Raw genomic sequence first — 144,179 nt, 5'->3', positions numbered from 1 at the left:
CAAATAACCCATTTGACTTTTCATCGCAGCTGAAGCCATCAAGGATTTTTTGGCACTAACTTTTAGACAAAAGGGAAGAGGTGTATTTATAACCATTAAAGATTACAAGTTATTGATAAATTTCAGCAGCCTATGGACCTACACTTCTATCACTTGAGTCAATAGGATTCTTACTTTGCCTACAGTTGGAAGTCACTGTGAGGTTGGAAGCATTCAAAAAATTCAGAATAATAATTTCAATTAATTATTATCACTTAGTCAACATGGACCTAAATGTCGTAAGTGTCTATATATTATCACTTGAAGATAGAGGTCCAACATGCCAAGGATGCTCATATTTAAAAAAGCCAGACTGGCAAGTGAATTGCTGCTAGAAATTCAAAAGAGCTATGGTCACACCACAAAGAAGACTTAAATTTTCCTGACTTTTATGCTAAATTCTGTGAACAGAAAAAAAATTATTTTCAAATGCACCATATAAAAATAAAGCATTTAAATATTCTACTATGCAGCTTACTGTGACGGGACAGAATAAAATTACCCAAATAGTCAGACTGTTAGGCAAAAAATTTCAGCAGCTCTGCGGTCCGAATTCTACAGWTTATTTAACACTCCCCCCAGCCCCCGACATCTGAGCCTGACATCTGAGGCTCACCTGATATGTCTGAGGACTGTCTGCCACCTTCTCAGAAGCATCACTTGGATTGCTCAGACATATCCTGTGATTGATGAAGGTATCCAGGTTTCTCTCTTCCTCTGCCATTTCCTGCTGTTGAGCTCTCAACCTGTAAAAGAAGTTCTTTCTAGCAGTCCCTCTAAGTGACTGACCTTGCATGTCCTGCTATTGAATTGCAGCTCATTTATATAATTTCAGTCATTTAGGTAACACAGATCTTCCTGCATTACACTTCAATCCTCTCCATATTGACAAAACTTCCAATTTTGTCTCATTACCACACTGCCACTCTTTATGCCTTTGTCATTATTAAAGCTATTAAGTAAAGGCATGGGCAGGGGAACAGGTTACCAGAGGGAAAGCTAAAACACATCATGCACTGTGCAGCAACTGTCCATGTGCACCCTCCTACCTTCAGTGAAAGAGAGAGGAGCTATCTCATATTTGTCATGGGGTACTGAGGGGTAAGAGTATGCAAAGAAATAGCTACAGCACATTACCTGTAAACTCACACTCCGGGTTACCTCAAGAAATTTGATTAGGTATCCATAATCAGTCCCTGATGATGCCTCAAGACTTCAGGGTACCTCCTTCCACCCTGATGAAGCCTTTTAAGCACAAGCCATTGTCATCTTGCCTCAATCAGATCTCTACCTATTTTATAAGTTTCTTGCTAATSACCATCCTCTCTAGTGCAATTAGTAAATTCCAGTGCAGCACTATATTACATGCTCTACTGAAGTCCCGATAGATTTGATCTGCCCTATTTCCTAGTTGAGTAAGTCAATTATTTTGTTGAATGATGATACCAGGTTAGTTTTGGTAAATAAAAGGTGCATTTTGGCTTACTTAGCTTCATATCTTCAATTATATTTTCCTTCCAAATCTATTCCAAAGTGTACATGCTGTTGAGGTTAGACTCAGGAATCTGTAATTTCCCAGAACACTTTTTCCCCTTCTTAATATAGGCTTACACTTTCTACTCTCCAGACACACTCTCCACCTTTTAAAATAATATGTAAAATATTAGCTAGCAAACTGTGATTATTTTATGTAGCACTGGTGACTATACTTGTGTTTTCTCCCTATGCTTGATAATATTAAACTTTTGGGAAATTGATTCTATCTCAGATGTGGACATTTCAGATTCATCTCTTCCTTTCCCTTGGATGTCTTGATCAAATCATTTGTCAACATCTTTGCCCYTGGCAAAAACTGAAACCAAATATTCATTTGGCTTTTGAGCCATACCTAAAACTTAAATCTTAGCCTAGCTCCCACTGCACAGGAGTACTGCTTCCTTTACTGTTCTTTTGTTAGCTTTACTACCACTAAACCACCTGTTATTTATTTTAATTTCCTCTGCAAGACCTGATCCAGTTTGACTTAAGGTAGTTCTCTCTCTACCAACAGTTTTCCACCTTTCAAGTAGCTTTCTTTGTTGATCAATACCTTTTTCCGTTCTCTGTGGGTTCTCTGTTCATTGCTAATGTCCTTTTCGAATCTTTTTGCTTTCAGTGTATTTGGAACTGACTTCCTTTCTACATGTCTCTCTTTCAAAATTCTAGATAGATTTCTCAATTTTGACTTTAAAATATTCCAGAACTCATCCATATTCAAGACACTGAACTTTTCAATGCAGCTGACTCTACTAATTAAGTTCCTTAATGTCTCAAACAATAAAAAAACCTTACTTAAACACCTGCTTTTATTTAGCTTTTCATTTAATTCAAAGTGAAACAACTCCTCATCAAATTTATTATTCTCTGAGACCATCTTTTTTATAATGTTTTCATTACTCACACCAGTACATCACTTCTTGTTGGCCCAGTGATTTTGTGGCAATCAGGCAGATACCACATCCAGAAAGAACTGTGCCAAACTGTTCTTGCTAGGATGGCTCCTCCAGCTATGTCTAAAGTCTCCTCTTTTTCCAGTTGGAGCAATGTTCCGGATCCTGGCAATACTTATTCTATTCAAGAAATATTTGTCCAGTCTGAATCTAATCCTGCTGATTACCACCATAACTATTACTGCCATATAAAAAATTATGTGTTTACTAACCTTTCCAAAACTGTATTTATTCAAAATAGATTATTTTGTGCACTCATTCCTAACATTTTAACACATTGTTAATATTCAAAGCCTTGCACTGCCTTTATCTTTATTTTCTTTTTAAATTTTCCTTGAGAAGTTCTCCCTCCACTCCTGTGGATTGCCACATTCCAGTCCTAGTTGAGTCGCTCTTTGGCCGGGTTTCCTTTATCTTTATAATGTCTGCTTTCACAGTCTGTGCCAGGAAAATGCACTTCTCAGTGTTCCTGCCCAGGTACCTGAAATTTGTGGTCAAACACTTATTTCTCATAAACTTCATACATTTTCCTAACCAAATATACAACCTTTTCACTGTTTTACTGCCTCCCCAGCTACTTTATCAGCAGTAATCCTTCCTCTCTTCTCAGGGTCTATGCATCTAAACTCTGGTGTTTCTTTATCTATACATTCAAAATACCTGTATCCCCATGAGAAAGGTCTTAACTTTAGATTTTGAGGTGATGGGAACTTTTTTTTTCTTCATTGTGGTTAATCCATCAGCAGATCAGTTTTCCCATGTATCCATTGGTCAAATTATTTGCTGAATAGCTTTTGGTTTTGAGTAAATGACTACAGCACAATTTATTGTAAAACCTATCTGCATTTGATGGTCAGTGACATAGCACGAAAAACAAATTTCTGTGATCAGAAGCTTTTGCTTCAAAGCCAGAATTTGCTTTCCTCAGATGAATTAGGTTTTTTTCATTAGTATTGCCTGCAAACTGCATTCACTAGAACAACAGCTGAACATAAACACAAACCAAAGTTTTAGCTGAAAAATAAAACTATTGAAAATATTTTCAGAAGTATTTTTGCCATTCTATTATTTTTATATTTATCTCTTTTGCTCCAGCCAACATCCAGAAATGTGCTGACACCCAAAATAACAAAGAGAAAAAAATTGGTAGCTAAAAACCCCAAAATCTAATCTGTCTGGGAGGAACGGTGTTTTGAAGAAAGAGACAGGAATTAGAAACTGTATTCCCTCTTTTTTCTCTAAATGAATTGGACACATTCGTAATAAAATCATGCATTTTTTCTCTTTTAAATTACTTTAGGTAAATTAATTATAAAACAATTATCTGAGTTTTTATGTCATGCAGAAAGTGTCATTTATATGCCAGTTGTGTGCAAAGAGAGGAAAGGTTGCCCTCTTAATTTATTGTAATGCATGCAACAATGAAATATGATTTAATTGAAACGAAAGACAAGAGGATGAAAAGAAACTTTTTTTCTGAAAAATCCAAAATATTTGCATGCAAGGCCTTGACTCATTTCCATATTACAAATTATATATTTATATGTAAATGGACTTCTGGCTTCTGTCCAGAATATGTGGCAAACTAAATGCTAGATTCTGCTATCTTTACATATATTGAGTTGCACACTATTCCCTGAATATTCCCATAGATTTCTAGGCTTTCACACAGCTTAAGCTATCATATATGCAAGCTACATGTTCTGAAGGTGAAGGGATTTATAACAAAATGGATGTCTCTGGGAGCTGCCTATCTCCCATTTAAAAAAAACCAAACCTCTGCCATACCTGCAAAGGTGATGTGGGAGGTTATACCTTGGGACGAAAGCTCAGCTTGGAGTGTTCYTCCCAGCCTAGAAATATTTTCTCAGTTGCATGAAGATCCCTTTCACACTGGCATGAACCCCCGAAGGCTCAAGATTAGTTTATGTGGCTTTGAAGAAGAAATGGTAGAAGGGAAGAAAGGAAAAATCCTGGTCTACTTACAATAGCCCAGGGAGTGGAAGGGATACTGTAACCATTGACCAAAACTGCAATCACTCATACAAAATGCATGCAACTGCAAGAGGAAAGGAGATCAGTTAAGAATAACCAACAGTGTCTTTGTTTTGATTAGGAATCCCAGACCAAGAAAGAAACCCAAGAAATCTTTTCTGAAGAAACCAGTTCATACCTTCATAACTTCAAGGTCAATTAATCAACATTTTTTGAGAAAAAGTATTTTGTCAGGAAATTCCTGGCCAGCTCATAATTATGAATCTTATTTCATAACCATCAGTAAAGACCGCATTGCTGTAAGGACAGGTGATTTGAATGACTCAATTCTGACTCCACAAGCTGACTCATCAAGTTAAAGGTGACTTACTAATGAGGGTTATAACTTCAATATCAGGAAAGTGTAGGAAGACATACGGCAGAATACACTTTAGTGTCCTGCTTTAAAAAAGCAAAGAAATATATTATTTGATCCTTTATTGTCAGTGGAAAAGAAGTCTCTGAGGAAAAGACAAAAACATGGGAATGTGAACACTAAAATACTGGGTCACAATTTTACAGAATTCTCCTTTTCTGACTATTTCTTACCACAAAGCATTTATAAAATATTTATCATGTTGATTATTGATGTATATTTTTCTTGCATTGCTTTTCCTAAAATAATTTCTCTAAGCTGCTTTATTTTGGGGTTATTCTTGTTTAAGAAGGCAAGCAAGAAAGAAGAATTTTTATTTTCTTAGAAAAGCCTGGATTTCCACCTAAAGATCTCAAGTTTCAAGAAAAAAACTATGTAGATAAATACAAACCCACTATCCCCAAGGCCTTTTTTTGTTTTACTCTTTGGAAATGCCACTGTGGCACATTATAAGAATTTTAGTCAGACACCTCATGCTACCACTATGCTGTTCAGGCTGGAATCTCCATCACTGCAATTGCCTCCACTCCCCTACAGAAAAGAAGACAGGCATGTACTGTATGACAGCATAAAGATACCTCAGCAAGATTTACATACGAGTAAATGAAACTTTCAGGCAGCTTCCTATTTGGCAGTGTATTATCCAGAGGGAGCCTGACACTGTTTCCGGTGCCTGGGCCACCTCAGGTAACTCTTGCTACACAGCAGGTTACCTCTACAGTGCATCAGGAGAGTCCATGTGATCTCCCAATCCATAGGGAAAAAACAGAGCTGAAGGTACCAAAGCATCATTTTCAGATCAAAGAATTTATGATATATGCCAAAAGTTGAAATTTTCCATTGGAAAGAAAAGGAATCTCTTCCAAAATTCTTATTTCGCAATTTGGTGATGTAGATACTAAAATCCAACATTCAGTGATAAAGCTGGCACTGCAGAAATGATGCAGGAAACAGGAATAATGTTAGCTTGGTGTCATAAAACTATTAACAGTATTTTGCACATAAGAAGTCTGATACAAAGTCTGTTGGTTTCCATATGTACATTTTGGAGCATGATTTTATAAAAAGCTTTGATCCAAAAGGCTACAATACATGCATCTGTGGTTGGGCAGTATCACAGTGCCGTAATGCATTTTTATAGCAGAATTTAAAGAAGGAATAGTCTACTTTTCAAATATTCCAAGGAAAAGGAAGAAGCTCTTCATAATGACAGGACTTAGGATAATAAATAAATTCTGGTTTTAAACTATCACTTTCTAGTTTGAAATATGTATTTTCTTCACAAATGGTTTTCAGCTTGTTTGTACGAAAAGCCTACAGCTTGTTATACAGAAGAAGATGTGGACCATAATGAGGAATCCAGACAGAGTAAATTTGGACTGGTGTTTTAGTACTGGGCTACCCATGAACTTCAGAGACACAGGCGYTCTCCTTCAGTCCAGAGTCCCTGCTAGAGCCTTAGAAATTAGCTGTTCCCCTGAGGAAGGTGCTGTTACAAGGCAGATTATATCTATTCTATGGTTGCAACTAGAAAAACAAAATGCCTCAAAACCTTAAAATTAGGAACGACTTCAGATTCAATCAACTTGTTTTAAAATGTGGACTACAGCAAAAAGAGAAAGTTCAATAACTTAAAATTTCACAGTCACCTAGTATAATTAAAGCAAGTGAGCCAATTGATTTACTGGTTAACTGTATATTTCCCCCGGATGGGAATATGCCTGATCTGTAGCCAGCACAACTATAACCATCATGCCACTCTCTGGAGCCTAAAATAAATGTCTCCGTTGCTTTCTGGGGGGGGGGGGGGTTAAAGTCTCCTGCAGGCCAGTAGGTCACTGCCCTCTTCAGTGTGACACTAAACAGAGAGGTGAAGTACTGTCAGTGGAAGTTTTGCCATTGATTTCAGATAAACCAGGGCTTCATTCCATATGTTTCACCCACTCTTAAATTTTAGGAACACTTATCTTATCTATCCTAAGAAATTTCAATGGCAAGAACATTTGGCAGGCATATAAATCTAGAAACTTGGAATTTGGAGTGTTTGGAGATTAACTCTGGAAAACTGGTTCCACATTCACAAAGATATTCTTAGCCTGCTATGGAAATCTCCAGCATGTTAGTGCTTGATCTTACCTCTCCCCAAAGTCAAGTGCAACATCTCTTCAGATCTCAGCAGAAGAATGTGGTAGTAGGCAAGCAAAAATGAGTGAACTCTGCCTTTATATGCTTTTTCTCGTAAATCACCTTTGTTTCCATGTGGCCTGAGGAAAAGTCCATCGAAATCAGCATATTTCTGCTTTGGATCGAGTCCATAACCTCTTCTTCTCCTGCTCCTTTTTCTTTTGGCTGAAATGTCACGTCTCACTTAAGCACTACAAGGGTGGCCAACTGAATAGATGGAGCCAGCAATAGGAGTGTTATAAGAATACATGAATGAGATACGTATATTCATAGAAAATTTCATTTTTAAGCAGAATAGCAGAGCGAAGATGCACCAGTTGCTCTTACACACTGATAATTTACACATTTTACACATTATTACTTTGCTGTTCTACAGCAAAAATGTAGTTACTATAGCAACTGGTTTGTCATATGATCAGAATGCTATTTTTAATATCACTGAAAGATACATATTAACATGCATAATATACGGACTGCTCATGAGGCCTGAAAATATATATACTAATATTTTTAAGCTTAAAAGGGATAATTCTTTCTAATTTTCTTTACTCTCCAGATTTGTTTTACTGGGCTATATGGTTGAAGATTCACAGAGTGTGGTAGTAAATCTCTCCTTACAGCTACTGGCAAACCAGTCAATTTTTTTCTTTATAGTGCAGGAGATCAGAGGTGCCCCTCAAGTTCACAGATCACTGAAAGAGACTACCATGGCACTGCCAAGGTCTGACTGGACATTACCACTGTCTTTGATTTCTCAGCATCTATGTCACCAGCTATCAATTTATTCTCGTTGTTATTTTTGTGCCACGCTCATGAGACAGCTCATTTTTGGGGTGACCTATGTCAAATGAATCAAGAAGACTTCTTAAAGAACAAGTTTCTTCTCTCAGTTTAACATATATAAAGTTTCTGAAAAGATATAGGCCAGCTGCAATGGGGACAAATAAGCTGTTTCCCAGTATCATAGCATCTCTGAAGTCCCCTGCATCAAAGAACTGATTTGATGTCTTTCTCTTTGCCGCTAACCTGAATTTGTCAAATAATGGAATTTGTCAAATAATGGATTTTCAGCCCAGTGGTTAAAGTGAGTGTAGGAAAAAGGGGTGTTTGGGGAAAAAAGCATTTAAAAATGGTGTGTGTGGGGGGTAAGCTTTTGCTTCTCTTCTACCTGATGTCTACAATATTCACAAATCTGGGGGTGGGGGGGAGGAGGATCCTGCTAAATTTGATTCTCCCATTGACTTGGAGTTTGTTTAGAGCAGAATATCCTGTGTGCTTCTCAGGTTGCACCAGCTCAGTTTGTTTTGGAGGCCAGTGCAAAGCATTGCTATTGCTCTTAAACTATTAACCTTAAACTTTTGCCTTAAACTATTTTGGATTGTAACTTGCTGGGAGGAAGAGATCCAGTCCAAATTATTTCAACCCTTTTGCTCCCTGTGGAGAGAAATATGCTGGCAGGCCCCATGGCTTCATTGGATGGTGGACTTAGTCAGTGTCTACTCCAATATATGGTACTGACCTTACAGCTCTCTTAACACTGAACTTCACCTTCATCATGTCTTATAACCTTCAGCAAATTTGCCTACAGCGTAATCCTGAATTCTCAAAAGTAACCCTGAAGTATAACTCAGTTCTTTTATGCCATGTGAAGCCGAACCCTTCCAATAAGCAACATACAGTTCACTCACTTATGGATAACAGACAGATTTAGGTGATGGATGCAGAGTAGCCACAAGTCAGGAAGGAGGACTTGTGGTATTGCTTCTGCATGTCTGAGACCTGAAGATCAAGTCTGTTCTCAATATCTGGCAGAAAAAAATGGATCTCTCTGTCAGCAGGTTCACACCAGCCATGGAGCCTCCAGTCCATGGTTGATACTGCCACCAGAGTTTGTGCTGACTGGCTGACTGTGTAGTTCGTTGGCTAGTGTGGGCTTCAAGATGTTTTTAAATTGACTGAAACTTAAGTCGCAAAGGAAGGTATCTCTCTCTTGGTGTCATACTACTGCAGCAAGTACTCCACAAAGCACTGAGCTTCTAGGATGCCCATTCTTAATTCTTTGTGCATGAAAGACAGAGTACTTGCAATGCAAAGAGCCTGAATAAAATTCTCCCCTTGCCTGACTTCAAAAGAGCCCAAAAGTCAGCATTCCAAAAGGTCTGGATGGTGAGGAGGTTTGGGGTTAAAAAAGGTTCACCTTATTCAGTGGCTAAATGGGTTGGACAAATGAAAAAGATCTTGTTCTCGATATTGGCTCAGCTATCTTGGCATGAGGAGTTTATATGTAATTATCTGTGAGTACAGAATCAGGATGAATTCCTTATATAAATCCAAGTAAATATACAAATCAAAATTGCTATCATATAAAGATCTGTTTCTATTCCTATGCTATTATCATGGCATACAATGGAAATCTTCATTATCTATTTACATCAACACTCTCACAGGCCAGAATGCTTTTTCACGTTCTGCTGCCATTATGTTGTATTATGTGCAGCAATGTCATAGCAACCCGAGATAATACAAGTACTGTAGGGCAACAATGCAATATTTTCTGGTTTTTGTTTTTAAATGAGACAGAATACAGCTACCCACTCTATGTAAGCAATCCACATATACCAAAGATTTAACGCAATGAGCAACAAATAACAAACCAACATTACTTATTGCCATGTAAGCATTTTTCTCCATTGCATTCCAAAGGTTTAAAATAACTGAATTCTATAATTACACTGTTACAAAGGTATGAGCAGAATACATAGCACTGTAGCACACGAGTTTGGTGTATGTATGTCACCAGGCGCTTATTCAYGTTTGATCTAATTGAAAATATGTCTGAGAAGTCTGGGCAACAAAAATGCACCTATCACATCTGATCCGGGTCAGGTCTTGGATTAACAGGCTAAAGGCTGATGATCACCTCTTATACATTTGTCTGGTATCCACAACAGCAGTCCTATTTGCAATCGGGGTCTGTGAGAATAACTAATCAATGTATGTGTGAAGAGTAAAATGACATTTTAGTCACTCACCTGAGACAATGAGTTTAGGGGGCCTTCTATGAAATACGAAGTGATTATCATCATCTGCACAGAGCACAATGACCTTGCTGGAATAATGTATTTAGATAATCAGATGCAGAAAAAAGAGTATCATGAGCCAAAACACCAAACTTTCCTCCTGCTGGAATTAGCTCGTTCCTGCAGTCTCTTATCCTCTGAGGACAACGGGATGTGCCAAGAGCAGAACTCAGCTTGTGAGAACATTGGGACACTCGACAGCGAGCGTGCATTGCTAGATGTTTTGTTTTCACGTCTTGTATCTAAAAATCATATTCAACAAGACAGATCATGCTAGCAGGATAAGCTCTGTGATAGGATAGTTTGCAAAAACATGACTGGTTGCGGGGGGGGGGGGGTCCTTCCTTTTTTCCTATGCTGAACTAGCATAGTTGTGTTGGATGGGGACCAGATGACAACCATTTTGCAAACTCTGACTTATAGTTGCTATACACAGAAGCTAGGCATCTAAAAGGTTTTAAATATGGCTTTATAAGGAATAATAAAAATGGTCTCAGCTGTCAATGAACAGAGAAAAATAATATCTTTGGAGCTTGGGTTAAGTATTGTTAAGATTGGTATATGTAACTACTGACCTGATGTTTCAGGTGTCTGGGAGGAGGCAAGAAACATACTTCAGGAAACAGGTAATGACTGTAATAGTCTCCTAACCCCAAACACAGAAAAATGTAAATCCCCTCAGGAATCTAGCTTATATGGATGCCGAGGCTTTGCTGTGTGTAGGAGTGGATGAGGGTGGAAGAGTGAAGGAACATGCTTAGAGACAAAGGGAGCAGCTTGGGATATAGCCACAATTATGATTTCTGTGAGGCCCTGAGGAAAAGCCCATCTAGGTCAGCTAGTGTTATCCAGAACAGACTTAAAGGTACAAGTAAGAAAAGACAAACACCCCCTCCCCCAACAATCTGAGGTCATTTGATCCTTCCATGTTTGTGGCACAGGATATAAATATGTTCTGGTAAACAGAATTATATGTAACATACCTAACTAACATGATTTTTTCCTAACTGGAGTGATCTGCAAGATGTCCAAATTGCTGGATAGTTTCTTGGATTAAAAGGGGAAATACATTTTATACAAATAGTTAAGCTACAAGAATATTTCACAACCTTTTAAAAAGGGCTCATTTTTATAGTGTAGATGAAGCCAGAGTTAATTAATACTAGCCACTGGAGACAGCGGTAAGTAACTCACCTTTTTTTTTTTCTTTGCTTGTGCTAAATGGATTGCAATTACTCCCCCAGTAATACTGTGATAACAAAGTTTAATACATGAAAAAGTATTAACAGCATCAACAATGCATCGTGGGAGAGCAGTAACTAGAGGAAAAATAAAGTAATGCATTTTTGTTCAGATCTGGAAAGAAAAGATTCTTCCTAATAAAGAAATCTTTTTTCAACATTGTTTTCTAAACCCAGAAAGACTGGAAAGATTCAAAACCAGAAACCTTAAAAAAGCCTTAAATAGTTTTACAGTTACACACATCTGCATTATTTTATACAGATGTTTGTGATTAGGAATGTATTATTAGAACAGACGAAGGTCTTTCCTATCTACAAGCAGACAGGACCACAGTTGTAGGAAACCGAATAAAATCTATTGGTGGTTGTCCCTGCAGGGTTTTTTGTTTGTTTGTTTGTTTGTTTGTTTGTCTGTCTGTTTTTAAGGCCGGTGTTTCATCTTAATACAGTTTGCTAGCAGGGCTCAAAAAAACCTAGGTCTGCCCCATCAAGTCTTAATAATATTGTTAAAGAATCAAATATAAAACATTGCTGCAAATACTCATGGGAATTGCTAAATAATTCCACAACAGCACAGTATGGACACTGTAAGTGCAAGGCTGTACAAAACCCAGGGTTTTCATTATTGTCCCCAGGAAATTGTGAATAACGCCACCACTGTCCTCCAGATCAAGTTGGAAAATGAAACTAGACTTTCAGTTCTCTCATCTTGGCAAATTAAATTTTAATATGTTACAAAAAGATAGCAGTAGGTTGCTCTATTTAGTTCAACATGCAGTGCAAGTCTCTTAAAAATCCTACAGTAGGTAAAAGCTGAAGTCTACAGGATACAAAATGCTTTATATTTGTAAGTATTTTGCAGTAACATGGCATTTTGTTTTCCAAAGGACTGTGTTAGAGAGGCATGCTGTAAAAATCCAGAGATGTTGCCAGTAATTAGGCAGCTGGGTGGCCTAGAAATCTTCTCTATTACACTTTTGTTTCCTTGCCAGTTCTTCATGTTCTCTCCTGAAAGAATGTTTTGTTTTTGTTTACATAGCTCTTGTAGGCAGAATGAATAAACCTTTTTTCCCCATGCTTGCCAGCCTTCACTGATACAATATCAGCTTCTCCATTTATGGGCTCTGGATGGGCATTTCAGAGTACTTGGTTTGACCAGAAATCAATTTTTGACACTATAAGAAAACATCTATATAGCCCTCAAAGTACTTGGAACTAACAGGTAAAACTGAAGGTGAAGTTTACATGAGTTTTGGAAAAAGACACCTGGATGGAGAACTTAGTTCAGCTGAGTCAGGGTCCGGTCGGGCACCTGCTGAAAGGAAATTCCCTACAGAAAAAACACCTTTCCCTGGAAAATCCCCAATTTCCTGTCTCCCTCCTTCCTTCTACCCCCATCTTTTCACTGTAAGTGTTATGCCTGTTCTGCTGAGATATTTATAATCTCCCCCAGTATAATCACCATCCCTTAGGGGCTCTCAGGCTGAGCAGGGCAACCAGGCAATGGGAGCTCTCAAAGGGGAAGCAATTTCGCTCGCTGCCTAAAATATTTTGGCAGATATTCATCGAGCATGCTTGGGAGGAGATTAGTCAACTGCCTGAGATGTTTGCGATTGTTAACTTCTGCCCCAACTCTCCAAGTATATGGGCCTCACTGAAGGCAACGATTCAAAATTCAACAAGTTATCTAGTTTTTCAGAATGGTGCAGGTTAAAATTTTACGTCTTTAACATATGGTGCACTTTTTCACTTCCCAATGTCTCAGAGCATAAGAAAACAAAAAGAAAAAAAAATGATGTGATTTTTTTCTAATTTTCAGAATAATTATTCTCCTTTGGGCAGAATCTAAGCATGGTGTGTTTCAGAGCAAAGGGAGAAAATTCCAGAAAACTATGTATTATATACAGAATTACTTTGCAAATGTAGTTATTGGTCTCTCAATTAATAGATGCTAAAATAAACTATAAAAAGAAATAGTTTTAAAATAATAAACAAATATGAACATAAAAGATAACTTTGAAGTCCCCAAAATATGATAACAATTAAAAAGTTTAAGTTTTCAATCACAGCTTAGTTTTCTTACATTGAACATTCAGAAACTTTAAAACAAAGTTTTTACTGTATAGGATAATATATATGAGTAAAGTTCTGCTTCTATAGAAGCCATTACTCTTTCATTACCAGAATTTGTAATTTAACATCTTCTGCTAAACAGTAAGTTTTGTATTCAGCTGGAACAATTATCATAAGCATCGGTACAGTTTTGTCATGTTAAATTTTGCATTTCAGATCACTTTTTGTAGACACTGTTCACTATTTCTCATTTTTAGAATTTTTCAGCTCCTGCTCTGAAATGCTTCAAGCTTCAAACTTCTTTCAGGTGTGCATATTCCTGAAAGTTTGAGGAGAACAAATAAAAACAAGTTTTTCCAAGTTTTTGAAGTAGAATAAATGAAATTTTGTAGCACATTAAAATTGAATACTCTAAAAATATTCCTTACTCCGCCACAAACATCCTACATGACTATATTCAAGTCACTTAATCTATTTTTTTGTGTTCCTATAGGAAACAAAAGATACTCAGATACTTGCTGGTTGCAATGTTTGTGCATCTAGTTAGTTATAATCTCACAGTTCTTCCAAAATCTATGAAGTCCTGAAAAGGAAGCGAACACAGAAAAGTTATCTATCTATTTCCATTTACACCTATTTTCAAAACTCCAACCTTCCATGTCCAGAAGACTTTAGGCTTGCAATGTGAGATTCTCTGAGCAAGGGTTTTAGAGAGAAGCTTGCAAGTGGACCATAAAGACTACGGTAGATAATGAGCAGAATCCTGGAGGTACCTGTGCTTGTTCAGTTTAAGATCAAAATTACTCTTTAATTTCCAAGTGTAATCCTTCATGCAGCCTTGTTTATCTCCAAAAGACACATCTAGGGCACAGCATCATAACTCGCAGAACCAAAGTTCCCCCGGACGCGGGCTGTGAGTCTCGCAGCCACCTGCGCTGCTCAGACTGCAGCACCTACTGGCAGGGCTTACTCTGCCACAGGTGCCACCTTCCACGCAAGGCATGTGCTTGGCTTCAAAGCTGTTTGCTGGCTGTATAAACAATGCTGCTGTTTGTTTCAACTGTTTGAAAAAATATCACCGTACCACTGACATGCCACTGAACATGTCAGGAGCTAGGCCGTTTCACTCCGATGAAGTGCTTTTCCTTTTATTGCTAGTCCTATAACAAGATTATTGAAATGATTCAACAATAGTCAGGCTGCAGGTATAGATACTTGTTGAAAGTAAATAATAAAAGCATTTTATCAGAATTGCTGTCATTTTCCTGTTGAGAGATACATCTGTTTCATAAGTACATTTTTATGTGTGCCTGCCTTATGTGAACCTACTCTAATTTAGTTACACTGATAGGTACAGTTGTAGCTTTCTTTCTAACAATATTAACAGATGAATAGGGCAGTCATTTTCAGACAGCAGTTTGCCACAGCTACAGTCAAAGTGGATTGGTTTGAGATTGCAACCTAGAAAGAACAGTTCTTTTTTTTATTGTTGCAGTTACTTTGTTGTTGTTTTTTAAGCAGGCTGCTGGAAACTCTTAGTTTTATTTTCTGCAGTAATTTGAGATAAAAACTCATCCTAAACAAAACTAAATGGGGGTTAAAAACATTCTTATGAGAAAGCTGATGGTAAAGTACAGCCTACAGATACAAAAACAGAGAGAGAACATCACCTCTCTCTGCCTTGAATACTATCTAGAAATATAAAGCCTGATCATGTGGTTGTCCAGCATACATACATGTTGTAAATGCCATTTCTAGAAGATGACAGCTAAGGAGAACTACAAAGCAAGTGGGTGCATCATTGCGTTTCAGTGTGAAGAGAGGAATCCATGCCTATGGATCAGTACTTAAAGATGCAGAGAAAGAGACACACTTTTGAAAATCAATGGCCTTTGTAGCCAGATTCAAGAAGAGACTTAAGCTTCAGCAGTATCAGCTACATAAGTCTAGACCTTATGTTCAAAATACCAATTCCATAAACCCTGCTCAGGCACTATCAGCAGCTAAAGGCATCTAAACTCCATCTCAGCAGTGCTCATCCATCCTTGCTGCCAAATAAGTTTCAACATGACTAATTTCAACCAAGTTTGACTAACAACCAATGATCTCAAATAGATGAAGTTCCAACTAGAAATTGGTGGCTTGATATAGAAAAGAGATCTGAACTAATATCCCCACCTAAAGGAAAGCTGGGAACAAGTTACCTGTGATGTTTCACCTGGCTAACTAACCAAAACACGCCGTGGGCCCTGAGGGCACCCCCAGCCCTCCCATTCCCTGCTCACCTCCCTGACCTCCCCCATCCCCCAGCTCCAGGCCCGGTTTCAGCCCATGTGTGTTTGTGTAGGCAATAAAGGGCAGGGTAATGAAGTGGTAGGAGGCATGTGAATGGGATCTGAGGATTTTGCAAAGATTGGACTCAAATATGCCAGGATTCCTGAGCTCCATCTTCCAAACTCTTTAGACATTGAATTTCTAGTCCTGAAAACACACAAAGAGATCTTCATATTTAATCTCATGCGCATATGCTAGAAGTTCACAGACACCTCCCCTCTATGGGCATGAGGAGAGAATTGCCTTGTTGCTTGAATACCTGCCAGGTAAGCCCTATGGAGCTTTTCACCCAGTGCTTTCCTCACTGAAGGCTTACCAGAGGAGGAAGAAGTTTCATGCAAGTCTTCCTCAACACCTGCTTGAGCAGGGTTGATTATTCCATCATCTAGTGTTGCATTAGATACCAGCATCTACCTTCAATCTATTTTCAGTGGGAAATGGGTTAAGACAACAAGTAATGCTGAATAGCTCCTAAAGAAATCCCAGGAGATTGTTTTTCATTTCCTTCTCAGTGAAGCAAGGGTTATACTGACACCCTAACAAGAAAATTCTTTTGTGTATGGCAATCCTTCTCTTTGTAACTCTTATCCCACAAGGGGTATCTGGGGGTGGGGGGCGAGGGGGGATGTTACACACAGCCTGTGTGTGATAAGAGTTACGAAGAGAAGGATTCCTATAGACAGAAGAATTTTCTTGTTAAGGAAATAATGACCTTCTGTTTCTGGGTCAGAAGGCTCAAAAGGTTAAATATACTGAAAATGAAAATAAACTGATCAACATTAAGATAAGACAAACACTGAATTAACAGCTTTTCTGCACACGGATTTCCACTGATAACAGTTGATATGAGTCACGCTGTTTACCCCATGTACTTAAGCACTTTTACTTCTCTTTAATTTTCTGCATACCTTTTTCTCAGCTTGTAAAATTCAAATAGTGGGAAACATCGCCACAGTCCTCTTTCCTTTAATTTGTGAGGAAACATGAATGGGAATCAAATCATCCTACAGAGACAGTGGATTCTGAACATTATTACAATGTGGTAGTAAAGAAATTCCTTCATCTTCTTTAGTGTTTGCACCTGACAGTGAAATTCAGAAATTTCCAGTAGCTGGAACCTGGAAATACCAAGGTGTTTCAACTAGATCAGCATCACCACCCCAAGAATATCTCTGGAAATGCAGACAAAGCCTGCCCATCTCCTCCCCTGTTCCTGAGCTCTACAGGGCAGTGAAATCTTACAGGGTAAAGGAAAATGAAGAATTGCAGAGACAGCTTGGAGTGTGTCAGAAGTTCTGTTTTAACAACATTTTTTATAAATCACTTGGTTTTGCTAAGGAAAAAAACAAATTTTCCTCACACTTATCTCCATCCTCCTCTTAAATAACTGCAAGGAGGAGAAAGGTAACCAATCAACCCTGAGGGAACACCTACCCCTGAAGGGAAACTTTGATTAAATTTATTTTCATAAAAATGTATCACAGAAACAAGAGATCCATCCCAATATACAGAGGAAGGGCAGAGCATGGCTGTATGAGCTCAGAGACCTGTCACGATGCAGACTCTGGAGAAAATCTGCCCAACAAACCTCACTCAAGAGCATCAGAGAAGAAATTACCCCTTCCCAGCTCCAGCGATCACTGCCTTCATTCAGCTTCACTGGAGCTGGGAGAAGTTTTGCTGTGGGCTTCCACAGAGGCAAAATTTCTCCCTGGGATATAAAATCCAGCAAGACATTGTTAAACACATTCTGAAAATCTGCCACTTCTCATGAAAGCAGAAATAGTTGGAGATGGGTTCCCCCCTGCTCCTCCACAGTGGAGGGAAGCTCCTAGCACTGTTTGCAATATATCCAAATATCTTCTTCAAACAAAGTATTTCCCTCATGAAGCATATCAGCCAAAAACCTGGAGGAAACCCTGGTACAACTTTCCCTCTGAGTGGACGGTTCTTATTGGCAAAAATTAGAGAGTATGGTTATATGACAGGGAAATACCTTGACATCAGCAATGTGGAATTTCAGAGTGGGGAAAGGAAGCACTTAGTTGAAACTCTATTGTTTCTAGAATAAAGGCTGGTATCTTGTTGGCATGTTTTTAAAGAAGTGCCAGGAGTATGAAAATTTTTATATATGTGTGTAGTAAAAGTCTAAATAATTGTAGAAGACTATTTATTTTACTCAAGCAGACTAGACTAAGACCTCTGGCAGGGACTTTTGTTCTCCAGTCATACAAAGTTTAGCACAGAGGAGTCCTGAATAGTACCAGGGACTCCTGGGCAGTGCAGCATGATAACTTACTCTTCTTGTCCCACTGTACTTTTTTTCCTTTCTCTTTTGTTGATAAGGCTTTTCCATCCTTTTCTTCCTAGCTGATTCTTAATGCTCTGCTGCTCTTCCATTTAAATCAAAATTTTCATTAAACTCATGAAGACAATTTGCAGCACTTTAGAAACCCAACTCCATTCGCCTCTCCACTTACGGGTGTCATACAGACAGCTGTTTGCTGTCCTTTTCTAACTGGAGTGGTCAAAATAAAGAGATGACAAAGACAAATGTTGATGCTTTCCATCCCTTCGGAAGTAAACATTTCTCTAAGTGAGCTGGCCTGTGAGCAGCAGAGCTAGCAAAGCCTTTTGTCCTACAATCCACACTTATAGCCCCCCACAAACCTTCCCACAGCACCTCCAGGTCCTCATTCAAGTCCTTCCACTTCTTACCAGGCCCCCCATTTACCAAACAGATGAATCATAAATAGCACATACTTTTTGTGAAGTATACATCTACTGATTAATTGACCGATATACATATGTTATTTGGCCAGTCAGCTATACAGTACACAAATGCTGAGCTCACACTCCGGACACTCAGTAGAAGCATAAATTTTGGCTATCCTTTTCTACCTGATCAGTTATTTGCATGGATTTGGTCCCTCTCTATCTTGGAAGGCAATTTTGGTAGAAATTGGTCAATGGGCTCAAAAAGTTGGGGGCGGGGGCAGGACTAAGACTTCATGATTGCTTAAGCCTTTTTACATAAAGCTAAAAATGCCTACTATCAAAAAGAGCTTTTGAAAGACATTTTATCTACCAAATTTTCCATGCAACTGGTTAATGTGCCACAAGGAGCAGAAAATCTGGAAAAAGATGTTTTCAGACTACTTTTCTTGAGCCCAGCATCTATTTTTTCATTTCCACATTAAACAAAAGAGCCAGTCATATGTAGGTTAATAAAGTGAACACAGGGGACATGTACCTCCAAATTGGAGCCAGACGGTGAATAACGTAGCAGGAATGTACTTAAACCTCGGTACCAGCTCGTGACAAGGTCTGCTCTCTGTCTTAGCCCTTGGATTTGGGAAAAAAGCTTCAGGAGCTAAGAGAAAAACTTTCAACCTGACAAATACTCCTTGGCTGGAAAGGCTCCTGTTTTAATTCAGCACAGATGTGACTTTTAATGAAAGCATTATGGCTTTGCAGCTGCATGGATGATACAAACCTTTTTAAAGGAATAAATGACTCAAAATGTTTTATTTTCACTACACCATTATACCTGACCTTTGCCGGGGTAAAATCCTAAAACCAGTTACAATGCTGTTTATGGTTACCTGACTCTTATCCAAACTAATCTTGGGAGAAACGGGGCAGCCTGACTCCTGCTAACTGAGAAAAGAGAACAGTCCATATCTCCCAGATGGGAATCAGCATTTTGCAGGATTAGGTGCCTGATGAATATAGAGGACAATGGTAAACAAAAAGGAAAAGTACTGAATGGACCGAACAGCTAACAGCAAAGAAATACTGGGTCACATTAACACAGAGTTACTAGGTAACTCTAAAAACTAAGTCAATGTGAAGAACACTGATACCTCATTTATGACAATCATTCCCCAGAAAGGAAGCTGGATCTAAGAACTGACTATTTGGCTAGCATTCAGGCATCTAGTTAACACCGGCATAGGGGTAAATCATAAATATCATTTCTTCCTTTCACTTCATGATGTCTCTTTTTGCCTGCAGAATTAAGACAAGAGAGACGCCTGTGTAAAAAGCATTTATTATACTCAGTAAGGTAGTGTCAGCTTCATCTCCCCAAACTTCTCTTGTTTGATCAAAGAGAGTTGTCTAGTCTCCCTCTACACAGTGTCATCTCTGGGGGCAATTCACCTCATCTGCCCTAGGATGGGATAAATCAGCTCCTGGAGAGAGCCTGGCTCTTTCCACATAGAGAAGCTCAGACTAGACAGTTTTCAGATAGCTACATTAAGGTGCAGTGAATCCCACTCTTATTACATAGACCCCACTGATTTAAAAAAATAGTAATGAAGATCAAGCAAATCTTTTTCATCTGACAGAACAAGCACTATTGTTCTAAATACGCAACTTCAGATTACTTGTAGACAGGACATTGTAGATGGTCCAGCTTATTTCTTGACGTTGGTTTTGTATGCACATAATTCAGATTCACAGTTATTTCAGATTTGCACCAGCAAAAGGAAGAAAATAATCAAGTCTGTGTGATCAGCATTTTCTCTTTTACCTACCATATGCCATACAGGCATTACGCTCTGTTGGCCCCAATTCAGCAGCACAGTTATGCGCGTGTTACGCACATCACACTCTGCTGAATCAAGGCCAGAGGCATTGGGCTAACCATGTTCAACAGTGAACTAATAAACCATATATTACAAGGTCAAGTTCTACATGCTGACAAATTCAGATTTCTCAACTTAGAGGCTGTTAAGAGTCTAGGTTACTGTCAAATTTGGACTTCCACTGATTATGCCCTCTGTACTAGAGGTGTCAAGTGTTACATGTTCTTATCGACTCAGTGAAGCTAAGCTTTAAAAAATTTTTACTAATATACTGACCAATCATATAAAACACTGGCAAAGCAGTCTCCAGTACCTGACCCATAAAAATATATAATATACAGACCATATGGAAATAAAGGCAATGCTTTAAGAGAAAAGTTTATTTCCAAAGGTAACAAGAAAAGGAAATAGGAGGATTCTGGACAACTGATGGGACAGTCCTAAATAATTATATTTAAAGGGAAAAAAATTAAAGTTATTATTCTCTGGCAAATCATTCTGAATTAATTTCTTCATTCTTGTTACAAATGTGCTTTCTGACACTTTAATTATGAAGAAACTGTTCCTGAACTGTACAGTATGAACAGAGATGCCATAAGTTTAAGTAAAATGCTATTACCTCCTCATTTTGCAAAATTCACAATCACATTCAAATTAAACAACATTTCTTTGCAGCAGAATGAAATGAGTATTGCAAAAATGAAATTGTATACACAGGTTCAGGAATATGCTAATCATTTTATACTTTATATACATATATATGTGTGCATGTGTATGTATATATCAAGAATGGCATGCTGGCAACTTTGCAGTTTAATGAGTATATCTTTTTTTCCATAGTAACATACACAAAAAACCCTCTTATCTTCTTGGAAATGAGAAAGATTCACTACAGCAGTATAACGAAGCAATCCTCATTAAAATATGGTATACAGGTAACTGATTTCTATTATCACATTATGCCACTCASTTCACTAAAAAATGAGTGCTCTATGCATTCAACTAATTTTATTGCTTGCACCCTCCTGCTTCCCTTTTAATATTCAGCTACCACATTTCTAATTTATTTGGACAAGTTTTCTCCAGAATAAAGCACAACCAGACTGCTCAGTACAATATTTACCTCTCACCCCCTCCTCTTCTTTCTTTCTTCCTTTTCCATTTGTAGTTACAAATCATTTTTACCAGCTACAGATGATTAGTTGTTGGTTTGCTCCCCTTTATGAATTTAACACAAAAAACTTGTGCACAATTTATTTTTATTTAATAAACACATGCTTCTGACTAATGCAAGGTGAACAGTTACATCAGGTATTACATAGTATCCTAGTTCAATTGATAACATTTTAAGCCTATAAATCAGGTTTTAAATTTGCATGACAAGTACAGCACATATGACATTTAAGCTAATGACTTACTATACCAATTTATGGACCCCTTTCATTCCTGTAATGCTAGAAAAACAGGAAGCTTTTGTATTAAAGTATTTTGATTCCAAAATGTTGCAAACTCTGTGTTTCACATTTACAGAATCTGTGTTCTGCCATGCAGTAAATTTTCAGGTGGTAAAAGGGCACTGCAGAGGGTGCAGAACATAAAAAGAGACAGACCATAACAAGTTCTTTTCAACACTAGCCAGAATTGAGCTGGAGCACTTTGCTCTACTATTCATAAAGGAAGAAAACTTTCTAAAAATATTTCCTTAGGGAGCAGAGCAGGCATTAGTAGAACTTCCTATACTCAACTCTATTTTGACTGTGAGAGAGACAGAGAGAAACAATATGATAGTTGCAGAACAAGAGTGAGAACACAGTAGCAAACGTCCCACATTAGCTCACTTCTCCATTTTCATATTCAGGGTAGATGAACATAAAGAAAAAAAGCAGTCTGGCTTCACTGTAAGTAATATGCAGATATTTTTGTCCTATTGGCATTAAGGAGTCACTGAGTCGGTTACTTACTGTACCTTCTTTGTGCAGCTCCATTAAAAATATGTATTCAAAACATGCATAGTTGTATTAATTCAGATTACACACAGTTGTATATGCACATATTGACCTGATTTATAAGAACAGTCTTCAGTAAGTACTTAACACCTTGAATCTCCAGCTCAGCTGCACTCGAATGACTTCTGTTGGACTCAATTCTCACCTCAGCTTGCTCAAAGACAAAATTCCCTGTTGTTCAGCACACTGATGGCTAATCAAATGCCAAGCAATTAGTGAAAATTAAAAGGTAAGATACCAGAAACACTGAAAAGCACCAGTCAGCACAACAGGCAACAAAGTTGAGTGAAATTATAATTTCAGAATGCTATTATAAACTTGGAATTGAGGAAGAAAGACTAGCCTTGTGATTAAGCTCCTGTAATAGCACTTAGGACCAGACACATGATTTGCTTCTTGGCTTTGTTGAAGACTCGCTGAATAACTTTATAGGAGCCAGTTTCTCTTCCATGTCATTTTCCCATTTATGACATGAGTATATGGATACTTGCTTTTCTTCTTGTCCCTTTGTCCTCTTTTCTCACTGTATGGGAAAGTGCAGAAGAATGTTGAGGAGACAGGTGATGGAAGCTAGCCAGACCATTCCGTGGGAAAAGGAGCATCAACAGGGCATGTTGACCCATAGCCATATAGCTGGGCCTATGCCAGTGTGACGCTGCACCTGGGCTTTGACTCGAGATTAGCGATGAGCTCAATGTGCCCACTGCGCATGTGTATAGTACACAAAAAACACGTATAGTGCCCCCCCGGCGTTCCTCGCCATGGACCGACGCTCAGCGGTGCCAGGGACTCTCCCGCTCCATTACTGCCTCGATCGGGAAATCGCTGGGGAACCCCCGCTCAGACGCAGAGGTCATAAACGCTCAGTATCGACCTTAGTGTGCCTTGTGTTTGTGTGTCTGTCCCTGCCGGAAGTCCAGGCGTCGCCCCTGCTGGACCCTTACACTCATCTTCATCTATCTTGTCTGTTTGGAGAGAAAGCATTGGAACAAGAGCTGCTTTTTTCCTAAATGTCTATTACCTAGGATTTCTCTCCTACTAGGGTTTTCCTGGCTCTATCATTATCAAAATAAAATAGAAAAGCAATTCCCAGATAGCCAAAGACCAAAGAAAACAACAAAAAAATCCCCTTTACCCCACTAATGGGGCAATAGCTCTGAAAAGAAACACTTTTCAGCTGCTGTGTTCCCCAGAAGTGTCCTCATAAGGAAGAGGAGCCAACAGCCCAGGCCCTTTAAAGAAGTGCACTGAAGCAAAGCCCAAGCTGTTTAAACCTGGTAGCAAATGCTAGTTTCCATCAAGAGCAAGGATTAACTAATTTCTAGTAGGACTACCCTGTCCAATGAAAGCATGATCAGATATTCTAGTATTTTGAAGAAAGTCCTTGTCCTGAACTGCACCACTCCACAATGACTTTTATAAACGTCACCTTTGCAGCACCATTCCCTTGGATTCCAGTTAAATTTGGGAAATATAACAGAAAAATCTTATTTAAACAGTAAGAGGCTTAATGGGAAATAGGCAAAGGATTTGTTTAAATGTCATTCAGAGCTGCAAGTAGCATTCCCTTTAGATAGTTAGACAAAGAGTAAATTCCTTTGAAAGGCAATAATGAGGTAAAGCAGAGGAATAATGAACTCATTCAAAGTAAATATAAAGGTATCAGCGTAACTGTTGAAATGAGGACTGATTGAGTGGAAGTGAGATTTTGACAGGAGGTAACAAATAAAAACAAATATATTGTATATTTGACAAAACAGAATGGTTTACCCATAAACCAAGGTATACTTCTGCCACAGTATCAGGGCATCAACATGTAACAGTTCCTGGCCATGCTCTAAGCTTTTCAGTTATGTATCGGGGGAAACTCCCAAGGGAGATATATTCTCCGATGGCAGACTGAAGCTCCCCTTTGCATCAAAAGGAAGGTTTTCTAGTGGAGCAGACAAAAAGCACTTCATTCCTTGAGAWGACCTGATACCAGCCTTAAGGAGCAAAGACCACAATGTATAGTCTACACAAGAGTGCTTTTCCTAAGATTTCTCAATGTTTATATCAACTCAGTTTCACTTATAGCGACAGTAGTAGTGCTGGTACACAAAGCAGTAGCGGTTATTCCAAACTCTAGCATACCTTTCCCATTGGCAGCAATTAAACCCACTCCCCCCCAAAAAACTTAGCACACAACCAAAGAAGCAGCCCAGCTGTGATAGGGGCTGTTCAATAAATTGTCTTTCCCCAGTATTTTCTTACCGCTAAATCAAACTTAGAATCAGCCCAAGAGTTCTTTCCTAGGACTAATGGCATGCATTTCCTAATGGGGTACATTAATCAAAATGTATATTTTTATATTTTAATTTCATTTAGTTTGAACTGATTAGCTCTTTAGCTAATATATGTACAAAAAGAAGGCTATATTTATTAACAATGGTCATATAAAAATGAAATTACTGCTTTCATGGAAGAAATAGTTCAGAAGGMCTGGATTTTCTTAGGAACCCATAACAGGTAGTGGAACTGATCACTGACACAACTGAAACCAACTGAATTTGTACACATTCAAAATATATGATGTGTCAGGAAGGACAAAGGGATGCCTGCAGAGGAAAGCATGGGCAGAATTATTTCAGTAGCCTTCTTTCTTTAGAATAATATGTTTAAAATTTCAGGCTTTCAAATTTTGAAGCATAAAAAGTAGCACATCTGAAATAAACTGGGGCTCGAGTTTTGTAGGAAGCTTTTTACACTTTTGGAATGCTGGTCAGAATGGCCTTTTCAGAGTTTTTTTGTGCCCAGCAAACTTCCGTGAAATCCCATCATACCAAAAGATTCTGAAATAGGAATATCCTCTGAGATTTGAGTAGGACACAGCTCTCAAGAAAAGGAATAGTAAAATGGAAATAATCCTAAAACTAAACAGAGCCTACCTTTCAGTGTTGGTTAATAAAGTGATATAAAACAGAACAGGGCAAAAGTAGCTTTTGAAAATACTTAGAAATCTCAGAATATGGTAACAAGGAATTCCCCTCCCTCCCCCCTTTCATCCCATAGTTCAATGTGGCATTTTCCTGGGAAAACAGTATTTTTARTTTTCCATGTGCAATAATTGAAGAGGAAGTTTGAGTAATTTGCCAAGTTACACAGAGTATTCAAGGCAGTTCTGGAGGTGAACTTCTGATTCCTAGTGCAGTAGGTTAGTACTTTGATTCACTAAGTGCACCAACCCCGTAAGTGCTGTTTCGAAGCTAAAGCAGAAGTTACACTGCTGTGAAGTGCTTCTTTACAGCAATCAGATTTGCCAACAAAACAGCACAGAATTTAAGTATTTATTCAAGTTTGTATAAATAATCTGATTGGCACTTATTTTTAATTGGGTCTTCATTTATCATCATAAAGGAAAATAATGAAGTGTCAGAGAAATCAGAAATGCAAAATTTAACAATAATATTGTTTCAAAAAATCTATTAGCATTACTAAAGAACAAAAACTAGGTGAGGACCCAGTGGAACTATAGCTCATCATCTGTTAATCCTAAAACACAAACAGTATGCACATTAAGATATTAATTATATATGTCAGCACTACACAATTTTCTCATACCACAGTTCTAAGTTTGATTCTACCTAAGTGTTATCTTTTCAGTAATACTGAACTGCACAAAAACTTCTGTAAAATAAATAGAAACAGATAGGAATTAAACATGACCCAATCTTAAATAAGTGTGCACATATAATTTTACCATAAAATCAATAATATTTTTTTTATTTTTCTATTAAACAATGTAGCCAGGATTCTTCTGTAAGCAAGCTTTCCTTTTGGTGATGCTCCAGGGCTTATGTTATGCAAAACATCAAATTAAGGGCCCACTTCATGAATATATATCCCCTTTCTTCCAGCAACCACAGCAATTATAGAACTTTTCTAAAATTTTTACTCTAAACTGAAATACATTAATTGATAATATCTGTGTCAGACTAGAAAGGGTTGAGTGACTAGAAAAAAGACTTTTTTAATCCTGTTTCAGGTTCATGCTTACGTTCAGGTTCATGTTTATATTTAAAAAATATTTTTCCTTTACTTTTGCAGTATATACAGCATGGCATATTTCAACACATTAAATGCATTAATATATATACGTGTGTTAATAGATCAATACCAGAACACACTTGTTCATAATGCATTACAGATTGGTCTCCTCTAATTATTTACACATTGCTATACAGAGGCTATGACGCTTAATGCATTGATGGTACTTTGAGTTACTGTTTTGATGACTCTGGATAACTTTGAAGCATTTCAAGGTGAGGTTGTGTTCCACTTACAAGCCCTCCCTTGTTCTTATATGTGTGCTTAGCATATCAATTGGAGGATTTCTATTTACAGATCAGAAACTAAATGAACAACATCCTATACTGGACAATCTAAAGGGTATACTAACGTATGTTGTTTGTTTATTCTTTCTATACTTGATGAGCCAATTTAGTGATATCTTTGTAAATAGTTTTGCTCAATAACCTTTCAAAGTATTTCAGGAATAAAACTCACATCAAACCTCTGATCTATCCTATTCTAAAATAAGTTAGTGAAAGCCTAATCCTTTGTAAATCAGCTTTCTTTATCCAAAATCTTATTTTTTTATACCAAACGGTACTTCAGAAGACAAAATTATTCTATTTAGTTTAATTGAAAAGYGATAACAGTATTTTATTAATCAGTAGTAATAAAAACAACTGATTTTAACATTAGGAATTATCTTCCAAGCACATACACTTTTTAATATACCCTTTCCATTCTTTAGGTATATCTATTCAGTCATTAGATTTACGTAATCTCTTCTGATCTGTTTTCATCTATTCCTGAAGGAAGAATGATACAAATCAGAAGAGTGAAGCACATTAGAAATGGCCTTAGAAGAACAGAAGAGGAGACTTTTTATAGATTAAAGGTGGAAGAAGGCTTCTGCAAAAAATCTTCCAAATTACTTTGTTCCTCTGAGTCAATTTAATCCTTTGGAGAGGATATCTTCTGGAGTGACCTCCTTGAACCTTCAAGACCAATGCAATAAAACACTAAAAGACCTAGAGATTAGAAAGGAGAGCTTGAAACTAAAAAGGGTCTTCCTCAAGGCTATAAGTTACACCAGCAGAGTGAGAACGAATCCCAGTGGGAGGGGAAGATCCTGTATCCCTACCATTAATTATCTGCTCCGTAATCTACTCCCATTATAATTGTAATACTTTCCGAATGCAGTTCTTCTTTCTCATGCCTGCAGCAATGCACATTGTTCTCTATCTGACAAAAAGCTTCTTTGTTTGGGGAAACTATATAAACTGTGTAACAGCCTTTAAGAAAAGAATTGGATCTTTGTTGTGTTTATACTACACATCTCTCTTCCGTGTTTTATATGAATGATTTGCCCACAGAAACTGCATGGACATTCCAATGGCATAACTCAAGAAATAACGATGTATATGGTTAAATACTGTTTTATTCAGCACACAGATTTACCCACTATATGGGTCTTCATTAATCATGTGTTTGCTCTTGCTATTTAAATATGAAGAAAAACAATTTTGAGTTCTTGGGTACAGCTAAGGACTTGCTCAGAGGTATCTATAAGAAATGCAGTCATTTTGACCATAGCCAAGTATGGTGCATATGCTTAAAAGAAAGGATGAATTTGTTTATTCCCACAGAACATACAGCTTGCCTCCATGCCATAGCTGGAGCATTGTCCCTCGGTGCAACACAAGCTGCAAACTCTGCACTTCTGCACAAGCCCGTTGGATGGTCTACAGTCATTTTCTCTGCTTTATTGCCTGACAATCCCCTGCCATACTCTGCCTGAAGCCAGACAACAGGTTCTTGGGGTAACGGCAAAATTCTGTGGTCTTTGGCTGCAGAAGACTCCCTAGAATCCAAGTCAAGGCAGTGTTGCTCTGGTTCTCTGTTACTGGCCACGCACTGGTAGCGGCAGCATTTCCCACTGCCTTGGGATCCTTGTCCTAGAAAAATAGAGAAGGGAGTTTCAGAGAAGGTGATAGGACAGAAAACGCAAACCTGTAACTTGACAATACAGTCAAGCTGTATTTACACCTATGTTTGGCGTTTCTGTCTATGGTCTGCAGCAGCTTACTGCCTTTCATTGTTTTTTACTGATATCTTTCCCTTTTTCCAGAGGTGGAAAATTACGAGAATGCAAAAATCTCTGCAATCGGCATTGCTGAGTGCAGTCTACACTAAAGTCTTACTCCTCAGTATATCAAGTATAATTCAGAAATGACTTGGTTGTTAATGAACTGTAGGAAAGGTCCTTAAAAAAAGAATGAGGTCTATATGTTATGAAAGGATTTGTAGGAGTTAGGGAGAAACTACCCTTCACTCAGACCCTTGCTTTGCCAGGTCTATATATATTCTATCTTCTTGAAGGCCCTAATTCACAAAGCAGAAACTATCTTTCAGGGAAGGCCACTGTTTTGGGGGGTTCATCATTACAAAGCCAAGCAAGATAATCAAGAACTAGTCATTTACAGTCAAGAGCTTTTAGTAATAGTCACTGTTTTGAATCAAGAATGTTTCTAAATTGTTTCATAGTTATTCTGTATCCTTCTACTTTGCTTTGAAATGAGGCTTTTTTTCTCAAAAATATTTGGATCAGATTTCTGTCTTTAAGGTTTGTTGCTTAATTTGCTAATACTTATAAAACACAGAAGAAAGGTGGCAATAGTGCAATCATTTTACATTAAACAACAGCAGAAGAGTAATGAAGTGGATTCACAGTGTTCAAGCCCTTCATTTATAAAACACTCTTTTATCCCAAACACCTGTATCCTTCCAGAGGCTGAGGAAGCATTTTGACTTAAAACACAATGTTAGAAGCTCTAGTGCATTATCACTTCAGATCACCTACAGCCAACTGATTCTGGGTGTCAATTAATGTTATTACCACCTAATCAAATGCTACTTAATGCAAACCGTGGGCTATATCCTTGGTTTTGTATACAGCTAGGGATTCACAGTTGAAAAGAAGCTGTTTGCAAAAGGCAGTTCACAGAACCCCCAAATATTGGACTAGTTTTCTGAGCTAGACAGGGAATTAACAAAAATGTTTATGTAGTTCAAGAGGTAAATTTTATTACTTTCAATTTGTTATATACAAAGGTAGCAGAACAGTCAGGAGTTTCATAGATATACAGGTCTTACAAGCATAACATCTTTGTTGAGGGGGGCTGACTCCCTGCTCTGTAAAAATACTCCCAAAATTGGTGTTGAGGGTTTGGTCTACATCTCCAGAGGTCCTTCCAACCTCAATGAATCTGTGATTGTGTGGACATTGGTTTAGCAGTCCAGGTGGTACGAAAACAATTATGAGATACAACCAGCTTCATAGATAATCATGCACCTTCTCTCAGTGTTGTGACTGGCCACATGCCAAATCCAACATGTCTCCCCTCTAACCTTCATCCTCAGAAAACACCTTAATCGGCAGTTTGTAGTCTAAGGTGGCATCTTCTGAATTCTTCCTATACTCTTTGCAAGGGTTAATGAATATTCATGGTAAGAGAGCATAAATACAGAGCATGGGCTTACTATGCTCAACAGAAAGACCAGACACAGAAATGCTAGCCTTTGCTACAATTACAGCATCATGTAAAATACCAAAATATGCACCATAACAAGAATTAGAACTCAGGAAATTTTGTATTTCTTCCTTTGACAGTGCATTACAAACTAAGCCAGTTTTTTTGGCCCAATAATGGGCAGCATCTCACCTCCAAATCTGTTACAGCCTGCTGCTTATGGCTTTCTCCTGAAAGTTTGCTGATGGAGTTTAACGTCACCTCAGGAGAGCAAGGAGGAATCTAAACCCAAGGCTGGGTAAAGAACCAAAACCAAACCTGGGTAAAGAAAACAGCAGCACCAGCTCTCCCTGCAGGCATGAGCATCGGTGATAGCATGAGCTTTTCCACCAGATCTGACCTGGCTGAACAGAAAGTGGACGAACTTTATTCTGTAAATTCTGATAGGGCAAAAACTGCCATAGCCATATGATATAGAGAGCTAATCCAGCTGTTAGGTTTTTTTTCTCAGTTCAAATTCATTCGAAAATTCTGATAAAAATTTCTCACAATTTTTATGGCATATTCTTTGTCCTGCCAAAGGAAATATAAAGTCAACATGGAAGCATAAAGCCTAAATCATGTATTGCGAGCTTTAGCTAATTCAGTGGAAATGCTCTTGCACCACTTTTGGTCCTGATCAAATCTGATTTTAACAATCACGCAGCCTCCACCTTATTCTGAAGGGAAGCAAGTGCTTCTCACATTCTCAGTGGAGGCTATCCTATCAACCCACTTTGGTCAGGTTTTGCTCATCCTGTAGTGTAATAGTATGCTTCTCCACCTCTGATGCAATATCAGAACATCCTGCACACTAAGATATTTGAGTGCAGATTCAATTCTTCCAGTATCTTTTCAACACCTCCTTATAATTTTTGATGGGAGCTCAGCTGTAGTAACTGGGCCTGTATAATGTGTTGGAATAGTTTTAATCCTGTCACACAATATGCGATCATTATCTGATATATTATTTGAAATCTTGCCAAAACACACTTGAGAAATAAGTTATCTTACAAATGATTTCTGAAGAATTTCTTTTCTATTATAATTAAAAGCCCACTTTATATACAGTAGGCATCTTATTTCCTTAATTATTTTCAAACAGTTCCTGAATAGTTTATGCATTTATCCCCAAACACACCAGCCTGTTATTCCCCACTGGAATGTAACATATGCTGAAAATTAATTATTTGAATATCTAAATGATAATTATTCTTTTCCAATATATGTTTACTGACCAAAGATTCCACTAAGAACTAAGCATATCTAAGGAAGTTGTCTCGTATAGGAAGAAAAGAGCAATTGCATAACACAGGCAAAGACTAATTTATGATATGGACTGATCATACTGCCAGATCTGCACTACAAGTATTGAATGCCACATCATGGCTTGAGTACAGAAACCCTATACACCTGCATCTGCACCTGATTTTTGTTTAACATCACTGCCTATGATTATCCAGCTAGAAGGGCAATATCCATCACTGGACCTCATTAGGTCTCCAAGCCCTCTAGGATCATGACTCTAAGGAGTGTTTGATAAAGTCTGTCATCCCCAGACCTTAGCTGCTGCCACCCTCTAGGTCTCCGTGGCATTCTTTGCTTACCTGTAAGAGCCGCCTTGAGCAACTTCTCTCAGAGTTGGGCACAACTATGCCTTGGGTTCCGATGCCTACTGCTTCTATTCTTCTGTTTGGCATTATTTTCCAATGAAATATAGACAGAAGCATCTATATTTAAATAACATCATGATTATTCTCTTCTGAACAAATGCCAACAAGCTTTAAAATTAATGGCATTCAATCCCTGAATAATACCTTTCTACAGATTTCAATGTGGCAAATAAACAATTATTTGAGCCTTCAGTTTGAATTGTTTAGGTTTTGTTGCTATATTGCATATGACAACAAGCTTAATGAAATAAGGAAACAGTTTTTTATTGCACAATATCTTTGATTTTTAATAAATCAAATCTTTTTTGGTAAATCATCATGTATCTATCAGGAATCCTAAAATATACTCTGAGTTGCATAGAAAATACAGGAATTTTAGCTTTAATAAAGAGAATCACAGAATCACTGAGGTTGGAAGGGACCTCTGGAGATCATCTAGTCCAACCCCCCTGCTCAAGCAGGATCACCTAGAGCACATTGCACAGGATCACATCCAGGCGTGTTTTGAATATCTCCAGAGAAGGAGACGCCACAACCTCTCTGGGCAACCTGTTCCAGTGCTCTGTCACCCTCACAGTGAAAAAGTTTTTCCTCATGTTCAGATGGAACTGTCTGTGTTTCAGTTTGTGCCCGTTGCCTCGCGTCCTGTCGCTGGGCACCACTGAAAAGAGTCTGGTCCCATCCTCTCGACACCCTCCCTTCAGATACTTGTACACGTTGATAAGATCTCCTCTCAGCCTTCTCTTCTCCAGGCTAAACAGGCCCAGCTCTCTCAGTCTTTCCTCATAAGAGAGATGCTCCAATCCCCTAATCATCTTTGCAGCCCTTCGCTGGACTTGCTCCAGTAGTGCCACATCCCTCTTGTACTGGGGAGCCCAGAACTGGACACAGCACTCCAGATGTGGCCTCACCAGGGCCGAGTAGAGGGGGAGGATCACCTCCCTCGACCTGCTGGCAACACTCTTCCTGATGCACCCCAGGATACCATTGGCCTTCTTGGCCACAAGGGCACATTGCTGCCTCATGCTTAACTTGGTGTCCACCAGCACTCCCAGGTCCTTTTCGGCAGAGCTGCTTTCCAGCAGGTCAACCCCCAACCTGTACTGATGCATGGGGTTATTCCTCCCCAGGTGCAGGACCCTGCACTTGCCTTTGTTGAACTTCATGAGGTTCCTCTCTGCCCACCTCTCCAGCCTGTCCAGGTCTCTCTGAACGGCAGCACAGCCCTCTGGYGTATCMRCCACTCCTCCCAGTTTTGTATCGTCAGCAAACTTGCTGAGGGTGCACTCTGTCCCTTCATCCAGGTCATTGATGAAGAAGCTGAACAAGACTGGGCCCAGKACTGACCCCTGGGGGACACCGCTAGCTACAGGCCTCCAACTAGACTCTGCACCGCTGAGCACAACCCTCTGAGATCTGCCATTCAGCCAGTTCTCAATCCACCTCACTGTCCACTCATCTAACCCACACTTCCTGAGCTTGTCTATGAGGATGTTATGGGAGACAGTGTCAAAAGCCTTACTGAAGTCTAGGTAGATAACATCCACTGCTCTCCCCTCATCTACCCAGCCAGTCATTCCATCATAGAAGGCTATCAGGTTGGTTAGGCATGATTTCCCCTTGGTGAAGCCATGCTGACTACTCCTGATCACCTTCTTTTCCTCCCCATGCTTGGAGATGGCCTCCAGGATGAGCTGCTCCACCACCTTTCCAGGGATGCAGGTGAGGCTGACTGGCCTGTAGTTCCCTGGGTCCTCCTTCTTGCCCTTTTTGAAGACTGGGGTGACATTGGCTTTCTTCCAGTCTTCCGGCACCTCTCCTGTCCTCCATGACCTTTCAAAGATGATGGAGAGTGGCTTAGCAATGACATCCGCCAGCTCCCTCAGCACTCGTGGGTGCATCCCATTGGGGCCCATGGATTTGTGGGTGTCAAGTTTGCTTAAATGATCTCTAACCCACTCCTCCTCGACCAAGGGAAAGTCTTCTTTCTCCAGACTTTCTCTCTTGTCTCCAGGGTCTGGGGTTCCTGAGGGCTGGCCTGAGCAGTAAAGACTGAAGCAAAGAAGGCATTCAGTAACTCTGCCTTCTCTGCATCCTTTGTCACCAGGGTACCCACCCCATTCAGCAAAGGCCCCACATTTTCCCTAGTCTTCCTCTTGCTACTGATATATTTGAAGAAGCCCTTCTTGCTGTCCTTGACATCTCTCGCCAGATTTAATTCCAAGAAATGTAATATAAGGCTGGGAGACTATATCTATACATATCTATATATATTGTGTGCGCCAAACTCCTGTCTAAGTCCCAGTTTAACTACATGAGGTCAATGTCTTGATCCTAACCTTCACAGAAGACAACAGATAGTCATTGCCATATTAAAACTGCCTTACACCCACAAGTGGCTTCCACCACCACAGTAGCTGCATTTGTGTGTGCTAAAGCTCACTGTATATTGATATGACCATAATGAAGATTTGTGAAATGTGGAGGTCAAGTATTTGAAGCGAAGGGGAGGAAGCTGTGGAACCAATGTCCAGAAACAGGTAAGAATAATGTACAGTGCAGCCGTTTTGGAGTTTGACTCCTTATTCAAGACCTTTTTTGACTTGTATATGTTTCCACTATAACTTGCCCTAACAATTTAAGATACATATGTGCTCAAATTTGTCCCAGTACAATACAACCAGACGACCAGACTGTTTGAGAAAAAAGGGGAAAGAGCAAAACAGATGTTTTATATGACCAGTATTTTGAACTACCAACAGGTTAGTAATGTAAACTGCAGAGAAAAGTTTCAACCTTTCTGATGTTTTGTTTTCTTCTAAGGCTCGAGTTGCAGCCTACTAAGGAAGTATGGGCTTGCTGTAACTATAGGTGAAATTCTAACTGTGACTTCTAAAGAAGAATGCAACTAGATCTTTTTTAAGTGATATAAAAAATGAATCCATGAAAAAAATCATATCTTGATGTAATAAAATGTTGGCTGCAGAGTTCTTAAGAGAGTGCTCAACAGCAAACAAAAGTTGCTTGGAAGTGGGATTTATTTTTAATGAGCTTCCAGAAACATTTATGGCATATCTACCCTAGTGACCACAGGTGGATATCCCTGCTGGGTAACACGTGGCTGCTCCTGAATAAAACAGGAGAGAGCAAACAAACAGAACAGATGAAAGAAAAAAGGAAGAGATTTATGTCAGGACACACTTAATGAACACCTGCACTTCACAGGCCTGGGTAACTATTTACCACCTTCTTCTCTCCAGATAAATATCTACTAAGAAATTACTCCTCTCTCTCTGTATTACTGAGAAATTAAATGAAACTCTTGAAAAGTGCTTGGAGGCAAACTATTCTCAGGTTAATTTTGCTTTTTTGTGTGTCAGGAAAATAATCATCATGTGAAGACCTAATTAAAAAAGATTCGATCCTTTGTGCCTTGGTCATGCTGGTTGCTTCACAACAGAATGACTATTGATCTGGACAGGAAGAGTTCCGAGTAGGTAGAGCAAAGAGCTTCCAACATTAGTGATCCAGCTGCTTGGGATCAGAGCAACCTAACAGCTATCTAATGAGAAATCACCTGTGCCAACTTCAATACAGCCTCAGTGAGAGAAATCGCAAGGTATTTTTGCACATGGCAGAAAGGTCTCAGCATCCGTGCTTCACTGCCAGTTTAGAAACCTGGCCCAGTTAACCAGATCAGTATTCCTTCGCCTCTCATTTGTAATTAGGGGTTATTCATGGGCTTGCTGAACCTCTGCACGGCATTTATAAGCCCATCACAAGCCTCCCAAAGAGTTTAGGAGCCTATAATCAATCCTTGACACTTTGCAACCTGTAGGTGAACTATATTTGTAATCCACATGTCACAGCTAACAGAAACCCTGATGTACAAGCACCCCACACCAAGAATGTTCAAAAGCTAATTTTGTAGAGAGTAGAGAAGGGCAGCAAAATAAGCAGTATATTCTAGATATTGACTCTAAGACTTTCTAACAAAATCCTTCCTCAGAGCATGGAAATCAACAATTTTCCATTGCACAATGAAAACCAACTGATGGCAATTCAGCAAGGTGAGGCCAGAAGTTCATTCAGAGCTGCCCAGACCAGAAACTTCGACTATAACGTGTCCAGCATGCTATTGTTAAAATTTGGCACGGGCTAAAATCAGTCCCCAGGACAGTGTACCACCCTGTCCATCAAATGCCCCTGTCAATCAGCAGTGCTTTTGTGGTATGAGAAACATGTATACCAACAGAGGACAACCTGTTTTTCAAAGATGCCCCCCAAGGACTACCAGGAGTCTGTAATAGCTAAAAAGTAAAGTTTAAAGGCTAGAGGTGGAATTCATCCTTATTAAATTTAATTAGGTATCTTGTCTAAATCAGTCTTCTGGGCATATACAGGCGGTTTATCCTACTTAGCTTACAGTCCAGATCATAGCCTGGGATAACATCCCCTCTAGAGATGACTGTTCCTATTCAGTGAGTGTAAATGAAATTTAGACATTAGTCTGGAATAGCCATGGAGTGTCAGACTTGTTTTAGATTAAGACATTTACATTTGGGCACCCAAATGTGCATGTCTTAATCTCAAGATGAATCCTGTCCTGAACTCCTAGCCCAGCCTAGGAAAACAAATGAATATTGTTATTCTCAGTTCCACTGGCTTTGTGAGTCACCAAGAAGCTACACGAGGAAGAATCTTCCCCAAGGTCTTCAATCAAGAAGTCTGTGCAGTAAATTTTTTTAGCTCCTAAATAATCCAAACTGGTCATTTGCAGATTTTCAACACTTATAAGCAGAGAGCAGTCCACAACTGAATCATGGACAGATCTTCTTCAGGTGTCAAACTACTAATCTTTCTTTTTCCCTTTAAAATATCCCAGCAGGAATAATTTCTTTCTAGCATTATTAATGCTGTTTCCTTCATTCTCAGTCCCCTCTTTTTATTTTCTGCTACACTGAAAATGATCTAGTTTTTGTTTCATCTTCTCTCTCTCCTAGTTTCATAGCATCAGATGACTCCTTTTACATGTTATCATGGTTACATGTTACATGTTATCTTCTGCTACAATACCTCTGCCTTGGATCTGAAAAAAAAAATAGACCTTACATTCTTTATTTTAAGTGCTAAACAAGGAGAAAAAAGATGAAAATTGTATTTGCACAAGGTTCCTCACTCAGATTTCTATATCCAAACTTACTGAACACATTATTTGCGTTCACCACTTCTGGCTACATAGGGCTGAGAGTCAAAGCACAATACTTAGAGGAAAAAGCAGTACCAGTATTACTGCATTAATGTCAAAACAAATGTTCCATGCTCTGATGGCAAGCAAGTCAGTCCATCACCAAGGGTCAATTGCTTTTGCTAAAGGTGGCTTAGTTGTCATTAAAACAAATACACTGTTGTGACAAAAGCATCATAGGAATTATGCTCTGTGCCCCTTACAAAAGGAGCTTTGACATCCTACAACAAAACTGGACCTTTAGTACAAAAGGCCAAAAGCTTCAAATCGTCTGTGCATGACAGAAGAGAACAGGAGAGGTCAAAGTGCACCTCCTGGTGTCTTATGATCTCATAGGAGCAGCTAGTGAAAAAATGGATTATCCTAGGAAATGGACTATATACAAAGGCAGAGAAAAGGCTCTCAGTGTTCTCTGCCAGCCTGACCAGGGGGAATCCTGACCCCAAGTCCCACATGTGTGAGCAGCCAGGTACCAAGCTGCTTCGCAGTAGACTAGGCACTCTGGGTACCTTGCTCAACATACCGATTCCTGCTGTGGCCAATCTCCAGTGCAAAGCAGTGGAGAAGCACATGCAAGAATGTGGGATTCTGTCTCATTTGGGAAGTGTGAATTTTCAGATTCTTAGCAAACACATTGCAAGATGTTTATCTTACAGTGTGTTGACACAGAAAGATACCCACTATGCTGTTGTCTTCATAAACAAAACAATATATTGCCTCAAACTGAAAATAAGACAGTAATTCAATAGAGAAATTTATAGACAACATACAACACTTGAATTCATTGTAAAGACTGTACTTATAGTCCCCCTGGGTTAAAGCTTTTCTAATGCATTGGGGAGAAGCAAGCAAACAAAGTCTATATTTTTGCATAGAATGTTTTATGTTCAATATTTCAATATTTATGTGTGGCATTATTTACCCTACACAAAAATATAGGCTTTGTGTCTTTCATTTATTCAGCACTTCAGAATTGCCAATACCCATGGGTATATTACACCCACAGGTTTATTCCTCTGACAATCCTTACCTCAGGAAAATAAAATTTTTACATTTTAAATTAAAGCTAACTCTAATTTGCAATTGTAACGTACTGTAAGAGATTATTATACAGTACGTGTGCCAAAGGAGCTGCCTTATGCTAGTAAGGTACACTATAGTAAGGGCTGCTATGAATGAATGTGACACATGAGAACAGGGGAAAAAAATAAATCAAGTAACTCAGGTTACTAACTATAACAATATCATGCTGCTCAAGTTATTATTTCAGCCGTGGATGACAATCTGCTAGAACCCACTGATCTCTCCAAACTAGCAAGCAAATGTCACCCACACACTACTCACCTGCAAAACAATGTCTTTGTAATTCTACAGAAAAATGCTGCCCCCAGGGCGTCCCCTTTTTCCTTGCCTTGGTATTAGGTCTTCTCTTGTAGGACATTTTACCAAGGAAACTTTTTGGATATATTGCATTACAGAAAACCCTCAGTGCATCAGTGAATAAAATGTGTGCCTTCCTACTGAGCCTAGATCTATTCTAGGTGTTGAAGTCAAAGCTTTCTATCCCAAGAAAGCGCTCTGAAACAAAGCTCTTAATGCTCTTCCCAGATCTCTCTGAAGTTCTAGCCTTCTATGCTACCTTTCTTTAAAAAGGCTTTTGGTCATCCTCCCACAGCCTCACCAATAAAGTTCCTGCTCCACCACCATACTCCTCCTCCTTCTTCCATGCAGTGGAAGTGAAGGAGGAGTCTGGTAGTATGCACAGCTTCCCCGAAACCTGGCCAGGTACCTCTGTGTGACATAGAAGCATGTGTCAGACACCTGAGGTGCCCATCAAACAAACTGCTTCCAGAACTAGCAGCAGTATAGCCATGGTAGTGCAATATCCCATTATTAAAAGACAGACCTAATTAAAACCCATACTAGTACCGTGCTAGCATGGCTATATCATCTCCAGGACCCACATCTATACTGTGAGTGGTGAAGCAAAGAAAGATTTATTTAGGCTGATGCTGTATTACCGTGTGTAGAGCTGCCTCATACATATATAACTAAATTACTTGCTACCTGCCTCCCAGAGATCACATCTATAGCCCTGCTACAGATCACAGAAGTTAATAAAATTTCACAGTGCTACTGTTTCTTAAGGCATAATTTGTTCCCCTTGATGCAGAAGGAACAGCAGAGCTCTTGTTCCTTGACACCTTTAGGTGCCCTGCACAAAGGGCTTGCATATCCCTCACGAACAACCACAAGGATCTGTAAGGTTTGTGGTGTGTAAATGGGCCGGATGTTCACACCGAGACTACCAGCGTTAGGAGGCAGGGCTGCCAAGAGTCCTGGTACACTGAATGCTTGCGTCAGTCAGCCTTACATTTAGAATAGGCATGTATGAAAACAGGTCCCTTTGCCATCCTACATTGTTTTAACAAGCAAGGACTGTGGTATGTGAATTCCTCTCCCTGATGTGGTCTGATCAAGTGTTTCCTTCTTAAAACCAATAAGCTGAGAGAGTGTTATTTGTGCCCCCACCTCTCACTTTTTTAATTTTCACTGCAAACACAGCTTATTTACACTCTGTCTCTTTTAAAAATCAAGTGTCAACGGAGTGCTAAACTGCTGCTATTTGCCAATGTTTCATTAACACCTTATTAGCTTCCAACAGCTGAAGGTGACTGGACCCTCACCTCTGTTTATTTCCTCAAAGTAACAGTTAACTGAAGCATCAGGATAGAGGCACCCCTGTAAATATGACTGAAAACAAATATGCACACAGAATATAATCATGCACAATTTCAGCCAGATCTGCTAACAAACACATCTAGTTAATTTTATGCACAGTCACGTACTATGAAGTTTGGAGCTCAGATTCCTATTAGAGAGGCTAACAAAGATCTCCGAGTTTTCCCCCTGCCCCCCCTTGGCCATATCAGGGAGTCACTAAAACAGAAATACAAGCCTTATATATATAAACACAAATTATGCTACCAGTAGTTTGCTGTTTTGGTTTAAATACCAGGTATGAAAGTGTGATCCTCGTAAATCTGCATAGCTCCACTGATTCCCACAAAGTTATAATGGTTTACACGTGCATTCTTCTATATTGAATCCCAGTCCATCTAGATGTAACAATAAAAGAAAAAAAGGGAAAAGAAAGAAAAGAGAAAAGAAAAAAGAAAAAAGGGGGGGAAAGGAAAGAAAGAAAAGAGAAAAAAAAAAAAAGAAAAAAGCCACCCCTGAGAAACAGGACTCCCAGAGCAGGGACACTGGAAACAGCCTCCTTTAGACATATCTCTGAGGAATTAAAACTTTTCTTTAGCTTTTCCCTAGCCCTTGCCTTACCCTTTTATTTCATTTCATTTCATTTCATTTCATTTCATTTCATTTCATTTTTATTTCTCACTTAATTTGAAAGAAAAGGGACAGGACAATTTATGTATACACGTGTGTTATACTTCTCTCTGCTTTCCAATTTATTAAAGATCTTACCTGCTGTTTTTCTCTCACACTTCCAGACTAGCAATCTGCCCAGCTGGAGAAGGGAGCCAACTTGTAGGAAAAGCATTTATAGAGGTTTCTGTTGCCCCCCTGGCCCATGGGCAGGGGCTTCTGAGTTACAGACTCCAGTATTAGTTCTGGCATGGAAAGCTGTCAGGTTTTGCTAATGTTGGAGGAGCTGGAACTGTTCTGGTTGTTCTCCAGTTCATACTTCTGTTTTTGAATTTATAGACATTGGCTTAATATCCCATTAGTCTCTACAACTGCATCACACATGTATTAGCATTGGGCGTTTGGCTATTAGAGTGCTAGTTATCCCTTTTCATCATTCAAGCAGGAAGAATTTATCCTTCCAATGAACCAGAAGGGGTGTTTCACTGTTCTTTTCTATCACAAGAAACATTCAAGAAGAACTGGAACCAATCTTTCCTGACTTTTATAATCATTCTTATTTCAACTATAAAATATTCAGAATGTTTTTTTCAGGCATATAAAGAAAAAAGGAAAATTTTGTTTGCTTTCTGCAATATTCTCTGAAAAAGAAGGCAAACCACAAAGAAGCTAGAGTGGTAAAAGAAAGGAATTGACAGGTGTTAGAGAATACAAGTGCTGAGGGTCATATGGGTGATAAAAAAAAAAAGAATAAAGTAGAGGGGATGCTGGTATCAGCAATGAAATTAAGGTATTTCAGTCTTTGCAAGGCTGGGACCCTGAATTACCATTCTCATCTGAAAATATTCTGTTAAGATAGAACATTTTAACAATAATTTCTGACTCATAACTTGACTGTTCATTTAGCTTATCTGAAATGATCAATGGTATTTTGCATCTACCCATGAACAGTGCCAGAATTTACTAGTTTTGGTGTAAGAGAGTGGATAAATTTTAGTCTCTAATTCTTTTAGAGAATCTTCTTTTTGTTGTTATTGTTATACACAGACTTTGTTTCAAAGTTTTAACAAAGTTTGTAGTGTGGTATATTTGACTTAACTTGAGGAATGAAACAAACTTTGCTTTTAGTTTCATCTCTGCAAGTATATTGGACAAGATTCTGGTCTTATTTGCACCAAAATAAATCTGGAATAGTTCCAGTAGTCTCAGTAATGATACTCCCAATACATGCTGATTTAACTGAGATCACAAGCTGGTCCATTGACCTAAGTGGTGTCAATGGGGATGTACTGAGAAGAAAATTTGATCTACTAAATTCAAATCCTTGAGGTGTTGTTCTAGCAGCCGAGTTATTTAGAAAGAAAACACTGAACTTGAATGTTGACCCTCCAGCCCAGCTGGATCTTCGTGTAAACTGTGCTCCTGCTGTAGCCTTTTAAATAGATCAGCAATTTACATTTTAAGTAGATCGGCAATTCAAATTAGTGAAATGCCAGAATGTAGGTAGCATGGAGGGGGGAGGACTTAGTGCTTGCTGCTTCACCTGAAATTTCATCAGCATTCAACAGTGTAACTCTCCTTACATTTTCGGAGAACACAGACTGGACGTACTGTAAGGATTCAGCTGCTGCATGTCTGTACAAAGTCAGTACAGACAGCAGAAGTGGACATTAGGTAAGGACAGACAGGTATAGGCTAATGGAATCTCCAGATTTTCTTTGGGCACACAGTCTAAGGGCACACGACATCTAAAAAGCAGGTGCCTCCTCCCTGCTACCCCCAGTCGGTTGTCCAGGGCTGCGGAGTAGGAGGATGGATGTCGATACCACTGCAGAAAATGGCGAGGGGGCCGCTAGGACATGCTGAGCAGCGGGAGGGATGGAGACACCTGAACAGCAGGCGGGAGGGAGACTGCAGGAGTGTCCCAGTCCTTGCTGCCTCCTCCGATGCTTTTTTCAGGCTGCATTTCAGGCACCTCTGCATTCACTGCTTTAAAAGACATCTAGCGGTTCTACCTGACTTTCTGCATGACGAAGAAGTAATTAGGATTACTTAAATAAATCAAGCCAGGGCTCTTTCTCAGGCTTGAGGGCAAGTGCCACAGTGCAGCCAAACCCTGCTGGCGAGTGAGCTACCGAGTAAACACACCGGACGTCCGTGGGGCAGCTGTGTTCTGGCTTGCTGTGATTTACTAGTGTGGATGTGGCTTGGAAGTGTCATTCAGAAAGTAGGATAACCTGGGGGAGTGAGGTTGACAGGAAAAGGATGCCACAACAGCCTCCCTCACCCCCTCAAAGGCCAGGGAAGGGTCCAGCCCCTATGCACTTCGGACACCCCCAGCCACCCTGCACGAACGCCAGCCCAGTTTCGATTCTTGCTCCCTTAAATGCCCAAATACTTTTAAAATGRGACCCGCTGGCCTCTGGGCTGTGCCCTGAAATGGTGGTGGGGCCTCCAGTGATAAGCAGCATTGGACTGTAAGTTTCTAAATCTTGGATTTAAGCACCAAAGTAGGTAGCCTGAATCTCACCATAGATAAATTATTGGCAGTGGGAACACTGCGTAACATAGGAAAATGCAAGGCCCATCTAAAACTGTATGACATTTCCTTCTAGAGGCCCAGGCCTAAGTTAGTCTGTATGATACAACTGATGCTCAAACACGGTCAGGCAGATACCTATCCTTAAGTGTTTCCATGAACCACAAAYGTAGCAAGAGTCATTTGTTAATGTGGGCCAAAATATGCTCCTTACAGCAGGCTGCTAGGCTTATCCAGAGGCAAGAAGCCACCAGCGGCTCTGAACTAGTTGGGGGAAAACATAAGACCAATTTGAATGGTGAAATTGAATGATGAGAGGTTTTGTTTGTTTGTTTGCTTGCTTTTGCTTTGCTTCCCAATTTATTTGTCCCTCCATTCAGGTATTTATCCACTGCCACTGGATATTGAAACAAGTTTGAGCTACATTATTTCTGCCTTTGGTCTTCTGAACTGATCTTACTCTGAGCGTACCGAACAATTTCTGAGCAAAAAAATACTACTGGAGTTGTCAAGCAAAGAACATTTTCCCTCTCAAGCCACAGCAAAGTCTCAGTGCTTATGTTCATCTACATCACTTGTTTCACACATAAACAGGCTTTAATTGCTACCGCCAACTAAAAGCATGTAGCACAGAAGCATACACACCTCATCCCCATGGTACTGAGTTTGGCCTCCCTCAGAAGTTGCATATTAAAGGAATACCACTTTATTTTATCTCTCTTCCTTACTTCCTGACACACAGTGTACAGTAGTGTCATGCATTCTGTGTGTGTGTGTGTGTGTGTGTGTGTGTGTGTGTGTTAAAAGGCATCTGTGCTGATCACAACACAATAATTCTTAATCCCTCCAGCTCTCATGTTTGTTCACCTCACGCTAGCAGGAAGAACAGGGGGCAGTTGCTCGGGATAAACGTGAACAATGTGGGAGATCCCCCCAGGAGAAGCTCTGTCACCGAGGACTTTTACCTCACTGACAGCACGGCACAGCTTGTCGGCTTGGCTGCTGCTCTCTGCAAGAGAAATGGCAGCATTTCAGGCTGTTAAAGGTGTGATTGATGGGTGCTGTCAGTCCCTACCTGTCAGCTCATTGCATTGACAGGAATGAGCTCTCCTCTTGGGAGACAAGCTTACACAACGCAGCCCACCCATCCCTTTCAATGAGACCATAATATCCTGTTGCAGTTCTCCTAGCAAGCGGTAATCTGCTTTGTGGGCTGGGGAAGGGCGAGTGAAGAGCTGGAAATTCTGTTTTTCCTGGCAAGGCCGATGACATTTCTTTCAGAAAGTACCTGGAGACACTTTAGCAGAGTTGAGAGTGCAGCTGAGAAAGACCGGCTGATGCAGAGGGCTAGTTTATCCCAGGGTTACGACGGATCCTGCTGTTGTAACCGCAGCTGCAAAGATGTCAGTGGGAGAAACTTGTGGGATGCTGGCATGASTCCATGGCTTTGCATGTGCAACATTAAATACGTGCAGAGGGTTTGCAGTATCTGCTCCCAAGCCCAAGGGATGACAGAGGTGATACCAGCATTTACCCCTGCTTAGAGGAGTCCCCTGTGTATGCACATGGCCATGCTGGCACATGTAGGTGTGAATTCCTCAGCCAGCAGGAGCAAGGCTGAATGTTGTCTATTTCTCTGATTTTACATCAACATAAATAGAAGTGCCCAGCCAGAATACCAAATCACTGCAGGAATCGGGGATTTTTCTATTTTGTTTTTGCTAGCAGGAGATTTAAGGCTTTCTTTTCAACAATATAATTTAAAGAGGATTTTTGGAGCCACAGGAGCATCTAAATCAAACCTCAGACCATTCAGCCAGTGTCGACACAGTAAGAAAGCAGCAGTAAAAAAATCCAGTTGCCTTTATATGAGCAGCATCTTCTTCTTCTTGCTGTTGCCTTCACCTCTCCCCCCTCTCAGATAGGCAGTGGTTAACCTCTGTGCAGCTTGACCTGCTTCTTCTTGCATCTGGCTTACCACAGCACCCAGGCTGTCAGGCCAGGAAACCCCAGCGGGCTGCCCCAAAGCCTACTGACGTCAGTGGAAAGATTCACACTGACTTCAGGGGACGGTGAATCAGGCCTAGTTTGAAGCAGAGCCATCTTCCCTTCAAAACTTTTACTTGATAGTTCATAGGCAGGCACTGGCCATGCATTAAGACTTGTGTGCATGTGATTGCTACACTGCCTGCAAGGAGAGAGCTGACGCCACTGCTGGATCACTGCTTTCATGTGATGTCTCAGATAAGAGTGTGTCTGACAGCTTCCCTTTTCCCTCCAAATCAAAGACAGCGACTGCAGCTGCACAGACCGGCGAGTCTGTTTAGTTTCTGTGGGCCAACAGCCACCAGCTGTAGAGGCTGCTGTGCTTTTAGCTGGATGGGAGCTTTTAATTCCAATAGACAATGTGTACAAATATTTCTCATATCGAAATTGTTCCATATCTTCCTAAGTTAATTAAATGCTAATTTTCTAATGAGGTGACAACAGTGGCAACAACCTGTTATCAGCGTGCTAGCTAGTGCCAGTAACCAATGGGTGAGCACAGAACCCTTGTGCTGTTATTAAACTCCATTCCTATATTAATTAATTACTTTCACAGTTGTATTATTCTGAAGCTGGTCAGAAATGGGGATAGTAATTAAAGGCAAAAAACATTTACGTTATTTGGAGATTGCAGAGTTGCTTTGTGGTATTTATTATTTCACATTATTGTTATAGAAACCTCTCATGCGTTTGCATGCTCATTGCATGCCAGTTTAGCAAGAAAGGGGAAAGCAAAACTCAGGATAAACATTCTTTTCAATATGCATTGAACATAAATTAAGGTATAAAAGGTTTTCCGAGTTGTGCAATAAGAAAGAAAATACCACTGAGAATTCTGATTAAGGTTTGACCATATGTCTGTCACACCTTCATAGTAGTCCAAGAAGGATTTAGGCACTTAAAATTGGGCAKAGTTGGAATTTATGTACCTACATCCAAAACTGAGATTCTGGAAACCCCGTTCCACTGCTGTCTAATCCAGGAGGTTTCCAAACTCCTGTTGCACTTCAGCTGCCAGTACTGCAGTTCCCCAGACATCCAGAATTCTGGTCATACCCCAGAAGCTCTTCAGTGTTAATGAGGTCAAGTTGTCCAACATCCAGTTCACACATCAGCTTAAGTGGGACCCATAAAAAATGTTCCTTTGTTTATCTTCGCTGAGGGCCAGTTTGTGTGCTCTGAAAATTCCTACTGAAATTGCATTTTACATGAAACACAATGGTAGCTAGCAATTTCTTTTGAAACATGGCTGCTGGGATCCTATCCTTTTCTAAGGTATTGCAGTATTTGAACAGGATATGAAAGATAGAGTTCAGTGCTTCCCTCTGTCTGATCAGAGCTCCTTTCTCTTGTGATACAGTCTAGTCAGAAGACTTTGGCTCTCTGGAAGTCAGTGTGAGATTTTCTCATCCTTTCTTACTGAAAAGGAGTAGAAATTCCCATCAGGACTGTGATTTAGGAATGTAACAGCTGCTACACCTTTGAAAGAGATGGTCTGGGCACCTACTATCAAGAAAGAATTCAGATGGAGGTAAAAGGGACAAGTCTTCATGATGACACTAAAATTCAAAAGGCATACAGGGGAAAGGGAGGACATGGGATTTTAGACAGGCTGCTAACTTCACAACTCCTTGTCCTCTGATTTAAGTAATGCACCTTTTTCTGGATCCCATCCTCATGCACCTGTTATTCCCCATGTGCTGTTCATGGAGCCTGGGCACCCAACCAAGGATCAGCCACTGAAAAATTGCATACTGCCACGCTGGAGCGTTGTGATAGGTAAACCCTGCATTGGACTTGATTCCTCTTAAATGATGGGTTTTGTATTTGGGAACTTCTATATGTTTCACTGCCATCAGCCAGTGTGGCTCAGAGGTAGAAAAGACACAGTTTTCCCCACTGTTGGAGCTCATGCTATGTTAATGAAGACTGGTCCAGATTTTATCAGGAATCTATTGAACAGTGCCCTCTTTAGATAAAGCAGTAGTGGATTTCCAGATAGAGCATCTTACAACCATTGTCTTAATGGCATGAATCTTGTCACAGTGAGCAACAAGTGAGATACACTGGCAAACTTCTTCTTCTGAGTGCTTCACACAGACAGTTAATGATACCCTAGAACTGAATGACAAAGCCCACCAGGAAAATGAAGCTGTAATGTGAAATTCATGTTCAAAATTGTTTAAAACTGTTTATTGAATTCAGACAAATATCTTCAAACTGTTTTCATATTTACTGCTAGCTGAGCCAAGGCAAAAAATACAACACTGGTAATAAAGTATGAATACATTCATGTAAAGCAGTAGGTAGACAAATATCTTTCATATATTCCTCTGTGTGGTTCTTTCTACTCCAAATGTGAAAAAATAAATCCTTATTATCAAATCCTACTACTAGTTGAAGAAGATGATGATGATGATGATGATGATAATAATAATAATGGTGATAATAGTGAAGTAATTTACATTTAAATAGAATATTTCCTCCCAAATCATTCTACAGACTTAGCAGAATGATGCTGTGGGGCTACTTTACCCAGTTACTGAAATGCAGACACCTCTGGAGTGAATTACAACATCTGCTTAAAAACAGATAATATCAATGCTGTTTGATATATTAGGATCAGGGAAAGAGAGTACCGTAACTAAGTAATAATGAAAAAAATTATTTTGACTTGAGGTTTATAGGAAAACCATGAGTAAAAACATTTAGCTTTGGAGAAAAGTTCTAAAAGGTGTTTAGTAATTATTAGGCTTTTGAGATTTGCCTCATCCTAAAGACAAAATCTGCATCTGTATAGCGTGCCTGACACCATGCTGGAGGAGAGACCAAAGAAGAAAAGAAGAAAAAAACTGCCTGTGATGGGTGCAGCACTTCAAATTTCTCAATGTTTGTGAAATGTATTCTGAGCAAATCTCAGGATGAAGCCTGCCTGCACCACATAGTGAACAAAGTGAACCACTGTTTAAGATGCTTATATTCATCCCAGCCTTTTGTGTTTATCTTAACGAATTTAGTATTATTCAGTGTCGTGGGTTTAATTAAAATATTTTTAAAATAAATTAAATTAAAGTAATTAAAATAAAAATATTTTAAAACATTTTAATTATTGATTTAATAATTAGAAATAAGTATTTTAATCCATGATTGAATAATGTATGCAACTATTTAATTTACTTTTTTTGAAAATGAAGGTCTAGGGTTTTTTTTCCCCCATTCTTTCAATTTGGAAATATAGTGGCTTCCTGCAAAGTATAGTGAATGCAAACCATCTTGTCTGATACAGCCCTAGAAAACACACATGTCTCTGGGAGACAGAAAGTGATATATAGTCTTGCTGAAGTTCTGCTAAGATCTCAGTAATGGTTAGTGATACAACAGTGTGAAAAACATTTAAAAAAACACAAGTCATCAGCATTCTCTAAAATTCCCACAGCAGATGCACATTTTTGCAAATGTTGAGGAACTCCAACATCTTTATTCTTGATTCCATCTTATAAAACTTCCATTTTCCCAATTTCTTTAGAAATTCCTGCCCCATTTATTCAATATTCAAGAAAAAGTTCTGTCAAGCTTTTGGTGCACAATCATAGTCAGGCATATTCCTGCTCGGATAAAAGTCTCTCACCTCCTGCTTCAGGGGCTGTATTCTGGACTGGAGATTTCCCCATGGTCCTTTCTGGCTTCAGAAGGCATTTTGTCAGCAGAACAGGCACCTGCTGTTACCACATTCAGTGTAGTTGACAGGGGTGATGTGAGATGTTTGGCTAGACCTTGCAGTCCCACTAACCTCCCTCAGTATGCAGGCCTTTATAAACCTACCCCAGGGGAAAAGTCTTTGGCTTCTGATTTATCCAAAAATCCTCAATGACTTTTCATTCCTTCCTGGGTACTTTTTAAAAAGCTGGGCTTTCAAAAGCAAAATCGTTACTGTTGCTGGTGCAACCAGATGTCTCAATCTTAGATCTGCAGAAAATGTATTTACATGGGAACTTCTTTGGCTTTGGAAGAGAAGACTGCCAGATCACATACTACTAGACTAGTTCTCCAGAGAGCCGTTATAATGGACATATCAGAGGTTATAATAAATGTTATTCATGTCTATGTTGCCAGGGTATTGCTTTAGGTCTCTGGGTTCTTCTTAAACCACAAACAAAAAGGATTAAACTATGCCAGAGCAAATCCAGAACTTTTACACTAAAGGTTGAATTAGTCTGAATTATACCCACAGAGTCTTTCTCAACACCATACATATTATTGCATATTCAAAATTCATACAGACAACAAACATGGAATATCCTATGAGCAGCTGGGACAGCCCTTTGGAGGTCATGGGACTCTCCTATCTGAGCAAACCCAGAAGCAAATTCAATATTGGCATYGTGTGAAGTGGGTCAGTCTGTCACCAGACAGGTTGCAAAAATTATCTGTAAGGTCCCTTTGTAGACAAAAGGGAAAAGTCTGGGAGAGCACCTGCCCCTTGAAGGTCTGTTGACAGTTTGCGACTCCAAACTGCCTCTCTGCTCTACAGTAGCATTCAGAATCAGCCTAGAATCAACCCTACATCAACCCAACTTCTAAATTTCCTTCGTTTCTGACTGAAGTCAGATTTAAACACTGTTCTCCTAACAATTTAGCATATAGGCTTTCTGTGTCCTCTGGGACTTTACTTCATCCTCCCACATGCATTTCTGTCTTGCTTTTACCTCCAGGGCACTGCTTGCTCAGGACTACTTCATAGATAAGCCCTGTCAATACTTAAACTGCTCAGATTGCTGATGCAGCAGCACAGAGTACCGTCAGCCACCCTGGCCCTGCAGGGACTTGGGACTCCCACAGCAGGCAATACCGCCTGGGAGGAGCATGTTGCAAGTGCATAGCAATGTACAAAGTCTTGCCTTCTCCAGCATAAGCTGCCCAGCTGGAGGTGCTGAATCCATCTCCAGGAGCAAGCGCAATCTGTGCCAGCAGAAGTGAATCAAGTCACCATCTGCATGGCTTTTTTTTTTTTTTTTTTTTAATGCAGTTGCCATATATCCAAAAAAACAAGTCATTAGGAACATTACAGCATTAGTCAAATCATCTTTGTTTTTCAGAGGGATGAAAGCCAGTGATATAATTCAAAAACAGTGGGTGTTGGTGGCAGTATTGCACAGAGCCTTCCAAGTTCTTTTCTCCTGTGCGAGCAAGTTTTCGTTCTTGGAGGGACAACCTGTGTAACTGCTGTGGAGGGGTCATGCAAGATCTGTTCTCCTCCAGCTCCCAGGCAGAGGGGCAAGCCAAGGCTTGGGCTTTGGATGGAAAGGCAGAGATGGTCCTTTGGACCAGAGCACTGCGGATTGGAGGTCCAGAAAGAAAGGATTGTTCTGCTTGCTGGTTGCTGTCCTTATTTCCAGACTATATATTCAGCCTTCCACATCACTGATTATTCCTCTGCTAGGACATTCAAGGCCCAAAGCTTTTTGCACTGTGCTGTGGAAGAATGATGCTGGCTTCCAAAGAAGGCACAACAGTATCTTTCCCACAGTACTTTATCCCAGTTCCACCTCCAAGAAAAGCAGTATTATCTGCCACTAAATGATTAAGGCTAGCATATAGAAGAGGTTTTGCAAAATATCCTCTTTTTCCTCCTCATTAGCCTGAAAACTTAAGCTCTCTGCCTATGCTAAGGTCAAGGAACACCTTGTGAGAGGAGCAACATAAGACAAAAATTCTCACATGTATGACAGTCTTTGTAATTCTCAAGACTTTTGAGATACAGAACTTGACAGTGCATGAAAATGTTGCTAGTGGATCTGGGTTTGAAATTTGGCTGTAAGGCATGCAATAGTGGGGTATCTCTATAAGCTATAATTCAATGAACTGAGAGCTTTACTTCTACAGCTCTCTAAACTGGAATAGCTAGGTAGCCTGGTGCTTTGTAATTCTGTTTTATTTTATTAAAGTACTCTTGTTGGCTGTGTGGAGAAATATGTCGTTCTGTTGCTGGCAAATGATGAAAGGAGGCAGACATCATTAGTATACATGATTCCTTCCTCAGCCTCCACCAGAGCTTGGGCCTCTGTAGTTCCTCTGGAATAGAATTAAAATATTTCTCACTGAAATTTTTTTTTCATATGTCATATTCAGCTGCATAGATTCCCTGTTACAAGTATTAGACTGTTTGGTTATCTGTAATACACTCGGATTTTTGCAAAGACAGGCCTCATTCATAAATGAAGCCCCACTGTTAGGTCAAGGAAGGTTTATTTCAGCAATTGCATTCCTGTAATACTTAACTGTTAACGAAATGATCATCTTTTCATGATCCTTAGCATAAGAGATACTTCTCATGATCTCAAATCTTGCTCAAGAGCAAGATTTCACTGGGGTCCTCTCATAAATTTTCTTGGGTTTAAGCCATTGCAGGAGGGAGTGCATAAGAAGTGGCATCTGGCAGTACATCTGTATCCAGTCCCTGTTGATGTCCTGAGCTCTGTCTTCCCTGGCTCACTCTTCCCTTTGTACATAGTTTGACACATCTGGTACCCTACTGCCAGACAATCTGAGCAAATACTTCCCCTTCTTGCTCCAGTGGAGGCTGAGTAATTTTTTAAGCATCTTCATCTTCTGTTGATCTCATTGCGACACCAAATTTAAGTGGTGTTGCAATGTGGTCTCTTTTCAAACTGCTAGCAGCTCTCTGAAAAGTATCTTTTGAGGAGCCTTGATCCGAGCAAATGAGAAGGCCCGAATTAGGTGCAAATACCAAAACCAGCCTTCTCCAGATCAATGACCTGGAAGTTTTAATCCTTTGCAGAGCACGTGAAAACTAAAATGGTAACTGAGACAAATGTTGATGGGTGGATGTGACAGATCTGTTCCTATAGGCTTTTCAGAGAAACACTAGTGCAGAAAGGACCCCTAGGCCTGCTCTCTGATAGGTAGCCGATCAGTTGGAAGTCATTTTTAATTTTTTTTTAATTCCACATCACTTTGTGTTTTACATTATTGCACATATCCTCTAGCAGACCCTTTTAAAGCAACTAAATAACTCAGTGCTTAATAGTGATACCTTAATTTTCTTATTTAAGTTCTGGGAAATATGAAATAGTTTTTCATGAGTTGGTGATGATGATCCCCAAACCACTAGTGGAGTAGGGGGAATAATAGCTTTGTGGAAACTACACTACAAATCTGTACTGTAAGGAATGGTGAATATACTGCAAAGAAATTAGGCCTACTTTTATCCTTTGTAAGTGTACAGAGCAATGATGACTTCCTTTCCCTATTTATATTATCTTTTAAATGTAACTTGTTTTAGACTTACGCACACCTATGCTGCAGGAATGATTCTTGTTTCCAAATGCCCAAGGGAGTATTTCTCTTTCTCCCTATCTGTATTTTTTACATTAAGATGTACAAAAGAGAAGTTATCTTCTGCTGTAGTTAGGTATTTATTAAGTGAGAGACATTTCTTCTGTGTATATGAACATAATATAGTGTAGTAGAAACACTTGCCACCATAAGTTTGAGGGTGCAGTAATCATGAATAAGGTAGATTCCTCACTTGATATTCATGTAGTCCAGTCATATCAGTATATATATGAGAGTTTAAATGTGTGTGAAGAGTCGCTTGAGCATTTATTTTGTTCTTAAATCTAGAATCCAGAGAATTCTTAAATCCAGAGAATTCTTTATTTTGTCCTTTAAACATTATGCACTCCACCATAATATCAGTTTGCAGATTTTCTAATACAGAAGATAAATCTCACTGACACGGAAAAATTTGAAACCCTTGCTCCTGTTAGTCACAGATCTGAAATTTCTTGGGAGAATTTCTCAAATTTCAACATAATATTCCTTGGTAAAAGTCATACGTATTAAAAGTAACTCATGTTTTGAGGCAATCCTTAACTAAAAGGATGTTATTATCATTCTGTAACATTTCAAATGACAAGGTACATTTGACCAAACTGTATCACCTACAAAGCATTTTTTTCTATTAATTAAAAGTAGATGATGACTGCTCTGTGAGAACAAATTTCTGAAGTATTCTCATGAATAACACAACTGTATTTTTACTCACGTCTTATTTTAACGTGAACTCACAAGTCTTCATGTATAAGGGCAAAGACTGGCAAATAGGCATTCGCAAGAGCACAGCAGGTTTTAAAGGGCTGCTCTTCAAAATAAAAATCTGTATAGCACACTGGGAAGTTTCCCCATATACGTTGCCCAACTTCGAATGAATTTGCGGCTTTGATAATGATCTGAAGAAGCCCCTCTACTCTCTTCTTTGTTTATCACATCCCGTTATTATTTGAAGGGCAGATGCAATGGCACAAAGGTAAAGTACGGCCTGAGAAGAGCAGCTTGAGAATGATTCGGCTATGATTAATGAACAGATAAACACAAATATGACTGTCTGCCTTTTAAGAATGAACAGTTAGGAGCTCCTTAGGCCAGCGAGAACTCTTGATACAGTTGTTAAAACAGCCTTGCTTTAAGTAGAAAACCATAGTATCTTAGCTCATCTTTTAAAATGAGAAGCTGAAGGAAATCATCAAAAAACAAGCAAGCAAATAAGCAAAAACTGTCTTTCACTACGTGGGCCAGTGTGAATGCTCCTCAAGCAAGAAAGGCTAAATAGAGCTTCCCTGACTTCACAATTTGCTGTTCCTCCCCAAACAGAGCAAGTCTTATTATACTTATTATCCCAGCTGGGAAGGGGGGAGATGGCAGGCCAGCCCCTCCTTGCAAAAGGAAAATATTCACAGCTTTCCTGACGAAAGCAGTAGGCATGAGCCTGGCATCCTTTGACTGGAGAGCTGTCACACAGATACTGAGTTCGTGAAACAACTATGCAGAAACAACTTTCAAAAGGAAAACAAAAACAACTTTTCTGGCACCTCCCTGAGAACCTAATAAATAAAAGTAAAAAGTCTCAACATCTCAGCTTCTATTTATTTGTGGCAACAAATCACACACCAGAGATGGTAGGAGACTCGGCCCGTAGGTTAAGCTCTGCTCTGTTCTTTTTTGTAGCTTGTCCAAAGCAATCCAGGAGTGCAATCCAACTCTAAACACCAGCTTCACCCCACTGAGCGCGGGAGGATGCTTCAGGAATGCAGAATCAGCAAAAGGGCTCCTATGCCATTTCCCTCCCTGTCCTTCCTCTCTGCTGTTAGGATCAGGGGAGAAAAAGGTGTGTCTAAAGAAATGGCGACATTGCCAATATTAGTAAGAACACTTAGATTTAACTCAAATAACAGACACACAAACCTACTCCAGCTTGGCATGATGTGACAATTTTTTTGTATGAAGGCAGCACCAAGTAGCCTGACCTACACTTTGTGTAAATCCCCCAAATCCAGTTTATACCTTAAATTAATGAGCCATTGATACACTGAGAAGCTGCTTCATACCAGACTTCTTTGTCTCCCCCGGCCCTTTTTTGCCCTATGAAAAATGAGAATTTGAGGCAGCTCTTCTTGAGTAACACGGTGAGTTGTGAGGTGGCTGTCTCCTGAAAGAATTTCCCATTTTAGTTCTGTTTTCTTCCAGTCTCTTTTCCAGAGAGACTGTGATAGGAGAATGACATCAGTTTGTCACCATATTCTATATTCACCTCCTGTGGTTCTGTTCTTCAAAATTCCTACAATCTATCTGTGAAATGGCAAACTCCCAAAGATCTGTGCTCTGCTTAGTTTTTCAGCAACATGAAGCTCTTCATATCTCATAATGCCCACATCTGTAGCGGACCTGAACAAACATCTTTTGGGGAGAATTTGGGTAACACATGAACTGTGCTACAGGTCTGTGACACATGGTTGTCAGCTTTTATCTGCTTTTAAGACAACAGAAGAAAACAGACTCAAGCCTATTTTTTGACTAGTCATGTATTTATTTGTGGCTTTAACATGCAAAACCGGTATAACAATTATAAGTTAGAAAAAATATAGCACTGAAAAAAGTATTCATGCAAAATGAGGCTCCTACTTGAACTATCCTTCACAATCACCAGTTAGTTGATTTGTCCCAATATTTATAGTTCATCGTTACGACTGCCAAAACTGGCAACCAGCAGGATTGTTGTCTCAATTAAGGACAGTAAACAGACTGTCCCATTTTTTTTAATGAAAAAATCTAAAATGTAATACTTCACAGTTTAACATGTTTATTCATTTAAACGGGCTAAAAAATAGTGGTGTGACATCTGCTTGAGAGACATTGGTACCTAACATTTTGGCTGTCTCCCCACCAATTTTGTTATGATTAAGGGGGGGAAAAAAAGGAAGAGTATAGTATTCTGTCAACTAAATGCATTGATAAACTAGGAAAAATATTTTCCACTCTTGGGAATGTGTAGAAATACATCTACAGAAGAATGTATTATGGAAAACTAAGAGGACGATGGGGAAAAGTGCTGCAAAAAATCTCCACCGGCTCTTTCAGGGAAAAATATTGTAAGCATAAGATCACACACAATCTTTGCCAGTTTATTCATCTCATGGCTTCATTTCCCAAAGTGCAGGTATAATCCACTACAAAATCTTTTAAGAAGCAGTTCCAACACCAATTTCCGCTGTCTTATTGATGTGCCATATTGTTATTTTCTTAGTCATAAGCACCACTAATTATTATGCTACTGTAAGTAAAACTTGAAATGTGATCAAGATCCATAGTATCCTCTTTGTTGGCACTCTAAATTGCATAGTCTGCATTTCAAGTACAATCCTTTACAGAGAATTGTCCTGAATGTATTTGACCTTCACCAATAAGGGCTCAGTTGTGCCCTACAGGCACAATCCTGTATCAGCAAAATGAATCATTACTCTACTGGGAGCCGCTAGCAACATTTTCCTCCCTGAAAGGGCAGCATTCAAAACTTGGCCCTAAGTCAGCAGATAAGCCTCTTCCATGGAAGCAATTTTCATGGAGATGGGATTGGCCTTTTTGTAGGGCTTCCACTCTGCCCTCATTGAATAGGATTGTTTAAAAGCTGTTTGTTTTCAAACACAACTTGTTAGGTCAAGTATTCTAGATTACACTAAAAACCTAAGCAGAGAAGTTTGCTCATGTTGCATATGTTCTCAGTTACATGGTGTTGCATCATCTTGCAGTGTACTTGTTACCACTGCTACAGTTGGTTAGATGAATGGAAGAAGCTATGACATATCCCAAATCACATGATGTCTATATGACATGCAACAGTGAACTTTAAATAAAGCCTTCTTCAACAAAAGTTTAAATATATCTCTAGGGTCCATCAGGGAAACACTTAACATGTCTCCTAAACTTCAAGTAAAATATATTTATGGGCTATAGGAAATAGAGTTAAAGCCTTCCCTTGGCAATGTTCACCAGCAGCACTAATAAAAGCATTGAGGCTTCTGTCCTGAGATGGTCTACATGGTGGGTCTGCCTCTGTATTACCAAAAGGAAAAGAAAAACTACTGAAGAAAGATTAACTGCACAAAATCCCTGCAGGATGGCTATTGTTCCTTCCTTTCCAGGGGGGACTGGTGGAGACACTCCTGGAGGAACCAGAGGCAGCCGTTCCTGCCCGTAGTGAGAGGGCCCAGCACAGGCACCTCCTAGGCAATCTCTGCTAGAAAGGAGTTCACTTTACTCCACAAGCAGAGGGCAGCAACAATACTGAAGTCTACTCTGTCCCCAGAGGTGAATGGCCTTGAAAAAAGCTGCTGTGTAAATGATTTGATCAGCAATCCTTCCTTGAAAGCCAATCCTTCTGAAGTTGGTGGGAGCTACAGGGAACAACTTTCTCTCAAGAAAGAACTGCTATATTGGTATTAGATAGGATGCCAAGGGAAGTTTTCTTTATTGTCTTTAAAGTATTCATAGACTACACTCAGTTTTAATATGAGCTTAGGGCTTGGAATTGCCTAGACTAGTCCAAATATTCTAAAAACGTAAGCATCACTGCTAAAACTTGAATATTGTGCTGTCCAGATTGTTTTAATGWTCTTTCAAATGAACATATAATTCAGTGTGACACATTCCACACTAATAAGAGCACAAAAATAGTAGAAATCCATTTATTATTAAAACAGATACTGAGCAACTCACATAAAGAAAATTGTTCTAAAAACCAAGAGGCATATTTCAATCTCAGATATAAACAAGGGCAAAACGAGCAATGTGTTTGCAAGATTAAAATCAGTCTCCACTTTCAAATAGCAGGCATGGACACTGCAGTCCTCCAGAAAGCAGAAATAACTGCAGACTGGATTCTGATTTTCCCTTAGAGTAAATCAGGAGTAATTTCACTGAACTCAGTGGAATCATAGTAAGATAAACGTGAGTAAACTCAGAATCCAACCTCGTTGCTAACATTGTCATGCTTATGCCTTTTAGAAAAACAAGGATGCATAGTTTGATGAAATGTGGCGGGTTTTATCTTTACAAAACTATTGACACAGTGCCATTAAAAATAGTATACTGATAAGAGAAAGGGTGTATTTGCTGCAATATTTACCATGTATTACTATGTACATGGAACAGAAGTCTATCCAGTTTAGCTAGGCAAAAGGAAGGTTTCTGGTTACATAAGAATATCTTTCATATAAATGAAAAAACATAACCTAAATGAAGCCAATAGAAAATTGCAAACTGTAGCACTCGACGGCAATGTGCACTGATGAGCCACAAACCAGTGAAGATACTTCATTCACTCATATACATGGTTTGGATTTTGTCTGTGAGTCATAATATGTGGAAAATGATATGTTCTTGTTCTAGTAACTTCATGTTCTCATTTGATGTTAAGAATAGCCCACTTTTTAATGAAACAGAAATAGAACACAAGTTATTAGAGAACCTGCATTAAGGGGGTAACAGCACATACTTCTCATACCGCACATCACCCACAGTGCAGCATGCACACATTAACAAAACAATCCTTCCAGCATTTTATGGAAAAAGGAAATTGCTCATGCAAAGTAAAAGGAGAGGTCTGTAGCTTCTGTGACATGTGGTGTGGCACTGGTGAATGAAAGGCATGTCACATCCAGAAAGACAGCTTGCGATATGCTTTTCTCTCTGCTGAAAGGCAGGCCACGTGTCAGGAAATGCTTCACCATAAATGCAATATGTTGCTAAGCATTTGGTTGTGTATATGAGTATTAGGGGACTGTAAGTCATACAAATGTATAAATGTTAGGATTTTGTGCCTGTAATAGTCATAATTAAAAAAATGAGAAATATATGCACATATATGTGTGTACATCTCTTTCATCTTCTTCTTGGAAGGCTGTTGTACTCCAAATTTCTAGAGGAGTTGTTTTGCATTACATAAGTTGAATGAGTATTATGACAGATAAGAAGTGTATCCTTAGAGACTCATAATGTATATGGTTATAATTACTATATGGTTTAAAAATTAACTGCATTGATCTAAGTTCCTTAAGTGGTGATAATGGGACTGTGTCAATTTAAAACAAATATCTTTTTACATTATAATCTCTGCTATGATTTGGTATCCCTTTGTCTCCAAAATCACTATATGAAATCTAAGTAAGTCATGCATTTCTGGAACAGCTCAGTAAATGCCTTTGCTGCAAGTAAATATAATCTTCAGCTTCAATCTAACCTGAAATTGATATCAAAGATGCCTCAAGGCTAGTTTGCTAATAGAATTTCAGAATTTTGATAACTTTTCTGGAAGAAAATCTGGGCAAGTCTCTTGTCATACTCAGCACCAATGGCTCAATGCTCTTCTTGATATCAAAATAAGAGAAATCAGAACTAGAGAAAGACTGACCATGTTTTTAAAACAAACAAAACAGAACCTTTACAGTCACAGGTCCAGAAATATGCCAAAGCCAAAGCAGAACAGAATAAAGCCTGAATTTTACAGCTCCCTGCAACTGCTTTAACATACTTACTTTTTCAAGTTGCTTGTGGTTCTTTACCAAAGGGATCAGAAATGTTATCTACACTGCATATTCTGAAAGGTACTTTGCAGGAACTAAAGGATGTCATTCAGCCAACATTCTTCCAATCATTAGAAGTATGCACAGGAAAAGGTTTCTCAGTAGCTACAACTTCTCGCATTAGTTTGATGATAAAAATGATTGTATAACTGGAAAGCAAATTTTTACAACATCCCCTTAACAGGTAGAGCAAGCTGATACCACAACCAGCAGGATGAGCATAATTAAATAATAATAGAGCATAATAATAGAGCAATACACTAATTAAAATCAACAGTGACTGAACTTTCTATTTACACTAGTTCAGACAGCACAGGAGGCAAAGAACTGTGTTTCAGAGGCATATGTGAATGTTAGAGCTTCTGTCATCCAGGTGCCATTTCTGACAGAACACATGTGTGCTGAACAGTTGGCAAAAGAATGAAAAAGATTACTGTAGATATACGGGCACACAGAATCTGGGATGACATAAAATTAAGTCCATATAGGAGGTGACAGACTGCTTCTAAAAGGATAATTTTTTCCTACGATTTCTTCTGTCTTTGTGCATGTGCGCATGTGTGCACACATGTACAAGAAAGATAAAAAGGGAGAGAAAGAATGAGAGGTTTTTTATATACTTTAAATACAAATCAAGAAAAGACATTTTATTTGGTATTTCTGCTTTCTTTTGGGAAAGGAAGAGGAACCTAATTTGGCTATTAGGAAGCTTTGATTCCTAAATTTAGTCAAGGCAGACTCTTCTCCTGGGAAGTCAGCATCAATACCCATTATAATAGTAGCACCTGTCTTTTGACATCAAAGTTCTCTGCCTGAGAAAAAATAATGTAAACAATAAACTTCATATATTGTACTGCGGCTCCTGGCTTTGGTGTTAACCAAATATGCTTGCTAGGTGCAAGTATTCTTCCCGTATTTTGGAGAGCTGGAATGTGAAAGTGACTGACATATTGCAAAATTTTCTTATGATTTTGGACCGCAAGAAATGGCATCATTTATTGTCTCACAGTGAAGGGACTGTGTGTTCCTATGTAGTCTTGTTCCAGCTGAAGAAATCTTGATGATAGATTCATTGCATCTGCTAGTTTTCATCTGGATCCAGATCAAGGTCAACTTCATTGGAAATGTTAAGATAAAAGAAAGCATAGAAAGCCAACAAAAATACCAATATAGCTGCAAGGACAAGGGCAACTTCCTGTAGAAATGAGAGAAAAAAAATTAAAACAAAAAATGTTAGAAATAGTATCATAATTTCAGATAAATAAGGAATAAATGTTACTTCTCTTGTATAATACACATCAATGTAACTTCTCATCAGACATGTATACTTTACATAACTCATTGCTATTTTAATGATTTCTTCTTTGTGATCGCCATTCAGAATGTTATAAAATTCATTCACTTAATAAAGATTTTGGTGAGCCTGATATACTGTCAGAAATAGAATATTTGGCTAAAAAATCTTTGATATGACCCAGAAATAGCAGCTCTTATGTCCATTTATTATGCCACTCTTTTTTTTAAAGAAAACACAGAATTTGTGAAACCATAGTTTTGAATACAAATTCAAATTATGAATTTACACTGTGAATTTTTATGTTTTCTAGCAATATGTTATTGCTTTTTGCCAACAAATTTGTAATTTTTTAATGAAGCAAACACAGTATGGTGGAAGTCAATGAAAATCAATACTTCTACCTCCCAACCTCCTGGCATGCTCTAATATGGATCTACAAAATCCTTCAGAATGGGGTGAAACTTTTCCTGCTTCCTTACTGCAATAAAGTAAAAAGCACCACAATCTGCACTTGCACTTGCCTCTCTTCCCATAAAATATTGCAACTTGCTGCATCTTTCTTAATTAATATAAAAGTCTTGCAAAGTGTACATGATTTATAGCAGTTTTCAGAAGCAGAAAAATGTTTTTGTACTAAACGTCATATTCATTATGTGACTGTCTATCATGATATTCTGTCTTAAGGCTGGACCACGTTAAGTTCAACTTTAGATCTCAGATATAATAAATCATCGTATGATATCCTCTTTAAAACACGACTTCTTTCAAAGTCACAGTGTTTCCGATTTTTAAGTTTTCATTTTCCTGGAAAGCACAGCACACTTGCTGCAGTGTCGACTCTCATTTTGTTAGACAATGAAAGAAGAAATATAATTTTGAGAAATGGCCATATGTTCCTTCAGTTCACAGAAACTGCCACTTCCACAGCTAAAAACATGCATTGCTTCATTATCTATCATCATAGTGTATTCTTAAAATCATGCAGTGGGGTTCTCAAAAGGAACAGTCCTCCCCAACCACCTTCCTTCCACAAAAAGAAGCAAGAAAACCTCCTCAGAATCTCAGCTTCATGTTAAACTACAAATCATCTTCATCAAAACAATCCACCCATACATGTAAAAGGAGACAAGAAAAACAGCTGAGTGTACAGTAAGTAATTTGAATTGCTACAGAACATGCTACGTCGAATCAACTCTGTTAGTGGGACTGAATGGAGTTGTCTACGCATGACCTGGACACTTAGGCACCCTTTTCAGTCAGAGGAGAGAATCTGACCCCCTTTTGTGTCATTCATTGTGTCCTAAAGCAGATATCTCCAGATTCATGGTAGTTTTGTGGCTTACTTTCTGTGTCCACTGCCATGAAGGAGTTAAAACTGTGTTAGCTTCACTTCTTAAAGTCTAGCCCATAATCTGGCATTCTTCTATAGAACAGCATTTCATTTGCATTTACATGAATGCATTATATAGTTTATCAGAATGTTGGATCAATAATTCAACATATGCCATCTAATAAACTTTGAAATACTACTGCCTAGTTGGCGTGTGCTCTACATGAGTCTTTGTTCTGTATAAACCTTTGCTTTATATTTTACATGGATGATTAACTGATATGTATTTTAAATTTATTTTAACACATTAAAATTGTTCCTGTACATTTGCTGAGGCTGCTTGCTACAGATTTTAAATACAATTTCCTCTTAGAATTATATCACCCTTTGAACCTTATTCTCTTGATTTTATATGATTTGATTAAAAAAAAAAGAAATTACATCTAATTCACTAACATATTAAAGGAAAGTGATTTTTGCTTTGTGGCAGTTGCAACACGTCAGTATCTCACAAAAGGGCATGGCAGCATCAGACAGGTTTCATTTATTTCCTTGTATCCACAGCTGTGCTCCCAGACCCATCTGGCCACACAGCTACTAATCTTAAGAGGATGTAATAAACAAGTGACATACAACTGCAAGCTCCATCTGCTCAGGAGAGTGGACGACAAAACCCTACAATGCAGGCACCGTTCACACTTGACACAGAGAGCAAATTCATTCCAGTATTACCAAGTTCTTTCCCCTTGTTTGGGTGCCATGCTCGCCATGCTTTCTACTTTACAATTAGTTCCTCTTTGTTCTCCCTTCTGCCCAGTCTCCCTTACAAAATTCATGGTAAAAGGAGCAGAATTTGGAGGAATGTTTACACTGAAGATTTGTTCCCTAGAAATTGGAACTGGGAAATTTTTTATTTTATTCTCAGGCTGTCCAATAACTGCTCTGACTGAAGTAGTTCTTTTAATTTGTCTCTGCCTAATTTTTACCATGCATAACACTGAGATAACATTACTACTTTCCTTACGCCGGTATTAGGAAGTGCGTGGATGGACCAATATCTAATAACCCCAAGAGTGAAAGGGCTTATGGATGTAAGCATATCGAAATTCCAGGTTTGAGAATTATGCAAGAACCTTAATATTGAGTTATTTAGGAAGGCAGAGTAGCAAAAATCTAACGAAGGACACCTGGCTTTCAGCTAGGGTTGTGCAGTCTCTTAAGAATTACATCCAGTTTATGAACTTTTATAAACATAAATTTTGCAATGTAAGTAGCAAATGAAACACTACACCACTGTACTGTTTTTCCAACAATAGTACATATTGTCATTTTAATTTGTTTTATACTTCTCGGGTTTCACTATTTGTATTTTAAGCCATGCATAGAAATGAAATGTTAAAATACTCCCTGCTCTGCATATATAGCTCCCTTTCTTTTGCACTTTATGGATCATCCCTATCATCCCTCTGCAAAATCCATTTACTCAGAGGATTTCACCATGAATAATTAACTCATATATAAAAAGTCCTATAGAAATAAACTTAAAATGATCACAGGGCTTTTTTCTATTTTTTCTTTTATAACATGGTATAGAATGTTAGAAAATAATATCCTTGCTCTCAAATTCCAAAATACAGTCAAACAAGCCTTTAAAAGGAACATAATTTTCTATTATATTCTCTTATATTTACAATAATTTCTGTAGAACCATACTGACTTCATCTTTGTTAAGTTTCTCAGAAACTTTTCCATAAAGAAACACATGCCATTATGGCATAAAGTAGATTTAATTCTCCTTTCATTTTCATTATTTTTATTTCTCTCAGGCTGAAATTTTCAGCTAATGTCCTCAGATTCACCCTGATGGAGCAAGTTGCAGAGTTGGGATCTAAATGAGATTAATCAGGAGATGAAAAAATGAGGAAAAAATATTGGCTATAATAACACAAATCTGGACACTGGGTAAGACAATATTGTATAACACATATATAGAGAAATACCATATTCTCAGGAAATGTTCAGATTTTTTACATATTTATTTTTTATTGTCCTCCCAAAGAGAATGATACCTTTTTTATCTGACATCTTATTAAAACTTGGTGAAAAAGCACCACAATTTTCTGTCTCTGAAATGCTGAACWATCCCTAGTCATTTCTGAAAAGGCATGAAAAGAAGCAAATGACACTGACCAAAGATACTTGTCTTTTGGGGAAAAAATAGATATACATGGACTTCACAATAAACCTTTCTCCCATGTGTAATTTCTAACTAGAAGACTTTATGTGGACATTCAGTGTGTCCAATTTTTAGAGTTTCAGTAAAATACGCTTAAAAATGGATGTTTACTTCCTTAACACAGTACATTCTACACCTAATGAAGGTAGCTAGAATATCTTGTAACGGGCAAAAAGAAATCCACAACTCAAAAAAGAAAAAGCTTTCTGGTTCAAAGAATCATGAAACATTTATGTTTGCTTTATACAAGTAGAATATTTCACCAACTACTAGTATGTACATTTAAATAGCATATATCATTTCCCAAAATTTAAAGACTGGGAACATGAACATTCTAGCTAAATGCAAGATAATATATACAGATATCAAAAATGTAGACAGTACTTACAAAGGAGGGGGCTCTGCCTTGAAAAACTTTGACTCTAAAATGTTCTTTGGATTTAAGGGATAAGCACTACCTCAGTGTGATCTCTGAATAAGCAAACAGGGGATTTCCAGTAGGGAAAAGATTGGTTTTAGTAAGATCATCACTAGGTATATTATGTTAAGTGCTAGAAATCATGCCTCAAGATCAAGTTCAAGAAGAGGTCACTAAAATAGATCAGAGGTTGGAAAACAAGCCTTACATGGCCAAGCTACAGGAGCTCAATGTAATTTGTTTATCATAAAGAAGAATTAGAGGTAGTTTGGTTACGGCATATGATTATATATGCCATATACCTGTATTTAAGTAAGACAATCTTGTCAATCAGTCTTGTCAAGACAGTCTGATCTTGTTTACAAGGACCCCTCCAGGTACACCTTGAAATAAGTTCAGCCTTGAAATAAAATGTGATTTCCCAGGAGGAAGGATGATGGAACATTTGAATTACTTGTTGGGGGGATTATGGACTTACCATGGCTGTGAGTCTTTTAAGGCAAGTCCTCTCAAAAAAGTATGTTTTGATTTAACTTTTGGGAAGAATACTCCAGCTTCAGCGTGTGTGAAAAGGAGGTCCTGGCTGCTGGCCTGGGAGTCTGTGAACTCAGCCCTCCAGATTACTCCCCTCCTTCGGGACAACGGGAAGAACGGGATTGCTTACATTGTCAATATTATACTCTGAACCTCCAGCTTATTAAAAATAATGACAGCTCATGCTTCAGTGCTTTTCTATACAGATTTTTTCTATACAGGATCAGAAGAAGAGTTTCCTTCTCTTCCAAAGAGAATTCCCTCCAATTCCCTCCAACTGTATTGATTTAATTTCTGGGACTTGAGGTTTTGTTGTTGGACATTTTTTTCCTCAGCTATCCTTTGAAGTGTTAGAGATTGGCTGTGGAGGGTCATGACAGGGTTAAACTGGTGGAAAGTTGCAAGTAGCAAGCAACAGGAGCCTCAGACAAACATACCCAAGGACACCGGTGCAGCTGGGAATRATAYMTMYTGAGAAAGTACAGATAAACTAGCAGAAGCCAGTGGGAACCAAGGTTAAGGGCAAGACAGCTTTTCTAAACAAGTAGCAAGGTACAAGGCATGACTGCTGCGTGCGTGATCGGTGTAATGATTGGCTACCTGGGACATAATCTGCATGATGATTGGCTTAGCAAAGTGTGTCTGTGAAACCGCTGAAGCAGCTAACCTTTTAAGTATGCTCAGAAACAAACAATAAATGTCTCAAGATGCACCATGTCTTGAGTCCATGCATTTAATCGGCCACAATTGACCACAAGTAGACACCAGAGCCGAGAAAGATGGACTATTATTCCGAGATGGTACAGAAAATCCTCCTAAGCTTCTGCATGGTGCATCTTGTTCACATGCTTAAAGCATGTGATTACTCATGCTCAAAGGATCTGATCACTGTACTTATGTGTACAGGTCAGGCCAGGTCAGGTGGGAGCAACCTGATTTGTTTTATGTCTTTGTTTGTTTTTTTTTTTCCTTCCATCTCAATGTCAGGGAACATAGTCTGACTGCTGGGATCACTAGGAATATCACACCTTGTTCACTGATGGCACATTAAACTGCCCTGTTCTTTATGTGAGGCACATGGATTGGTTTGAAGACCCAAATACTTTGGCCCTACTGAAGTGTTTGGGCTTCCCAGAAGGTATTTGGATGAAATTTTATGACCTGTGACATATAGGAGGCCAGATCAAATGATTTAATAGTCCCTTGTGGCCTTAATTTCTACAAAGCTGTTAAACTATATTCCCAACATATCTTGGAAAATGGAGTTCACTAACTTAGCAGATTACAAACAGCATGAAATCAGAGAAAACTCTTTGCCAAAATACACCAGGAATGTTTTGTTATCTATTCATACATAACTTGTTCCAGATGAGATAGACTCTTCATAGTGAAGTAGCTAGCTAAATAATAGATTAAATAGATATGCAAAACAATGACAGTCAGTAAGATCCCACTTTTTTAGAAAACATTTTTCCCTTAGCTCAATAAATGTATTACATAGCTAATAATTCTCTATGGACTGGTATTCTGTAGTCATTTATGTCTTTGAAAGTGGGTGTAAAATACTACTGTTCAGACTTGTGTCTACCTCTCAACAAGAGAGAAAACTTCATCATCTGTTCCATGGACCACTGATTCATTCTTGCAGCCTGTTAAAAAAAATGTCCCCAAGAACTCCCATTACTTTTGGCTTCTACTAATGATCAGGGCATACAACCCTCCAGCTACATGGGGCTGAATTTTCACCTTCCTCAACACATTTTCTGCTTGTTGCCCTCACATGGACATCCCTTCCTTCATCCACAGAGAACTGAGTTGCCGCTGACTGCGCAGACTCCTTGCTGCCAAGGCACACACAACCAGGTGGAGCTCCTGGAATGATGACACAAGCACGAGCTCCGTGGGACAACAAAACAACCACACAAAGAAGGTTCAGAGGCTCCCTTTCTGGTCCTGGTACAAAAGAATTTTGTTTTATCCAAACACTGGGAAAAACAGAGCCTACAGCTTTCTCTCAGACTTGTTTCTCAAGACAGAGCTCCTACTTTTCCAAGAGACACCATCTATTTTGGTGCTGTCTGCATTAGTGCCACGTGTACAAACACAGCCAGCACAATAACTCTGTTACAATATTGGATTTTTAAACATATTTACAGAACAAATATTACACCCTGAATGCTGGCATGGTCACCCTGCCTGAACTATCTTTTGATAGTTATTAGTGCTTAGTTGCTTCTCTGACATTATCAACACAGATAAAATCTCTCTTTGGGGAAATTAAAAAGTACTAAATGGCAGTGACTGAAAGAAACTTTGTTACTTTAAACCCTGCATTAAAATGACAAGGCAATCAAAGTTTGACAAGACAAGCTAATTAGTATGCCAGTGATGAAATGTGAAGGATCTCCAGGGGATTGGTTCTGAAAAGTTTTATGTCATTTATAGGGCCTTTTTTTAAGCCCATGTTGTCAGCTCTTATGGTGAAATACACAACAGTGGAATTTCATTATCTTTATAGATATTGATGACTAATACCCCTTCAAAGTTCTACAATCCTCTTCTCTTTTACCTAAATACTACATCAAGTCTTAGCTTATAGCCAGTGGTTGTTCTCCCCATAAATATAAGCTCTTTAGGACACTGATGCAAAACAGCTCTAGAGATATTAATGGACACTAAAAATATTAAGTCACAACATGGTACTTACTGTGTTAGATATTTCACAGAATTATAGTTATAAAAATAGTCCTCTTTTCTARAGCTTGTATTTCCACATGTGTGGTAAGGATATATTTCCCCTACAATATTTTTATCTGCAACTTAGTTTTTTATAAGGAAATGATAATGTATTTTGAAAGACTGTATACTGCATCATGTTTGGAAACCAGGATAAGCAAAAAAAAAAAAAAAGGTAAATACACATATGTATGTGCTTTCTCAAAGATATGTCAAGAATCTTGGACATTTCTGAGGTTATTTGAAGTGTTGTCAACAGATTACACCGCATGTGTCTTAAAAGTTTTTTTTTTCCTCAACACAAATTGAAGGTAATCAACCGTAACAGTACAGAATCAGGGCTACATCCTATAACAAGACTAAAATCCCACCCTTCGAAAGGTGAATCATGTTACTTATCACCATCAGGAATCTTTGCTAATGCGAAGTGATGATAGTACCCTATACCTTACCAAATGACAAGCTCAGACACACTCAAAGCTCTGAATATTAGGAAACAAACAATAAAAGTAATGCACACTTAAGCCTCAAAATAGTTTCGTAAATTTATATAACCCAAAGGGACCTTAATTCTGCTGTCTCTTCTGGGAACCACATACATAAAGAATGGTTTAGTACCCTGGGGTCAAAACAAATAGGAGAGTTCAGCAAATTCTTATTTCTAAATTTATCCGGAAGACAAAATAGAAGTACCTGGGATAGGTGTTGGAGATGAATGTATCTGTCATAAGAAGTTTGCTCTTGGACAGATGGAGGAACTTAACAATGGTCTGACCAAAATAAACCCTGCCTGAGAGAGGGGGAGAGGTTACAGGGTTTACCAACAGGGACACAGAAGTCATGTTTCAAAGCAGCCTTTGCTGGGTTAGGGAGAGTGATTTATCTGCAGAGACCCCAGGTGCCTGCACTACCCGCGGTATCGCTGTACTGCACTGCAGTGATGGAGCAGGTTGGAAGAGCTGTCGCTGTGAGGTGAGAAGAGGCGCAAGTTCACCCTGAGACATTAAATATGCCGCATGTCAGTGCTGCGCACTGTAGTTTCTGTCAGGAGAAGTGCACAGTTTTATTCTATAGGGATTGTCAATATTCCGGTGAAAGTATTGCAACATTTAGTAAATCTGGGGTTGTTTGCATTAAGTGCAGGGGGACTCATAAAGGCTCCGTTTTCCTTCCTCCACAAGCATCTCCCTGCAGGGAAAGGTGCCCAACTCACCTTCCCTTTTGCTTCAGCTCTGTCAGCTTTCCCTGGCAATTAGGAAGCAAAGCAAATGACTGTGATCAGTCTGAGGATGATCAGAATCATATTTTAAGGCTCACATGTGGAAAAAATCTTACAGTCAGAAGACAATATCTTAAAGATTTCCCCCCTCCCCTTTTTTTAGAGGGCAGAGGCAGAATTGCAAATCTAGAACATTGCAACTAACTGAACTCCAGAAAACACCACATGCCATGACCATGTGAGCACGAGTGAACATTGATAGCAAAATCATTCTTAACTAGAACAAAGCGGGCATTCTGCTATAATATGCAGGAACAAATCTGTACAAAATAAATTGTTGTTGTTTTTTGTATTCATTAACATTTGATTTTTCATTATACATACGATTATATGTAAGCTTACCTGTTCTCTATCTTTTTTAAGGAAGAATTATACACAAAAAAACCCAGAACAAAATACATTTTGAAGGATCAAGTTTCATATTTTTCTCTCTTGTAAAAGATATGCAGAAAAAACTTCATATTTTTATAGAACTAAGCTGTACAGTAAAAGTCTCCAAGTAGAACATCACTTTTAAAAGGTCATGTCATTGAAAGTAAAATGAAAAGAAAAAGTAAAATTTAATAAGGAAGGAAAAAACATTGAACTCAAAAGGTTAATAATCTATCCTTTAAACAAAAAAGGCAATCTACTTTTTCTCATTAAAACCTGACACACAGCACTAACTGAGGAGATTATGTTGTGAAAACAGAATGCATCGCACAGTAATGCTTGATCGAGATCAGCAATCAGGAGCAAAAAGAAAGCACTGTTTCGTGATTATAATAGCAAATTCTGGAAGACAACCAAATACATCATCTGGCAGCTCAACAGCTGTTACAGCTTGGTAGTAATACCTTGGCATTTGCTATAAGCTATAACTTGAAAAAATTTATTTTTCTCATCTGCCAGAAAGAAGAACATGTTCTCCTTTTAACATTTCTGAAGTTTCTTTCACTAGAACAGCCAGGTATTTGATCCACTTTTTTAATTTTGCATGTTTTTTACTCTGGCTGCCAAGTTAATTCCATATTAGTTTGATTAAAAAATAAGTTTCAGGGAAAAATATTAGATGCAACTTAAATAAACAATGTATGTTCAGCCAAATTCCCATTATGGTGACATGTTGGGTAGGAGATAGTATAGAATATTCATATTTGTCCTCCTTGTTAATATTCACTGCCATGATTAATTAGTCATTATCATACTTTACACCCACCTGAAGAATATTTCCAAAATAAATTTCAGTAGCTTTCTAGGTGTTTCAGTGTTTGTTAAGCCAACCATTTTTCCAGTCAGAGGCAATATACAAGGTTGTCAACTGAGATAATAGTGCTGAGAATTTACCAATACTTAACAGCCCTGTCTTTAAATTACTCCTGGGCATAAGATAGGAAGAGGCGGAAGGAAGACGTTTATTGTCATTTTTATAACTGTATAAAATCATGAAAGCATTTTTTTGTGTGTATACAGTGGTTCTCTGAAAATATCCACTTCCTAAGCATAAAATATTTTATCGACATTAATGTAAGTATGCACCAAAACAAGGACATGGACTGCATAAAATCTTTTAGTGTTTCAGCTATTCTAGTTATTTTAGGGTTAAGTAAAAGCAATCTATCATAAATATTTTAGATAATGGCATTCCACTTAGATTTTGAAGTGTCATAWACAATAACTCTCAGAAATCAATATTCACCCAGTACATCTAGGGGGAAAAGAAACAACATATATAGAAAGGTGGTGTAAACTATCAAACGGATTTCTACCTTTACGCCTAGTGCAGTTTTCTTGGCCTCAGCTTTTAATCTTGTTGCTCTTAACATTGGTCTGGTTTTCTTATAATCTTGTTTTCCTAGGACAGAAAACAAAACATTTATTGGAAATGATACAAAAAAGGTAAGGAACCAACAATTATTTTAGTTTCAACGTCAGATCTAACATTTTGAAAGTATCCTGCAGTTCAGCACTTACTAAAAAGGAGCTACTCTGTAACACAGGGGACCAATCAGTGGAACAATGGTCTTTAAAACAATGACAGCAACAAGCAAGAGTCAGTAAATCAATGCAGAACCTATTACTCCAGAGACATATCAAAATACCAATACTGATAGCCTTCCAATAGTACAATACTTATTAAATTATATTGTTCAGTAAGCATCTGGCAGTAAATAAGCAGATTAAAGGAGGATGACATTTTTCACTCACATTTCAATCAAAACAAAATTTTCATTATAATTTTTGTTGGTTAGTCATCTCTAATGCATATGATAAATGTGTAATACATGACATTACAGTGAGTGTAGATGTTTCATCATTCTGAAATGGAATATTTTTCACAAGTAGCAGAATTCAGAGTCATGCAGGTCACTCCAAGTAAGTGCTAATAAAACCACACCAACTTCTTATATTACTATGTTACACAGAATCTTCTAGAAGTGGCTTAGAAGGACTGTTAAAAAGTTATGGGGACTACGTCTTGCAGCCACCTAACAGTACAGCCAAATGCTTGATTACTGTGCATCCATATGAACTGAGTTCAGAGGAGGGCAGAAAAGTACTTAAAACTGGCCTGAATCATTTATCTCAACTTAAAAATAAAGCCTGAAATACTTTGACATCTCTCAGGGGTATTTTGGCTGTCTAAAAGGCCTATTACTGCAGTACTATTAACCATAGGTTAACCATATGTACTATTATATATATATATATGTATAACATCTTCAAGTCAACAGAAGTCAAAGTACTGATACAGTCACAGAAGAAGGAGAAAGACAAGAAGAATCCGTGCAGTAACTGCTCAGAGGGGTAGAACCTCAGTACAACTGCTTTGGCTTTTCACAAAAGTCCTTTCCATTTTTTTCCTTAAAGCATTTTTATGCCATTTTTGGCTATTTCCCAAGCTGAACTACAATGCTTAAAGCAGAAATCTTTTTTGGCCATTTTTTTACCACTAATTGTATCTAGTTTTACACCTAAATCTCATCAGTGTTACATTTGAATAATTTAATCTRTCCTCTAAATCTGTGCCCAACAGTTTTGCTCTTTATTCATAATCTTATATTCACAATCAATAGGGCAATCTTCTCATTTTATGGTCTTCTTCAAAATTTGGATAGCATAGTGCAGTGGTGAAATTCTGAAATGTGAACTGGAAAAGAAAGGTCTTCTCTAGTGATGCACTGGATTCACGGAAACACACATTTCCTCTACCTTGTCCATTAGAGAAGCCCTTTCTCCTTCATCACCCTGTTCATATTCAATGCAGAGATCCTCTCTGTGTAGCATGCTGTGGATGCTGAACTCACACTATGAATTTCCTTTCACTGAATAATCTCTCCTCAGTCTAAGGGATTATACATTGTGAAGGTCTCTGTATTATCTTTTGGTCAAATATCATTCATAAAAGGCCTGAAATAACTTAGAAAGTACTCAATGGCAAAAGGAAAAATAAATGGAACCATATCTATTGAACAAAAATGTATATCCAAGGAAACTTCTTAGGGGATAGAATGAAGAAAAGGTGACAGAATGAATATTTACATCTGATGCTCGAATATATTAATCCAGTCAATGTATCTTATATACAGTACAGGACCACTGCAGCATTATTCTTTAGAAGTCAAAGATATCTAATAATAGCATACATCAGAGAGTGGAGTACAGTGATTTTCTTGAACACTTAGGGAAAAAACTGCAAGAACAACCAAAATAGCTAAGTCATGAGATGAAGGCAGCTAAAAAGAAAATGTGTTTCTTCCCCCTAAAGTATTGCAGTAGTACTGTTTGCTATGAAATAGATAAGGATCTGTCAGAATTTCCATTATATACGGCAGGAGTTTATAAGTTATAAAGATTCACTCCAGGGTGAAATTTGGCATAGAAATATCCCAGCCTTGAATTTTTTTGTTTGTTTGTTTGGAGCCAATTTTCAATAAAGTGATGCAGCTGTTATGACTTACTTGTGAGCAAACTACAGAAATTTATCCATCTGAGATTTTTTAAGCACTAAAAATATCTTCAGCTCAGAAACAGAAAACTGACAAGGACTAGGTTCAGTTTTGGTTCTCGTAACTCAGATTTGCTGTCCTCCTGTTTGGGGCAAATAAGGCAGGACGATGAGCAGAATGACCTACATTTGAAAAGACTTTCCTTCCAGCGATGCAATGGATTAGATAATGAAAATGGGAAAGCTTCATAAGGCCCATTAGGAATGAGGCACAACTCAAGCCAGCTACTGCAACCCAACCCCCTTTCCTAACATTCCCCTTTCTCCCTCCTCCTCTCCAAGGATAAACTGTGAAGAGCTGGGGTAAATATTGCACAGGAGACACATAATCTCTAAACAAAATCTATTGGTAGGGCCAAGTCTATTCCTAGAAAAGGAAAGTTTACTGGTGTTCTTTGCATCAGTTTCAAGCACTCTGGTACTATTTATTCCAATATTGTGGTTATGGCTAAGATTGGATTGTACTGACTCAGAGAATACTTCCAGATTTATATTAAAGTTGATATGAACAACTAAACCTCCCTATATAACAAATAGGCTATTTTAATAATGACTCTGGAGCTGGTAGTTCTCCAAATCTATGCACCTGTCATTAATTTACCACTTTCTCTGCTAAATGTGATAGCCAAAAGAAAAAATATATATGTTTGGGAAGCAGTCTGAGTCCACCAAGTGCAAAAGTTTAAAAAGGGCATCTGTGGAGTCTTTTGTAATGAAAACCAGATTCAGCAATTCCACTAAAAGACTCTTAAAACATCTGAACTTTCTAAGGCCTTGGGAAAGACATCTGCACTACAGGACTATAAAGAACTATGAAAGACAAAGCCGCTACCACGTGAACACTGATCATTACCACCTGGATAGCAAGCAGAAATACATAATACTATATCCCTATGTTCTTTTGGGCCTGCAACATGTTGGAATATGTATCTGCACACTCCCAATTTCATCTAGTTTTATCTCACTTATCCTGCAAGCTTTCTTGTACATTTATCTGTCATAGTCATCAGCCTGAACTGTTTCTTCTTCCCAGGAAGTGACTGTCAAGGCCAGTTAAGATGGACTCATCAGACAAAGCCCCATTTGTCTGCCTTACCCAATGTCTGTTCAAGACAGACATTGCACTTTCCTGAGGGAACATAGGAAGGCAAGAAGAAGAAGCCAAAAGGATAGAACTGGAATATTTCCAGACCAAATTTTACTTTCTTTATTACTTAAACAAAATCCTTTCCTCTTCTACTTCTTCTCTTTCCCATCATAATCAATCCTTCATTTCTTCTCTCAAACGCCCGCACTGGCCTTCTTTTCTTTTTTTTTCCAACTACCCCAATTTCCGGATTTTTGACAAACTTCCCATTTCTTTCTTTGCAGCTTTTCCCAAGTACATCACTTTCTTTCCATTTTTAAGGCTAAAGCACTAGTCCATGATACAGCAACTTTTCTTAATGACTTACTGCCATCTCCTCCCTGCTTATGTCGTGCCTCTTGCCAGTCGCTCCAAACAGCAAATGCACAGACCATCCACTTTCCATTTCAGTGCCTGAACTTTCCTTCGCCCTTCAAAAGCTCTCCAGAGCTTGCCCTTCATCTCACCCCTTTTTTCCACCCTTGTCTGCACATTTTTTTCTATTCCTTTGCTGGAAGAGTGACCTCTGTAGCTGCTGAACTGAGTTGTGTCCATTTACAAATTCTTCTTTGAAAACTTTCTATGCGTAGAAAATAAGACTGTTTTATAATTTGTAGAATTAGAAAAGGGTGAAGACAAGGGTGAAAGATAGGGACTTTTTCAACCACAAAACACAGCTGTACTGTGAAAAATGCCAAAGTTCCCCCCTCAGAGCACAAGTGAGCATTTCATCCAATATGCAACATGAGTTTGCTTCTCCTCATGTAATTAGGATCAAAATTTCTGGATTTCCCAAGAATTATTGTGATTTACCTCTATTCAGAAGAGAGAACAAGATCTTATACATTTTCTATTCAATAATTGTAATAACAGATTAGAGATGACCTGACCTGGAATTGTCAGTATTCTTTCTAATTAAACCTGCAATGGCACCACGATTAATGCAAAACTAAAACTAAACAATAAATATGAACTAGACAAGTTCATTAAGTTCTGGGTGACCATTTCTTATTTAGTCTGCAGAAATACTGTGACATGATCATGCTAGTATCAATAACACTAGTTTTGCATACATCTCTTTTGCATGCATCTTTGCAACGCACGTAACTGAGCATGCAACATGCTGAGCATTATATTTTAAGAAAACTGACTACATATAAGATTGTGTTTTTAAAGACACTGCCATTTAAGACACAGCCTGAACGGAATACATTTTAACTCTCTAATTCTACAGCATAACTTCAGGAGAAAAAAAAACTGAGATTCCCTGCCTCTTCTATATATTTACTTCTTCGTTCTGACAATAGCTCATTACTAGGATTGAATAACAGACTAAAGACTGCCTCTCTGCTTTTCAATTCATCAGGCTTAAGCAGAAACAGGACTGCATCTTTGGCCTTTGTTGATACTGCTGTCCAAGCTTATTATCATATGAATATCTAGTTATTGTTTTATAAATGTTCACATTTCAGGAGCTCCCTGCTTCTTTTCTCTCAGTAGACTTTACAATATCCACCTTCATTATCATTATGTGGCAGCACTGCTCTTCGCCTGCATTTGCTACTTTAAAAATTAATGCACTGCTATTTTCTGAATACTGTACTGCGTAAGCTGCTTATGAGTACATTATGCTATCAAGCAAGCACATGCAGAAAAGCTTCCTAAACTGTTATTCTTTCAATGAAAATACAGCTGGTTCTGCTTCAAAGGCACTTCTTTTCACCTGCAAATGGACTTGCTCCTACACTTATTCCTCAATTCATTGTCTTTTATTTGTGTCTGCAAATCTTTAATTGCCTTTAATTAGAAAAAAGTAAATTCAGTGCTTTAATCTTGCAAATACATTCAATCATAATTCTGTCTGGGATGACTACCAAGTTCTATTCACTGACTGATCTTTATAACAAAGGTATATAAATTTATTGTCCGTTTATATAGACCACACCAATTAAGCCACAATGGAAAAGCAAATAGATAAGAGTCAAAATATTTGAAATGAGAAATGTGCAATCTAAATTTAATTACTCAGACGAATTATTTGAAGATGAGTTATTTACAGCATGCCAAAAAATCTGACAGATAGTAAAATTTGCTAATCAACATTACAGATTTAAAATTCCTTTCAACAGCTTCAGTATAATTTGTAACAACCAACAAACTGCTGTCCTGAATCTTTCTGTGCTGGTATTACAGTCATAATCAAAACAGTAATAAGACTTTTTCCACACAGTAGCAATCCATTTCAAATGTTCAAGTATTGTTTAAAGTGTAATAAAATTACAACCATTGGGTAAATTCTAGCTAATGTTAGTAGTTTGATTAAAGTGCATTAATACAACTGATGCTGAACCCAAGATTAAATTGTATACATAGCTAACTAAAAGCTAGAGACGGACTGCAGTAAGCTTTACTGTCAAACTGGAAGTGTTTAATCACACACCTAGTTAAACTGAAATCAATGTTCTTATTATCGATCCAAATTAACAAAGCTTTTGGGAACCCTCCCAGGAAATCCTACTGTACAAGCACGAGCAAGACGAGGCTCCTCTAGTCCTTTTAGGGCTTCCACAGGCCAACTTTGAGCAGCCGCTCATATTTCCTTGCTACAATAGGGGTAGGGAACATATTAGATCTTGCTGGCAGGGAGGGACAAAGGTGCAAACAGAGGAAGACTCAGTCACATGATTCCCCACTGTCCCCTTATTCAGAAGACATAGAAGATCACATTCACTGCACCAAACTTCAGGGATTCAGGCACTTGCTTGCTCTAGCTCTCTCTCTACTTCCCATTGGGAGGCTTCTCCAAAGAGTGAGCCATAGCAGAGTGGAATACACTACACAGCCCCCTGGAAGGTTCTATTTTACTGCAATTAACCACAGAGAGAGGCTAGAGTTGTTCAGCAACCAAATCAGGTGGTTAGTTTAATCTCTAAACCTAGGTGGAATGAATTGGAGCCAAAGTAACTAGATATAAAGGAGCAGTGGAGAAGGAGAAGTTTTCTACATGTTTTTCTCTGGATTCTCGGACCACTGTACACATGACCAAACTATCTTCGAAGTAATTAGCTTAGGCATTACTAACACTATAGAGAGAACATCACAGAACTATGCAGAGGCTTTAGATGCATCTAAAATCACAGCTGAGGTGGTAGCTCACGGTGAATTCCATGCTTTCTGTTACGCCCTGGCAGTTCCCAAGCCAGAGATCATGCTATGTCTATACTACACAGAGCCACTGTTTTGTAAACACTAACACAGTGCCTCTTCAGAACCCTTCTTGTGCACCAGCTAGGTTCTCTGGGGCTTTAAATTACATACTCACAAGAAAATTTAGTTTAGAAGAGACCTGTGGAGGTCATCTGATCCAACACCCCGCTCACAACAGAGCCAACTTCTAAACTGGATCCAACCTGAAAGTCACATCGGGTTGACCAGGGCCTTACGTAGCGGAGTTTTGAACATCTCCAAACATGGAGATTGCACAACCTCTCTGAACAACCTCTTCCAATATATGACCATTCTTCTGGTGAAAATTTTTTCTCATATGTAATTGGAATTTCCCATGTTCTAACTTGTGTATGTTGCCTCTTGTCCTACCTTTGAGAAGAGTTAGGCTTCACCTTCTATGTAGCATCTCATTAAATAGTTGTAGACATCAATAAGGTCTCCCCTGAACCTTCTCATGTAATTAAAGTGCACCAGAGGAATTCAGTAGGGTCTATACCCAACAAGTCAATTGACTCAAAAGTTCAAAGGCTTTGTTCTTTCAACAATTCTGTAACTTTACAGTAATACCAGGGGATATAGATATTTCTTTTCCTACATGCCTGGATCTCCTCAAGTCTGAGCTCTATCTCATATAGGAAGGGAGAGAATTTCAAACCAATGGAGCCCTCATAGAAAACAGTCTTTCTAGACACACAGTAGCAGAATTTTCCTTTAAGTGCCTTTGCTAAAGCCCACAAGTTAGGTGTCTGGTTGGGTAAAGAAGTATTCTTTCAAGCACTTTGTAACATCACCCAGATCCACAAAGGTCCCTATGCACCTAGCTTCTAAGGTGCTTGAACAGAAGTAGATGCCTAAATATCTTTGTAAGAGATCTTAAACCAGTTATTATATATTCACTGAGTAACAGAATTTGAATCTAGTGAAACTCTGTGAAATTCTACTCTCACATAACACTTATGTTTTAAACATGCATGTATCATCCACACCATTACAACTCTAAAATTGAAAAAAACTATTTATTTAGGATATTAGAGGATTTTCAGAAAAACAAAATTCCAGAGGAAATTCAGGCCTAATCTCATGTAAAATCAGAAAGCAAGTCACATATATGTAACAGTGTTTAAGACATTATTGTCCACTTTTGAGGATAAGTGCCAGAATTCTAGTTCTCTTCTACAACAACAAGACCAAGCCCTCAAGTATCTACTATTATTTTTGTGCTCTTAACATCACACAGATATATTCAATGATCATTCTTTTTCCAGAGACACAGAAGAGAGATTTTCTTATTTTTAATTGCTGTGATTACAAATGCTTCTGAAGTCTTAGGTTAACAGAAACATTTTGATATGTCTTGTACGTACTCAGGAGTATGTTTGTACTCAGAAAAAGCATGAAAGCCCCCCACAGCCTCTCTGTTTTTTATTCAGGTTTAATGGCAGCTCAAATCACTGACCATTTTTCAATCTTGAGAGACAGAACAGCTTGACACTAATAATACATTTGCAAAGGACACATCATCATTTAACACAACATTAAGTGCTCAGGGACAACTTTTTACCGTAGACACAATGTGCTCTGAGCTCAAGGTTGACATTTAATGCTACAAAGATAATCCAACCAGTCATTCATGAGGGGTAAATTAATTTTCAAGCAACTATATTTCAGCTTTAAGCCAACAAGAAGGATGCATTAAAATGAATAAGTTCCTTTTATGCTGCCTGCAAGATTAAAAAAAATCAAAATATAAGGCACCCTTAAGTACACCAAAATATATCCATTTAATTCTTGCTATCTTTCCCTGATTCCAAAACAGAAGTCTGCTAGTATTTGTTAAATGTAATATTCTGACTGGAAAAAAAATCTCTTAGAAAATCCCTCAGAATTATTGAGTTGCTGTTCTATAAACAGCATACCATAAAAGGAATGCTTTACATTTAAAATCTGTATTAGGCATATGTTGACTATAACAAATATTTAAAACACATTTAAATTAGCACATTTTCTGAGAGTCCTTTAAGTAATATTTTAAAAACCTATATAAACAACTTAAAAGAGAATTTTAGAAAACTGTATATTAATAATTTACAAAATAAAAATAACATCAATTCTTTGTCAGCTAATTCAGAAGTCATACAATTTCATTGTTTCCAATATCTGTAGAATATACATAGTTAATTGCAAGACTGTAATAAAAGAATAAAGAACAGTACTAAAAATATTGATGCTTACTATTTGAGGGATCTTCTTTTTTCATACATTTCAATATTAAGTCATCTTTTTCAGCCTTTCGCTCAAGTCAACAGGTGCATGCTTACAGCCATTAAAAAAGTAATAGCTCCATATAAAAAGGAATATCCTGAACACACAGGATGGCAATTCTTCAATTAACCTTTCCAATGATCTCTTTAACATTTTATATTCAAACAGACAACTATGACAACATTAAATACCTTTTTCAAAACAAATTAACACAATTAATTTGAAACATATCATTGAATGGGTGTCTTGCCTCTTTTTTTTTTTCTCCATCTACCCAATATATACATGCATGCATGTGCACGTGTAGTTTTGGGTAAGGTTTATTACTTTGTTACACAACAAGTATCAGCATTTGCACTTTCATATAAACAATCATGTTTCAGTAAAAATTCTGAAACTGAGCAAAGCAAAACAAAAATACTACTGCTTAGGAGCGTGTGTGAAATACCCACTATTAGCACAATGTATAAGACACACTTTTATCAAGAATTTGATTAGACTGTATTTGGACAATGGAAATTATAGTACTATTTCTTTGATGCTTAATACTACGAAAAAGGCAGCATAACATGGGGTAAGAGCACACAAAGAGTCTTTCTGCCTTTCTGAGACAGACTGAGCCAAGTTCCAACTTGGCTTACATTGGTTTTATTAACTTTGTTGGCTCCATATAGAGGAAAATGTGATATACCCTGAAATAAGTGAAAACAGACTTACGCTCAAAGCTTTCTCGGAAGATGGACATAGCATGCAGCACAATAGTTTCAGAGCTGCACCGTTTCTGTGAGTTTTCTTTTGTTCTTTGCAATCTCTGTCTCTAGAGGCCACAGACAACTTTTCTTTTTTTAGTATATCCTGTTTGAAGATACACTCATAGCTCAAGTAATAGGGAAAAAAACTGAACAAGATAGATGCTACGCAGCAAAGGCAAGAAAAAGAGAGTATAATCATCATTGTCATAGATAATGATAGCACCCAGAGGACACTCCCAACAACCAAGTTCTGCACAGATATATTAACTACAGAATCACAGAAAGACAGGTCTGGCAGGGACTTTGAGAAGTTTTCTTGTTAGCCCCAAGGTAAGATCAAGTTTATCTATACAATTCTTGACTGATGTTTGTCTATGCAGTTTTTAAGGAGTCCCTAATAATGGAGATTCCACAGTCTCACTAGCTTTCCCCCAGTGCTTCGCTATCTTTATTATAAAAGTTTTCTTAAAGTCTAACATCTAACTTAAATCTCCTTTGTTGAACTCTTAGCTCGTTACTTTTTGTCATACCCACCATAGGCTTGGAGAACAGATGATTTATTCCCTTAAGGTTTTTATATATTTAAAGACTGTCATCACATCTCTCAAAATCTTCTGCTGTCCAGACTGAATAACCCTAGTCCTTCAGTCTTTGTTTTCTGGACCTCTCTTGCTCTCCTCTGGACTTTTTTTCCTAATCTTTGAACAAAATCAGACACAGCACTTCAGCAGAGGTGTTATCACTATCTTTCATATATACTCTCCTTCTACATTCAATTAYAGTCTGTGACTCTGTTCACCATTACAAATCCTTTTCAAAATTATTGCCTAAGCAGTTGTTCTTCCTGCTCAGTTTGTGGGTTGATTATTTCTACCAAGATTAAGAATCTTGCCCTTTTCCTCATTGTATTATATTTTATTTTTCCAAGCAGTTTCATCAATTTCTCAAATTTATTTTGAATTTTAATCTTATATCCCTACTTGTTTTCTTCCTCCCAGCTTGGTATAATTTGCAAACGTAATTCATCATTCCTCTTGCAATTAGAATATTGGGCCCAGGACAGAGCCCTGTGGATCCCTCATTACACCTTCACAAATAGACAGCAAACCATTGATAACTACTGAATACAGCTCTCGTACCAACTTGGCACCCACCTTGCAATAGCTTCATCTGTTCATGCATCTCTAGTTTGCGTATCAGACTACACTGTCAAAAGCCTTAATAAAGTCAAGACATACGGCACCTCTTCCTCTTCTCCAGGCATAAGGTTTGCCACTCTGGCAAAGAAGAATATCAGACTGGTATGACAGATCACGTTGGCTGTTACTTATCTCCTTGTTATAGTCTAGGTACTTACAAGACACTGTCCGTCCCTGTCCTGGAGAGCTTATTGTTAAGGATGAGGGAGTTGCATTCAATACTTTATGAATATTATATGTCCCATCTGTTTGCTTGTTATTGTGATGTTGGCTGTGTAATTACTAGAGGTTAGTTCCAAAAAGAGCTTAGGTAGGAAGGTAGAAAAGTACTACTAATAGTTCTCTAGTGAGAGCACTTAAAAGACAACAAAGGAAAATATAGGGACTGATGACCAGGTCATCAAATTCAGCTGCCCACAATAAAACATATCCATGTAACAGATGCTCCAAAAAACACCTATTCTGCTCTTCTTACCTCCATAATTACATAGCCAGAAAATTCTCCCACTATCTTGCATAAAGTTACTTTCTTTTGATCTTATACAAAATAGGAAAGACTGAGGTCACAGGAGAAGTTGAAGATTCTCTATTGGGAAATATTTTAGGAAAAAATATATTCATGATTCTAGAGGTGGATCATGGTCCACACTCCAAAGAAAGCAAGACCTCCCTCCCCTAATTCCCCACTGAAGAAACCCCCCTCAACAGTCCTAGCCAATCTGATGCAGTGAGAAATGCTTCCTGACCACAACTCTCACAATAAGTTTAACCTCTGAGCACATGAACAGGGCCAAACCATCCACTGCCTGAAAAATGTTTCCAATATCAGCAATCTGAAATTTATTCCCAGTTACTCTGGTGTATCATGCTAGTCTAGTTCTAGAACATCATTTTAACCATTCACAACTGCAGTTGCTGAACAAGCACCACAACATTGTCAAGTACTGTAATAATAATATTAAACCTTCTGGATAAAGGGGTAATGGTGTTTCAGGAGGGGAGGATCTCTTTCCCTCTATTATAGTTAACTCCTCACTGCCTGACGGGTCTGACCTCATTAGGGGAGGGGGCCTGTCCCTGGGAGAAGTCCCATGGGGACTGCAGCACTGATGGAACTGGAATCGCCCCTTCTCCTCCCTCTGTCCTTGCAGCTGCGGAGCCCTGGCCTCTGGATACTGCCTCCTTCACAAGCAGGAAGGAGCCACAGGCTTTCCTCAACCTCACATGTCCGGCTTTCTGCTTTGGGACTTTCCTTTGAAGAGGCGAGACACAGAGACAGTGCAGCATAAGGAGAATCTAGGTTCACTTCTCTAATACCTGCTTTGTCGAGCTGAAATCTTTTTTTAACACTAACCTGTATTATTACTGCTAAGATTCTTTCCTTTACTTCAAATTGACTCACTGTCAGTTCATCACTGGTCACAACTTGCCCAAGAAAGGTTTGCAGATTCTGAACCAAACAACATCTGGTTTGGAGTAGAAACTTGTGGATAAGGGACTGAATTTACAGATTTAGTCTGAGTACGAGATTCCTGGATTTCACCTAAGAGGAGAAGCTGCAAGACCTGAGAGGGATACTCTATGAATAATCACAGTCAGATCATACACCAAGGAGAATGACACAATCTTAAAAGCGAAAGACTGGGGGAAGGAACAAAAGATGTCTGGGTGAAGAGACTTGCATGAGGTCATACACCAGAAGAATGGCACAACTGTGATCCTGAATGTGTTAACTCCTGATCCAGTGTCTTATCCAGTGGATAATGCTTTTCTCTGAATTGAAAATAAATTGGATGCTGTCTGCCAACATGCAGTAATTCCTTACTAGTAAAAGTCATATCATTCTGGACCAGCTGTATATTACAACACCATCCCAAAACATAAGTTGTAATTTATTAATACTGTCCAAGTAAAAGGTTTCCAGTAATACTGTCGGCATTTGCAATTCTCACTTCAATGAAGCATGCTGCAAAGGATGCTTTGTCAGACCTATATATCACTGTCACTCCAGGAGTCAATGCACTGACATTTTTAGCAGAGGTGGATGTTAGAGGATACTGTGAAAGCGATTATGTAAGATGGAAAGGCAGGTTTTTGGAGTTTCACTCACCAGCAACGCAGAAATCAGAGGCTTTTAATGGAATTAGCGGGGAAGGGAACATCTCTTGTACACATCACCATTATCCTCCGGGATCCTAAAATTACTTGTGAGGAATAATCTCTCCAGCTCGCTCATAATTTTAGCACTCCTAAGAAATACATATCTTCAGTTCACCCATAATTTAAACTTCTTGCCTTCAACAGAAACACCAGTTGACAGGTCTTAATTAAAAGTGAACGACAGCAAGAGCAGCTTACTTAAAAGTGTAAAGGAAATGCATATTTATGAGCACCCAGAGTAATGGTTTATGGACCTCAGAACTAAAGGTGTAATAATGTCTTGAAGCATATTAGGAGACACAATTTTACCTTCAAAAGCCAAACTGAGCTACAGCCAACAATGAGATCTGTATTTGTGTTAAGATATTAAAGCCTGCTACTACAAAAAGAAAGGCTAGAGACTGGCTGACTTTTAAACTTATCTGTATTTTTCCAGACATATTACTCCATCCTTTTCTTTCCCCTTTCTGGTGGCTTACAGAAAAGGAACTATGTCTGTGTGTGCAGTATATTAAAACATGTAAAAACTACGGCCTCTCACTCCTGACTTCAGGACTGGAGTTACTGCCTTGCAGGAGAATGTTTGGCAGACATTCACAAATACTGCAATGTTCCGTATATCGTGCAGAATAGCTAGGCTACTCCATACTTTCTCTTTAGGCATATACAAATGACAATTAACTTAAATGCTGTAATTTTACCATCACATTGCCATTATTCTGATTTTACCTGGGACCTTTTGACTTTACCTGGGACCATTCTGTCTTCATTTTCATCAGCATCGCTTCTATGTTGATAGTTTTATGAATCAAGTCAGTCTGTTTCAGTAATAGTCTTATTTTAAACCTTGCTACACTATTTAACTTAAATAATGAAAGGTGTGTAGTAGGGAAGTTTACTCAAAAAAGCAAGGATTTTTCCCAACATCTTTTTTCCTGAAACTTAATTCCACGGGATAATCTTTTGAGTGTTGCCTCTTGTAAGAAACAGTTAAAATCTGGAGTGACTGCTGAAGAAACCAGCCCACCTTCTGGAAAAATATTCTATTAGAGCAGAAAAAGCATGGAGCTGTTTTCTGTTCCTGGATCTTACATAATATTATTGCATGACCTTTGGAAATCTCTTTTCTTAAGACTATGGTACTCAACAAAAACTTGAAATCCTGGTGTAACAGTGTAATAGGAGTGAAAAATAATCATGAATGCTATCTATTGAAGATGATTCTCTGATGGCCTATATTAATTTATTTTTAAAGTTTTTAAATTTGCATTTACAAATGCAATGATAAACAATGAAAAAGTACCTGAAAAAGTAACTGAATCTGTTACTGAGAATGTTAATTCTCATTAATTAAAAATGCATGTTAAATATTTATAAATCCATACACATAGAAATTTCAGTTTCTGGAATTTAAAAACATACAAAAAAACTCTAAATCAAACAGAAAACCAACTTTTAGCAATGCCTGTTTCCTCACAAACTCTTTATATTGACACAGGTCTGATCACAAAGGTCCTAAGTAACACCCCCCCCCCCCTCTTTTTTTTTCTTTGTTTGAGAAGTCCCTTCATTCAGTGATTCTACAGAAACGACACCTTTCTGTAGTGACCTAGCATGCAATGCAGGACACAGAATTTCACCCATGCACCAGTATCTCCAGCCCAGTAACATGGGCCTAGTTGAAGTGTATCTACTACGGGAGTAGAGTCGACGTGCAAACATCAACAAAGAGAATCCATCAATTGCCTTGACAGTGTACTCCAAAAAGAAAAGATATTTATTGCTTAAGACAGATGAAAGAGCTTAGTAATAAACTACCTGAAAAGTTCTCTATTAATATTTCCTACTCTGTTCTTTTTTTTTTTTTTTAATAACAGMAAGAACACATGTATTATACATAGCATGCTGAGTGAGAAACAGCCAGTGCATTTCTTTTTCAGTCATTTTTCAGTTTTCAAAACCTGGAGTTTTGTCTTATATTTGGAATGAATTGTCTTTGTGAATGTCTCATTTCATAGATAAATAGATATAGAAAACTCTTATCCCACAAAACAAAATAAAATACCACCCAATAGCCTGTTTTTGAACAACTTCAGTTCCTCAGAACACAAAAGACACAACTTCACTTTTAGGAACAATGCAGTCCTTACAACAGGCATTCTTTTCCTAGATCCAAAGGAAAGCCAGCAGATCTGATTATGCCAAGTCGCCAGAATTCAGCAAAGGAATTTTGTAGATGCAGTACAGATTGCACTAAATTATTAAAACTATTGCCACTAACATCTGAGTGAAACATACATGAAGTGGAGATTTTCATCAAGTTATGTTTTACATTTTTGTTGAAAGTTCTTTGGGTTATATATTCAAGTGAAATCTCAGGTGCAAAATCCATAGGAGTAGAAGAAATACAATGCTAACTTTATGCTTATGTTCTAACCAATAATTTCTTACTGGGTGTTAGGAGGTAAAACATGCTGATAGTCTCACTCATCCTTCTCTGACGCCAGTATCCCACACCATGATCAAATGGCAGCCATAGCTGATATGTGCCCGTGATATGGTAGGGACTAAAAGTCCAAATAAAGACAGGTACCACCATCACTTTCCACTCCAGGTATTTCCCCACTATCATCCAGTTCAGTCAATATTTCCACCTTCTCTCAGACATACTGAGAACAAAGCTCTTTCAGTGCATCCCTGTAACAGAGTGCAATTACACGATGAGAGAAATTTTATGCCAAGGGTTTCAGTAATGTTTAATGCTGCACACTCACAAGGATTTCACTGAAAATGTGCTAATCTAGGTTAAAACCTGGGAAATAACTGATTTTGCATATGCTATTCAATAAATAAGTAGATGATTTTACTTTAGAAGGAAAACTCTACCTAAAACAAGCACTTTAGTCGGTGAGGTATGCAATGGAGATGTCCCTTACTACCATGACCTTACTGTAAAACCTTTGGCACTTGCTATAAACTGTTTTCAAACTGTTCCTATTTACTTACTGAATGAAATATGTTCCCAGGTTCCTTGACAACCTACAAATACTATGTGCTTCTCCTTTCTCTCCCCCTGGAGATGAGCTAATCGCTAGAAGTCTTTGGTATGAACCATCTTTTAGTTTCCCATTGACATTTTTTGATGACAAGAATGCCTGAGTCACATCCTATTCCTACCAGTGGGACATGCTGTAACAGCTAGGGCCAAGGGGTGAAATAGGAAAGTCCAGTCAAAGATGTACAGTTAGGGATCCCCAGAGAGATTGAACGCTGTACTTATTAACCAGAGTGAATATTGCACTTCTGTAAAATAAAATATAAAAAAGGCAACAACATCAAATGTACCCAGCACCTTATAAAAAAAATGAAAACAGGAACGATAATGTTGTGGAAGTATACAAGTTTCTGGGTCTTTAACCTGTGTTGCTTTGATGGTTTTGCCATTTTATGTTGAGAGCACAAGCACTGAAAACCAAAGATTAATGTTACCATAGAAATGTGTCCCTTTTCTCTCACTCCTCTCCTCCCAGCAGGAATTTTCTATTCACTTCAACAAGGAAAAAGCTTGTGAAATTCAAGATTATGTTCTTCAGTTCTCCTGAATTCTTGATTTTGGTGAAAATATTCAGTATTAATGTTTCCCAAAGTAAAACTCCAGGCAGAAAGTTATGGTAATCCTTCCAAATATATTTTTAGCTATAAATATCTCAGAAAGCTGCTCCACTTCACAGTAAAACCTTGTCCATATGGAACATATGACTAGAAAGGACTTTGTGAACTACTGAAATCCAGTTCTCTGTTAGTGCAGCCACCCATATCACTCAGTTTTGTTCAAAACTGATCATAGAGAATGGTCAATTTGATTTTTTTTTTTTTTTTTTTTTTGTCTGTAGCACTACAAGCAGGACATCACTCCAGAGCCTCAATTTCCTATTAGAAATTGTCTTCTAATCTCCAGATTTGTCTATGGCCAGTTTATATCCAGTTATAGACTGAGTATATATAGACTTATGTCTCTCCCAGTGTTCAGCCCAAAAATATTTACAGAAAGCAACCATATTTGTCTTAGCTTGTGTTTCACTAGGCCAAACAAGTTGACTCAAAAATTGTTTTCATTTTCTTGGTCACTGTAGTAGTTCTTTCAGCATCTTTTTCAATTTTAATTCAGCTTTTTCCTTAAACATGCATGGCCAAAGTAGTACTCAAAACTTCAAATGCACTGTTACCAGTGCCCTGTCTAAAGGCTTTAATACTTCCTATCTTTACTTGAAATACATACAGGGATAGTGTATACTGTTTCACAGCCATGATTTGGATGATCATCAGAAACAAGGGGACCTTTCCTCTGAGGTTTCAGCTGATGAGTTTGCAGCATTGGTAGTGAGCTTGTCAACAAAGTAAAGATATAAGCCAAGTTTTAAAATGTTGATACAACCCACCCTGATATTCCTACAGTGTGACAAGTATCACATCATCAGTTTTCGGTTTCTCTATTTGTCCAAGCAAAGGAAGCATGCTGAACACCTTTGAGAACCTTTACTGTGACAGGACTTTATGCTGCTACAGTTCTGAGCAAATATTCCTTGCATTTCAGAAACAAATGAGAATAATCACAGAGAATGTCAGAAAATTCAGGTTGGAAGGATCTCTGGAGGTTACCTAGTCCTCTGCTCAAGGCAGGGCTAACTTCAAAGTTAGATCTAGTTGCTCAGGGCCTTGTAAAATTGAGTTCTGAAATATCTGGTCCAAAGGAGGAAATTCCAAAACGTCTCTGGGCAATTTGTTGCATATTTACCTGGATTATGAAATCCAGAAATAAAGCTGGATTATCCAGCTTTATCGTGAAACTTTTCCAAAATCATCCCAAAAGCCAGCAGTGTGCACAGTCCTTTGATAATATTTTGACAAAAGACAATAAACAAAACAGGAAGCAACATAATAAGCCTTTCCAGTGTCTAAAAGGTATTCAGTGGCATCCTGGGTTGCATCAGGAAGAGTGGTGCCAGCAGGTCGAGGGAGGTGATCCTCCCCCTCTACTCAGCCCTGGTGAGGCTGCATCTGGAGTACTGCGTCCAGTTCTGGGCTCCCCAGTACAAGAGACATGGAGCTACTGCAGCAAGTCCAGCAGAGGGCTACAAAGATGATGAAGGGACCGGAGCATCTCTCATATGAGGAAAGGCTGAGAGAGCTGGGCCTGTTCAGCCTGGAGAAGAGAAGATTGAGGGGGGATCTTATCAATGTGTACAAATATCTGAAGGGAGGGTGTCAAGAGGATGGAGCCAGACTCTTTTCAGTGGTGTCTAGTGACAGGACAAGAGGCAATGGGAACAAACTGAAATACAGGAAGCTCCATCTGAACATGAGAAAAAACTTCTTTACTGTGGGGGTGACTGACCACTGGAACAGGTTGCCCAGAGAAGTTGTGGAGTTTCCTTCCTTGGAGATATTCAAAAGCCATCTGGAAACGATCCTGGGCAATGTGCTCTAGGTGAGCTTGCTTGAGTAGAGGGGTTGGACCAGATGGTCTCCAGAAGTCCCTTCCAACCTCAACCATTCTGTGATTCTGTGATTCTGTGATTCTGAGATTCATCTTATTTTCACACTTAGGAATTGGAATTTGCTCCCACTTACAAGGACACACATCTGAAGTAACTCTGCTAAATTCAGTATTGTGATATCTATAACAAACCTCCACCACAGTAAAATATCTGACCTTCCAGCTCACGGTCTCTTGACCGTCAAAAGTGTTTCTCTTCAGACTTAAAGTTGCCTGAAAGGTAGCTGGATAAAGCAAAAAAAGTTAACACTGAACAATGTTCCTTAATTCCTTATATTGTCAGTGGTAGAACTAGAATGGGAAAGACCACCCTTCACGGACTTCTTTTTTCTGCTTTGCCATAGCCAAAACATTTTATTCTCCTTCTCTCATGAATACTAAAAAGCACTTTCCACTTTGTCCCTTTCATGATGATTCCTCATTAGAATTTGATAGTTTTCTTTACACAAACACAACAGGTCATATTTGCTTCTTCCAGTAAGCCATTTGGGCAGACACTCCTCCATGGAATATATGCTATGTGGTCTGTGGTTTTCCAAGCTGCCTTTCAAGATACAAAGAGTTCCTGTGATGCAGACATGAGTCCGATTTTCTTGTAACTCTCCCAGTCATTTCCATCTGGTATTGTACTTAACAGGTTGATTTTCTGAGATACTTCACACTCTGAAGTATGTTAAGGATTGTACCTTCAATTCTATTTGATTTGCAATTTATTCAATGTTTTTCCCTGTGCCGTTCATTCCAGTTTGCATAGTACCCATCTGTTCCACAAAAGACACAGAAGACTGCAGTCTATCTTTTCTGGAAAAGTATTTCTTCAGGTATAAACCTACTAGCCATTTCACTCCATTTCTTCTGAATATACCACACTATACCTGAACATTATGAAAAAGGCCGTCGCCAAAAGAGCTATGTTCAGGTCTGGTTGTGCTTTCTAGACCTATGGAAGACAACATCATTGTTGACTGTAGACAGTGCAAAATACCTTTTAAAATACAAGGTTTTAAACTATCATTTTTACTATTCATACCATAATTCAGCAAGTAGGACTGACCTGACCTACAGACACCTCTCTAATGAAATCAGAGGTGATTCTAAGCAAGTCAAGGAAAGCCTGCACAGGAAACTAATCTTTCTTACACTTCCTTCTAATCTGTTCAATCTGCTTGTTAGATAGACTAAAGGTTCTTCCCAAACTCACTTGAGCTGTGGCTTGGCTTTACAGTATGTTCGGCAGCAATACTTGATTATGCCACTTGTTGCCCTGACTTTTGCCATGTGATTCAGTCCCTGCAGTGTGTCATCCTGCTCTTTTATTCATATTAGCTCAGTTACATGCAGTCAGTTGATGAAGCAGATCAGGGAAATGATTCAACTGAAAAACCACTCAGCCCAATTTCTTCTTCAAGCTGGATCAAAATGCCCACATAAACAGCTGTGCCATCACAAACAATGGTATAGTACACTGTGACATGGGGACAGGAACAAGTAGTGAGAGTCAGGTATCTTAGGTAGGTGTTGCTAATGATTACTTTGTAATGTCAAACTGCACCCTTTGGCTATCTGGTTGCAGGTGTACTAATACATTATACTATGGCAATAGGAACTGAAAATCAATTGTCTGTACTGTTAAATTCTTAGAACAGTGTCTGGCACAGTTTGTGTCCAGGGTAACTAACACTCTCCCAAGCAATTCCCATGCATGGTTCAAGAGCTAACACGGGCCTACAGCAATTTCCAATAAGCAGTTTGCACACAACCCCGCTGTTTTGGGGACAAAAGAGTTTAACAGTATGGTCAGGTTCATTCAATGCCAGTTGGCCTCTATGCCAGAAAGCAGCCCCAGGCTTATTTAATTTACAAGTGTAGACATGAATCACCAGGCCAAAGTCAGAGACCTCTCACCTGTAGGAATGCCTGCAGAGATGATTCTTACAATGTTCAGTCAATGCTTGCAAAACTTCTAGGTGGCTCAACTTGTATTTTATTTTAACTTAAAACTTCTTCCAGCTCCTCAGTTACATTGACTCAGGCTATGTCCCTCAGGCTATGGCTACACAAACAGTTGCATGTTCATTCTGCCTATGCTCTGAACTGGTCAGGTGCAAACCAACTTCAAACCAGAAGATGCAGTGCCATAACATATAGCATCATGGCAAAGTTAATTAGCACTGCTGACAGGCTAAAACAGCACGAGCACAATGCTCAGGGAGTCCAAAGCTGAGGGATCTAATATACTCTATGGTTTCAGCCTTCCTTGCAACAGTTTCAGTGAATGTGGGCCACTCTCTCATCAGTATGCCATAACTTTGAGCTGATGGGACCATGTCTAACGCTGAGACACTGTTTCACTCCATATGCTAGTTCATTATCCAGCTCCTCTCTGTTTTAACTGCCAACAACATTATGTTTTTCAACATTTCTCCACTAGGAACTGAATGCACAAACATTGCATCATAAATGCCACCCAACATCTGCCAGGTAGTTACCATCTTCCCATGACTATCACCTAGACTGAACCTGAACAAGTGATTTAGTGTCGAGCTGTGTCACATCCTGTTACCTWTCATATCTAGATCATCTAATCCCCAGTTCTTATGAACAAGAAAGCCGACAGGTATTCTGCTAAAATATCATAGGGAAATTAATTCCAATGAACAAAACGTGCATTCTGAAATCACTGTTCATTTTTTAATGAAAAATCAAAAGTCACAATTCAGGATATCAATGCTGCTACAAATTTTACAACACCAATAAAATTATGGTGATAATGATGAGACATTCACAGAACATAAACTAAGGAAAAGGTAGACTTTTCCCACATTTCTTACTTAATATGCAGCCAAAACTTTTGAAAAATATTTAGTTCATTATTCAATATATAGGGTTTTTTAGAACAGTATTTATAGCTTAACAGAGCAAAACCCACTCAATTGGTCCTATGGTAAATACAATATCCACATAGCTGGGACAATTACAAGGATCAGTTCTAAAGTGAAATATTTCAGACACAACAGGTTAGTGACTTGCCTTATATTATCTGTAAATATATTAATTGCAATCAGATCACTCAGAGCAGAGTATTTGGTTTCTTACATTCCACTTCTCACTTTATAGCTCTTTGTTCACTTTACAGTGCTTTACTGAACTGATCCAACTGCCACACCAATGAAACACCTCAAAATAACTTTGAATGTAACTCTAATTCAAATTAAACAATTGYTTTTTCTATATTTTTATTCCAGCAATTTGAGCTAAGATGATTCTCCCGCTGCACTGTTATTTCATTGCGCATCCAACACTCAAAGCCTGAGAAGTAATACACAGGGCCTAGCAGACATGACATGAATAGCTCAAGACCTTATAAGCCACAATGTAGTCAAGTCCTAATTTCTTACTTCCAAAATAAGGCATAATAGAAGCAAAAGCTTTCACTGAAAAAATATTTTTAATACAGATAAGTTACATAAATCCCTGACAACATGCAAGTAAAAGACCACATGATAGCCATCACCGATGAGAACAAAATACTTACAAGTTCATCCTACAAAAGCCAGGTGACTGATCTGTGGCCATGTTTACGATGAACATGGAAATCTAACATGGCAATTTTTTTTGTTTTTTTTCTGGTCATAAATAGGTGCAATACCTGCTGAACCACTGTCATGTCCTCAGACATGAAGTACACAGGTCACTCCAGATAAACCTCTTGAAAGGAAGAGAATTGAGACAGGGGAATTATATGCCATTTTTACTCCAGTGCCCTCTGCAGTGCTCTCCAGACTTCCTGCTGCAGTCATTTCTGCTAGGTCCAGACAGTGGAGCATCAGTGGAGATTTAAGGACTCCAAATTCCACTGTAGGACAATGGCTGGACAAAATTTAACTGCACCAGAAAAAATAGGACAACACCTTGCAATACTATATCTGAAGAAATACAAGTTACAAGTATGCATTATGTCCACCTTAAATATCTATTAAACACATCTGTGGAAGCATGCACTGGACATTTCATTCTTATAACTTCTTTCTGCACTGCTGTTTATGATGAAATAATAGGAAATCTAATTTGTTGTTCACTACCCAACTCTCCTTGTATTTATATTGACATATTATTACCTACAAATATAAGCACATGCACTACACGCAGAGAGAATGCATATAAATGAACACTGTATACATATACAAATGATGTCTGAGATTTTTTTAAAATGGGTGCGTAAAGTCAGATTTACAGATTCACATTCGGGTATGAGTACTTTCAAGTCCACCCTCAAKGCATATGAGCTAAGATTTTCAAAGCCTGGTGCAAGAATTCCTAAAAAAGTTGAACTGCTCTGCTTCTGAATGCAACATATACATGTTCATGTGTCTATAGCGGAATCTTTATGCATTTTGGAGAGGATGCAGGGAGATTGTTTTGGGATGATATTTTTGCCTGCAAAAATAAATCCAYTGACAAATGGATCAGGCAGCTCAGAATAAGTACAAGCGCAAATATGTGTCACTCCAAGAGTCCTGTAGACACCAGATATCCTACAGGAATTGCAAATGCTTGCAATAATACCAAAATGCAGTACAGCAATTGGAAACTGTGTCATATTTCACTCTCATTTGCACCTAGAATAAAATTCACAGAAACTTCACTGAGGGAAATGGTGATATTGTTGATGAGACTAAAAACAGAGCAGACTATGAGCCTCCATCTGTATAAAAGTACTAAACAAATGTAGTATAAAAGTATCATAAAAGTAGTATAATCAAACAATTCCAAAGAAACAATATGGATTTACTGTGGGGAGGCAATAGGGGGCAAAGGAGTTAGATACACCACCTTCCTCCTTATCGGCACTTTATGGCACATGCAAACTCTCCCACATCACATCAGGTACTCGCAGCTCTGTGGCTCTGCAGCTTCCCTGTTCACATGGGGACTGCATCTGCCCTGGTAAATGAAAAGTAAATAATATCCATACAAACACAAGTACATATCCAGATCTACCATCACCTTTTATGCTCTGAGCCAAGGCAATAAAATATAGCTTTACTGCTTTGGACTTTAAAAATAAGTGATCACATACCATATATGCTTAAAATCCATCATCAGCCTTCACAGAACATATTTAAAAACATCCCAAAAGCCACAAAATGTGGATTGCATTACTTTAGCTAGCCTAAGTTTCACTTCATAGTAGTGTTTCCCTCAGCTGCTCTTGTTTTATTTTCCAAGAAATTACACTGCTGACACAAAACTGAAATGAAAGCAGCAATCACTGACCAAAAGATATAGTTCAATTTTTGTGAAAAAGAAATTTATTCTCCATTACACCTCCCCCCAAGCAAAAGAAAAAGGACTACACATGGTACTTTGGTATATCATTGTAAAGTATGAACCTTAGTATAGGAAAGGATTCTAAAATTTGCCAACGCTCTCACATAATAGCAAAAGGAGAGAGTTTTTTTCTACTTCTTTTTATTATATGTACTTATTAGAACATTCTTATTAGAAAATTCAAGTGGCTAAATTTAATGTTCTATATGCAAAAAAAAAAGGGGATGTGATGCACTGGAACTGCCCATCTGTTTCTTGGGTTGTTCACCCCCCATCCCCCAAAATCCTAGGAAAGGTGTCTTCATTTTTGTCTCTGCTCAAAATAAGGATAGCAGATATTTGTTTCTTCTGAACTTTTCTCCTCCCTAGCTTTCCCCTAGTAAATAGTTTGCTTCTGTCAAATATGTGAAAAAAGCCTATTCCAGCAAATAGGTTGGAGAATTTTCATTCCATTGACATCCATCCTGTTATACATTTGTTTGTGATGACGAGAACAGTCTCAAAGATCAAAATGCTGCCTTCTGTCCTGTGCCTTCTCCTAATAGACAAAACATTTAGGAATTACTGTTTTGTGACAAATTGCGTAATTTTGAAATTTCAGCTCAAATTCAGTCCAAATGTTGTTGCTGTTGTTTCAGAACCAGAACTCTAAAATTTTGATGCTGCTAACAAATATTTCCTGAACAACAACAAAAAAATCATGTTTTATTTCAAAGTATCTAATATATTCCAGAAGAAAATATCAAAATGTAACTTTTTCTTTTTTGATCTGAACAGGTAAAATCTTAGTGGCCAATTAGGTTTGAATATGTACTGCATTATTCAGGATAAGGAAGGGAGAAGGACATTAACCCTGCAGAAAAAATAGCGAAGGTGAACAATAAGGGAAAACAGAGAAAAAGGTGAGGTATAGACAGTAAAGGGAGAAGACTTCCCTTCATGAAACCTAAGACGGAACTGATGTTCTGTCATTTAAAATCAGTTTATTTTAGCAGAAGGGCAATTGGATACAGCAACCTGCAATTGTGGTGGGAATGGCCTCCCTGTGGAGACAGGGGGGCACCAGGTCCATCCTCCCAACTGAGCTGGTGGCTGGAGCGGGGGATGTTCATAGTGTCTCTAGTCCCTTCCTGCTTATCCATCTCAAGATCTATTCCTTTCCATCAGTCAGTGCAACTGTGGTACCACAAGTAACTCTTGGTTTGGAAGACTGGGACTGCTTTTCTTTGCAATAACACAGCTGCCAATGGAGCCGCTCTGTGCAGAAGGCTGGGAGGCACCAGAGCCTAGCGCAGCTCAGGGTGCTACAGCTGCAAGACCGCAGCTCTTCTCTATGCAGTCAGGAATATTGGGGGAGCACAGCCCTGACCTTGGGATGAAATGCCTTTTTTTTGGACTAGCCACCTGTTCCCCATGCTGAGAAGGAGTAAAAAAGGGGCCCCTTTACCCTCAAGTTTTCAGTTGTTAGTTCAAGTTAATAATTCTCTTTCTTTCCTCCTTGTGTAGCTACATGCCAGTGTCTCCTGGACCACTACCCAGGCCTCTTTCACAGCTGCATCGGTTTGTGTAAGTTATGCTAATAAGCACCACCACAACAGACCCACCATGCATGGCCTAGCACCTTTTGTTTTCCAAAAAAAAGAAAAAAAGGATTTATTTTCATTCATAAATTGTACTCCTTCCCCTGGGATTGTGGAGAGCTTTGTTTATTCCAGTGATCCCCAGAGCTATGCCTGTATAAGTTTCAGATCCTAAAGGATCAAGTCGGCAAGTCAAAGGATACAGAGCAGACAATAAGCAGACCTTTGAGTCTACAAATTGGAGGCTGAACGATCGGCAAACAATCTCTCCTCATGAAAAATTATGTTACAGCAACACAATAGTAATGTGAGCCAAAAGTATGTCTATTCCTGATTTGTAGACCAGGTTTTAGTTATACTATAATCCTCTCAGTATGCCTGCTTAGGATCCACGCAATCACACGAGTCATGAACACTACCCACAAATCCCGCGGCTTCTATGCTCAACAAGTGACACACCAGATGAAGAAGGATGAAAAATATACATGTGGAATTGTTCTGGGAACTTAAAGCACCCATAACAGTAAACAAAGCAAATATGGTGCAAAACCTGTTGCTATTTTCATAGCATTTGTGAAGCAAAGCTACATAAATGCAGAAAGATGCATACTTTCTCACACCTTTTCTCTGATCCCAGCAAATTAAGCACAGCAGCACAAACAGCAGCAGTAATAAGTAAATGCTTTGCAAAAGAGTTCACTATTTTCTGTCACTTTAAGGGGCTGCGTGCATGCGTGTGTGTCTGTGAGTGTGTGTGAGTGCACACTCAGGTATATTTTTGTGTGTTTGAGAGARAGCTGAATAAAGAGCATTACAATTACTTTTCCTCATACCTCCTCTAAAGCCTTGGCTGCTCAAGGGGACCGAACATACAAAAACTCCCTCTGCGTTGTCCTTCCTCCTCCCCGCCTTCTCCTGGCACAATCTAAGTGAGTTTGAAAAGGTTGCTGCTGCTATTCTCTATCTCACCTGGGGACAGTCTTCGAGAAGCCAGTGTCAGTTTGGTCTGATAAGTAAAAGCCTCYCTCTATTCCCTGGGGAAAAGGCAGCGTCACTGCTGGATACCGGAGCACTTGCTGAATGAGAGGCACTACAGACAAATTTTGGCTGATGGCAAGAGAGATGGCTGAAAGCCAGCTGACAGAGAAGAGTATTATTAATCTTTATTCTGGGGGAAACCTCTGAAAATGCTACTGAAGCAAAAAACAACTGCTAATGGCATAGCAGCAAGCAAAACCCAAGGAATCCTGTAGTCATGAGGGAAAAAAAAGGAAAATGGCTAAACTGAACCAATCAACATGAACTTAAACCATGGCACAGGGCAAGCATGTGGCATGCCGTACAGAAATAGAACAAAAACAGAAAGCTTGGAACAAAATGAAATATCTGATTTTATTTCAAATTACTCCACTAAAAATTTAATTGAAAATTGTGTTGGAGTTGACAGGATTTCTTGACATACTGTTTCCCGAAGACTGTATTTTTCATCCAAAAAAAGATATGAACATTTTTTCAACCTGGTTACCTTCTATCCAGCAAGGCTATAAAAACAGTAAACTCTGACCTAAAAAATAATGCCCCTCAATTAGACAGCAAAATATAGTTGTTCAGCAAGTGTCCATCATAAAATTTTCAAGAATCCATATACATTGAACACTTGGAAAAGAAGGATGGTTATCACTCCAAGCACTGGTTTAAAACTTTAAATGGATGTGATAAATTAAGTTTTCAAAGACAGGCCCCCGGTAGTCTCCCYTTGCCTACGGTTTCTGGGATTGCAAACTATCTGAGAAAGGGTGGGCATCCATCTGTCTCCTGCAACTCAGGAGCCTTCTGCCTTTGTTATCCCACACATAAGAACAAACAATCCAGAAGCTACATAGTCCTGGGGAGTGACTGTATTCTGTATTCTGGAAGGTCTTTTATTAACAACCCTCACACTAAAGCATCCCAACAAAGGTATGTAAACTGCCAAATCTAAGATTTATTTGATGACCAGATTTCAAGACAAAACTGCAATTCTTCCAGTATGATTTTTAATAAGTATGCCAATGAAATCAGATCGTGAGGAATTAAACAGATGAATTATCATCACTTGTGTAAAACAGTACAAAAAAATCAGAAGTAATGGCAAAACATGAAAGATTCCATATTCACTATGACTAGAAAAGTTCTTTATTAGACAATATTTGTATTTATTGYACTAACACACTTAAAGGTGTAATGAGAATAGAAGGATAACTCAACTCAGTAACCAGGCCTAATGCTATCTCTTAATGCTTATACGTTAAACTCAAACACCCCTGTAATATTAAAACATAAAACTTTATCCATAAATCCACTAATGCACTAATTGCAATAACGCATATTGGCAAACTGCAGGGTTACATCAATGAACAACTAAAATGGGAACTGAAACAACTATCACCAGAGAAAAAGGCAATGGACGGTCTATTTTAGTTCTTGCTCTCAGTCCTCCAAGGACTAATACAGTCACAGAACCTGGAGACAGAAAAAACACCTTGTAGGTCATGTAGTTTATTTGCCTGCCAGTGCAAGATTCTTCCCTACAATAATTTTTAACACTTGCTTTTGGCAAGTTAAGAGCAATGCATCACATCTAAGGAAAATGAGCTTATTATAAGACCCCTCAGACACTGTATTTTGCAGTACCCAATAGATCATGGTGCTGCATCATGTAACAGGGAAGGTGCCAAATTGCTGAGACAATATACTATATGAGGCTAGCCTGAAACATGAGAGCCAGCTGTATAACAGGATCCCTCAGAGTGCTGGGCCCCGATATAAATCCTCTCACCCCCTTGCCTTCTTGTCACAGCTCAGTGTCCTCTCTGCTGCTCAGGACACAGCTGATCAGTCTTGGCACACAGGTGTGAGATGTGCAACCATGGCACCAAGTGGTGTTAATGTGCAAGAAATAGCTCAAGCCATGGAAGAGCATGAGGTCATTTAGTGAGTCTCATACTTAGTGGCAGGTTCACACTCCTTCTGGGTCTCCTGTGGTCCAGTGAGTTCTCAGGGGATGCAGCTGAAGTCAGGACCTGGACAGGAGAATTTCCTCCTGAAATGAGAGATGCTTCATGCATGAGAGTCCTGCCCGGCTGAGCAGAGCATCCCCCTTGAGATCAGTGATCTCTTCCACCCTGTGGAGGATTTCAGAAAATGACTCCAACAGTAATTACATGAAGGTGTTCACAAAAAGAAGAAAAGCAACCTCGAAGGAGAGAGCTGAAAAAGAAGTTGACCATAATAGAAACATGCCGAGAAAATGTTAGAGAGCGGACATAACAATCCTCCCTTTAACCATCTAGTTATGTGGGAAGAATCATCTTAAAGATGAGCAGAGGGGCTCCCACAAATTTCTCCAGTATATCTGCTTCCCATCTGTAAATGTACTTGAAGAGTTTCAACCACATTTCTAACTATTTCAAAGAATTAATGAGGGAAGCCTGCCACACTAACTGCCCAAGATAGGAAACACAGAGCATTCCATAGTTATCTAAAACAAGTAAAATACAGAATAGTCCCTTATTTTCAATTTTAAATGCAGAAAAGCCCATTAAAACAATTATAGTAAAATAATAAGGTCACACTAAAAGAATTAAGACATGATAAAATAAAGATTTTTCACATAACCCTAACTCTTTCACCATGAGAATGCACATTATAAAGAGCCCTTTTTACCCAGAGACTTGCTATTTTTCTGCATATTTAAACACAGATGTGGGTGCTTAGCAACTGTAAAACAAAGTCATTTACTTAAATAACAGAGTATAGATTAAGGTACTTCATTTAAATACCTACTTTTTAAATACTGTATGCGTCTTATAATATTGTTTAACACCTAGAGAGACAGAATCCTCAAATACGGATGCCAAAAATAAGCCACTTACCTTTGCATTTAAGCCAAGAAATAGAGATTTGTGTCTGCTATGTACATATCGGGGGGGAGGGGGAGGAGGGGTGCACAAGTGTGCTTTGTGTACAAGTTACCTACATCTACAATGAGTCATTACAGAAAAAAATGGGAAAAATAAATGATTAAAATTTTAAAGATGTCATTAATATGAGAATAAATGTAGTTATACAATGGAAAGGTCTGTATCTTTCAGCATATCAAAATTGTTATAAAGCATGAACATTACTTTGTTAGAAATGTCCATATTTTAAACTGGAGGCAAACAGGAGAATAACGGATGGTCCAACAGTTCAGAAGTATCACGTAGCCGCTACACTGCAATATTTTGCTAGCATTTCTAAACATAAAACATGGAATTTTTTTTAAGTTATACAAAACACTGTCTGTATAAAAGTTTTTCTGAATGAGTTAGTCAATAGTATACAAAAAATGTTTTCCTAAATACTGTGTTACTTTGCCTCACCCACTTGCAAGCAATTCAGAGTTTTTGAGGAGAAATAATAGATTTTATTAAATCAACCCATCTAGTTGTGAAAAACAGAGAATTTTTAAAGCACACATACTTTTCTTCAGATATCTTTCTTACCTATTTGTTTCCTATATTGGTCAACAGGAGTCCTTGCTGTAGAGGCATCTTTTCTACCCATCGTTTTCAATCCAAAAATCACTATCAATAGCAGGGGAAAAAAAAGCATTATTCCTAAATAAATTACCCAAAGAAACCAATGACTTCTATGTACAACATAAAAAACTGTAACAAGCAACATTTACAAGATTATGCACAAAGACATAAGCCTACCCAGAATACGACGTACTAAAGTTAATCATCACTATTATAAAGACTTAGATAAATTCTAAAAGTACCTTTTTCCCCATTACATGGTTTATTAACATTACAGAATGCCTGTTAGTTTGAATTAAAAAAAAAACATAAGAATTTAAACTGATTGTACTGTAATTCAGCAGCTGATGCCCCTAAATTTCATTTTATTATAATTTTTTCCTTAGTAAACCATAGCGTGACTGGAGTATTGTGAGCCTCTTCTATTGTTGGCAAACACATTCACACCATGCCCAAGAAGCTGAGGTAGTAGGAGGCAGCATGCACGTTCCGCAAGCCGAATCTGCTCGGGAAATCCACTGGCACCAGGATTGCCATCCTGGCACCTCTCCCCCATAAGCAAAACACCCCATATTCTCCTGCTTTCCCACCCTGGGCTCTAGAGATCTGCAAATGAAGATACAGTGGAGAAAGAAGGTGAGACCTGGGGCTCCACCGTCCCTTCATACRGGGCGCTGTTTTTTTGCTACCTGGTACTCTCTTTTGCTCAGACACCATATTCCTCCGAGGATGCTCTTTTTACTATGTTGGCGCCCCTCACACCGTCCGTGTAACTCTTTGGTGAACAAGCACCCTTTGAGCAGTGCTCTAGCAAATCTCCACCCCTCCACAGTGCAGAAGCTGATGTCCACCTGCTAGGCATCCCCGCACGGGGCTGCCACTCATGGCTCCAGAGGTACAGTAAGGTTACAGAAACATGCTCATTTCACCCTCTTTCCCAGAGTCAAAAAATACCTGGCTTTTATAGCCAAACAACCACCTTGTTGCTCAAAACAATGGTTTGCAGCCTTTTCAGCTGGGCTGAACGCATCATTCCTCATAGTGCCGATAAGCCCGACCTTTTGACCATCTTTATGACACAAGTTTCCTATCAGTCACCAGAGGCCTGGCATTTCCCAGAAGTGCAGATCCACTTTACTGAGTTCAACTGTTAGTCAAAAGATGTACAACAATAAATACTTGCTTTTTCCCAATACAGTCTTGGCAAGTCGGGTGCCAAGGGTGACTTTGGCTGAACTGCCCTGGGTAGCCACAGACCGTCCGCACTGTGCGCATATGGCCTTTCAAGTATACGCAACTTTACAGTTAACAACATGAGCTTCACCAGGCACGCTGTTTGGGAAGCTCAGCCCTTGAAGGCACTGAGACACCAAACCATGTGCTAAAAAGCATGCCAAATTTCTGCGAGCTGGGCTACTGTCTACATTACAACCTTAAACATCCAAGATTAGTTCCTTCGTAACTTCAGCTGAGGTTCAAAGCACAGCTGCAGGAATGATCCCATCAGTGATTCATCCATTTAAAAAAGACAAAATTTATTTTTCCTTGTCTTTATTTATGCTATGAGAATTATCGAAATGTAAATGTCAAGTGAAAAAAACAGGACAACAGAAATAGAATCAGGCTCCATAACTTAAAGTGTGAGTCAGAGGATTTAAAATGAACGTTGGTGTCTACAAATTGGCAAAATTCTTAAAAGTATTCAAGAGGAATAGCAAGGTATAAAAGACTACTACTATTTTTAAYCTGAACTGAAACCTCAACTACAGCATTATAATGCTTCCATGCCTTATTTTGGTTTAATTCAAAGAATACTCATATTTTATCTAGAACACATATGTGGTAAGTTGTAATCCATTGGGCTTTTTTCCTGCTGTTCTGTTGACTGAGTTGTATTTTTCACATAACATTCACAACACAGTAACAACACTGGAAAACAAATATAAAATTTCAACTTTCAGCTAGTTGAGGGGATAACATACATTTTACACTGCAAAACTAGTTCTTGGCTTATTTTATGCCACTGTTAGCAACTGTTTTGACTTGCCTTTTGCAATTTCACTAGCCTACTAATGTTTGGTAACAAAATGTCAGCTGTGAAAGATGTTTGCAGTTTTAGGAGTGCCAATAAAACACAAGAAGAGAATGCAGACAAGAATTATTCCCCACTATCTAAAAACAGAGTTGGCCTACTGAAATGGGGGCCCCAGGGAGCCCCTCCTGCTGGCCTGCATGCGCGCTGGGTCACTGATTCCGGCCAGCACCTAGAACCTCAAAAACGCAGCCGCTGGTCTTTGTTCTTCAAAGCTATGCAGTCATCATCATTCATTTCTACCGCTTTGATGGCTAGATAGCAAACTCCCGAGAAACCCGTGGAGACATTAGCACATACAGCCGCAATGTCTAATAGGACAGCTATTTGCATAAAAGATCAGCCACAATTTAAAATGTGTTGTGATAGATGTGGAAAGGGAATAACAGATCTATATTAGCATGTACGAAACCAAGATTGTTTTCACAATTTAATTCCTCGGGGACGGTGGCTCATCACCTTCTCTTGTAAAGAATCCTGTGTTCCCTGAGGAAGTAACTTGCGATGAGCCAGAGTTAAACTAAAATATGGATTAATAAGAGATAATACTTATTATTTATGAATCTTGCTGTAGAAATGGTTTCAAATGTAACTTTCTGATCAGATTTCTGTAAAGGAAAAGCCTGGATCCTTTATGACTCGTGACACGATTTGAAGAGAAAACTGCCACTTCCCTATTTAAAATAGCAGTGGTCATCCTGCAATAATCATTCATTTTACCTTTAAGGAAAGAAATATGCACTCAGTCTTTTTCAGCTGTCTTTGACAGCTACACTCCCTCTGATGTCAGCGAGTGCAGGATTTGGCCTTTTCTCTGTTTCTTTATAGAACACAAGGAATATGCAGCATAATGTGCTACATATACTCTGAACAGTCTTCAGGTCCCTGCAATATTAAAGGCTATATAACCATTTAAAAACATGTAAAGGAGCTTGTCACTGCTCTTTTTACATGCTATTAAAAATACTTAAAGAGTAATTTCAGGTCATTTGAAGTCAACATGAGCCCTCCTCACCTTTCAACCTTCTACAAAAGATGGTTTTAAGAAAATGAAGCAAGATCCCCTTGAATGATTTTTTTGCTTGTTTATTGCTATTTTTCAGAGATATGACAAGGTCAAAGGATTTCTTCATTTTTACGGTTCCTTTAATTGTTTTTTTACCCTCTTTCTCTTCCCTTCTAGAATTCACCCCTGAAGGCTTGCACCCTCAGAAGAATACATGGGTTTTTTTTTCCTTCCTCCTGTTTTATTCTGAAGCAGTGACTGATAATAATTAATACACATGATAAATTGCCTATTATCACCTCCTACTGTTAATAGCATCTTTTGACTTATAAAACAGGTCTGAATGTCTATTCAAGATCTGATCACAAGAGTGTTTGTTTTAAATCCCAACTGACTATTCTTGAAATACATACTGCTTCTATCAATCACAGAATTTTTAAAGCAATTATTTTAATGAAATAGAAACATACTGTGAATAACTTCAAAAATAGTGTTAGAAATAAGTACAGGAACTATATAGCACAAAGACTGTACATTTGCACATTTGTACATAAATGAACATCTGTACATTTATGGCACAATATAAATTATTAATAATAGTAATGAAGTCTAAAGTGTGTACCACTGAACACAGGAAGATGTGCCTATGTGCCTATGTGCAAACTTTCTTAGCAGTGATGATATCTGACAGTCTCCAACACTTTTATTCTTCAACAATAAGCTGCCTGAATATTAATACAGGGCATCTTAGAGTGATAAAAATAATCAATGAAATGATTATTTCTGCAGTTGAAATGTGGCTAGTCAGCTGGGAGAAAAGAAATTAAGATTTCATGATAGCAAAGAACCACCACAGAGTGTAAAATTCCTGGGCGAAATCTTCAATTGTAATCACAAAAGCTTATAAATAAATGAGGACGAATTCATAGTGGTATCTGTGTATATATACAGGTACCTTATGTTTTATAAACATTACAAATTGATATAAAACTTAAAAATCCCTCTCTTTTTGTGGGTGCAATGTAGGTTAATAATTTCAACCCATAATCCAATTAATTTTGAATCTGATTCAAAGCCTATTGATGTCAGTGAAAGTATGGGTCTTTTACCAGTCTCACAGTCAGTAGTTTAATAAATAATGGGTATTAATATAATGTTTAATATAATTATTATTAATACTAAATGATTAATAATTAATAATATTACAAATTATCAGAGATAAAAATAGTCTTTTATCCTCTTTGGTAAAATCCAAGGACCATATTAGATTCTCTGTGAACATCAAGTTATCCCAAAGAACTTGTAGCACAACATTTAAAGTGGGAAGCTGCCTGCATGTATCTATTTTGGAAATTATTGCTCTTGATTATTTTAATTGGCTTTCTTGTGTATTGCTAAAATAGTAAGGAAGAAATTGAGGAAAGTTACTGAAAGTAACCAATAGCCAAAATTGCAAGAATAATGCAGCTGAGGGGAGACCATATAATATCTTAGTCATACTTCTAGGATGAAGAATGTATAAAGCTTTACTACTACTTAAAAATAAATAAATAAATAAAAATAAGAATAAAAATAAAATATTTGAATAAAACACCCAAAAAAACCTTGTTCATGCATTCATTAGCTGACCTAAACATGTCATATTCTTAAGTCCTATTTAAAAAACAGTAGTCATCATCACTCCTCTGGAAATTCTCTCTCCAAGGATGAGGAATCCAAATCCAAATCACCTCTGGAAATTTTGCATTCAGGAGACTATGCTCCTTAACCTCCCATAGGTACACAGAATTAGGTGGGATCAATTAGGCTGAAATACTTGCTTTTTTCTCCTTCAGCAAAAACAATTCCTTTGATTTTGCTAGATGTAAGATGCATTTGAATACCTTAAGATAAGAGTTCAAAAGATAGCGATTAATTTTATTTATGAGAGAGAGGAAGAAAGTGAAGATTCTAAGGATTGTAATCCCTGAGTAAGATTTTCTAAAAGATTTCATACTGAAGTAAATTTGGAATTTTAAGAAAAAAAGAGACTATTAAAAAAGTCAAAGGTTCCTTCCATTCCCAGGTAAGAATGGTTTGTCACAGCTTATACAGGAAGTACAATGAGGTCCAAGATGTACTTGGCCAAAACTCCCTTATAAAAGCACTACTTATACAGGAGATATCTGTAGAGTAAATAATAAAGATCATGGCATTTTGCAGAAGAATATTCCAATCTGTAGGAATTATACACCTTATATTTATTTTTCATTATTAGGATTTGTTATTTGTCTTCAGAACCAAATTCCCTACCCACTTCAAAACTGAGTAGAGCTATACCATCTGTAAAACATGTATACATTTTAATATGAAGACAGATCTTCATCTGAACAAATTTAAAATTACAAACTTTCAGAGATGAACATCAAAATTCTTTCATAAGAATATATGACAAAATTGGTGTGTAAATAAAATATCTTTGAATAAGTGCATGAAGGAAAAAAGAGCATACATGTGGTTCAATTCCACTATGCCAGACAGTTCAAAATGTAATATTCTCAGAAGAAGCTGTATTGTCTGCTAAAGGGAAAACTACATGATAAATGACAACAAAGTATTTCAGACTAACATTATTCAAAATAACATGATATATTTAAACTTTTTCTTGAATACGATAGAAATCGAATGCAAAATGAGTGGGATCTGACCAGCAAGGGTACCTACCCACCCTGATCCCCCAACGCAAAGTCACCCTCTCTAAAAGGATGAACTCTACCTATACATATAGGAGTAAATGCAGGAAGTGTGCAAGGATGTTTATAATTTGAGGGTAAATAAGCAGAATAAAGCCTTTGTCACCCTTACACAACATAAAAAGAAAGCAAGCATTTTCTAGCTCACAGGCTGAAAGTTCCTTGAGTCAAGAGGGAAAATTAGAAACAGTCATTTGTTCCATCTCAGTAACTGAAGCAGCAGCAGCAAACATTTCACACTACACTTAAATATAGGCAGTTTTATTCTCTCTTTGATCCTCAACATACGCACCTTCGATATTTATTTCCTTTGATGAGGTAGGTAATAATTTAAATAAGTGGTATAAAGCTAGAGGTCATAGACCTTAAATTTCAAAATCGGTTAAGTCTGTCTAAGCACTTCTCTTCTAATATGTTATGAAGTTATAATTCTTGAATTTAATAGAGCACCAGGTTGTTTCACTGGGATCCTACTTCAAGACTTCAGAAATTTTGTTTTGTTCTGCTAGGTGTTAAAGTAGGGGGGAGAGTAATTTATCTTTCTCTTCTTTAAACCAGAAAATAAAGCCTCTAGTCTCACTTTCTCTAGATTGGGGACGTGCTGAAAATTCTTTTTTTTCCAGATGTTACTCCTTTCTTGGGATTGCCACAAGTCAGAGTTTGCCATAAGTCTGGGTGCTTTAACTATATACACACATTAATTCATCATTTGTGGGTTTTAAGCTCAGTATCATTTTCATAACTTCCTGAAATAAGAAGAAATGTTTTGGGAATAATTATACATCCCTTTAGCATATCCATCCTAAACTATAGTTCACAACTGTCCAGTGGACAGAAAGTCTGTTTCACTCTAAGATTGAAAGACTGCAATCTGTCATATGACTCTAAGTGGGAATAAAACTTGTAACTTTTCGAAGTTATTTGCAAAGAAAAATTCTGAAACAATAAATAATTCCATATGCAGCTGATGTTTTGTTTATGTTGTGCCTTTTTCACTTAATTTGCATTATTTTATGCTATAAAAACCAAGAAATTTCTGAATGGTTTCAAAAATGAAAATTTAAAGTTTCTTTAAAGAAATATATCAAAACAACATATTTTGAAGCTGCTTGAATTTTTCCTCTTACCCTGTTTTTCAAAAATGATTTTATAAAGTATGTTAGACTATGTTTCTGCTTATTTTTCCCCATTCATTCTATTATTGACGTCCCATCTATTTTACATCCATTTGCACTGAATTTTGTCCATTGTTGAAGCAGAAATACAGCTCTTGGCACATATGCACATCTGCCTGACAACCAGCCCAATAACTGGAAACCAGAACAAGAGAAAATAGCCACAAGTCAGCCGCACAGTTAAAAAGCTGGAAGACAGACAAATGTGTCCTTCTGTCATATATTTCACTGTAGTATCATAAAACGTCCCATCACGCTTGACTTCAAGTCATAATAATTGATAAAAGTGGTCACCACACTTATAGTCTAATGACTGTCTCACTTGCTACCTAGAACAAGCATGCAAAAGTTGAAAGCGGGCTATGAATGACAGCAGCAAATAACATTTCAGTACACGTAGGCATAATTGTAACACTTCAGCAAAACTGAATTATTAGTTCCATTACAAAACCTGGTATTCGAAAGGACTTAAAAAGTAATCTTTCCATCCAATGTTCACAATGAATGGTTTTTTTTTTCCTTTCCCTGAAACTACTGCCGCTCAATAAGTATTAAATAGACTGATCTGTGAATGAAGAAAAATAGTTTTATGCCCCTTTTGTTATCTCACATGCTGTATTAGGCATTCAGGAAAGCAACTCAGCTTAAAAGAATCTATTCTAGTCACCAGGCAAAAGAAACATTAGGTGTAAAGAGTTTTAATTTGGTGGGTTTAGAATCTATATTTTTTTCTATTTTTCAATAACTGATAAAAGACAGAATAACCTGTTAATCTTCCTCATACAGTTCAGAAGATAAAACTGGCATGTATTTTCTTAGCCTTAATGCAGTACATCATTTTTGTATTTTTTCTTTTAAAGTTGTCTGCAACAAAAAACAGTAGATAAATCTACAGGATTCAGTACTAACATATCAAATTTAAAGTTCAGTCCTATAGCACTTAATAATGAGAATAATAGTCAGGCTTAGTGAACAGAACCATAGATGTTAGCAGCAGCATTTTCAAAAACAAGTCCTACTCCATTGGTTTTGAAGGATTAGGCCATAATTGGGTGAAGAGTTTAATACAGCTTATATAGCACTGGTTCAGTAGTTTCCAAAGTAGCTCAAAACAATAGCTCAGAACAATAGGCCAAGCACACTCTCTGCAGATTATATCTAAATTGTTCACAACTTGGTTCTCTTGAAATCTAGCTAGAGAGCCCGTTAAAGGCAATGATTTTTAGGACAAAGAATAAAGTAATAGTGTACATGATGCAATCTCTTAAAGAGCTGTATGTTTTGTTTGGGCAAAAAGTGAATATAAAATTATTGATATCTCTCAAAAATCCTGAACTTGTACAAAAAATGAATTGAAGGAATGTATCATAATCAGTCTAAAATCTTTATATGCAGAAACAGTCAAATGACAAAAATATGCTTTGGTAGACATCAGAAAATGTAGTAAACTGTTTACTTGCCTCATTTTAAGGCAGAGGAGACAAGTGTGGAGTGCAGCCAGGAAGAAAAGACCATGATGTGAAAGCAGAAAAAAAAAATCACTAAACAGCAGAAGAATTTCAGTTGAAATAGCAGAGTTGTGTGAATGTTTGAAGGTCCCTGATGTAACCATTTCTGAAAATGTCTGCCTGGTTCCTTTTCACAGTTTTCCCTGGAAAGCCACAGGATGGGAAGAGAGTTGTCACCATCGATTCCCAGTACTCCTGACCAGTGTGCACGTGTGTTACAAGGAAGAAGACATTACACTGCAGGGTTCATTGTCCAGGAGAACACCAGAGGATAGGATGGCACCAGTTGAAACTAACAAACTCAAAAAAGTATTTATTTGGATGTCTGAACTCATGCGCTATATGTGAAATTGTATTTATTGTAAAAATATTAGTGAAATACAAAATTGAGCACTTTTTTATTACTTGCTGCTTTGGGAGACTATGGTTTTTTAAACCCTGTGTTCTGGTGCGTGAAAGATTGGCCTTCCCTGGCCTAGAAGATACCTCTGATGAGAAACTTCTACACCTCAAMCTACTTAGGAATGGAATAGTTACAAGACTCCTGAAAGAGAGACTTTGCCCTTGCAACAGCATTTAATAAATAGCTATCAGCCTGTGAGTATCTATTCAGAAACCATAGCCTGAGATAAAATGGCAGATGAAAATCCACTCCATTCACTCTAATTTCCGGAGTGCCTATCTCTAAGCATTAAGGGTTTGCACATGCCGTTGGCCACAGTCAAAGGAGAATGTATGCTTCAACACTGCCACAAGTTTTAATTGGGAGGAGGGGGATATATAGCCTTGCAGTTTGTATAAAACAAACAAATAAAAACTGCTAGAGCATTCACTAAAATAAGTTCAGACTGGCTTTCATTAAAGCAAATAGATTCAACACCAGTATCACAAGAAACTGCAGGGCTATTCTCCTCCTAGTACAATTGCTCAGTTCTACYAAGTTTAAGAAGTTTAAGGAGGGCTGGAGCAACTTTGAAAAAGAGTTTGATTAAGTTGCTTTTAATTTCTGAAATAGTCTATCCTGCATACTCAGCTTTACAGACTTCCTTACTTTTCCATACAGACTTTTTTTTTTTATAAAGTGCGTTATGAAAATCTATACTAACATAGCACAGTGGAAACATCTTCCAGCTCTCCACTGTTTTCAGCACTGACAGTGCCTGGGACAGAATGCTCAAAAACAGCCYGATAAGTTTGATCAGATACTGCGCTGATCTTTTTTTATGGGTACCAGTCCCTCCTCTTGAAAGTCTCTTCAAGGTACAGTACAAATTCTATAGAATCCTTCTATGGTCACGACACAGAATTGAACAGACCCTATACAATATACATTACTTGTATGCAATAAATGACAGAATGCAAGTGCTTTGAATTCTTTACTCTGCATATATGGCCATGTTTTAGTACTGTACCCACATTTAGATCATAATTTCCATGGGTATATATAAACATCCATGAAGACAAACAGGCTCTCTTCCCATGTAGAACTGGAAGAATTCATCCAGAAGCTTTGCTTTGTAAATCATTTCAGATGTATTTTACTGAAGCCATAAAAGATATTAGCAAGTGCACTGGGACCTTTTGTTTTAAATTATTATGATGTTACTTTAACAGAAGTTACTAATATTATTTAACCTCACTGGTGTACTTAAAATGAAAATAGTTTGAAGTTTTTTAAATAGATTTTGTCTCTATAATAATCATTTTTCCAGAATACCTTCTTCCTATACAGCCTTTAAGTCTGCTGCTTTGTATTCCCAGAAAGATATTGAAATAATCCACTTTCAAAATTATCCTATCTTTCACAAAAAAGGTAAACAGCAGTCTAAGAATGCTCTGTTAACCTTTTCTCTCCAAATTACAGAAATAGTCATTCATAAATTAACTAGTATATGTCAAAAAATTTCAAAGAAAGCAACATCCATCCTTGGTCTGACTACTTTATGAATTCACGATGAAAAAAACCCAGATCCTCAGCTGYTGTAATTCTTCATGGTTCCATTAAAATCATACTAAAATTTAATCACACCAAAGTCTAAGGCTGAAAAAACATATTATAAAAAGCTTTCCAGGATATGTCCGTACAACAGAAAAGAAATAATGCTTTTCATATCCTGTGCAATGGAAAGAAATGACAAAATCACATGGGTGCAGCACAGCCTTGCCTAGAACTCCCAACGCTACACACGTAAGCTAGGAGGGCCTGTATTCAGCTGCAGCAAGGTGGGACAGATAGTTAATAGACTTTGCTGAAGTCAAGTACAGGTGCAGTAATGCAGATGTGTGGTCAGGAACATCATGGCAAGCCTGAACCCACTCTCAGCTCCCAAAGGTAACATTGTTAATACASAGAAGTTGGTGTCTTCTAGGGAGGACTTCACCTTCAGATGAACTCCGAAAGCTGCTTCTGGGACAAACATAGGCATAGTTGCCTTCCACTGTCATTCTTTCCTTTGAGAGAATGCACTTCTTTCTCATTGCTACACATGACATTGCTTCTTGTAACCCACCTTTGCTCTTTTTGCACTCTTTCCAATTTTCCAAGATATGTTTTAGAAAAATTAGAACCAGATGTAACTTCCCAGTAGTGGTCTTATTAAAGGGATTTAAACTACCCTCCTACCTTTCCTTCTTACCCTCACTTACTGAGTCAAAGACTGCACTAGTCCTTTTGACTTTGCCCTACATTAGAAGCATCTTTGGCTACAGGAGTCTCCTTATAAACTCCAAGTCTTCCTCAGGCCACAGCTTTCCAAAATAAAGTCTTCCACTCTGTAGGAATATCCAGAATTCCTTCTTCCTAGACGCTTTTGTAGACAACTGCATTTTAACAGTCAAATGGGCTCATGTTACCACGACCCCAGCCATGCTTTATACATCATCCTTCCTTCATCAGTCCAGCAATCACTGTACCATCCATACAGTTTATCATTACTGGTTTTATGTTTACTCCTAGACTATTGATTAAAACAGTGTAAAGCATCCCACTCAATACAAATTCTGGTGTCAGTCCCTGCAAACCGTTGACAATGCCCCCCAGCCACTACTTCTAAGCTCTGGCAACAGGCCAGCTCTTTATCCATTTTCTTGTTTCTGTACAGTCCTAATTTTAAAATTCATTTTAACCAAGCAGTAGTAAATCAAGGACCTAATCAAGTTTAAATGTTGACTATACGAATATTGGACTTTGGTTTGACAGCCAACACACAAAAACAAAACAAATATTACACTACCTCGAGTTAACTGTTTTCTTTTGGCAAAGACATAAGTAATACAAAACTGGTCTTGCAATAAAGTAAGTGATGTAATCTTAATCGGAGACAGCTTAATCAGCTCCACAAACAATGCATCCAACATTAAAATTGCCTACTAGACAATTTCTATGGTATATTACCACAGAAAAGAAAGATCTGTGTTGTGTAAACAAGACCTTTTAGGTATGATCATTTTTAACAGCAAAGAAAACCCTGAGGTGAGAGTTTAAACAGAGATATGGTGATATGGCAAATCCAAGTACTGAAAAACCCTCTGCCCTGACTTGATACCATAACAGGTGCAAAACATGGGTAATTTAAAATAGAAACGTAAAAACATGTTCATTTGAAACTACAGTGGAGTCTCATAAATAAGCATTGGGTATCAAACTGAGAGGCTTTAAGATRTTGCTGCCCCCAACTGTTCAATCACCTCTCTGCTAGAGGTTACTGGCCTGGAAGAAAGGGCAGCAAAATGGAATATGTATGTCCCCGGGAATCCCATTCATAGACCCATTCATCAAGCCACCAAAAAAGACAGACTTGTGTTGAGGTGAGGAGAGTGAAATCCAGTGACTGAGGTGCAGGTGCTGCTGGCTCTTCTGTATGGACTATGATTTGAGGGATGGGAGAAGGCGAACAGCTGGTGATATCTTAAACCATAGCATCTAAGTCTTCCAAAGCTCATCTGTCAGAGCCATTTGTGAATAAATTTGAGCATAAGAATTTGTAGAATTGAGAACTTCATATGTAAAGATTACAATGAAAACACAATAGATAAAAGCACAAAAAGCTACAAAGGCTGACTGATAATGTAAATGTGAGAGGGAATTATCATGGGTAAACTTAACCTTTTCTTTACTTGCACCACACAGCACAGCCGGAGAGAAAACGATTGAAATTTTGAAATCTACTACATTTCTAACCCAATCTCTTTCCCCACTACAAATAACAGTTGATAACATAAAAGGTTATTTTGCTTCATTATTTATTTCAATGGAAATACATGAGGATAAATTTGGCTTACTGTCTAGAGGCAACAAACTACAGGCAATGTATCCTAATCGTTCTTTCATTATCTTACTTAAGAATAGAAATAGCAGTATTAATAACTGACAACAAACTGGCCTTGTGTAAAAAATGGTGTTCTCCAGTCTATCTTCTGGATTTTAACTTCCCAACACCATTCTCAGCATTAACCTAGTGCTAACCTTTGCTCTTTCCCTAATACTTGCCCTTCTTGGTATAAGCGACTTCAGCACTGTAAACTTCTGCTGTCAGAACAGTCTTTTCCCATTTATTCATTTCACCAGCTCAACATCTATTTCCAGATTTCTATTTTATCTTTCCTCTTCTGACTGTACCTCCTATCCTTCTTCACACCTGTTACTGGGCTTACATTTGTTAATTCATTACACTGTGTCTTTCCAACACTGCCTTGTTTTTGATAGTAAACATACTGGACGAAGGACGATGCCAAGAACAATCACAACACATGAAGAAAGAATATTTTTTTGATATATGAAATACCATATTCAACACTGCAAAAAGTCCTGGGACACAATGCAGTAAGTATACAAATAATAATATAAAGCTCCAATGTATCATTGCAATACATGGTTAGATAGGCAAAATCAAACATGAAAACACTAATGCTGGTTTTCAACCTTACTGTTAAAAAATGAAGAAACAGAAAACAAAGGAATTAGCACTGTCCATTTTAACAATGCCTGGAGTGTTTACTCAATACACTGAATTACAGGGGTATCTTATGTGCAGCTACTGATACAAAAGCACCTGGGGTGCCATGACATTTTCCCATGACCTTCAAACATAATTCTAACAAAGAGTAAAAATGTATCAGGAATCACAGGCTGTCACAGACAATTTTGGGGTATTAAAGCTGCATTAATGCAAGTCCTACTTGGAAAAACACATGCTAGCGCTTTTTCTTCTTCTGTAGCAGTACCAGTGACCACCTATGTTTGTCATTACATGAAACACAGTTCCTTTCTAAATGGCAAACAATACTTAACTTAATTTCATTCCTGAAGCTGTCTTTCCTTTTCATCTCCTTTCCAGGGGGGGAAAAAAACTACTTGCTCATTCAGTATGTCAAAAAATATTTCAACACCAAAACTGATTATTAAAGAGCTGTAACATAAATTGTGTTTCTTCATCTCTTCTACCAACAACACCATGACGTTTGTTGTGCATAATATTGCAATGATATATGAGATCATCAGCTAGGTAACTAAAAACAGTTTCACTGAGCCTGTGATTGATAAACTATGGAAGTATTAAAACATTAAAAATGTTAATCTTTGTAATAATCTCCTGAAAAGTTTTTATATTAATTTAAACCATCGATCATTTTAATATTTAATCATTGCAGACTTCATTTGAAATGAGGATAGCCATTGCATTGAAAAGCACTTCATTTTTTATTTTAAAAAATGATCAGCTTCTATGTGTTTCTGTAATTCTCTTCACATTTTTTCCTCAATGAAATGTAAACCTGCCAGCAAATGAAATAATCTACAAAGAAAAAACAGAAAAATTTAAAACAGAGTTTGTATCAGAAAACATATACTTTCATAGTCCTTTTTCGCAGGAGTAACTATAAAAGAAAACTGTTAGTTTCTTTGTCCCTACTTTACAGCCATGTTTCATTTTCTTTACATGTCTCATCCTCATAACAATTTACTTTTAACTCCATTTTGTAACTTTAGCCTGCTTTAGAGATTTATAAAGACTTTCCAAAATATCCTTTGCATTTTATTCTATGTGTACTTATTATACTGTCTATAAGTCACTGCTTGTAATGCCTAATGAAAAGTTCAGCGTGATTAATACAGAAAGATACTGAAGGAAAACAAAGCCAAGAACTTCCTAGTTCTGAGAAAAATCTCAAGGAAAAACTAAAATTCCTACTGCAATTAATTGTAACTAATCTTGATACTAGTCATCCATTTTGGGGGGGAAAGATTTTAAAAACTATCTAAGAAACAAAAATTAATTCATGGTATCAAGAAATAAGTTACACAGAAAAAGTCATAGAAAACATCTTCATTGCACTGTAAAAGAACTCAGCTTGTTTTCTCTGTTGAGTCTACAAAAACTGGATGTTTCCCAGAGGTACTGTCATAAGTTGTACCGAACTCAAGTCCTTCTTTAAAAGTGAGCTGCAGGATTTGACTGCAATATTTGAACAAAGTAAATCCTCCATATACACTGGGCAGTATCACAGATTAATATAATAGCTTATATGACTAGGTTTTCATGCTCTGTTTGAGGCCAATAGTGAGTTAGAGAACTTTTCTGTAGCTGCTACAAAACTCGCACACAAATTGGCTTCCTTTTCTTGAGAAGCTGCAGAGTGTAATGTCAAGACCTATGAAGAAGTCAATGAACTGGCAGAAGTGTATGTAGAATCCTCTAAAGCATATGAACTTACTCTGTTTAATTCAAGTTTATGAAAATGAAAAACTAGTAACAAAAGCACTGTCTTCATTCATGATTTTACAAAAAAAAAGTATATATATCTTGTTTCATATTATACTTCGCTAAAGTCTGTTTTCAAAGAAAGATGCAGGGAAAAAGCCAATTCATTAAATACAATACAGCAATCGAATTTTTGAACTCAGCTGCTTGCATCCAAAACAAAAGGAGGGAYAGTCCTGTTTTTAAGAAACTTAATAGAAATACATATATATACACACACATACATGTGTGCACACATATAGATATAAGATTTAAAGTTAGTTACAAGGGAAGTTTTACCAATGCTAACAGGAATCTCTATTTTAGTGGTTTTATTTGAAATAACCTTTCAAAACACAGATATTTGAAGAGCTCTGTATCTATGTTAAAAACACTGATATTTTCTATAGTCCTTTTGCAGATATAAAATACTATTTTAGAAAGACTAAAAAGTCAATTGTAAAATTGTAATCCCCGCTTTGTTCAATTTAATAAATCATATTATAAAAAGGATCTACATATTGAAGCAGGAATAACAGAAAAAAGTGAGTAATTGTCATTTCCTAAAAAAATGTGTCAACTGTTTGTACAGATGTGATTTAGTTCAGTCAGCCCTTTTTTTGTATTTTCTCTATGGTCATACTTAAAAGTACTGACCTGAAGTAAGCTTATCTCTTCAGGGCTTTCATGAAGAGAGAAGACAAGTCCTGGAAGGGTAAACTTTACCCATTCATGATCAAAGATAATCATGCCAACAAAAGCATCTGCCAAATTTTGCTTTTGTGAGGAGAAAAGCTATTTTCTGAACAACCAAGTTTGTCCCTAGCCCATTTTGTAACAAGAGGTGAAGTGATTCAGCCAAAGAAAACATGCCAAATAACACTACTTAAGAAATGGTTCAGTTTTCCCCATAACTGTAGATTTTTCTGCATCTCTTAAACATCACTTTCTACAGTTTTCCACTACAGAAGTCACATGTCAGTAGCAAAGCCGGGAAGAGAGTCAACACATCTTGGTTAGCAGGTACTCCTCCATTCTGACAGCAGATAGCTCTTTACATTGAGTCTGGCCCCTGACAGCAAAGAACTTGAGCCCCGTACAACATGTAGTTGAATTAATGTGTGTGTGTGTGTGTGTGTGCCTACACCACAAGCTCTCTTAAAGGTGTTTGCTGGTACTATGCTCTGTTCTCATAACTACGTATGCTGCTGTAACAGAGAGCAGTTTGAGAACCACACGAGCACGCTGGCAGCAGTCCCCGCCAACACTTCGCATTTAAGAAGGTTGTGGCTCCCATATTTCTATCCAGGATTTTCTGAACACAGGTGTGACCAACTGATTCTGCAGAAAACACAAAGGCCTCCAATGTACCCAGAACACATCACACCTGCAAGGTAAACATAGCAAGCTCAACAAGTCCTGGATGTATCAGATTTATTGCACAGGTACAGACAGCCACTGCGGTACCTGCAGTTTGCTGACCATACACAGATCGATTACATACTGCACATGGAGTTGCTCTAACACATGCTGGACTCAGTGCATGTGGGGGGTCAGTCTGCACATACACAGTAGCTATTTGTCCCATTTCCAGACACCTGGAAAATCCACACAGACAGGATTTTATACACACACACAGGCACAAGCTCAACCAAACCATGTTGGCAGATTACATGCAAAAGGTGGAGCCCATGAGGCAACACCATGGGGCTAGATACGTTCTCGCACAGAGGCACCAGAGCAGGAGAGCGGGGATTTGGCCAGCTCGGCCACCCTGGCATCCCCCGCACCAGGCCCAGCCTCCCACACCAGCACAAGCCAGAGAGACCCTCCTGGCGAGGGGTTATTTCTCTGTAAATAAACCACACATGAGCTAGAGACCTAGCCTGGGCACTGGCAGCCTCCTGGCAAGGGGCACCGACGGAAAGCAGGCGCAGGCAGGTGGGTAACACTGAGAGGAGAGCCAGGGCGGCGCTGGCAGCCCTCGTCCGACAAAGGGCCACTCGGCCTCGCCTTTCCCCGGCCCAGCTGCCCTTCCCGCCCCAGCAACCGCCGGCGAAAGGCTTTTTCCGCCCACACTCAAAATGGCCGCAGCAACTCCAGCCGCTGCCCCCGCTTCGCCCCCATACCCGTACCCTCAGCCCACGTTGCGAAGGCGGCACCCGGGCACCCCCAGCGCCGCCCGGATTGGCGGCGCGCTCCGGCCAATCGCGGAGGCGAGCGCTTCCTGTCGACCAATGGCGGCGAAGGCACAAGCCGGACAGCGGCCCGGCCGAGGGGCGCCCGCCAATTCGGGCGCTCCGTGGCCTGAGGCCAATGGAGGCGCCGGAGAACGGTGGGGGGAAGGGGGGGGGTGGCAGCGCGCAACAGCCGCCCTGAGGCGACAGGGCGGGGGGCGGTTGCCGTGGCGACCGCGGGGCCTCGCCGTGCCGGCCGGACCTCACGCCCGCGCCCCCCCTCGCCCCCCGGGAGCGGCTCGGTACCTCTGGGGCTGAGCGGGCGAGCTCCGCCTCCTCTCGCGGCGGGACGGACTTCCTGTTCACGGGGCGCCGCCGCCGCTCCTGCGGGAGCGCCCCGCCCACGGGCCCGCCCGCCCCGCCGGCGGCGGCCGGCCCGGGCCTGCGCTGCGCCCGGAGGAGGGCCCCTGCCCCGGCCCCGGCCCTCACCCCCCCGCCGCGGCCCCGCGGCTCCGCCCTGTGCGGCGGGGGCCGCGCTGCCCTCCGGCGGGGCGCCGTGGGACAGGCTGAAAGTTTGGTTGGTCATGGGATAGTTTAGCATCCCTCCTTCCCGCCCTGCTTTTTGGTTTTCACGGCTTTTTTTTTTTTTTTTTTTTGCCTGCCTAGGTGACTGTAAGAAATGTTGCACAAAACATGTAGAATTAAAAGCGGTGAGCATCGTCACTTCATGAAAGCCCACTTCAGTGGGATGTTAATCTAAGATCCTAAGAACATACACGTAGAAAATTATTAACCTGCTCTGTTAAGTAATTTTTCATCACCTTAAGATGATGGTAGGACCTTTGCAACATGATTTGTTAATTGTGGTGCAAAAATAAACCACTGACCCTTTGAACAGCTTACTGATTAGTATTACAAGAACGTGCTTTGCTACCTGCAAAGCAGCAGCTGACAGTCAAGTGTTAACCCTCCCCTTGTGAGCATTTGTTTCCCTCTGCAACTTAAGGAGTCAAAGCCGTTCCCTGCTGAACTTTCCCAATACGGAGTGGAGAAGGAGCCTCAAGGTGATTGATCAGCGTCTCTGCGATTGCCTAGTCTGACAACCGTACCAAACCACAGAGTTTTCTCCAGTCATTTCTGTTAGCAAGGCAGTTTCTGAATACGGCAGTTCATTGGACACAATATTATGATTTATTCTTAGAGTATCTGTCCCATGTGGAACAGGGTGTGTCACACCTATTGTGGGCACTATATCTGATTTTTCTAACTTCTGCATGTTCAGAATTTTCAACAATATTTTATTTTTTTTATACTCTGGTAAACTAAGAAACCTCTACATCAAAATATTTCAGTACTGTATTTTGATTTTTTGATTGTTTTGACATGAATCAGTTAAATCCAATTCATGGTCATGGATATTTAAATATATTGGTATGTGCAAAACAGCAGTTAGATTCAAATAACTATTAGACATGGTTTTTGACTATGTAATCACAGAAAAAAATAAACAAACATGAAGGAATATCAGCATCTGGCTGCATGATTTTGCATTATCTTAAGAATTGTTAAGGAGTTTGTTCTTGCAAGACCTCGTAGTACAATGCATTTAGTCCTAGGTCAGTTGCACCTAATCATGCTATTCATTTTGTCACCAAGTTCTTTCTTTTTTTTTAAGTAATAAACCTGTGTATGCCCAGCAGCCTTTTAAAAGGATCCATAAGCAATAAGCCATAAAGAATTATGACTCCATGAAAAGGAACTCTACAACTCTACAACATTTTCACCATTTTTAGTTTCACCATCTTTAATTTCTTCTTTCCTGGTCCTCATCCTATGGTAAAAATACTTGTTTCCCATTGCCAAGGTTTCTTCTGCAGAGAAAACATTCCTTATCCAACCACATAGCTAAAACTATCTTTTATGCTCCTGTCACTTTGTATTTCAGTTACAACAATGTCATTTTTGGTGGCTTTGATAGATACAGTCTTGCTCTGCTCATATCCAACCAGAATTGTTGCTGTAAAAAATAATCCTCTTAGCTCATTGCTTTGTCCATGTGACTCCCTTCCTTGCATCTCTCCAGTGTTCCCCATCTCTACACTGGTTCTGTAAGCACTTTGCTTTCATTTTCAAGGCCTTTCATGTTTTGTTTCCATCCTGTATTGTTCCTCACTTAACATTAATATTTTGCTTCTTGCCTCTAATTAACCTAGCATACTGGTTCCTGTTGCCCTTTTGTTCATTTTTTTTAACAAACCCTTTCATGTTTTTCTCCATGTAACAATATCCTCACTCAGATCCATCCAAAAACATAAGTTTGGCAGGATATCTACTAAAAATTGATGCCATTAAGCCACTGGTGTGTTGATCATAGGTACTGCATGATAGCACTACCTATCATACTAACCAGTACTGCCTAAGTGGTTCTGTATTTACCATGTCCGTCTGTCTGTGAGTTCATGTCTTGTCTTACAGGTCAGTTGCAATCTCTTGGATGCAGGGTTCTTCCTGTTGCTCTTTGCTCCGTTAGTGTTTACCTACATGGTCCCTAAAATCATACATTCCTACGCCCGCTGCGACATACCCCATAACAGAACAACCCTGGATAACTATCCGTACCGCTGCTTCCCAGGTAACAGGAACGTGTAGCCAGTGCTCTCTCATTGTAGCCTTTCAGCTGAAAATCTCAGCACAGCGTCAGTCATGATAGATGGTGCATTTTGTGACACAGACAGCCTGCCATTAGGACAAACTCATTTCACTGAAGAGCCATCTGATGATAATGACTTTCAGTCACAAATTGACCTAGGCCAGTTTGAATCAGTGTGTTAGAGGTAAAAGGCTTCATATTCCATTACCAGTACTCTGAGCCATCAAGTCTATTCCACCCACCCCTACTTAATCTGTATTGATATACTTGGTAGCATTTTCCTAACTGCTATCATCCATACAGATGTCTGCCGTCATTTTGTTGATATAGTCAATCAATACTACATTAAATGTTACCTTCAGTTTACCCTTAATTGGCTAAAGTAGATGTGGTATTTTCATTATTTATACAGCTATGCCATTAAATTATGCATTCCAGATTAAAAGAATAAAAGACTTGTTTACATTATTATTATTGCTCTGGCATCAACTTTTGGATTTCTGTGTAAAGAAATTAATCTCCTATTGGAGGGGGAAATGGGGACTGACAGGCACTAGCTTCTGTTGCCTCTGGGACATAATTATGCTTGCAAATACAAAAACAGAAAAATCATAAGCTTAACACAGTAGAGACTCTTGAAAGTTTCATCTCAGCGTGAAGCTATGTTTTAATTATTATTTTTGTCTGCATTGTTCAGATTGACAGTGTACCAACCAGAATAAGTGCTTATCTTAGTTAATTCTTCATGAGGCTTATGTCACTGGAAGATGCATTTAATTTATTTCCTTTTTCTTTGCTTAAGCCAACATTGACTAAGTATTTATCTATAAACATTCAACAAAGGTTTTGCTACTTGAGGGCCAGATACAAAGCCTGTTGAGTCCATTAGAATCTTTCCACTGACTTCAAAGGTCTTTGGAACAGGCCCTTTTACAAGACAGAGGCAGGCTGTGGTTTGTTTGGGAACCTTTTTGTAGAATGAACATAAACTTTTTATATTCTACTATATTAGCATGTTTTCTGTATGGTAGGGACTGTCTGCTCTTGTTAACTGAGTCTGGACACCCTACCTCTAAAATACATGTATATAAATATACATATATATGTATGTGTGTGTGTGTGTGTATATATATATATAATATATATATGCACATAATATATAATTGGAGTAGTATCACGGTTTTACAGATGGGGAAGTGAGGCACAAAGGCCAACTGGGAGGAGCTAGGGAACTACAGACCAACACGTCTGACTTCTGTACCAGGAAAATGTTTGAAACTACAACAGCAATAGAACTGGATGGATGTCACATATGGAGGAAGGCCGCCCCTCCATGATTTTTGTAGGTAAAGGTCATGCCTCCTGCATCTATTAAAATTCTTTGAAAGAGTCAGCTAACCGTGTGAATATGGGTGATCTGGTCAAAAGAATAAAATTGGATAGCCAAAGCATCACAAAGCTAATTTGCTCTGGGGTAAGAGGGAAAGTGCCACTCTTGTTTAAAAACTCGAATAAAGAGAGAGGACTAATAGCTCCGTTTTCGTACCAGTGGGATAGTGGCATATCCACAGTGCTTTGTCTGGAACCCATGGTATTCAATACAGTCATAAATGACTCAATAGTAAAGCAACAACATTTTATGGTGATACAAAATAATTCAAAACAATCAAAAATAAAATTGGCTTCAAAAATTAGCAGAAACTTGCTATGATATATGAAACAGGTGATGAAATCCAGCAACAATAAATGCAAGCACACAATGGGAAAAATAACTATACATACAAATGATGGACTACAGGACTGTATCTATATGTGTACATTAGGTGTACCCAGGACTGTTCTCTGAGGTCATGGCACATGTCCACATATTATATTTTCCCTAACCCTCCAAATCTGTGTGGCAACATTCAAAATACTTATTAGTAATCATTCCTAGCTGACACTTATTCATACCTCAGGAAGCTTGAGATAAGCATATGTCAGGGCCCTGCCCAGCCTCCCCGGGGCCACTCATGGACCCAAGAGCCCATTTCAGCCCAGGCCTGTGCACCCAGACCTGCCCTGAGCTGTGCCATAGGTACAGTCATAGGTACCTGTGCTCAGCCCTGTCTCCTGGAGGTCCATGGACCCTGCTGTGGCCTTGTCTCTAGCCCTGTCTCCTGGAGGTCCATGGACCCTGCTGTGGCCTTGTCTCTAGTCCTGTCTCCTGGCCCATCTCCTGCTGCTGCTGACTGAGCTGCCCAGATGGGCCCGTGGCCTGGCTCCGTGCTTTGCTGTGTCTGGGACTGTCAATGCAGCCTGCTATTGCTGCGGCTGTGCCCACCACGTTCACATGCTACATTGTGTGGGTGTGGACCCTGCCCGTGCTGGGGTCCCTCTCGGCTCCTGGCTCAGCCTCCCCTGTGGAGCAGCCCTGCTTTTGCTGCTCCCTGACTCTATATGCATAATTTAGCCAGAAATTCCATACTTTATGGTAAAATTCTTTATACATCAAGATTTGCATCTGAAGTCGATAAATGTGACATTCGTCTTTCTTTAAAAAGATTTTATGTTATTTTCAGGTTACTAGTGTAAGACTAGCATCTATTTTACAGTTAGTGATAAGGCTGCTTGAAACATTCATTTCTTCTCAGTATGTTTGTTTTATGTGGACAGTGTTAGATATTTACATGTTTCATAAAGATGGAGTGGTCATAAGATTATTAAATTAAAAGATTGCATGATCTAGACCAAAGTAAAGATGATTCCTGCTGAGTTTTATCTCACTCATCATGACAGATTACTTTCAGAGAAAGTACAGTTAGTCACAGACACCTGTACAACAGTGCCTATGTTCTCCAGATTCACAGACTACAGTCAGAAAAGAAGATTAGATCAGCTACTCTCACATTCTGTATATCACATGTTATTAGAACTTGCCCATTTACTGCTGTACTGGGGCTTATTGAGCACAGTGACATGAGTCAGAATGAAACACGTTGTGCACTCTGCAAAGGCCTCCCATTTGGAGTTAAGGAAATCCAGAGATGGAAAATCAGTCATTTTTCTTGGTGGTTTGCTCCCATGTTTAAACACCTTCATAGTTAAAAACAAGCAGATAGTCAACAAATAACAGCAAAGGAAATTTGCTCCTTATTTCTCATTTGAATTTGTCTGAATTCCTCTTACAGCCATTATTGATTCTTGTTATGTATTTACCGATTGAAGAGGTCTGTAGCATCTCCTCACTGTGAAGGTGCTTAAACACTGTAATCAGGCCCCAATGTAACTGTCTTTATAATTAACTGTACTTACTGAGATTTTGGGGGAGTTGCTGAGATCTCTAACTGTTAAGAATTTCTTTCAGCTCTTAAATAATTTTTTTTGCTCTCTTCTGCAGTCTCTCCAATTTTTCAAGATGCTTTTTAAAATACAGATGTTAGATGCATATGAAATACTCCAAAAATGATCTCATCAATGAAAAATTCAGAATCAAAGCACTTCCTTAACTGTGATCATTGCTCCATTACATGAGTTTGTATACAAGAATGGAATATATACTCTTTATCAAAGCATTGCTTTGGAAAACTGTATTGAGTTGTTTGGACACAATGACCCTATAATAGTTTAAAAAAATTGTTTCCAGGATAAAGCCTCCCACTTCTGTTTGGCTTCATTATAAAAATGGTTTAATGATCCCAGTTTGCTAACAGATTTGTATCACTTCGCTTATTAATCCTGTCCTGATTGTTATTTACTCCTTACCAACCTTTGTATTCTCCTCACTTTTTATTGGAATCATATATTTCTAGCTGGAGCATTGACAAGAATCTTATAGCGTGTGTGGCCTCGTATCATTCCCTGCAAAATGTAGTAGCTTCAGTAGAAGCGTATCTTCAATAATAACTACTTTTCCAATTCACCAACTATTTCCAAATATCTTTAATATGTTCTCTATTTTTTTGTTTTCAAGAAAGTCGTGCTTTGCCATATCTTCCCACAAACAGAAATGCAATGCTAAAAATTCCTAAGTAGCTGAATAACAAATTCAGAAATAGAAAGCAGATCATTTAGTCTGACAGCCTTTGCCTAATTGACAAGATTCATCAATTCGTCTGAAGTGCAGGAGCAACCTGAAGGCTGTCCTCAAGGCCAGGTTTGGGGCCAGTCCGTTTTGCTCGTCTCCTGGCTGTTGCGGGGAGACCGGGGCTGTGCCGAGTGCTCCCTCGCCGTGCAGGCACCCGCTCGCTTGCAGTGCAGATGGCATGCTGTGTCTCGCTGGGCCGCATCCACAAACACCTTTTCCCTTTGGTAATGTCAAGTGATTGACACAAGGCAGAAGGATCCTTCCTAGAAAGATCCTGGCATCACCTGCTAGCAAAGCAGATGGGATTTTTACACAGCCTGAATTCAAGGATAATGTGGGTGCTTTCTGTGTCAGCACTTCAAATCACCTAAGTAAGTACAGACCTAACCTGTATTTCCTGGCTAGCCATGAGCCCAAATGCTTAAAGTAATTAGTTCCTTAATTCCCCTTGACTGTGATAGGGCTTTGTGAGTTTTGTTCTCCCCTATGAAAAATATATCTAAATGTTATCTGAATCAGGAATTTGAATGCTTGCCTCTTAACTGCAAGCTCTTACTGGTGGGCAGTGTTCACAGAGAGCACTCATGTCCTTGTTCTTGTTTTGCAGGGTGGAACAAGAATGGAGCGGTAACAGTCCGGAACTCTTCAAAGCTTGCAAATAATTGCCAAGCACTGCTCCATTTAACTGAGAAAATACCAAACCAAAATGATGCAGCTTCTCACTGTAATATTTTATCCTAGCTGCTGCATATTGTGGCTTTTCTTGATGCTGCCCTGCTTTAATGGCTGCGTGGATTTTATTTTTTAATGAGATTTCTATCAGAATGATCTAAATAGAAGCCGAAGTTACCTAAAAAGGAAATTCTCAGAGTTCGTACTGACAAAGTGCGGCATCATTTCATTTTCATTGCCTTAGAGCTGACTCAGTGTCTTTATTCAGCTCAAACATCCACCCAAATGAAAGACACACGGACCCGACAGTAAATACTTCAATACATTTTGTAAATGTATTACTGCTAATGCTGGTAATATTAATATTGCACTATGTGCCATATAAATATACAGCAAAAAGATACCCTTTGCCTAAAGAATTCTAAAAATGAGCTTTGTGTAACACTGATGAGCTACACTACAATGGCAAAATAGTGGACACAGTATGAAGCAGGGGCTCATTAGCTTCCAAGGAGCTGTTAACAAATCAGTTTAGGATAAGGTATAAAAACATACCCAATGCAATAATAAGCTATTTCCTCAATGTTATGTGTAAAATAAGCCTTGAGTAGCTGGAAATAGCTACCTTTTTTGGAACATTCTCTCAAATGCAACCTGAATTCATAAATAAAAATTGTTTTCCAAAACATTAAGAATTAGTATTAACTTTCTACTGGGAAATCTGTTCCAGTATAATTGAATTCTGTAGTGACAAAGAGGAAATACATGCAAATAATTAATTAAAAATAATTCAGCATAGAGAATTAATACTTACCCTAAATAACAAGGAAAAAGGTATTATAACTAAAAAGCATTATTTACTCATAAATATTTTTTGTATGTATCTTTCTTTCACCCAGTATATAGTCTCTTCATTCTTACTATAGATATTATTCATTCCAGAGCTATATGCAAAAATCCTGATTCGCAAACATTTATGCATATGCTTTATTTTATACAATTTAGTTCTAAGTTAAGAAAAGTTCTGGCCTCTAAGGACTTCACTTCTCAATTATAAAAATCCAGCTTAAAATAAAAACGTTTTTGCTCCTTAACAGACCATACATTTTCATGTTAGTAGAATAAATAATAAATTAATGTGAGAGGAGATAGGATAAATCTGAAGACTGCATTTACAGCTCTAACCTGTTTTGAGAAAAATCTGATCAAAAGGCATTTTATGAACAGAAGTTTTCTATTTGCCTTTTGGGGTAGATTGTCTTTACTGTGTGAAGAGGAGTACTACTGCGAGCAGGGAATCTTGTTTTGAAATCTGTTTGCCTAGAATGAGCGTTTTACTTCTGCAGTTTCATAGCTGTTAGTCTTTTTCCAGCACTAATCATGCAAGTGATGTCATAAAAAAGTGACTTTTATAAGTTTTAATCACATATATTTCAAATCTCAAATAGGCTGTTCAGACAATACACTGTTTAGAAGACCCTATTATACCATGCAGTAGTGTGTGATGAGGAGATGCTACATTTATTTTAGGAGAGAAAGAAATCTGTATTTCATTTGTTACACTGCTAACTTCACTTTAGGTAATTGCATTCAGCTTTATTATTGCCCAGAGCAATAACTGATTGTTAGTTATTGAAGTCTGAAATGATTTTCTCATTTCCCAGGGGAATCTGGAGATTTACATGGTGCACAGCAGTAACTAATAGATATAATCTGGTCATAATGTAGCCCTATAATGTGTTATTTACTTGTTGAGAACACGGATGTTGAACATTTTAACATTTCCTCAAGAAGTGTGGCAGATTTTACTTATGATATGTGAGCTTTAAGTGTTTACTACTCTTAGTTTCATGACGGTTGAAATGCCAGCAACCATTAAAAGGTATAAAAAACACTGGAGATTGCATGCATGTACTCACCCATCCGAACTGATAATTTGACATATTTTCTCATTTATTTCTGAAATGTATACACATTAATTAAAAATTATCTACAATAAGTAAAATTTCATCAACAATAGATACTCATTCATTTGACATGGAATATTCATATTACATGAAGGTAATTACACGAGGACAGAGAAAGGCTTATATGAAGCAGAGCTTGCTCTTCTTGCTGTCCTCTGGACTGTTTGTATCCATTTCAGTACTGGTATATATGCAACTCTGAATATTTTCAATAGCTGTGTGCCTTGTTTTGTGAATGGCCTGTGGCACTCTGTAGTCAAGGGACATTATGGGCAAGTAGTAACAAGCAAAACATTTCTAATTGTAGTCTGGAGGAAACCTGGGACAGATAGACAGACACTTTAAAGATGGCACTCGCTTGCCTTAATGTAGGCATTTAGTGCCATTTTGCATACCATGACGCATTGAAGTTGTCCCCATGGGACTGGCACATATAACACAGAGCCTACTGTGGCCTTCTGGAGCAACCAGGTGAAACACCTTAGGGCATGTCGGGTGTCTAGTAGCACCCTCTTTTTTAGGCAACAGCCTACCCCTCCGAATGTCCAATACATTTATTCAGTGCTTAGCCCAGTGGAATACAACCTAACTGGGACCTGCTTTCACAACTGTAAGATAAGCCTTAAATAACAATCATTCTGAACTCAGCAGTCTTCTGGTACAGATGTCTGCCTTTGAAGCCACATTCAGAAATAGGATCTTGGAGAAAGAAAAGAGAAACCGTTCTTTAAACATGAGTTCATTCTACTAGCTTACTTAGTTAATATACTTCATTTTGAGGTTACAGTAAAATGAACTGTTAATGTTAGATAAACAAGCCAGTAATATGAAGTAAAGTGATCTTAGCCTTATAATATATACTAGTGATGCAAGTATGTTCTATATGATATTCAAATACATAAAATACCAACTGCTGTATAGCATAATAATAGTAAAGATGTTTTATTAAAGTAGATTTTCCTCTCCATCAAATATGAATGTTTTATGAAGGTTTCAAAGTATTCCTCAAGGAAACATTAAGGAATCAGTTCTTCTCTCAACCCACAGGGGATTTGTGACTGTTATTCACATTAAACCTAAAGAGAATTATGGACATAAATACCTGGTGCATCAAGAGGTGACTAGACCCTTAATCCTTAGCATCTTCATCATCCTTGCCACACAGGCTCCACCTCTTTCCAAGCTGCTGCTTCTTCCTTTCCTAGTGCCTATTTCCTGGTACAAAAACATTCATCCTACCATAGGATGACGTTAGTTAGTGTGGAAGACTGCTGTAGGAAAATCCTTCTCCCTCTCAACTCACCAGGCTGTGTTGCTTTTGACAGATCCAGTAACACACAGCTGAGATCTGGATGCCATTTTAAAGTTTCATTGAGATCCCTATTGGGTGAGGAGGGAATCAGAGCCTTTTCTGCTCTCTGGATTCAGCACCAAACTGTTTATTTTCAGGGTAGATTATCAGATGAAAGGATAGAGATAAAGAAGAAAGCAGTAAAGTGAAGACTGCAGGACAAAAGGGGGGGTGAGAAGAGAAGATCTGTGCTCTGATAAAAACAAAATATATAATTAAAAGTTAAAAGCCATCTCTTCCCCAATAACAATCTGAATGAGCAAAAAAAAAAAAGAAACCGAAATAATAGCAGCATCCTTTGAAACATCAATGCTTATTATTCTGCCTCCCTCCCAGAAACCAGAGCAAACAGACAGACCTGTGTCCTGGAGTTAAATAGCTCTTTAAAGCCTATGGTAGCTTTCCAAACGTGAGATGCGCGACTGCCAGTTCCCCCTCTGTCACAAAGTGTGCTCCAGAAGCAAGGTGCTTCGTTTGTTCGACTCTTCATACGCTAGCCTAGATTCACTGCCTCATCTGCACCTGCACAAACTATAAATAAAATCACCTGAAGCAAAAGGACTGGATTCCAGTATAATCTTACGTATGACACTGTGCTGGATCACTGCCGATAACACGTCACATATCACACTAAAGCGATTTACCGGGTAACTCCTGCACTGGACCATCAGCCAAGGCCACATGTATAATCACTAACAGATTATGGTTTGAAAAAAAGTATTAAATTTTTAGCCACAATTAAAATGTCACAGTCTCCCCAAATCTTGTACCGCTCTTCGTTTTCCTTTATATTCTTTCTGATCTCCTGTGCTTCCAGTTGCACTGCATCCTCTGCCAATTCTTTTTTACCATCAGTCTTGATCACTTCCATACAACTCCCTTTGGCTCCTGCACTTGCATGTTACAGAGAGGTTCTGTATTACAGAAACTTTGGAGCTTTTCTCTAAGCTTTTGGTTGGCCTTTAGTGACAGTTATTACTGAAATACTTTTGCCCTTTTGCTAATCCTGACTCCCTCAAATTATCCCTTTAAAATGCTATCAATCAGTTTATTTTTTACATAGGAATCTTTCTGATAGCTAAAAAATCTATACATAACTGAAAGATAAGCTATTGAGAACTTATCATAAAATATCTTATCTTATGAGTTTACTTTCTATAATTGCCATCCCCTTACTATTTCTGCTATACCCACACATATATACATCTGACTAGTTTAGAACAGCAGCTCTCAGACTTTCAATATCAGTATTCTCTTCCTATTTTCTATACTAATTATAACTCCTCCACTCCGCTATCTTTTGTCGTAATTCCATGCACTTACAATTTTCAGTTCTCTCCTGATGAGACCACTTCAGGAGACTCATCACCCATGTTTCAGAAGAAATAGATGAAGCTAGAACAGACATTGCAAAGCTTTGGATGCTCAGGTGAATGGAAAGTCTTTCCTATGATAGCAGATCAGAGGAGTTTAATGGGATATATGTCAAGAGAACAGGAATACCTGGGAGCAAATTGTTAAGCTAAGAGATAATGCTGATACAATAACAAAAAGAGCATGGTAATACTATTACTGTAATACAAGAGTAATACAATATCAAAACTGACCATGAACAAATTTTACCTGGTTATTGAGAAGATTTCTAACCATTTGAGACCAGAAGGACTGCATGTAGCTTTTTGATGGAAGTTATCTGTAGCAAAAAATCCACCCTTTTAAGATAGTTGTGAATTATTTGAAGGAGAGTGCCTGGTGTGGTGCTTGTGATAGCCAGGACATAGACTCAGTGACAAAGTGGCCTTTACTATTCCGTTTTTTCCCCACTTACCTTGAAAACAGCTGGGAATGCTTCATTTCTTTCTCAGGTGTTATATAAGCAATCACCACTTTTCTGTGTGGCTTTATATTGCCACTTTCCAGCCCACCCAAAATACTTCTAACATTTCCTACTCTAAACATATCTATTTGATAAGATCAAAGTCATCTTTTTGTATTGCCACATGCATTAGAAAAAGAAACTTAATTTAGTGGTCTACATTACTAAACCAAAGAGGAAATCAAAATAAATTAATCCTTGCTAATGTCTTAAAGAATTGTCTCTCTAACTTGGTAAACCTAATTTTATTGAAGACCCAACAACCAATTGCTTGCTACCATTTTCTTGTTTTGGCCAGGCAGATTAATTCAGCAAATAAACTGAGTACGCATAAACCATATTGACTGCCAGGTGAATAACTTAGCAGTTATATATACATTACTTAGATTGCATTATCAATAAAGAAACCAAGACCTATTAAAATCAACTTTAAAAATTAACTATTCCAGCAATGTTGCTGTTTGGCTGTTGTGGCAGTTTGAAATATAACCTTGTGTTTCCTAATGCATACCCTGTAAGGATGTCTGAGGTCAAGGTAGTCATTAAAATTTCCCTGAACCTTGAGACACACATTCTAAGACCTGATCTATTCACTCTCTATAAGGGCATGTGATAGCAGCATTGCCACTAATTTATCAAAGAATATGGCTACAAAGTATTATTCCTAATTTCTTCCATTAAATGAACAAAGCTTTACTCAGGAAAACAAGTTATTTTGAAAGAATGGTACAACATTTTTGGTGATGACAGGGAAGCCACTACAGTATGCTTGTAATGCCTTACAGATTAGTAAGCATTATTAGTAATTAGTAGTGTAGGCAGTAGTGTTGGAGCCATCACCATGGCAGGGCTTTCAGGGAGGAAACATCACTGTCCCTGGATACCTGGAATAGTAATTCTGAACCACAACTCCGTTCTTGCAGATGGTATTACATAATCTTCCTCCCATATTTTACATCTTCTCAGGCTGCCACATGTTTGCTTACAGCAAGATTGCAGTTCTTCTAACTGTATAATTTTTAATTGCCCAATTTAAGAATAGAGCTGAACTACACACAAATGTTGTTTTTCCAAGCTTTGGGGAATTATTAAATGACCTTGTCAACTCCTGGAGGATAACAAAATAACATTTTGCAGTTGAAGTGCGGATTTTTCCCTGTTGAAAATTGCCTGTTGTTTTTATTATTGTAAGAATTGGTCCACTGAACTTAGCACAGCCTCTGAGGTCTCAGTGAGAATCCTATGATTAATGAGGTAGCCATTAATGTCAGTAGATTGAACAACTGAAATCTGATTATATTAAAGTGCTTCCCAAACATTAGGGTCACATTAACAGTTTATTGAAACAAGCTGATAAAATTTAAAATGGTCATCTAATTCCCTGGGGTTCCTAATTGTTGCATGATAAATCACTCTGTAGAGAAATCTATTACAATGTTCCAAATGAGAAAATGTAATTTACTATACCATTAGTGGGGTGTTTGAAGCACATCAGTTCTTTCATGGGGGAGTTTTGCCGGAATAAGACAAAACTCTGTATATGGAGAATTTTTTTTTTCTTTTAGGTCAGGATAATGCTTCTGGCTTGAGCTATCTAAATTATGTAAGAAAAATGAGGCATTTTATGGAAGCAAATCACCTGACAGTGACTTGTAAGTCTATTACTAAAGGTCCAGCATGACTGAGCATTCATCTATGTTTATGGTATTACTCTGCTTAGAAGCACATTTTTGCAGAGATTAAAAAGTTTTCATGGCTCAATTATGGTGGCTTCTTAAAGAAGAAAAATCAGCTTAAAATTCACACACTCCTGCTTTCAGAACCTCAGATGCACAGAAACAAATCTGTGCACAGAGAACCTAAGTTATGCCTATCAATGTTTGCAAGATCAAGTAATTTTGTAATTTTTTTCCTTTTGATGTCACAGATTCCCCCACACTCACCTGCATTTGCCTCTCTCACTTTTTCCTCCAATTTATTTATTGTATGATTTTATTATTCTCCTGTGCTTAGGTAGAATTTGAGCTTCAGAGATTCATACATGCATTTCATTTTGTGCATATAAATAAAGTGGTTCTAGTGTGTAAAGTTTATAAAATTTGTTTCTAGGTTTGGGGGCAAATTTGATCATTCCTGTTATGTTTGGATCCTTCCCAAATTCACAGAAAACTAAAAAAGGCATTAAAAGTTGAAAGGCCTTTCATAATCACAGCTGACAAAGATACGTAGGCACATATCCCTCTGTCTGGAAACTATGCATCAGACATAAAAAATGAAATGGAGACATTCTAGAAACTAAATTATTTGCCCACTGAGCAGTGGAAAAGAAGCACACATTTTTCTTCATTCACACTGGAGTAGACATGGCACATGGTAAGGGACAACATCTCTGTGATGGAGAGGTAACAAACAGCTGAATGATGAGCATCTCAACACGCACTAATTCCATCTCTTGTTTGGTGGTAACCCCAGTCAGACAATCACAATTATCATGTCATTAGCTTGCAGCAAGAAAGTAAAATGGGTTTAGTTCTCACCAAAACTATTATTAGAGGAAAAAATCTCAGCTTCTCTCTTCCTTTTCTTTATAAATAGAGTGGTAAAATACCACAAAAACAACTGATGGAATGGCATAGAATGCTGATTCTACCAGTAGATACCTGGGTTTTTTGAAATGTGTCATTCTCTCTGTGACAGCATTTTATTCACACTGCATATGGAATGGAAATTTGTACATGTTCCACGTTCAAAAAACCCAATGCAGGATGTGGAGTTATTAGTATTGTCTGCAGTTCTGTAAGATTTGGGAATCTCAGCCACACAGCAGAGTTCTGTGTGCAAGGAGATGCACAAACACAGGACAAAAAGACATGTTTCAATAAATTTCAGAGGATAAAGCAAGATATGGCAGATGGATATAAGGAAGTTAAAAGGAGCACTGAAACAAGCGGCATTCTCAGCACTGTTTACTGTAGATTTTACAGAAAAAAAGTGTTCTAAGGAGGCTGTGCAGAAGAATAATAAGGCTCAGCTTTGCAGAAATTTGCTGTTCCCAGAGCAAACACATCTGCAAAAAGAACTTTTGCCACTGTTCCTGTTTTATGCAGTACCTCAGTGGTCCGAGTACCCTCACGGGACACTCGAGCACAATTTACCAGCCACAGTGGTATGGAAGTCAGGATGGAGAAGTTCTAAAATTAATTTTGAACAGAAAAAAACTCTGGACTTTAGAAATGGAAGAGAGAAGAAAAGAAATAGGATGGCAGTTGATGGGCTATCTTTTTTAAGATGGGAAGACACTTGCTTTTATTGTGAGGGAGAAGGAGCAAGACAACTGAAAGCAAAGCATAAAAGTGACTCAAGTTACCCTCTTGAGTGGATTCAGGAGAAATCAGGCTGCAGACTTAAAATACATATTTAAACTGTGGAACTCATTGCTGCAAGATGCTATGGAGATAAAAGGTGTATTTTTTTTTTCAGAAAGTGTTCAGACATATTTATGCATCTTGCTTCCGCTGACTGGAAGCAATCTTTGGCTTAGGAAGTCACTAAACAATGGTGGGTTTTATTTTCTTTCCCTTACCACCTGCTTGTTACTTTGCTTTCAGATATGAGTCACTGACGTTCAGAATTATAAGTCCTAAGCAAAATGAGTCACTAAAGATGATGAGCATATCAGATTTGATATGATGATGATGAAAATACCAGACTTGTATGGCCTGTTTCAGGCCACTGAAATGGATCTGACTGAAATTTCTGAGGAGACTGAAGCCCGACTCTGAGCTCGGCCTGACAATATTAATCACAGTTCCTTTTTAACCCCTCATATCTTCCAAAGGCCTGATGGGATCAGGGATCCAGCTGCATTTCCCTAATGACTAAGGGTCAAAGATCAGGGCTGAAATTGTGTGAGATCCAGAGCACTAGAGAAGATCTGCTTTCTCTTCTCTTAGATGGGCAGTTCTTATATTGACTCTGTTCATTTTTGGCCCTCCTGTTGACCTTCTTTCTTTCGGTGGATTGATCATATGGCTACGCTGGGAAATAGGGAAAAGGAAGAAAGCAGAGTCCCAAATTGACATTGTGCCCCAAGMGCCAGTACCTTTTACTCCAGAATACTTTATAGATTAAGGCACTTCTGTTGTTTTTCTGAGATGAAGAGATGGAATGGAAAAGGTGAAAGAAAACATGTAGAGATCAGATGAAGGACTTCTGTACTTGGAGAAGGAGGAAGAGAAGGCAAGCCAAGGAAAGGAAAGAAATGGAGAAATATGGGTCAGCATAGTTCTCGTTCAGGTTCAGGTGTGACTGAAATCATTCTAGTTTAGTTCTGACTCAGGTCAACATCGACTGATTATTCAGTTTGTGATGCCCAACATAGTTTGGATGAATCTGGAGAATAAATCATTGAAAAATGGAAAGAAGAAGAGAGGTATGTGACAGAGACTTGGCTACCTGGCAAGGTTTCTACCATGGAGAAGGTTCTGGTTCATTCTTGTCACCCATATGCACTGCCTCTCTACAGCTTCTCAAGTCTGGTACATGGGATGGAGGAACTGGAATGAAGTTGAGCAGCGCAACATGTGAAAAGCGAACAGTGCTGTCACCATACCAGCATACCAGCACCAGGAAAGGAGGGAGAAGGTTAAAGTCTCCATAGAGCGTGTCTATGTGAGTGATTTAGCGAATAGACTGGGTTCTTTTTGGTGCAAATTTGCCTTGTGCCTGTACATGGAGTCATGCAGCATGTGCTCAGACACACCACCAGTGTGCTTGTAGAGGTTTCCCTCTTACCGGAACCAAAGCTGAAGGCTACACTATGTGTTGTTAATTCACTACACTACTATTGGTTTGGGAGGCACAAAACTGTACCTCGCTTGCATGCTTTTTCTCCATTTTTTTATTCTTCCAGAGTTGGCTCACTTTGAATTGAAGACCACAGAGTTATGGTGGCTGTGGATGTGCCCCCACAGGGTTTTTTAAATACACTATTTTACTGGGGAAAGGTTCTTCAGATGTAATTTGTCTGTCAATTTTTCTCTAATTATTATTATTATTGTGATCTATTATTATTGTGTAATTTATGAATGATATCTACGAATTTCTGTAGATCTGTGATAACTATGGATTTCTAGTTTTTGGCATTAGAAGCCTGACTATTGCCTGATGTGCAGTTCAGCTCCTCTGAAGCTGTTGAAGGGTTCCATGCTGGTTTGCAGGGACTGCTTGCATACAACACATTGCAAATTGGCCCTCTGAATGGTTGGCAGTAGAGTTTTTTGTGCTACCCTTTGTGTGAAATTGCCTTCCAGGTTTTGGTAAAACCTGACTGAAGTCAATAGAACTACTGCAGAGATGAATTTGGACCTTTGTGTTTTGTTTATTCTTAAGAAGAAAAAAGAAAATAAATTGCTTTTATGGAATAAGAAAACATACATAGTATTTACCTGAAAGCCCTCAAAAGCTTTTTCATAAATACACACCATATTTCTGTTCATGTAAATGTGTATTTGTATCTTTACAAAAAAACTACGTATTAGAAACACAGTTAAATAAATGTTTTGGATGTGTAGTAGGAGTTTCTTAGCTCAAGCGTGTTTTACCTTATCAGCTATAATGACTACCAGGATAAACGCATATTTTGCTGTAACTAAAAATGCATATTATTAATATTTTTATAATAGTTTACATTTATATAGCGTCTTTTATCCCAAATACCATAGGGTATTATGTATGTGAATAATCCCATTGAACTTGCGTGAATAGTCCATTGAAACCAATGGGACTATTCACACAAGCAAGACTATTCACATGAATTAGAGCTATAGAGTCTGGCTCTCATTCTATAATGTATTTTTTCTCCACAAAATCGACACTTACTCTGTGTTAGTTTAAAATAAATTAATTGGAGAGGAGATGAAATTGTGAATGCTTCTCCTTTCAATATATTTTCAGAAATTCACATTTATGAATAAGGGTAGGAGGCCAAATAATTTAATTTCTCTCTCTCTTTCTCTCTAAGGAGTATATTAACATGATAGTTTAGTGCTGATTTAAAGTGAGGATATCTCTTGTTAATGGTACATCCCAAAACAACTTACTACAAATAAGGGGCTTAACCTTAGAAGTTTTTACTTAAGGACTTTTTAATCATGTCAAGAATCTCATTTAATTCAGTGAAATTTCTCACATGAGTTACAATTCCTGCATCAAGATTAAGGCCAGATAAACCAATGACTAATACAATTGATTGGTTTTTGATCTGTATTAAATAAACACTTCACATTGAAACAGTCAACTGAGGAATCAGGTTTGGGTGACAAACACTTGGTTTTCAGTGTTACTTTTCATTTTTGAACGTCAGAGATGCTCAAGAGGCAAACTTCTTGCAAGATTCAGGGATATGTTATTTTTTACTTTACCATCCCTAACTCGACAAAGTACCAGCAGTTAGCTACATGGTAGTTTTATTTAATTTGACACTACTCTCTATAAAATGTTTTCCTTGCTCTCCTCCATGTTGTTTGCTTCTGTCTTCTCAGCACACCCTGGCCTATGTCCAGCCATGCAGTTTTGCAGCTCTGCAGTGATCAGGTGACGGACTGTTCTGGCTGAAAACTAACCAACTATTTTTGCCCAGTTTAGCTTTAACCCTTACTATTTCCCAGCTGAAATCCAAGACTGTACCAATAGCTTTGCCAGCACAAGGGAGAGGGTGATACTCTTCCTAACCCATAGAATGGTGGAACCAGTTCTTTCAAATCTGACCATGAAACTACAGCATTAGTGTTAAGGGTTGTGGTCACACCAGACTGGAGCAATGGAAAGGCCTAACATTTAGTGACATCTGAAGGTATTTTCCTTCAGGTAGAAGGAGAATGAGATGCCTTGGAAAGATTTCCCAGCACATGGAGGTGGAAGTGGTAGTATTCAGGCAAAAATGCTAACGCAGGTGTTGGGTGGGCTCTTAAGAGAATGTTATCCATCTCTCTGTACATGGGACATTCAGGGTTAACATTCCCCTGAAGCTAGGCAGCAAAGACTGCCTGCTAAAGTGGGAAGATCAAAAAAGAGGTGCAGCACAGTAGTTGATAGCACAATGGCTAAAGGAGTCGCTGGGGATGTGAGAAACCTCCTTTCAGACCCCCATACTGCCTGATTTGGAGGCATGACCCCCCATTCTTTTGTCTCTCATGTGAGGTCCCTGCACACTGTGTTTACAGAGTTTACAGGTTTACAGGGTTTACAGAGTTTACAGAGCCAACCTCTTGCTTTTCCTCTTTGCCCCTATAGTGTAATGTTTCATGCTAAGCAAAAGACCTCCCACAGGAGACCCTAGAAGAGACCTACACCCAGAACATAGCATGTCACAGCAGATGGGGGGCTCCCCTGAGGAAGCGCAAGACCGGGGTTTACATTCTTGCTCTGAGTCAGAGTGAAGATTAAGAAACAGGTGTCACAGAGGAGAGCCCCTTCACCTGCCTAGCCAGTAAAACTGAGCATATCACTCAGCTAGACCCTAAAATCTTATCCCCAGGGCTCTTTTGGGCCATGTCCAGTGAGGAGGCACATCTGGGAATGACCCCTGGATTAGGGTTTGCAGAAGTGATCAGTGTGGGATTGCTTATCTTCCCATTATGCTGTGGGTTAGACACAGAATGGGCCAGTAAATCTGGCTTTTAAATAGTGTCATACTGGCAGAAATCTTGGTGTCTAAGGAAGTGTAAGTACCCTGGGGATTTGGCTGCTTTTGAGGACCTTAGTTTTTCCTACCACTGAAATTAAGTACCTGAAGTAGCTGAGAGATGCCCAAGTCCCTTTTCAGATTAGTCCTAAACTGCTAGAGGAAGTGGTATTTATTCAATGCAATATATTGTATTATATATAAAGCCTCCTATACCCTGGCCTAGGGGTTGTATTCCTGCACCTTTAAAAAAAGTCCACAGCCATATAAGGAATATGAGGACAAAAAATTCACCTCTTAGTTCTCCATTCTCCATTCAGTAAAGGAGTTGTCTATCAGTTCTGAACATCACAAGGCCAAAAAGGGCCTTGTTTTCTCTCAAAAGCTAGTATCCCCTCAAGGGCATTTAAGAATCTCTGTTTTAATGTCTCTTATAAAAATAGGGCAAAGGATTTTGCAGCAAAATTTTTTAAGAAAGCATATTTAATACTTTGTTTTCCTAGATATTTATTCCAAATACTCCAGATTCACTATGCTTTTAATACTAATGTCATACTTAAAATAAATCACAATGTGTACTTCCTGTGATCTTTTCAGAATGCAATAAAACAGATTGTTTTTAATGGCTGTTCCAGCAATGAAAAATATCTGTGTTAGGTGGAAACAACAAATTGATGCTTTTTCAATTCCTTTTAATGGCATGAGGATCTTTGCAACATGCTGTGAAAAATATTCTCTTAATGATAGGCCTGTGGCACAACTTAAGGAGTCATCAAGAAATAAATGCTCTGCTGTCTGGCTGGCAGCTTGGTGTCCCTTAATTGAAGTATTATAAGATTCTGTGCAGAGTAAAGCCTCCGGGGTTTTGTAGCTAAATGGCATGGACACCTCTGATGAGACATGCAGATGAAGATGTGTCAATACAATCTTCACCAATTTGCTGTAATAGCAGAGACTGATTAATTTTATAACCACGGGTGCTTCTATTAGCTAACCTAAGGAATGATTTAGACTTTATTAAGCGACTTATTTCTATCTTTTTCAAGAGACTTCTGCAACATAGTTTATCTCCAAGTGGTAGACAGCAACACTTTTTCTAATAAGAATTCAAAATTTATTATTTAAGGAGGGATCATGAGCGTGACTCAGTCATGTGCAGCTTAGTGGGGGCAATTCTTTGTGACTTGGTAAATCAGCTGTGCTTAAGTTGATATTTCTCAAAAAATAAAGTGTCCTCATATCCTATGCAACTGAGATGGCAGCTCCTATATACATTTTTAATGTACAAAAAGGGAATTGAAGCAACTAAATCAAAAGTATGTGACTGTATATTTTTATCTTTTTTTGCTAGGCTATAAAACTCTTTTAATATTTTATTATAATTGCTTATGGACATCTACCCATAATCAACCAACACTTTGTATTTTAGGGCTATCTTCAGTAAAACATGAATTACCACGCGGACAAGGCATTTCATGATTTCTCTGCATGCTGCTTCCTGTGCAGTCATGCTGTGCTTTCTCCCAGGAATAAGGAACCCAAAATGACTGTTGTACATTCTGGACACAGTGGACAGTGAGGAAAATGGCCTTCCTCATCCGGATGGAAAAAACACAGATCGATCGCTGTCATCAGCTCTCTTACCCTTTCAGCTGGAATACTGATGACCATGTTTTTTCCATTGCAATGCCAGAATACCTCCCACTGCAGAAACTGTGCCTTCCCCATTGCACCCTACTGCTGCCTCCTGACATGGGACTGCATCTTCGTTGCCAAAGGAGAACATTTTGTCACTAAGTGCAGACAAGGTTCTCTCATTGTGAATATCAAAGTATTACTTACGGATCGTGCTGAAGACACACGGACCTTGTCTTTTTTTTTTTTTAACTAGCCAGCTCTCATACAAACTAATAAAGAATATGTTGTTCACAAAAGTCAAATCCATGCATTACAAATTATATGATTTTTACTTATAAGGAGTAAACCACTTCCAGACCATGGGTATCACTCACACACAAATGGCAGAGGAAGTACTTACTCTTCACTCATCCTAGTCACAGGACTGGGGCGCAATATAATTCAGTCTTGTGTTTGTTTATTTAAAATCTGATTCTGGGATGGACTTTCACTGCATGAACTCATCTATACGAAGTAGGAGAGCTGCACATACATTCTGAGATTCACAATTTTTTCCCACCAGCAGAAATGTGAGCGTGGGAGAGTGTTTCTTTAGGTAAGGTCTTCTTGCTCCCTTCCTCTCTCCCCTACTTTTTTAAATATATATTTTGTGATTCACCATTTTTATATATTCACTTCTCATTAGTGTCTGAATTCATAAACACATTTCAACATTTATTTCTTTGAAAATTGTTCTCATTACCTGTTCCATACAGTTTATACTCCTTGACCAACTGACAAAATTATGGAACAATAGTAAAATAATTGCTGAATAGTGAAAAACAAATTTCACTAGTTCTTATGCATATATGAAAATCATTCTAGTAGCAAGATTCTCTAGAATCATAATACTTCAGGCTCATAACATTTTTGCAGGCATATGAAAGTTCATGCTACAAGATTTATGGGAATCTCTATTGAGTGACTTGGCTGATATCTTCTGAAGGTCAAGTTATTTCTAAATTTGCTTCCTGCAGGCTCCATACACATTTTTCTGATGTATCTGTTGCTAACTACATACTGGAATAGGTATCTATGTAGCATGGCAGATCCAAATACTTTTGGCTGTAGTCATGTTCAAAGAAATCATTCTCCAAAGTTTTACAGGAACCAAAAACAACTTGCTTGTGAAGAATAGAAACAGCAGCCCTTTGGAATGCAAGCAAGTATTTGTGATCACTTTTTTCTGATATTTGCTTTACTTTGTTCTTTTTCCTACATCTATGGGGGCTTTTTCTTTTTTTTTTTCCTGTCCCAGCTAGGCTCACTCTCATCCTCATGCTTTCAGAGCTGTAGTCTTGCTAAATGATCAGGTCAGAACTGGGTAGTATGTGAAATGTGGCAAGACTGCTTTATGTCAAGCAGGTACATGCCAGCTATATCTAGATTGCTTCTTTCAGTATTTCTGGCTTGTTCATCTTGAAAAGATGAAGAATAGTGCTGCTGATTCAGGTTGCATTCTTGTTAAAGTGAGTAAGAACATGCTCTGATGCTTACATTTCTCACAGAATCCTGCTGTGGCAGCTCCATAATATCCTACCTACCAGTTAGTTTTACCTTCACAGACCTTCATGAGAAAGTGAGATTGAGGCTACTGAGAAAAGGTACTGTCACATTTACTGAGGAACCATGCCCTTGAGCTTGAATTTGGAGCACAAAGAGACTGAACAGGGGAGGCATGGTTGAGAAATATTTTTAAAAACATACCTATGTGTATATATTAATTTGTGTTTGTGTGTGTGTGTGTGTGTGTGTTCACACTTTAATGTCTACAAATATTCCTTACAAAGAATTATGTATGCCTGGATCACTTTCTGAATGAAAACACAAGCTATTAGTTCAGTTTATACTTGTAATTCATGCAATGCCCCTTGCACCCAGAATTCTGAACCCTCACAGACAGACAGGGAGGAAACCCAAGCTCAGATAGGCTCATTGGCACCGTATCAACCAGCGCAACCAGACTCCCTAACCTTTGGAACGGTGTTGTACCTAACACTGACTGAATCACTAAGCACTATTGATTTCAGCTTTCTAGAGAAGTCATTCATACAGCCTACAGCGTATAAAAGAGCTTCTATTCTCCTTGAAATTGATTTAATATAAATAACTAAAATAAATGTCAGTGGGAGATCTGTGAACTTATTAAGAAGAGGTAGACCTCTTGATGTGTTGCACATAGACTGAATGTGTATGCATATAGATTTAAATAATGATACATGTATTTTCAGTCCAAGCTGGGCACAGCAACAGAATGGACCTCAGAGTGAGTGCAGATATACTGGACAAATTACATAATGTGCATCTGCATAGAGAAACCCAGGCCACAGACACACCATGTGGATTAATCCTCCTCCAGAGACTCCTAAAGGTTAGAGAATGCATGCTCATAAATGTGGACTGCATCCTTTGGTCACACAGTGGGTCCCCGGAGACCCGTTCGCACCAGCCTTGGCGAGGTGTTTTTGTGTGTTTGAGGGTGACCAGAACAAAGGGAACAATTTCTGCCTCCCTTCCAGTGGGGATACTCTGATTTGAGTCTGTCCACAGGGCTGGCTGGTTCGTGAATTGTATATCTGAGCTGCTCACTTTTCTTCCAGTTTGGGCCATGGTGATGTGTTATAAATTCCTACGTTCTGAGGGTGTTTCCAGTCACCCAGAAGACTTTACCCCTCCACTCTTTCTCCCTGAAGCAGGAGCGTAAGTGTGTCACTGGGTGTCAGGAAGGAGGGGGCCCAGCACCTTCCTCAACTTCTGTTTCTGCCCTCGTGGCCGGGCTTTGCTGGCGAGAGGAAGGCAGCAGCTGTGGTGAGCCTGCGTTGCATCCCTGCGGATCACGAGGCTCTGCAGCTCGAGCAAACACAGGGCTACTGCACTGCAAAGAAGCCCCTGACTTTTCCCAGCATCTCCCAGTCTTTGAACAGTCTTGCTTGTTTATGCTTTCTGGAGGTGAAGCATGGAAAATACAATACCACGCCAGAGCCAGGCCTTTGGCGTTAACATTTAAACTCTGATTCATAATCTGCTGCAGGCAGTAAAAATCTATCGACTTTGATAGACTTTGGATCAGGCACATACTGAGATGTTAACAAAACCTAAAACTACATGTGTGTGCACACACACCTAGTGCTTGCACAATATGTACAGCTACACACTGCTTTGAATCTGCATACTAATACAGCGTAAAGCTAAAAATACAGAGTGGGTTGTTGCTCTGTTAGCTTTTGAAAAAGAAAAATAAAAAATCTCCCCTAAAAATGGACAAGATTTTTTATATTACATGTTTTTAAGGCATGACAACCATCGAAAGAGCTATTTAGTATGTTACATGGTTTAATAAAAATAACTTGTCTGGCAATGTCTGAAAGCTTTTGCAGCTGCAGTGGTACTTCTTGGAAATAAATTTGTGTTTACACAGGTGCAGCCATATTTAACAAAATTTTTATATGCAATGCAAACAGCTGCCTGTCTGTTTTCTTTAGCAGTGCTCTTTCCAACTGAAACAATTTGTATCAAACATATCTGTCTGTGATACCTATATAAACAATAGACAAAATTCCTGTACAAGGAAAAGGTTTTCAATAACGTATCGTTTAGATAAACTGAAAAGCAGAAGCAGTCCAATCAGAGGCTGCTTAGAAAAGCCTGCCCCTTAATGAAATATTTAGCATTTGAGAAGACCTGGGGAAGCCACTGAGGAAGAAGTAAGCACTTTATAGGATAACTCAGAGGATTTTATCAAGTTACTGTCAAGCCGAAGTATCCCATGACCAGTAAAAGATGCTTGGCAAATTGGATATTTTCCTTAACAGTACAGTAGATTCTGAGGTACACTATATTACTCAACTTTTGGCATACCTTTATATATATAGAATGAAATTTTGCCAAAATATTTAGCCTTAAGGCAATTATCCTTTTTTTTATACTTTATTATACACTTTTTAAATTTTTTTTCAATTTTCCATTGTATGAAATCCTAGCTCAGGTAGAAAACTCTATATAATTTACAAGATCCTTAGTAACTGAGCACTTTTCCAGTTCTTTGCAAATATTTAGGTGTTTGAAAGGCTGTCCTATCAGCAGTTTTCTTTCATTCAGTCAAAATTCAGTAGATGAAATGAAGAGTCAATGGATTTTAAACTGCAGTATGGAGTTTGGTTTGGTAGCCACCTTCCTCAGCCTTCTCTGTTCCAAACCAGAACAACTAGTAGGAAAGAAAGATTTCTCCACCTAATTCATCTTGATTCTCACGATTCTTTCCACTATTTTTTCATATACAAAGATTTTCTCTGTTTCATTTGCAGTGAAAAATGTTTAAGTTAGCATGTTGTTCC

At 38.4% G+C, this 144,179-nt stretch overlaps 1 protein-coding gene across 5 annotated transcripts; it reads right to left on the bottom strand.

Annotated features, from left to right (window-relative positions):
• Window positions 1-59,513: 59,513 nt before the first annotated feature.
• Window positions 59,514-118,274, bottom strand: TRIQK (triple QxxK/R motif containing). Of its 5 annotated transcripts, XR_003252831.1 has the most exons (6): window positions 118,209-118,274; window positions 100,440-100,520; window positions 98,900-98,995; window positions 93,836-93,946; window positions 70,479-70,564; window positions 59,514-60,095 (listed from the first exon to the last, which is right to left on the bottom strand). XR_003252831.1 is itself a non-coding variant. In XM_026061742.1 (4 exons), exons 2-4 carry the CDS (start codon window positions 100,498-100,500, stop codon window positions 59,982-59,984), a joined length of 261 nt encoding a protein of 86 aa, XP_025917527.1. In that variant the 5' UTR covers window positions 100,501-100,520; window positions 118,209-118,268; the 3' UTR covers window positions 59,514-59,981. The 5 variants fall into 5 exon arrangements, 1 of the variants encoding a protein (XP_025917527.1); XM_026061742.1 differs by lacking the exons at window positions 93,836-93,946; window positions 98,900-98,995 and having other exon boundaries at window positions 118,209-118,268; XR_003252833.1 differs by lacking the exons at window positions 59,514-60,095; window positions 70,479-70,564 and having other exon boundaries at window positions 91,795-93,946.
• Window positions 118,275-144,179: the final 25,905 nt, after the last annotated feature.

Source organism: Apteryx rowi, unplaced genomic scaffold, assembly GCF_003343035.1.
Source record: "Apteryx rowi isolate R43461 unplaced genomic scaffold, aptRow1 scaffold_184, whole genome shotgun sequence".
In the NCBI taxonomy this organism is placed as follows: Eukaryota; Metazoa; Chordata; class Aves; order Apterygiformes; family Apterygidae; genus Apteryx; species Apteryx rowi.
The sequence above is the reverse complement of the archived record's forward strand: the minus strand, read 5'-3'. Positions and strand labels throughout refer to the sequence as shown.

Excerpts from the sequence above, each read along its gene's own strand:
- TRIQK (XM_026061742.1), bottom strand. The coding sequence starts at position 100,500 with ATGGGTAGAAAAGATGCCTCTACAGCAAGGACTCCTGTTGACCAATAT. Across the intron at positions 70,565-100,439 it reads CCAATATAGGAAACAAATAG|GAAAACAAGATTATAAGAAA; the intron begins GTAAGAAAGATA and ends TTTCTGTCCTAG. Across the intron at positions 60,096-70,478 it reads AAACTGCACTAGGCGTAAAG|GAAGTTGCCCTTGTCCTTGC; the intron begins GTAGAAATCCGT and ends TCATTTCTACAG.